The sequence below is a fragment of the Carassius carassius genome, chromosome 32 (genome assembly GCF_963082965.1).
Source record: "Carassius carassius chromosome 32, fCarCar2.1, whole genome shotgun sequence".
NCBI lineage: Eukaryota > Metazoa > Chordata > Actinopteri > Cypriniformes > Cyprinidae > Carassius > Carassius carassius.
The window spans coordinates 26,172,777-26,316,955 of NC_081786.1; the positions used below are offsets into that span (position 1 = coordinate 26,172,777).

The window sequence follows — 144,179 nt, forward strand, 5'->3', positions numbered from 1 at the left end:
AAGTGCAACCATGCTTACTTCATGCACAAGCACTAATCATGTTTGTCTTTTATTCCAATGTATTATTTTTATGACATTTTTTGAAGCGTGAATATTTTGGTCGTATGAATTTTTAATGAATAGACAAAAATAATGAGATACTATATTAATACTATATTTAAAAAAAAAAAAAGTTAAAAAAAAAAGGTTGGAATGATATTGGGGGTCGGGGTGTACATGATTACAGAACTTTTATTGCAACAATCTCTTTAAAGTTGAAATAATGAACTAGGCCGATTTAAGGTGTTATTGGCATTTGGGCCACCCATTTAACACAGTTCTGACTGCTTGGCACAACATGTCACCTACCTTCCTGTTACTCCAAAACTGAGAACAAATAAGAAATTTGCTGAAACCGGACCTGTGCAGACTACATGCTTTAACAATAATTCTAATATATATTTTTTTTAATTAAAATATCTAATTCCTACTGCAGAACTGCACTGACAATATCATGCTGTCAGTAATTACAAGGATATCTCAGGAACTACTCAAAGCAATGATTTTCTGTTCATTTTGATTTATATGCACACACACACAAAAAAGATTTAAAAAAAAAATGACACTCTTTGAATCAGACTGATTCTTAAACTCTTAATTAGTAATAAGTGAATAGGACAGCGCTTTTCATAAAGTAAATTTTATATAAAATTAGGCTTACATGCAATAAATTTAGAAGAAAGCAAGGCGTTTAAATTAGTCAAAACTATATTCACAATGAAAAAAAATACTCATTTGTAAATTTGCTTTCTATATTTTTATTCCTGTAAGTAAATGACTCTGTATTACAGTCTATTGAAACTATTTCACAATTTTGGAGAAAGTAAAACAATATTGTGTGACTGAACACTAGCAGTGTATCTTTGATATATTCGGTGTGTGTGTGTGTGTGTGTGTGAGACAAGTGAAGCTGTATCAAAACAGATGTGTGCATCACATATTTCCGATGCATTAAAGCTGATCTATTGATTAAATGGGAGTCGGTGAGAAGTTCTAAACTCAAACCGAACAGCAAATATCTGGTGGCCACCCAAAGTTTAGATCAGTTCACAGCCTAAAACATTTCATCCCATCCACGACACTTGGGCCATTATCACTTGGCTCTTGGCTTTAATGGTTTGTGTGCAGATGTTTCTTCTTCTCGATACAAAACACAGTCCTAAAGAATGTTTTTTTTACAACCAGAGCATGTTTATTTGAAACTAAAACAAATTCCACCCAACATCCATATTTCCTTTGAACGCTTTTTCTGAGTTCTTGTATTTCCAAGGAAGTTTGATGAAGAAAAATCACAGACATTTAATATTGGGATAATACATCGTAGTTTAATTTTTTTTTTGTCCTTTTCAAAACAACTAAAAACGCAGTACTGTTTCTCACTGTTTTTGATGTACGTATATTCTGCTTTATAGACAAGAAGCATTGGACACCACACAATCATTCATTTCAAATTTTGCAGCTGCAGTTTTGAAAAGAAAAGACGAAAAAAAAAGCCAGTGCTGATTTCAAGTAATGCAATCAATCCAAAGGAGACAGCCAGAATCCTTACACTCTTCCATAGGAAGGTCAAACCTCTTTTCCTCCTGCATTTACAATTAGGCTACACAATATTTTGGCAAGCAATTGTCAAAAAAGAAAAAAAAACACCTAGTTAAAACAATGGGGCTGCTTTAAAAACTAAAAACAGGGAATAAAAAAAAATATTAAAATCCCACCTACCAATTATATCCTCTAGTGTGAGCCGCCTAGAATGCATATACATTTGAAGCTTGAGAGGCAAGAATCATTCGTTAAGGTGTCTGCTATAATCTAGCGAACTGAGTGGGTCCTGTGAGAGCTTTTAAAACGATTACAGAGATGACTATACAAAATGATCTTTACCTACTGAGTGATGATTATGTTTCCTCAGTGTCTGTTTTCTCTAGATCAGGTTCAGTCTCAGCGTTCACCTTTGGCCCAGTCTGTTCAGTGTCTGCATCCACAGAGGAGGAAACAGACATTTCTGGGGTCTTCTCTCCTTTCAAGGGCTCATTCTGGAAGCAGGTGGGTGTGGAGGGAAGGGATGGAGAGGGGCTACAAGAGGGCTCTGCAGCGTTCAGGGATGCAGGTTCCAAAATGTTTAGCTGAGGTTTTGAATCGGTCTCCATTCCATTGACACATGACGCTCCATCCTGCTCTTGACTACTTGCCGTCTCTTCAGGGGGGCTGAGTGACTTGGGCTGTGACTGCAGCTCTGGTGTTACCTCTGGTTGGGGTTCAGCATCTCGTTCTGTTGGCTGTGGTTCCTGATGAGGCTGGTGTTGGGTCATTTGCACTTGTTTCTGTGCATGAGGCTGAGCGACCAATGGGGTCGGCAGAGGGAGCAGCGGCTGAGACTTGGGAAGCAGCGGTTGGGGCTGAGATTGTGAAGAAACGGGAGTCCAGCGCTCTTTGTCCTTCTCATTCTCCCTCTCTCGCTCCCGTTCTCGGTCTCTCTCACGATTCCGCTCTCTGCCGCGTTCACGGTCCCGAATCCTGTCCCTCTCTCTTTCGCGCTCTCGGTCTCGCTCCCGGCTTTGGCGATTGCCATTCATTTCACCTCGGAAGTCCATGTCCCTGTCATCTCGGTCCCAAGGTCTGCGACGATCATCGTAGTCCTGGTGCATGTTGGCATTAAAAGAAGGCCCAGTTCCGCGATTCCAAGCGGGTCCTGATGAACTTCCGCTGCGGCCCTCAAAACGATTCTGAAAGTTAGGGTTGGAACGATCCTCCTGGAAACCCTTTGGAGGTCCACTAGACATCCCCCTCATGTCTCGCTCATCAAAGTCCCCCCTGGGTGGTCCCCAGCGACTTTCTGCCCTGAAGCCTCCGGACATATTTTCTCTTCTACCTTCTCGACCTTCAGCTTGCATGACTGTTCTCGGAGGTCGTTCTAGTAAAGGTGGTCTGGGAGGCACAGGTTCAGTACGCATCTCCAAAGGAGGCGTCTTCAACAACCCCGTGCTCTGCTTCTCAGGCGGTGGAAAGCGATAGTCCTGATCTCCTTCTTGTTGGGCACCTCCATCTGACCTGGGTGGTGTTTCATTATCAGTCTTGGCCAGACTGTCGGCTCCAGCAGACGAAGGGTTAGGTGCCCTTGAGAAAGTGCTTTCAGCGCGGTTGAACTGCTCCATTTGAGAAAATGGAACCCGAACCCGGGCTTGGGCTTGAAGTGAAGCATCCAGGATGTTGTTGGTCTGATGTGCAAGGCCTGGCTGCATGAGCAGGGGGAAGCGGCCCCCGTGTCCCTGGAGCAGGTTGGGTCGCAGTTCCAGAGGAAGCAGCCCTGCCATCCTCTGGCCAGAGAGAGGATGTGTTAGAGATGCAGAAGGGTGCATACCCAGCAGACCCATTCTACTGCGCACTGCATTTTGCATTCCTGCAAAAAAAAAAAAAAAAAAAAAACAAGTACAAAGATAAATACAACAAGTCTCATATTGGTGTGAATAAAAATGTGCTCAATGACAATCTTCCTCTCCACCAAATCCATAAAATATCATTGGCATCCATGATTAGATAGCACGCAGATGCATCATCCCAAGCTTAAATATAACACTCAAGTCATATGAATTGCTGCAAGATTCTCCTTTTGTGTTTTACAGAAATATATAACAGCATATGGTTTGCTAGCTGTATATGACTTGTACTGACATTAAGTAAAATGTTCTTATAAACCCATTTACCCTGTAGTGTCATCTCAGAAGCTGTCTCCATCGTTTCTGCCGACTGTGGCATTTTGTCTGTGCTGCTCTGCTGATGCTGTGCTCCCACAGGGTTAAATACTCCTGCTCCGGACATTGCTGACGAAATAAAACTCCCAGGAATAGTACTGGTGGGAGGAATCATGGCTCCAAACGGAGAATCCTGGCTGTTCTCTTGAGTGGTTGGCAACGAAGGCTGCACTAGAGCTATAAAGACAACACAATGATAAAAGGAACTTGAAAATTGGACCTTAAGGACAGTGAGTTCACAAGCAACATTATGCAAAATAAGAATAACTTATTTTAGAGGCTGATTAACATACAGGTCTGAGCTGAAGCAAGACTGGTTCCAACTGCAGACGGTCCTACTCCTGGTGTGGCCATGAAACCTGTGAAAGAGAAATTTACAACTTGATGTACATTTAAAAAAGAAAATTTTTTTCAAACCATCATACAGTTAAAAACTTCATTACTGTATTTTCCGGACTATAAGTCACACTTTTTTTTCATAGTTTGGCTGGTCCTGTGACTTATAGTCAGGTGCGACTTATTTATCAAAATTAATTTGACATGAACCAAGAGAAATTTACCAATAGAAAACATTACCGTCTCCAGCCGCGAGAGGGCGCTCTATGCTGCTCAGTGCTCCTGTAGTCTACCACTGAAGACAGAGCGCCCTCTCGTGGCTGTAGACGGTAATGTTTTCTGTTAGTTCTTGGGTCTAAATAAATGCGACTTATAGTCCAGTGCGACTTATATGTTTTTTTCCTCGTCATGACGTATTTTTGGACTGATGCGACTTATACTCAGGTGCGACTTACAGTCCAAAAAATACGGTATTTAGTATTCAGGTTGGCACCATGTACCTGGAGGAGGCTGTGAGGCATTAAACCCTGCCCTTAGAAAAGGTGGAGGGGGACCAAAGCCTGGTGGGGGCATCGCCATGGTGACAGGGAAGGATGGAGGCATAAGGCCAACAGCAGGGACCGTCTGTGCCACTGGAATCTAAACAAAAATAAGCCATCAATAGTTAAGTAAACAGTCATTCATTATTAACTCCGCTGTCCTCATGCTCTATTGACTATTTTTAAGATGTCCTTGCAACCTTTCTGGGCAGAAAGCTCTCGGAGTTCATAAAAAATATCTTAATTTGTGTTTCCCAAAGATGAACAAAGGTCTTGCGGGTTTGGAATGACATGAGGTTGAGTCAATGACAAGATTTTCATTTTAGGGTATCCCTTTTAGTTACAGTCATAGATTAATGGCTAAACACCACCATCACTATTATCTCAATTAAATAATTAAATCACATAAAACAGTAAGAAACCTAAACACTTTTGGCTCCATCTGTCATGGCAATACCTGCATGGGCATCATAGTGACAGGCTGGGTAAAGGCCTCACTGGGTGTGCTGCTTGCTGTACTGGTTTCAGCAGTAACAGCCTGGCTCTGAGTCTCTTTGGCGGTATCAGTATTTCTCTGTGATTCCCATTCTGCATAATAAAAAAAAAAGTATTGTTATGAATGGGAAAAGAACTGTGTAGAAGATCAAATATATACACAACACATACCAAATTTTCAGCTGCTGAACAAGTAAATTCTTCTCACCATTGTTGACGGTCTCCTGGTCAATCATGCCTCCCTCTGCAAAGTCATCCAGGTCATCCAGTTTGACCTTCTCCCATGGGATATAAGTCACTCCAAGGTCCACATCCCAGAACTGCTTATACTCCTGTTTCACCCCTTTATTGAGGGCCCAGGCAATCTGCAAGCAATGAAACATTTAGACATATTCCCCTCCCAAAAATGATAAAGATCATTGCAAAGATTAAGTCAGTGAACATTCTTCACACATACTTTGATGACCTTTGAACCGATTTTGTAAGAGCCTGTCCCCAGTTTCTGAAGGGCGCGGTATGCATCCTGACGATGAACCATACAGATGTAAGCACAGCCTCTGGGAGGAATCATCTAAAAGAAAAAAACACTAACATTCAGACTTGTGCTGTAAAAGCTTCAGTTTCCAGACTCACAAACTATTAAATAAACAACACTTGAAGACCTACTAAACTTCAGCCTCTTGGCTAGATGGCATTACTGATCGAATTAAAAAAGTAAACTAATTTAAAGAGCATTCTCAAGTTTACAGAAACTCGACTCACATTGATAGATTCAATCTGGCCAAACTCTTCGAAGAGGTTAGTAAGATCTTGTTGGGTGGCTTTCTTGTCCACTTGGCCGACCCATAGAGTAGTGCTGCAAACTGAAAGAGGCAGAAAGAAAGAAAAGGTAACTGACATGCTACTTTACCCTTTATGTGTGCATGTGTGTGTGTGTGTGTGTGTGTGTGTGTGTGTGTATAAATATATAGGGAAATTAACTTGTATTACAGCTGTGAAAAGGACATTTGCATGAACTCTGCAAGCATATATATATGTTAGCGCGAAGGAAAGTTTTAAATTAATGTAAGCTTTCCAGTGGTAATACATCACTGACCTAAGTAAGAGTGCTTTTTTATTTTTGGATGAATTATCGCTTTAAGCTAACAGACCAAAGCAACAGTCAGTCAGTAAAAACATTATTTGATACAAATCTGGACAGTCTCAACCATAGCACAATTACATTTCATGAGATCATCCTATAGTAATTTAATGAACTTATTTTATATGCGTCAACCCTTTAAACATGTCTGACGTGACTCTGTTGCAAAGCAGTAATTCTTTTAAAACTTGACCCTTATAAATTCAGAAAGCCCAGGTGGACATGTAATCTTACCACTCAGAACCCTTGAGCGGATCGGAGGAAGTCCTTTTTTCTGCCGTTCCTTTTCTCTTTCCCGTGCTCGTCGCTCACTGGAATAAGAACGTGAGGACTTCCTCTTTCTGTCCCTTGAGCGAGACCGTGATCTCTTCCTGTGTTTGCGCTTTCGGGACCCTGAACGAGACCTTGACCTCCTTCTCTTAGGTGACCTGGGGATGTAAAGAGATTTTTACATGAGTGCTCTTTACTTGTGTCTGAAAATGGAAATAAGACAAGAACTATTTGGCGAAATTGCTACACCAACCTGGAGCGAGATCTTGAACGTGTCCTTGAACGGGTGCTGCTGGTTTTCTTCTCCTCAGCCTCAAAGAGCTCCTCATCTACAGTATCCTGTCCCTCATCAATATCCATGTCCTGCAAAATACACAAGTGAACTTGCCGTTTCCACTGTCCACTTGTCACTCAGCTTTAGTGCTGTCAAACCATTAATCACTTCCATAAAAGTTTTTGTTTACATAATCTGTCTATACGGTGTATATTTATTATATATAATTAAATACACACACATACAGTATATATTTTGAAAATATGAAACTATTGCCAATACATTACTTCTATTATAGGCTTATCCTCCCAACTAAAGTTTGAACTCTGATCATACCTGCTGCTGGTTATCAATGGAGTCATCCATTTTTGCTTCTTGTTCTGGGAGCTGTGGTGGGGCGCTGCTCTGGCCAGGAGGGGCTGAATTTTCAGAACCAAAGAGGGCATCCTGGCTCTCCATGGTCATAGACTGTCAAAAATAACAAGGCCCATTAATAAACATCAAAATACGAGAATGGCATAAGGGCTCTAACACATTATGCAGAGAAAGAATCACAATTTGATGTACCTTCTGTTGATGCTGCTGGTGCTCCATTAGCTGCTTCTGAAACTGCTCGAGGTTTTGCTGCTGAAGATGCTCGGCCAGCTGATGAAATATTGAGTTATTGATGGACTCCGGCACCACAGGTCTGAAAGAGACAATAAGAGCATGTCTTTGAAAAATAACATAACGGAGAACAGTAGCAGACAAGAAAAAAAAAACAAAAAAAAAAAAAAAAACATACAACTGAGATGATGTAGCATCTTTCTTAGAATCCTCGTTGTGTTCCGACTCGTTCCCAAAATCAAACTGACCCAACAGCTTCTACAAAACAACAGAGTAATAATGTGTTACACAAGAGTTAATCTATTTCAGCCAGCAGTGTTCCTAAAAGCTCGCTCACCTTGTTAAAGGAGGAGACTCTCTGTTCCAGCGGGTTGAGCGTGTTTGCTGCTGCGGCTGCAGTGAGCTGTGCAGTCAGGGCCTGTAGCTGCACCACCAAACCTGCATCCAGCGCCTGCAGCAGAGAGGGCTGAGGTTTCTGCTGCTGCATCTGCAGGCTCTGAACCAGCTGCTGCAACTAGAAACACACATATACACACACCAGTCAGAAATACAGCTGTGCAGTGAACACAGTGTTTTCAGCAGTGGAGGAATCTAACCTGCTGGCCTTGGGGACTCTGTAAGATCTGGGCGACCGCAGCCACTGTGTCTGTGTTGGAGATCTGAGACGCCCAGTCTGGGAGACTCTGCACTATGTTGGCTGGGGTGGCAGGAGTTGCTGGAGTTCCTTTAGGGAGCAGCAGAAAATATACAGTATGTAATATACTTTTAAACAAGTAGTCATATTCTATTCTTGCCTCAAGGTGTCAGCAAAAACTGGAAGATGCTACATGCTTTGAGCACTAGGAAAAACATTTAGACTTTTAGACTAGGGGTTTATGTGATTAAGGGGTTGACATATACTGAAAAAGGGGTATACATAAGAGCATCAACCAGACTATCCTGCCCTTCAGTCAAGATGAATGTGAAAAGGTCTATTAATTATGAAACCGTGTAGAGCATTTAAAACCACTCAAACTGCCACAGCTTTGGATTTCTAACAATATTAGGTTACTATAGCAACATTTAAGGTAATGAGTTAGTGTTTGACACATTCAACACATCTTAGGTTACACTGAACTTGCCGCACCATAAGGAACGCAGCTGTGCCTGTGGGTATGCTAAAGGCATGGCGAGACCTTTATCTGTCTTTTTTTTTTTTTTTTTAGACGACGAGATATTTGGTCAATAACTTGATTACACTCAAAAAATGTTCAATAAACTTAAAGGACAATTTTTTCCACAGAATTGGTAAATTAGCACAACAAGAATAAAACAAGTTAAACTAATTGTTGTTCTGTGTCATCCTTACTAGCAATAGTGCATCCAATGCTAAAGAAAATGTAGTTTATTATTATTATATATAACATATAAGATGAGTAAGTAACTGTTGACTTGTCTCAGTACTGGCATTAGCACAGTTTTTGCTCTTGGAGTGAAGCAATAAACATCATGGCCATCATGTAGCAGAAACTATCCTAAATCTCCAATATTACTGAACATTAAACACTGACAATTAGGGCTGCAGCTAATGATGATTTTTATTGTCAACTAATCTATTGATTATTTTTTCCCTGATTGGTCAACTAATTCATCAATTATTTTAAGTCAGTTGACAAATTTTTTAGTAAACCATCAATAAATGTTATCAGTAAGTTCTGCTATACATCTTCTAATATTTTATTCAAACGTTTTCTCATAATCAATACTTTACAAGAAATAACTACAAAGAAAGAAAATAATAACAAAGAAAATTAATAAGAAAAGAGAAAAAGATATAACAATAAATTAATAAACAAATAAAAATGAAAATTAACAAATAAAAAATAAAAGAGAATTAAAAAAATAATTAATAAAAAGAAAAAGAAAGGAAGCAAAAAATAAATAAAGAAAGAAAAAGAATTACAGGGCAGTGACAATCCAATCAATAGAAATGCACATTATGAAGGCATTCACAGTTACTGTTTGGGACAGATGAAAGACTTCAAATGTTTTATTTATTCAGCAGATTAAAACATCTGAAGACAGCTGAAATCACAACCTTATTCAGGACACCAGAGTGACAGAATCAACAATGGTGTCATAACAGTTCACAGCTTAAGTAGGGATAACTAGGCTGGTTGTATAGAAGGGATACAGCTAAAACTGGAAGCTAACGAGAAATTACATTTTCTCCCTGCAGGCTCTCGAAATGGGCGTGACACATTCCATGCTAATCAACATTTTCATAATCGACGTAATCGGTGACGCCAACGGACCATTGCAGTCCTACCAACAATCTTCCTCTTTACTGAAAAACACAACCAATACAACTTATAAACTGACTCTTAATGCAGTCCCAAGCAAAGAATGCTGGGAACTTCAGACCCACTGCCAGTTAGTTGTGTCACCATAAATGATTCATGTAGTAACGAAAATAAAACATGTTGCCACGACAGTGCTTTGTTTCACCGAAGATGCATTATAAGTGAATAACTTACCAGGAGTAGTGCTGTTGACAGGAACAGCACTGCTGGCAGAGACGGGCGTAACGCTGGGGGGTGGGTGTCCTGCTGCCATATCCAGTAGAGGCTGGATGATGTCACTCTTGAAGACATTGTTTTTCTGCCATAGATTTAGTACTCGGACAATCTTACTCTGCAACCCAACATAGAATATGGAAAATCATCAAATGGAAAAAAAAGTGTCTAGACAAGAGCTTTACCATTTGATTACAGGGGCAAGAGAAACAAACGCACCTTGTCATCAGCTGGGCAGCGGTAGAGGTTTTGAAACGTGTTAATGATGTTCTTACTAAAACGTGGAGCGAAAACATCTTTCTCTTGCCCAAACTGGTGACGAGACTGCCGTACAATGGAGTCGACGACATACAGACCGGGGACTTTGTACTCAGGCTTGCACTACACATAGAAAAGTAAGAAAAGTAGTGAATGATGAAAACGTGTGTTGGGTTCTGGACTTCAAACCTCCACATAATACATGATATTTGAAAGTTAACATGACAGCCAGTGATATTCCATGCATTATAAATGAAAACCATCAGTTTTGGATCAGACAGCAAGGCTAAACCACACTGAGCTCTGTCTGGGTTTGTCTGTGCAAAAGACACTTCCACATTAGGCATGTTTAAAAGATAAACACATTTACATTTATTCATTTAGCTGACGCTTTTATCCAAAGCAACTTACAATTGCTATATATGTCAGAGGTCGCACGCCTCTGGAGCAACTAGGGGTTAAGTGTCTTGCTCAGGGACACATTGGTGTCTCACAGTGGATTCGAACCCGGGTCTCTCACACCAAGTGCATTTGTCTTATCCACTGCGCCATCACCACCCCAAAAGATCTCATTAAATAGCTACTAAAAGTCTTTAGTGGAAAAATCAAACTTTTAATAAGATACCTTAATGTCTTTAATGTTATAGACTTTATTCTACATGTAGCACTTCACACACGAAAATAAAAATACAGCTTGGAAACTCTTGAGCTCTCTCCAGGCATTTTCCAAATATCTTAGTTTTTTTACATTTGCAAGATAACAACAACTGACCTTTTGAATGAATTTCTCCACACTTTGGACGACATGTTTGTAGAACTGAAAAAGATAAAAAAAAAAAAAATTTTTTAAAAACTCAATCTTTAATATGAAGAATAAGAGGTACACATTAACAGCATTCACCTTCATCTGGGAACTGACCACATCAACAGTGGTTCCCAATCCTGGTCCTGGAGAACCCCCAACACTGCACGTTTTTGGCGTCTCTCTTCTTGGAGAGTTCTTGGAATCTCCACTAATGAACTGATGAGTTGAATCACTTGTGTTTGAATAAGGAGACATCTAAAATGTGCAGTGTTAGGGGTTCTCCAGGACCAGGATTGGGAACCACTGAAATAAAAGAACCAGAGCTGGACATGATGTGACAAAGACCATTAAAATATATCAGTTTTAGTTTCAGTTTCTCAGTGACTTATGTCACATGTGTTCAAAATACATTTCCAGTTTCCTTTCCTCACCACTGCATTGCATTTGGGTAAGTTGACAAACATAAGATTGTTTTAAACATACAAGGTCTCTGACAGTATGCATTAAGTAAAAAAACTGTAGCCTATATCTTCAGTGTTTCCCCTGCCATTATACTCCCCCTTTAAGGTAAAGTTATTTTATTTTATTCCATTTTCTATAAAGTGCACGATTAAAGATCACAACAGTCATTTAAGGTTACGTTCTATAGGACAGGTCTATATCTTGTTATTTTGTTAAACCAAATAGCCTTATTTTATTTATCTTATTTACATGAAGACATGTTTCGGTCTCTACATGGTCGTGCATTTCTCTGCTCTCTGTTTCGTGCATGGTGGAGTTCTGCACAGATGAGCGCGCGCACACACACACACACACACACACACACACACACACACACACACAGGTCGGCACACTCCCACCAGCAAACGGAGAGTATGCATCGGAAAATGTAACGTCAACCATTTGAAAGGCAGACAAAAATATCTGCGTTTTAAAGCTGCACACTTTGTAGATAACTGAACTACACATAAAACATTAAAGAGGTCATATGATGCGATTAAAATTTTTTCTTTCTCTTTGGAGTGTTACAAGCTTTTGGTGCATACAGAAGATCTGTAAAGTTGCAAAGATTAAAGTCTCAAATCTAAAGAGATTCTCTTTATAAAAGTTAAGACGTTTAAACATGCCCCCACTGTCTACTACTAAAGCCACCAAAATGTTCACACAAAGGAGGAGGCGTAACTTTTATTCCACATGAAGCATTAAATGGCGAGTTCAAGATAAACTTAAGATTAGGGCTGTCATTGTTAATGCATGCAATTAATTTTACAATCCTTAACTCGTTAAAATTATTTTCTACAATTAACGCAAAATTACTGAAGTACAATTTCGAGGATCAGTAGGGCTGGGTATCGATTCAAGATGTCCCAATTCCATTTGATTCTGACTCACAAGCTCTTGATTCGATTGAATTCTTGATTTTTTGATTACATTTAAACCCTTTCACACTGCGATTCCGGAAAATACACTGGTAATGTGTCCCAGCAATTGTTCCCGGGTCACTAGATTTTGCACTTTCACACTGCCAGTTAGTGTTCTCATGGTACCAAAATCTCAGTATTTGGTACCGATACCAGTTAAAATCCATGGTTCTCGGTACCAATTTCAGTACCAAAGCAAAACATAAAAATTTGCTAATTAAAAAAAAAAAAACACTTTTTTATCACTAAAAATACAACTAATGTCATTCTTTATACTTATTTACAACTGTGTTTAAAGTTTTCTACAAGTAATATAATTATGAAAAGCAGTAAACAAGTTTCACCCAAATTTAATTTGACTTAATTAATGAAATTTAAATACATTTTATTTTTTGGTAAATAAAGAGGATTTCCTATTAAAATTTAAAAAAACGGAAGAAATATTGTGTGATTTATTTCTTTAAAAATAAAGTCTTATACATTTTTCAACAGTAGCACATACATTCTACCAGTGTTGTAGTCGAGTCATCAATTGTCGAGTCCGAGTCGAGTCTCGAGTCTCAGTGTTGGAGTCAGAGTCCAAGTCCGAGTCACCAAAGAAGAGTCTGAGTCGAGTCCAAGTCGAGTCACCATTACCAGAGTTCGAGTCCGAGTCGAGTCTCGAGTCCCGTATTGGAAAAATTTTTACGTTTTTTGAGGAAACAATAGCAACCAACTGAGTTGGTAGGCATTGAAGTCAATTATATGAAGAAAACATCCTTAAATGTTTTCCTTAAAAAACATAATTTAAGAAAAAACGCCATGGATATCCTGGATGGCATTAGGAGGAGTAAATGATTAGGAAATTTTCATTTTTGTGTGAACTAATCCTTAAACACTGTATTAAAGAAATACACTCTGCGAAAAAAAGAAACATGCATTTTACTGGACACTGTATTTTAAAGATACTTAAAACATAAAAATCAATACGATATGCCAAGAGAGAGAGAGCGAGAGAGAGAGAGAGCGAGAGCGAGAGCGAGAGAGAGAGCGAGAGAGAGAGCGAGAGAGTGAGAGAGAGAGCGAGTGAGAGAGAGAGTGAGTGAGCGAGAGAGAGAGGAGAGAGTGAGTGAGTGAGTGATTGAGTGAGCGTGAGAGAGAGTGAGTGAGTGAGTGAGAGAGAGTTTGTGTGTGTGTGAGTGAGTGAGTGAGGAGAGAGAGAGAGTTTGTGTGTGAGTGACCGAGTGATTTAGCATGAGTGTGTTTGTATGTGTTCAAGTGAATGTGTGTGGTCAGAAAGCAACGTGTAACGATAAAGGCCGTTCAAATATCGCATCTTTTGCGTGCTCAAGTTCATTATTTCCAATGTAGGCGATCGGTATGCACGCTTATAATGGAAGCATCCAGGTGCGACCGCACCACATCGAGTTAAAAACATCTCAACTTTTCAGAATGCCGCAAGCGCACTGCGGGTCATGTAACAAGAACTAACCAATCAGCTTCATCCTTTCCCGCAAGTGCCCGAGCGCTTTGGGAAAAAAAGTGAGTGACGTCAGTGAGTGTGTTGTCAAGCAAAGAGAGCGAGCGGTAGCAGTGTCTGTGAGGGAAAAGAATAGATCCCGACCGGTCTTGGGCACGAAACATTTTTAATAACATTTTTAGTCAAAAACAATGTGATTAATGCTCAAGTCCGATTTTATATATCCTCGAGTCCGAGTCCAAGTACAAGTCATCAGTCCGCGAGTCCAAGTCGAGTCACGAGTCCAGAGAATGGAGTCTCGAGTCGGATTCGAGTCCGAGTCCAGGACTCGAGTACTCCATCACTGCATTCTACTGAATAATAGTTTTATTTCTATCACAATGCCTTTATGTAAAAATTAACTTATTTAGACAGGTTACTGTGAATACCTTTAAATTGACACTGGTTTTACTCAAATCAAATGTAAAATGCTTGTGAAGTGACCCAGAACAGTGATGTTCTGGTGATGTTGTTTGTATTTAAACGGCAGATGCTGAAATTACTGCAAGCATCACGCGCTTCAGTATATGTAGTAAACAAACCATTCATTCATTCACACAGAGAATATGCAGGATTCACATTTCAACCAACTTTTGCAGGTTAACATTTACAGATACTGGTCCATATGGAGATTTGATTTGATTAATTTATGCTAACTTTGACAAACTCCGTGACTGTCCATATTAAAATCTAAGTTTCATTTTCAGGACTGGATTTTGAGATTCCGTCCGTGTTTTCTGCTTCGCGGTACTTTAAAAAAAACTGTTACAGTGACATTTCCATTTTTTTTCTTCTACCGACTTTGTACCGAAGTACCGGGTCTTTTGACAACACTTCTGCCAGTAATTACCCGGAATTTGTGTGTGCATTCATACACAACCCGTTAAGGTCCAGTAAAGACACGTGACATCAGGGCGTGACGTGTAATGTGCAAGTCAAAAACACTAGGCACGTTAACTTTCACTGAAGCTGGCGAACGATCTCAGCATCAGCGCGAAAAGTGGGGAGCTAACTGATCTCTGCTTCATTACAGTTTGCACATATTTGTTTCGTCGCGAACGTTGATCTGCCTTCAAAACAGCCGGTAAAAAATTAACACGACGTGCAGTGTGAAAGGGGCTTCAGTGAATATAGTTTTAAAAGGTGCACGGTGTAATTTTTTAGTGGCATCTAGCGGTGAGGCGGCGAATTGCAACCAACGGCTCAGTCCCCCGCTCACCCCTCCCTTTAGAGAGGCTACGGTGGCCGACATGTAAAGATGTCATCGGTAAAGACAGCAGAGAGCAATGAGATTTCTTTAAAAAGGTAAAATCAAGGAATTATATTTATTTAATTATTCAATAAATCAATGTTATTGCGAATGTTAATGAACTTGTTCATCATTGTGTCAGTGTTTTATTCACAAAAACAACAGTGACAAAACACGCTCTTGTAAAGCAGTTTGTCCGTTTAGGGCTACTGTACAAACATGGTGGCGACTTCCATGCAAGGCCACCCGCGGTGTATGTGGATAGAAATAGCTCAATCTAAGGTAATAAAAACATAACTGTTCATTAAGAAAAGTCTTTATACATCTCTGAAAACAGTTATATATAAAAGTTTAAAAACGTTCTACAATAACATGGCCCTATAAAACTTTTTCTTTGTTTTTCTGATAATCAAATGAAGGCATAAAACATTTAATTTATCCTAATCGAATGAAAATTTAACCCTTTCTTTTTTTTGGCAAACAAAGTGCTACACAACATAGGTTAAATATTAAAATTAAAAAGAGAACAAATGTGATTGTTCCTTTAAAAATATTTAGTATATTGTTTTTACATTGAGTCTAAAGACTGCACTAAGTAAAAAATTTTATTTCTTCACATTAAACTAAACTTTTATTTTTACTGGTTGCTGTAAAGAACTTGCATCTGCTGTGTATGTGATATGATGGTAGTTTTCTTAAATTAAATGTTAAAATACTAACAAGGAATATCCCTAATGTGTTCATGTTGTAATATAGTGAGACGGCAGAGGCTGAAAACACCGCAAGCATCGTCCACACTTCTGTATGCGTGTAGTAAAGAAAACAGTGTGGTTAATGAGTTCGATTCCCGTCTCGATGTCCTTTGCCAATCCCACTTCCTCTCTCCTCCCAGTGCTTTCCTGTCGTCTCTCTCTACTGTCCTATCTATAAAAAATGCCTAAATAAAAAGCCCATAGAAATGTCTAAAGAAAAAAGAAAACAGTGTGCCTGCGCCATCCGCCATCATGGGGCCTTATACATGATGTCAAATCCTTCTGCAGATTTATAATATTACTATTGCATTTTCCCTTAGCATTGCAAATCACACATATTGCTTTTGTTCTTGTCAACAGGATGTAGCACTGAATGAATGACAGGCTTTCTGTTGTAACATCACACAAGGTAAAAAAAGAGGGTGAAAACTAGTGAAGACTAATGATGAGAATCAAGTTAATCTGATCTTGTGTTAAATGTTTGCTGTAATAAATACTGGAAAATATTGATTTGCGACTTTTGAAAATCGTTATCGAATAAACATTTTTTTTAAAAAGTTGTCAGCCAGTTGATAACTGACTCTAGCATTTCATGACCTCCAGAATATTCTGTACTCCATCTTCAAGCATTCTTTTTTATTCAACACATGAATAAAACATTGTTGAAAGATCTTTGATCAAAAAGGTGAAATAATATTGCATCTATCTATGCTACATCGGAGTCATATTTAGTACGATGATCAAAGCATAGATGCAGTAGATGGCTTCCATCAGCATCCCAAAGCTTGCACAATCCTTTACCACTTCCTGGACTAACATTTCACTCAGTAACATAAGGCCGTTTTTATTTATATGTGGTTAATTGTTGATGATCACAATTTTTCATGCATTTGCTTGCATATGAAATCACTTGTTTATGCATTTTCCTCATCTGTGTTTTTGAATGGGACATTCTGGACTTATTCAGGAAATGTGTAATGACATCCCCAAGTGTATAACAGTGAGAGTACAGAAACTCAGAAAATTCCATGTTTGGCGAGGAAAGAGTTAAAAGAAGACACTCAAATTGTGTGATACACGAGAAACAATGCAGTCTGTTCTAGCACCTCAAAGTTCCATATTAAGCATATTGTGATTGGTTGATTGCAATGATTTACTGAAATATTTACAGCTTATTTTTATCTACAGTCAGACTATCCAAGACGTGGCCATAACGAGTTACTACAGATTGCGTTCTACTTCACCTTTTACTGATTTAATTAGACCAATCTATTTTTTATATTTAACTGATTTTAAAAAGTTATGACCTAGGGCCGGTTGCATAAACTGTCTTAAAAATTAAGTCACCTATTTTCTTTTCTTCAAGACTGGTCATAACTTTTTTGATTCAGTTATGAAAGGGTAGATTGTTCTTTTTTGTATTGGAAAAGTAAGACTTACCCCTTGGTAACTGCTAGATGGTCAAACCGGTTAAGACACAGTCTTAACATGGTGGCTAAGTTTTTGCAACTGGCCCCAGTATTGAAGAAAAAGAGATCGAGGGTTAATTTTCAAGAAGTTCATGCAACAGGCCTTAGGATTCTATATCAGCAGATACTCAATATTGACAACTGATGCAATACTGTTTTAACTTGTGAAAGTCACATTTACTTATTTAGTATTTTATTCAATAGATAGCCTTAAATCAAGCAGCTTTACAGTATTATTAAACAAAAACCAGAGTTCTGCATTCAGTTAGAATTACAACTTGATTTTCTGTTATAAAGCAGCTCTACAGTTTGTTTATTTGTATAAATTAACTGTTTAACTGTAATAACATATGACTTTCAAAAGCTGAAGTGATAACCTTAATTTTTTAGAATGTATAACTCAATATTTTAATTAATTGCAAAATCTGAATAATCAATAAATGGCTACTGATTAATCAGCAAAACGATCCATGATTAGTTGATTAATCATTGTAATAATCGTTAGATTAATGGATTATCAAAATAATCGTTTGTTGCAGCCCTATTATCAACATCAACAAAAGCATTTTTAAATCCAAAGGCGGAACAGAAGCTGCATCTGACATGCCATTTATGTTTATTTTCACTGACATATATATATATATATACACACGTACATATGTAGCACTGTGGTCCTGCAAAGCACACAAATCATTGTTTCATTAGACCTCAATATACTGTCAGGAGCCACAGGTATTCATTTAGTGTTTCTGTATCTGTTCTTTCTGTATCAAAGTTTTTAAAAACCATCTCTTTCGCCAAGCCTTCAAATAATGCATCTCATAATTTGTGACTGCAGTTGTATCTGATCAAATGTGCATTATTATTCTTTAGCTTGGGTTAAACTAATTAAATTTAACTTTGTTGGAAACGCAGCTATGCTAATTATGTCTATTTGTTTCTCTGTTTTGCCACGTAACTAAGATTCAGTTTGGATCCAGAACACCTGAGAAGAGATGATGCTGATCCTCAGAGGACCTCAGATGATGCTAACCCTGAATCAACAACAGAACTAACAAATATTGCTACTTAATATGCAATCACATAATAATTGCTAGTATTTCTTTGTCTGGTTGACTATGTCTTGTATTAATTTTTCTGAAAAGTCCTGTCATATGCACATAAACTGACAGTCACCACTTAAAAGGTACTACTAAATTACTTAATAAAATAAACTTAATTTTCTGTCAATTTGCTTTGCAATGATTTGTATTGTAAGAAGCGATATACAAATAAACTTTAACCGAATTGAAGTGACAGCAACCGCTGAATTGCAGATTATGCTACCAAGAACTAGCGGTGCTCCGATTGATCGGCTACCGATCACAATCGGCCGATAATCTCTATGGGATGACTGATCAGCAGTCTCTAAAATGGCTTAAAACCAATCTCTAGCTGATGACGTGCCCGCTGTGAGTAGGTTTTGCACCTTCTCAGTTTCTGTCCTGCGGGGGTGAAATAATTATAATGCTTTAGGTGAGGTACAATTCATATTTCTTCATTAAATAACTGTTAAATTAGAAAAAAGTTTCTGTGAGTGAATAACAGTGTGCTTTCTCTTTCTCTCTCAAAAAGCAAATGGCTTCAAATCACATATGCACTGTAAGTGAGCTGCTTTCTGCACAGATGACACAGGAATTATCACTTGCACTATCAAGGCAGTGTCGCATCATCACTAAAGTTTACAAGCTGCATTTTTTTTCTTTTTAATTCTTGCCAGTGTTTAAACCATTCAGTGCTCGTGCGTTCTTTCCTGGAGACGGTGTACTCATGCACACTTACAGCACACACACACACATAATGCCAGGTTCACATTACTTTGTTTGCAGTGCGTATTTGGTGCGTATTTTCTCTGCACTCATGTTAACGGTTTAAAGAATTCACACTGCACACATGGTTGCGGTCTGGCAGTGCAGAGATTGTTTCCGCACAAGTCTATTTTTTGCTGTAACAGGGCATTGTTTGCGGTAAATATGAACATGCATTGGCAAAAAAACATTTTAATTACACCATATATTATACATTATAGTCTACTGTGTTTCACAGCTAACACATAGGCTGTCTTTTTGGCTAGTTTTTTTTATTTTTTAAGTTCTTAAAGTTCTTGAACTGCAGGATTGCTTTTAAAAAAGATTTAAATGCAAAACAGAAGGCAGTAGGGCTGACTGTGTCAATGGTAAGTTTTAATTTAGAATGTTTGTGATAGTGAAAGAAAAGCAGTTTAAATGTTTTGCTTTAGCAATTTAATATATAAATCTAGAACTAAATGCAAAAATAAAAAGCACAGAATTATTGTTGAAAGATTGTATATCTGTACTGTGTAAAGAAAAAAAATCACAATGTTGAAAAAGAATTTTGAGTGAGGTTTGGATTTAAAATCAAAATAATGGATAAATGTTGTGTTTGTGGTAAACAGCCATGGATGAGGAGCAGACTCCAGTGTGAAAGCAAATTCTGTGCTGCACGTGGACTACATACGCACTGTAAATGGAGTATGTGTGAACCTCAAATACAGCTCACAAAATCAGGCTTGCACTGTGTAGGCTATTGTGCAACAACTGCACTATTGTAAAAACAAAAATACAGTCTATGATCAAACATTTACCGTATTTTTCGGACTATAAGTCGCACCTGAGTATAAGTCGCATCAGTCCAAAAATACATCATGATGAGGAAAAAAACAAGTCGCATTTATTAAGAACCAAGAGAAAACATCACCGTCTACAGCCACGAGAGGGCGCTCTACGTCTTCAGTGTAGACTACAGGAGCACTGAGCAACATCTCTAGCCGCATAGATCGCCCTCTGGCGGCTGTAGACGGTAATGTTTTCTCTTGGTTCATGTCAAAATTTTGATAAGTCGCACCTGACTATAAGTCACAGGACCAGCCAAACTATGAAAAAAAGTGCGACTTATAGTCCGGAAAATACGGTAGGTGTGTTAAGTATTTTTGAGAAGAAAAAAAGCCCCCCTCCATCCCTCAAACAATAATAAAAAAAAATCCTCTCACAAGAGTCACCTATGAGAAGAATTAATATATTCACTATAATTAATTCTACATTATAAAGATTGGTATCGGTGATCGGACCAGCAGACATTGCTTTCTGTGATCGGCGATCAGTCTCAAAAATCCTGAGCAGAGCACCCCTACCAAGAACCATGGGTTCAGCTAAAATCATCTTTAGTATTCTGCTGAAGAAAGTAAGTCACCTAGATCTTATGTAAATTAACAATTAAGAATTATTCCTTTAATTAGGCCTTAAAATGGTATCAGTATTTATTGATGGTACACCTTTATCAATAATTGATAGAAAAAAATATTTGATACAGCGCATGATACAGGCGCTACATATGAACGCATGCTGAAATAAGTGCTGTGCCTGCCTGCGACCAGGAGATTGAGAAAAAAATAAATAAATAAAAAACATTTGCATGAATGCAAAAACAGTGTAATCAAATTTTAGGTGTGCATCAGCGAGCAATTACAGTGGTGCACGAGATGCGGTGATGGTTAATGTAAGTTTCATTGTTGCATTTTAATGTTTTGTTATTCTGTCCAGTTGAAACCCATTAGATGTGCTGCTGAAGTTATTCAAAAGATTAGAGAAATACAGAAGCTTAACACAAAGAAGACTTTGATTAGCTTAGAACCATGACTGATGCCATCGCGTCTCACACAAGATGTATAGAAAGCCATGCAAAGTTAAGAGATTCAACTTTTAGAATACATGTTCCAAATCTATGGAGATTTATTCCATTTCACTGCATCTCATATGTTTTTAAATGCAATCTGTATTTTAGGCGCTTCAGCTCTTTGTATTAAGCTATGCATAAATTAGGGCTGCACGATATATCGCTTCAGCATCGATATTGCGATGTGCAAATCTGCAGGATGAGTGAAGTTCACTATAGGCTACTGATCGTTATATTTATACTGATAGTTTTCTATGCACACACAGAGACCGAGTATACACCAGACGTGACAGCTGTACAGAGATACTAAATTTTGTAGAGCTACTGCAAGCAATTTTCAGTGCTGGAAATCTATATATCCTTTGTTTAAACTTCTGAAACGACTGCCGTTTTCCACGTATTTTTAGGTGCGACATGTGAATGGCCCTTTGTCAGTACGTCATAAAGAGAATGTGGCATCAGTTTGACATGGTGACAATTTGCCAGGTTTCCATCCAAAGATGCAAAAAAGATGCGCAAAATTGGAATATCGCACAAAACATTTGCGAACAAGCACTGTTTCCATCCAACAAGTCAAAGAGAACAAAATCGTCACTTCCTGTTAACCTGGCACTATACATCACTAAAAAAAGTAGGAGAAGCTACTTAATATAATAATTTTTCTATATAATAAATTACATGCACCTCAGAAAGAGGAGAAAAAACACAATGAATGCGGTTATTGCATTCGGAGGTGGATGCTGCTGTTTGGGTACACAGTTATTTAACAGTTCTGGGAAGCAATTATACAGAAATACTTTGATGACAGACTTTGCTCTGGCATTTCCGAAAGACCATATAACATTTCAGATGCCGTGGAAAGAGATCGGTCCGCTGGTTAGTCGGGATTTACTCTCCCATAGTGCAAAGTCACATAACTTTTTTGATTTACTTGGAAGAATTTATTCACAAAATGCATTTCCATCTCCCATTATTCGCATTAACCCTTTTTTACATGTGAATTATCCTTAAGATTTAACCTTAAAAGGAGATATATTATGCCCTTTTTTACAATATGTAATACAAGTCTCTGGTGTTCCCAGAATGTGTCTGAAATTTCAGCTCAAAATACTTTAAATGCAAATGAGCTGCTGCTCCCCTTTTCCAATATAGAGCTGCGCCATTACAGCTCGGACCTGCTAAAAACATCTGTTTTGGTACTTATTATCATGTTCATCGAGCTTAAATCATGCGTTTTAAACCATATCAGTTTAAACTTCGGTTATAGGGTTTTCTGAGTGCACACATCCGAAGCACATGGACAGAAAGTGGCTGTCACAGCATGTGAGTACTAAACTAAGTTCTAATTCACACTAGGGATGGGCGTTTTCCATAAATATCAATATTTGAGCTCACAAAAAACGAATATTCGAATATTCGTTTATTTAAATTAAGTTTAAGGAGTCAGACGTTATTTTTCAGAAACATTTTTTTTTCGTCATTTTGAAGCTTGAACATTACACATCGTGTTTTGTAGCTGAAAACCTTTAACAATGCGTGCAAACAAACAAAAGTACTGATTAAAAGCAAAAAAAAGTGAACAAAGAAAAAACGTAAAGCAGCCTGCAGCAATTAGGCTATTGTACAGAATGTAGCTTACACTTAACTTTTAAACTGTCAGCAAATCTTTTTTGCTTTTTTTCTATTGTTTTACATGTTCTTGTTAAGAAATACGGGCATGTAAACATGATCGGGGGAAAGTCGGCTCCTTAGTCTGTTAACAATAAGGCCGGCCGCGGAGAAAACGCGCTCTGACGGCACAGACATTGGCGGGACTCACAAATAACGGTGTGCTAAGCGAATACGTTTTGTGAAGCGCTTCGTGTTTTCGTTTCACCACTGAATTGGATCCTCATCTGGTGGAACACATGGCTCCAGCAAGAACTGTTCCCACTCGTCTCGGCTGGACTCTCTGTAATCATCGCTGAAGAACTGGCTCAGCCTTTTCGGACGAGTGGGCATTGCATCTTCTTCATCGTGGCGACTGCATCCGCACCACTCGCATCAAGGAAAATGTTCTTTTTTTTTCTTACTTCTTCTCTCATGTTTTCATCGAGAAACCTAAATTGTTTGTGCCGAGGGTCTAGGGCAGACGCGAGAAGAGGAGTTTTCACTGCATTCTCCAAGTTAGCAGTGTTTATTCGTTGCTTGAGAGATGCTGCAACAATGTTCTTGGATCACTTTCTGTGATTCTCCACGGCATATTTGAAGTAGCCTACTGTAGAAGACCGCAGTTCTTTTAGGGGGCGTTCACATATCACGTCTCTTGCATGCTCAAGTTCGTTATTTCCAATGTAGGCGCGCGGTATGCGCGCTCATAATGGAAGCGACGCAGTCGCGATGCGCACGCGGTGCGACGCGGTCCCGTTATTTCCAGGCGCGTCCGCACAACATCGAGTTAAAAACATCTCAACTTTCAGAATGACACAAGCGCACCGCAGGTCATGTGACAAGAACTAAACATTCAGCTTCATCCTTTCCCGTAACAACGTTGAAAGCTCAGCCAAGATGAAGGAACAGCTGATCATAGCTGTATATGGATTGCCATTTTGAAATAAATTTAGGAGCAGAGCTACTGAAAGCGATTTTTTTCGTGCTGCAAATCCATTTATCCTTTGCTGAAATTTCCGCGTCTTCATGGAGACAACGAGAAAGAAGGAGAAAGCGGCGCGCATAGCCTTTTCCACGCCTTAAGGCGCGATATGTGAATGGCCCCTTAATCATTCATTAATTATTTTTTGCTTGCATACACCTTCAAATATGCCGTGGAGAATCACAGAAAGTGACCAAATTAGGTTTTATTGTGAACTTTTTTTTTTTTTTTTTTTTTTTTTGCGAAATTCGAATATCATTTTTATTTAACGAATAATTAGAGCAGAACGAATGTTCGACTATCCGTGCACATCCCTAATTCACACACAAGTTTACGTTAAAACATACCAAAAACTTACCAAAAACAGTCTGTTATGTCTGTAAAGGTAAACTGCTGGGAAATAAATCAAATGCTTATTTTAGATCTGTGTGGCAGCAGCAATATACAGTAAATAAATCAATAAATCCACTGCTCTCTTGCCTCCTCTGAGGTTGGGACTCTAAACAGTGTTCTGTGCAGCCAAAGACAGAACACAGTTAGCATGTTTTGCTCAAACTTTTGCCTTTGCATTAGAGCTGGTACACTGTTGTCACTTGTAAAATCAAAAGGATGGCACCATGGGTAGAAACTTAAAGGTGAATGGGCGGTAATATTATAATGAGAACCCTTTGCCACGTTACCAATGGAGTGAAATCAAACACACTTGTTTCAGACGCTTGCAGAAAAACTTACTAAAAGTTACTGGGTTAATCTTTTTCACGTTTCCTTGGTGGGTAGATGCACCAGAGACCGGATTATAGCACTTAAAACCTGGAAAAGTTAGATTTTCATGATGTGTCACCTTTAATAATAAAAGATTTAGCCTTCATAACCCACAGTAATATCGGGTTATGTATTTGACTATGTGTAGTACATTACCTATAAAACAATTTAGTTTAGACTTGAGTAAGGTGAAACCAGCACTAAACAATTTGTTAGCAAGCTGCTAATTTTAATTCAGACATGGTAGAAAATTAGATTATTAGTTAAAATAAACTTTTACATTTTCTTTCATGAATAAGCAAGCAAACGGTTTCTTTGCATTTATTTTAGTTATGGTCAGTATCGGGCTCACAGATCATGTGGGTAGGGTGTGTGGATGCCCATCAGCCACCACCGAAGACCCAAGAAAAACCCTGAATGAACAATCAATTTCAAGCTCCTATTCTACTGACAACCACTACATATCAACTTTAACTATATCGTCAGTTGCAGAAGTAAATAGATTAAAGATATTAACATCCATAACCCCAGAATGTCATATATCGAAGTATTGAAATTATGAGTCTATTCATCAAATCTAAATTAAAAGATTTTCAAATGAACTAGGTGTGAAAGATGTCTGCACTCACGCAGGACCCAACCAGATTTCTTGCAACGAAAAATTTAAGAATAAAACTACATAGCGGTCGGTAACTGGAACGCGAGAAGGTTTGTTTGTTTGTTTGTATACTTTATTGTCCTTTTTAAGGAAATTTGTCTTGGACTCAAGCTGCATTGATTCAAAACATATACATACATACACAGGTGTGTCTAACAATATCCCATTCTCCTTTCAGAACAGCATATCTGTGCTTTACTCATTCCTATCGAACACTAGTACAGCCTGCACTCAGGATTGTTATGCACGGGCCGCACACATGGACCAGTGCTTTATGAGTCATGCATTTTATTTGCAGGATCTGTAAATCCCGGATCAGTGGATCCGCCACTGAATAAAAAAAAATTTAAAAAGGTTATTGCGACTTTTTATTCCACAATTCAGACTTTTTTTCCCTCAGAATTGTGTGATATAAACTTGCAATTGCAAGACATAAAGCCGCAACTGGGAAATATAAACTTCTGAGAACATACCCCCCCCCCCATCTCGCAATTGTAAGAAGGTCAGAATTGCGAGGTTTTTATGTCACAGTTGTGACTTTATATCTTGCCATTCTGACTTTTTAACTCACAATCGTGAGTTTATATCATGCAATTCTGAATTGAGAGAAGTTGCAATAACCTTTTTTTTTCAGTGGCGGAAACGGGCTTCCATAGTCATCTCTCTCTTTCAGTAGTTGAAATTTAAATGTGAGATTCTGGAAACGAGATCTAAACAAGAGTGAATATAGTGAAGTCCCCCTCAGACCTATAGTGTGAAACTCTATTTAGCACTCGACCAGCACTTACAACCATATTCTACTGCTGTCAACGTGGCCCTTTTGAAAACAATGGAATACTTCACTCCACCCAAGAAGCACTTAAGACACTCTTCACAAACCTTCATAGAGAAAAGTTAACAACAAACATCAGATTTACTATCATAGTTTGATTCAAATAAACATTTTTATTGTTCAGATGTATAGTCCCATTGTTTCCCCACAGGGGAGACTATGGTGGGTGGACACCAGACTGGGGACATGGTTCTAGAAAGAAAATATTTACATTAATTGCATTAACTCAGAGAACAAACCTATTTAGTGACCAAATAGAACAGCCTAAAGATGTCTGCACTGATGTATACCTGGACCTTATACTGGTCTTAAACCTCTTTGTACTTAGTTTTTTTTTTTACTGTAATTTTTGAATTGAATTTCTAGTTATACAAATGCACTGTAAAAACCAGTTTTATAATTTTTATTTTACAGTAATAATATTACACTACAATTTGTCTTAATTCCTCCAATTACAGGAGTTAAATCCTTGCAGAGGAGAAGACTGCAGGGAGACCTGTCAATTTCTGGTACAGCAGATTTACTAAATCATTACTAATCTAATGAAATGCTTTAATCATCTTATCACCCACTGTCATCACAAAGTTTGAAATGACAAAAAAAAGAAAAAAAAAGCACAAAGCATTTCTAAACCAACTCAACACATTGTGAAAGGAGTTTGCGGTGTTAACTGTGATCTGAGCTGCTCTCTGAAACACCGGACCATAAGCAGCATAGTGTAAAAGAACACACACAATGCCACGCTTCATTCAGAGTCTGAAACACAAAGCAGACTATATACTTATGTTTACTACATAATGCACTGCCTTTTGTGATTTTGAGAATCACAAATTATTTTTAATGTCACATTAGCCTTTTAGTCTTCTCTCTCTCCAAATGTGCACGCGTTTGTGTGCATGAGAGCGAGGCAGAACAAAGTACTTCTGCAGCACTCTACTTCCACTCCCTAGTCCCTGCAGACACACTAAATGTGCCAAGCTTTTTCCCTCTTATTTGCTTTCATTTTTCCCAGCAGCTTCAATGGTGTCGAAAAGTAAGCTATTTTGTGCATACTGTGGCACTGCTTTATGTTAGTGACATATTAGAACAAAAAAAAAAACTGCACGACCGTTAAAAGGCACAGGACGCTATTATGCACAAATAAGCCACAAAACAACTCACAAAGTCCCGATGTGGACACACAGACAGCTTCCACAGCATGCAATTCAGTACACAGTTTTAGTCTCAAGTACGGCTGGGTATTGATACAATTTCATTATTTACGTCAACTTCGGCTCAAAAGCTGTGATTCAATTGAATTTGATATAGATTCATTTGGATATATGCAATCAGATACAGACAGTACTGTTCATGTCAATATTTTTTTCGAAATACATTTTTTTTGCAACTAATGCTATTAACTATAAAATAAACCCTATCAGTTGGCATATTACTATATTGAAGAGATATGTAAACAAATATTTAAACTGCACATAAAGCCGTTTTAATAATAAAAAAATGCATATATACATTATCATAAAATGTAACATAATACTATATATTTTGATGTCTTTCCGTGGTTGAATCAATTAAAATCAATTTCAATTAAATTTGTCAACGCAGCCCTAGAGTTTAGTAAATATAAACAGTTGGGAAAGAAATCTGATGTGTATAACACATACTTCATACTTGTGATACAATATGTGGCCTACAAAATTCTTCGTAGCACAGAAGAACAAAAGAATGTACAGCTCTGAGTAACGCTATGATAGAACACACATGCTTCTCAACTCAAGGGCAGAACACTGGTTTCTGCAGACTTGTTGTCAGTGGTCCATAACCTTTATATATATATATATAATCTTTGTTAATCTCCAGTGTGTGTGCTCCAGGTAATTGTAGTGCAGAACTGTGCTACACAGACTATAACTAGAAAGAGGTACAGGCCTAAATTATTGTCTAATAATGACGACAAAGCATAGCATAGCATACTTCACTCGTCTTGCGAGATTACATTTTTCTAAAAACTTGCAGAAATATACACTATTTAAAAAAAATATATATATAATTTTACTTAAAACAAGGCCAAATCATGAAAAAACTAAAACAACAAAAACATTCTAGTTTAGTAATTGCTTAACACATGCCCTGACAATACTGGCTTCCAATATTAAACCGATACTGAAAATGTAATTCAGATGTTGAACAATTTAAATGCCAATACTGGCTGATATTTCTAATATATATATATATATATATATATATATATATATATATATATATATATATATATATATATATATATATATATATATATATATATATATATATATATATATATAGATAGATATAGATAATGCATAGAACAAGTTGTTCTCATATTACTTCAGAGTCAGTCAAAAAGAGGTAATTCTTTCAAATTGATGTTCAAGATGACAATCAACACATCTTCCTCAGAGACATGACATGCTCACGAACTACATCTCTCACTTGGCTAAAAGCAAACTAACAGCCTAAACGATCTAAAACTGAAGTGTAACATCTCCCAACAAACTCAAGTTAAAAGAACTTTCCAGGCAAACTTCAAATTGTCAACACCATGAAGTGTTACTAAGACTAACACCTGCGGAAATAAAACGAAGCACGGCCATTTAAACGCCATCGGTCCACCCTCACAATTAATAAATACAGTAGAGAAGCAGTGAACCCAGGGGACCACAAGGGCCCCCCTACACTTCTGCCTGTATTTAAAGAGCGTTTTGAGTCATATCTTAAGCGGCTTCTTCCATCCTCCTTTTGAAACAGCCCATCTCCTACCTAAGCTGGTTAGGGGTTCCCTTATCTCTTTGAAACTCTCTCTCGCCCCATCCTCCTGCTTCACTTTCAGTGCTTTGGGGGAGCTGGGAGAGCTGCTGAGGGAAGGGGAAAGAGGTGTTATTCACAGAAAAACAAACAAGACATTAGGAGTTCAATAGTATACCAAGTATGCAACAACGGCAATGTCGCAAAAACACCAACAAGTGAGAGAAAACGGATACACATGACCTGTATTCAGCTTTTGCCATGATTTAGACATAGAATAAATAAAAAACAAAGTGGACATTGTAAATGAAAGTAAGTATTGGAGTGGTCCATTGTACTTGGCATAAATGCATTATCAAAATCAGTTACGCTAGTACTCACTAGAGATGTAACAATTCACTCAATTTTTCTTTTTACCAAAATGAGATTTAAGACAAATTATAAATAAATGTGTCCTTTTATTATTGGCTTGACAAAATGCTGCATGTTTCTTTGTGAAAATGAAATATAAAACCATAATAATATACAAATATAGCATATTGTTGCTCTTTTGTTGGTTTTGATTGCTTGTACTCCAAATCAAATAAATAACAACAATAAATCTCTTCAGATTTTACAAAATAAGGCTTCTTTCCATTTAAAATGAGAGGCAACCACTGCATTTTAATCATGATCCAAACAAAGATGCTGCCTACATGCAACATGAGCAGTCTTTAAATTAGATTGTATAATTTCACAATTTGAAGCAAAAACAGAATGATTTCACTTCAGTTGTGAAACTATACATAAATAGTATCTGCATGAAACAGAAACAGCAGACGAGCTGAACGAGATGCAGATTTACTCTCTGCCAGCAGGTGGCGCTTAGAGCGCTTCCTTGGTTTCCACTGTAAACGAAGCAGTTCTGCACTTATGAACTTTAATATGCATTATACATAGGCAAAATTAAAAGAAAAAAATACCATCTAAACTTTTCTAAAGACAGTAAGTTCCCCTCAGACATACATTCATATAAACTCCTACCCTTAAATGAATCACAATTTGTTTAACATCTCAACCGATTTGAATCTACATATTTAAATTAATTTTCAACCGGCTAACAGTTAATTATTACATCCCTAGTACTCACAGTAGCTACTTTTACATTATAAATCTGATATCTGAACTGTTCCGAGCTGATGGTTTTTATTATTCATGCTTGCCTCCACTTGTGTCATATATTTCAACCTTAAAACAATACTGAAGCACCAAACCACAGAAAACTATTTAGTTCTAGGTGTACCGCTGCCATTACCACAGAAAAAAAGATGACCTTAGCTATCTTCAAGAATCTGCTTAAAACACATCTCTTCCATCTTTATTTGATCCTCTAACTTTAGCACTCACTATTCTAATTCAACTTTTTTTTAAATTCTAACTAACTTTCTAATATTTTTGTATTCTCTTTTTTTTCCATTTATTATACAATTAACAAAAGCAAATAAAAAAGACCTTTAACACTAGCCTGTGCTATTCTTTTTCTGTTCTATCGGTTTTGTTTTTATTTATATTATTTAAAAGCCCTTGCTACGTGTACTGTGTTTAAGCTAACTGAGACTTATTGCACTTCCATATCATTGCTCTTTTGTTGATTGTAGTTGCTTTCATTGTCCTCATTTTTAAGTCGCTTTGGATAAAAGCATCTGCTAAATGACTAAATGTAAATATTCATTTGTTTTTGAAAAATACTTTGTCATCTAAAGTATATTTGTGTCCCACCAAAGCCTAATTTGATCAGTTAATGTGATGTAATGTAAGTGACTGCTGCCCATGTCAACTGAGGGAGAGAAAGAGCAGAGAGCCCCTCCCCGTGCACTCTCTCTCTAGCCCCTTTCACACTGCACGGTGGTCCCGGAAAATTACCGGAACATTGCCGGATTGCCTTCTTTATGAACGCGAACATGTCCCGGGATTGATCCCAGGATCGATCCCAGGTTGGGGACCTAGCAACATTGCCGGGTTCAGTCCCGAAATGAGCTCTGTGTGAACAAAAGCCAGAACCAATGCCGTAAAGGGTGTGTCGTATTGACAGTGTTGGGGGTAATGCATTACAAGTAACTCGAGTTACGTAATCAGATTACTTTTTTCAAGTAACTAGTAAAGTAACGCATTACTTTTTAATTTACAAGAAAATATCTGAGTTACTTTTTCAAAAAAGTAACGCCAGTTACTTTGTATTCCCATGTTTTGACTGACAATCCTCCTGTTCCCATATTGGGAGAAATTGGAAGTATGGAGGCGTTGTGTGCGCTGTGTGAACATGTTACTGTAGTTCTAGACTAAATGTGAATGTGCATTAATTCATCCCACTCACAAAAAAAACAAAAAACAAAACAGATTTAGTATTCATCAAAATTAATCAAAACAGTGAAATGCAAACTCAGAATATGACGCAGACCTGCAATAACTAAATATATTAAATAACACAAATGTATCTATTCCCATTTTATTAACAGTGTCTTTGCTGCTGACCTTTAATGATCCAGTTCAACCATACTAATAATTAAAAAATGACTTTAGATAAACTAACAATTGTGCTTCATTGTTTTTTTTTATTGCTGAAGAGTGTTGAACCTTCTTCTCCTGTGTTCTACTGAACAGACGTGAATTTACTTTTCCTTCAGCCTGAGGTTTATTCATTACACTTTTTGGTGTGAAAGGGCTTTTACATTTGCTATAAATAGAACTTCTTATATTAAAAACAATCAAGCCCTGCTCATATTTAAAAAGTAATGTGAAAGTAACGCAAAAGTAATGTAACATTACTTTCCATAAAAAGTAACTAAGTAACGTATTTAGTTACTTTTTTAGGGAGTAACGCAATATTGTAAGGCATTACTTTTAAAAGTAACTTTCCCCAACACTGCGTATTGATGACGCATGTTATCGTGCAACTCTTTTAGCGGGTGTTTTGAAGGCAGATCAACGTTTGCGATGAAAAATTGTGCAAACTGTAATGAAGCAGAGATCAGTTAGCTCCTCACTATCCACACTAAAGCGGAGATTGTTCACCAGCTTAAGTGAAAGTTAACGTGCCTAGTGTTTTTGACTTGCACATTACACGTCACGCCCTGATGTCACGTGTCTTTACTGGACCTTTACGGGTTGTGTGTGAATGCACACACATATTCAGGGAAATCAATGGCAGTGTGAATGAACTAAAATATAACGATCCTGGAATAATTTCCAGGACACATTACCCGTGTATTATACAGAATCTCAGTGTGAAAGGGGCTTCACGTCTGTCTTTCATCTCCTTCACTCAAAATCAACTGACATGACGGTAAGAGGACAGAAGACTCGTTTTTTTTTTTTTACTTAATTACCAGCTGTGTGAATTGTGCTAAAAAACAATCCAGCTAAATTTAAAGAAAAGAAAAAGCATTTTCCATGTTGAAAAATCTTTTTGCAATGTCCTAACAACCGGGATTAGCCCACAATGCGTCCACGTCCACTAATGGCCGATTGACGAAATAACGCCTCATTTTAACCAATCCAGTTTAATGCATGGTTGAAAACTGTACTGTTCAACACTGAACTCAAGACGTTACTGTCTGAATTGGTGTACAAGTAAATAATTTACTCAGAACACCTTATAAAAGAGATTGCAAGTGTAATTTAGTCTCAATAAGACTTAACCTTAATAATAATAAAAGATTGAGCCTTCATAATTCACAGTAATTTTAAGCTGACCATTATATGACCATGTGTAGTAAATTACCTATACAATAATTTAGTTTAGACTGAAGTGAAGTGAAACCAGCACAAAGAAATTTGAAGCAAGCTGCTTATTTTATTCAGATGTAGCCTATGGTAGAACATTTGACAATTAGTTAAAATATTAAGCAAAAATAAATTTTCTTTGCATTTATTACAATGCAATACAGTTATGGTCAGGCTCGCAGATCTTGTGGGTAGGGTACTTTTTACTGTGTGTGTGTGTGAATAAAATCCTCCGCCAACACCTTGTCAGTCATCTGTCCTTACTCTACTCACATTCAAGCATCTATGGCGATATTCATGGTAAGAACCAGTTAATCCATACACAAGTCTGTCTTACAAGTTGGGGGGGGCCAATTACGAATCTTCCATTCATCTAATCTGCATGTCTTTGGGCAGTGGGAGGAAACCGGAGTAAACCCACACTGACACAGGGTGAACATACAAACTCCACACAGAAAGGCCTCTCTTCTCCCATGATAATTGATGAATTGTAGCATACAAATTAACCAAACTGCTTTTATCTCTATAAAAATGCAAACCAAAGGTGGGGGCAGTGGGAGAGTTATGTAATTGGTATATTTTTGGACATTGTGTAACACTGATAACACAGACTACCCTACTATCATTGTTTAACATTTCTAATAATTTATTAGACATAGCTGTTAAGTAAAGGCAGTAAACTAATGAACTCCAAGAATGTGAGCTCTAGTTTGTCTTCACTAAAGTGCTGGCGTTCTTATTGCTATCAAAATAAAAGCCCTACTTTACACTTAACAGCCAAGCAGAATAACGTATTGAAAAATGTCAAATCGGTCGATAAGTCAACTAATAAATATATACATGTTTTTTACTTTTGCAGTGGTGCAGCACTGATCTTGCATAAAAATGCACATAACACTTGTTTATACAGTTGTTTCACAAAAAAAAAAAAGAGACTTTGAGTTAGTTTAGGATGGCTTAGGATAAAATTTTCCAATTACCTAAGGACTTCCAATTATCTAAAAACAGAAATTCTTCAAGTACATGACATTTTACTGCTAAAGGCAGCAGAATAACTGCTATCAGCATGTCACGATGCGATAGGATTCCACTGGCAAGCTATTTTATCTATTCACACCAGACAGAACAAAATGAATCACGAAACAAAGCCAATCAGAAGAGCGTGTGGGCGGGCACTTTCTCTCTGTTAGCACTCTGTTGTCTCAGACACTCGATGGAATGGATTAGTTCATAATCAAATTGATGCAACTTTTTTTCTCCATCTGTTTATCTGAAGATGAGATAAACACAAAATACTTGCAGAAGACACAACAGAGAGCACCCATTTCATTTAAAAAGATACAACTGCTTGTCTATGGTTTTGAAGCCACATGAAAGTTTAAAAATCATATTATAACTGATAAAGCACATATTAAGTGTTAACGCATGAGGCAGAATATTCTGCAGGAACAGACATTACAGTCCTCTAGGAGGCATTCATTTTTTTTATACCCCACTATAATGTTAGAAACTCAGTTACAGTCCACAAATATCATTACTTATGTTATGTGAAGCATGTCTGAACTGAATATGGTCACGAGGACAAGAGCTAGGGAAAATGTATTAGAGGATCATGAAACTAGGTCCGAATACCATTTTTTGAGCTTTGAAGCTTCAGTAGTCGAAGCTTCGGAGGGAGGGGGCTAAATATGTTCTTCTAACACCGTGTCTCCACCAGACGTGAGATGCGCGGCACAACAAAATACAATATTACCTATTATGCCGTCTTCACTGGATGCGGCGCGCGGCTGACAAATTCCTGACTGCTGCTGCGTTCTATTTAGGATGTACTGACATAATGATTTTTAAGGGTCGCTTTTTCGCATTCATTGTAGACAGACTTTAGCGGTTGCAGCGGTGTAGACACAGTGTAATAAAGGCAGGAATCTCTGTTTGTCTGTCTGTTTAATAAACTTTTAATAAACTACAGAACAGCGCGAGCCAGAAGCGGTGCGCCTCACGCATGCAGGGCTTATGTGCTCCGAGAACAGACTACTGCAGAGTAGTGTTACAAAAAACACAGGTCTGTTATGAGCAATACTTTTAATATAGACAAATTATTATTAGGCTGGGCTACTGTACGCTTTTACTGCTGTATTCGCAAGTATTTTCCAAGCAAATTTAGTTCACGTTTTTTTATCATGTGTAAAATGACTGATTAACATTGCAGATAGCGGGTTTTTCCTTTATTTTTATTTTTTTACACACCATTAATATACTATAGGCGTTCTACTTTCAGAACTCGGGAGATTTTTAAAACGTGATGTGCTGTTGTGGTAGACTAGTTTCAAGACTATGAGAGTCCGTTCAAGACATTATTCAAACTTTACTCATGCACACATCAAACTCTCTCTTGTACACTACTTTAAGGTCTTTGATACACCATCAAAGCTTTCACACGCACTATCAAACTCTCTCTCATTCACTACTATACCGCCTCGACACACTATCAATCTCGCACACACACTATCAAACTCATTCACACTAGCTAGGGCTGTGCGATACGAAAATAAAAAACTATAGCGATATGTTTGATCAATTTTGCGATTTTTATTTATTTATATATATATATATATAAATCCCGTGTACAGGGATAGTTTTTTTTCCTTTCTTGCCATGCATTGGTCATAGAGCTCATTGTAGCAGTGCCTCAGGTGTTGAAATATATTTGTAATACATTATACAGGTTCACACGTACTCAGTTTGCAGTGTGTTTACAGTATGTGTATGTGGTATAGAAGCAGCAGTGAGAGCACGTTACTGTAAAGCGAAAACACATTAAAATAATGCGCGAGTGCGAATCTCTCAGCTCACACGCAGATTTCCTTTGCTCTGTCACAAAACCAGACGCGCGTGCTCAGATACACGCTGTTCTCGCCCGGAGAGAGTGTGCGCACTTAAAACATGTTTCCTCTCACTTAAACTGCGTCCTGTGCATTTACAACTCTCTCTATGCTCATGTGCTAGATATTAATTATTTTTGCACCTTTCCATTTCTAACCTTTTCTGTTCACATCTTTCACCGTGTGCAGTGTGAACGCTCTGATCCGTTAACATGGGCTCTGAAAAAATATGCATCACAGACGGGGTGTGTGAACCTGGAGTTACGTAGGCATATGCCCGGTCTGCTCAGTCTTTTTACAATTTATTTATTTCTAAAAACTCTAAAACTGTATTTGTCATAACTCTGTTAAATATCTCATCAAAAAGAGTTTACCGCCTAAATCTTTTTTTTTCGTAAACGTTAAAACCAGCACAAACCTGAGAAAGCAGGGTAAGTCAAGCCCGTTCTGAAAGAGAGGTAACTTATACTCAGAGTCAATTCCCATGGTAACTCTTTGAACCTAACCTGGTCAGGAGCAGGTTTTTTTAGGTAAACCCAGAGTTTATTTTGGTCTTCTCCCCCATTTTAAGGCACAAGCGATGTCTAAATACTTCATGCACGCTGCAAAACTGTTTTTCTTACGAAGTATTTTTTTTCCTTATTTCAAGATATATGAAAATTATACAAGATATTTAGTCTTGTTTCCTGAGGAGATCTAAATTAAGTGCAATTTACTTAAGTAAAATTATCTGCCAGTGTGGTAATAAAAATAATCTTAATGCAAATGGAAACAAAATTATTTGGAGTGACTATTACCAAGTGCAAATCTACCGTAGCTCCACCCTGCAATTTCACACAAGGTTAAACACAACGCATGTGAATAACAGCTTCAGTGGTGTAGGCAGTAATGTGTTGGGCATGGAGAACTATAACGTGATTGCTCGGGTTCGAATCTGGCTTTTGCCGAGCTTGTTCTTCTCACTTTTCCCATCATTTATCACATTAGAATTTATTTTCAATAAAAACGGAAGTAAAGTGCCTTAAGAGTGTTTAATAAAGATAAATGTATTTATAGAGCTGTTTACACTTAGCCTACTGTAAATAGGATCTATCGCTAAGAAAGTAAGTTAATTCCACTTATTCCAGTGTAAATAGCTGCTGCCGTAATTTTCTTACTCTATTGGCAGATCATTTATAAAATAAAAAAGCACTTAAATTATTATTCATTACTTTCATTTTTTTTTTGCCCGTGAGAAACCATGAAAATGAATAGCCTATTAGTTCAATAACCTACTGTTCTGCCATTTTTCACCTGTGATATTATATCAGTGATAAGAATTAAACTTGTATTGAGTCTGAAGTATGCAGACGTCTTTTTGGCGGGAGCTGTTGCCATGGCGAATCGTCATTTCAGAGCTCCATTGATCATGGCTTGTCATGCTGCACGCGCTTAACTCGGAGTCAACCTACTCAGAGTTGACTGAACTTACACAATTCAGCTGTTCTGAACCCGAAAACTGGGAGTTTCCCATCTCAGAGTAAGTCAACTTTGAGTTCAAGTTTTAACTCAGAGTTGGATGAACCTCCTTATTGAAACGGACCTCTGTTCTACAGAGGGTATAAACCAGGGTTCCTCAAATCTCGCCCTGGAGGTCGAATGCACTGCAGAATTTAGCTCCAACCCTGATCAAAGTCACCTGCCTGTGATTTTCTAATGATCCCAAAGACATTGATTGGCATTGATTAGCATTGATTAGCATGCTCAGGTGTGTTTGATTAAGGTTAGAGCTAAACTCTGTAGGAAAGTGGATCTCGGGGTCCAGATTTGAGGATCCCTGGTATAAACAATCTTGTCGCATCAGTTTGAAAATTAACAGAAATTTATTTTTCCAAAATTTGGGTTAATTTTATGCAGTCTATTCATTGTATATAGATCCCACTCCGTTTGCCATTTGTTATTAACATAAACAAATGATCAGTTTTAAATAAGAGGTACTGCACAAATTTTTAATTCTGTCAATTAAAGCTCCTTTTGCAGCTCAACTGATTTTAACAGCACTGAACTGCATTTTAAACTACAGTAATAATAAACCAGTGACAGAGGTTCTCGTTTCTTCGCTCATAGACCAGATTAATCAATGATGAAATTCATTTGTGCCTATTTTCATTCACTGCAATTATAGCTTAATATAATTCACAGACACACACACTTTTAATGTTTATATACATTAAGTTATAATGTAAATTTTGACAATGATAGCTTCGTGGTTAATACACCGACATGTAGCGCAACTGCATCCGAGTTTGAACATATCTGCATACTCTGAATCTGTATTTCTCTGTAGTAAAAAAACTACTTAAGATTCACCCTGGTTAAAAGAAGTCAGTTGTATATCAACTCTTTGACAGACTCAGCTTGTACACTGCTATAGACATCTTTAATAATTATAATTAATATCCATTCATTTTCATTTTAGGCTGAACTATAGCGAAGTCTTTTGGAAATTAACCAATAATGCCATTATTGGCTTTTTCACTGCATGAGTCATAATTTAAAACGTGTTGGGGATAAATCTATATAAATCATAATTGGGAATGGAGTAATAAGCTGAGGGACTCTATACAAACTGTTGTTATGTTACCTTGTTATTAAACTTACCTTTATAGCTTTAATTGCTGATTTTGTAATCTGGGTCATCTTTGCTTTGGAGATCGGTGGCTTGTATTCATTCAGTGAGTACAGCTGAAAAACATAAAACATTGCAATTTTACATTCTTTATTATCAATGTTATCAGTTTACACCAATGTGACCTGGATGCATCCATGCATTTACACTATGTTTACACGCTAGTAGGCAAATTCATATTTTTAAGAACAGACAATAAATAACAAAAAATACTGTAATACTTCAGTCTTGTGCATTAAAATCTCATTGTCTTCTTTTACACAACAGTTTGCTTAAAGTCATTAAGATGATATACTTTAGAGTTTTTTGGCATTTTCGCTACATGAATATACCGTAATTCAAGCTGCTTAACATAAAAATACACATAATAGCTCATTAAGTGTTTTTGATTCCAATTTTAAATGCAGATAGCCCTAGTGGATTCATACAGAAATGTAGTTAAATGATATGACCTACATGAGCTACTTTATTCAAAAACTTAAGCCTACCATAAAACTCAGGTTAACGCTGTTTTACACTTTTAAATTAAAGTTTCAAAGGCAGGGGGTGCACAACGATGCCACAAAATAACCTTTTAGAAAGCAGTTCTTAATTTTTTCTTCGTGCAAGAACATTTTATTAACCCAAAGAACCTTTTTTCCTACTATAGAGAACCATTTTGTGAAATATATTAAAATAAGAAAATTTTATTATATGAAAAAAATAAAAGGTTCCACTGTTGTTTTTCATAGAACTACTGATGCCAATAAAGATTAGTAGCACTTATGATCGTCTGCTGCTAACTGTTAGCAATCCGGTTGCAAAAAACAAACAAACAAAAAAACAACAAAGTAAGTCGTGTGTCATAGACTATTAGGACAACCTACAATATTTTAGTGAATCATATGCCTTTCTTGGGGCTGCAGCATTTTGTGCTCATTCGAAACGCGCCTGTGATCCCGATAAATGGGCCTATGATGCCCTAACGCTGTCTAGGTAGGCTGCTCACCAAGCGGAAACATTAGCATTTGTATTAACAGGAATTCATAAAACAGGGCTAACGTGAAATATAACGAAGCAATAAGATACTATAACGTTAGATAATTAAATACATAAATATTACTTTTAGTTGCCTGACCAGTTTTCGTCAGCATGCTGAGCACTGATGACGAACAAAAAAGGCAAGCTAACTTACAGTGATCTGGAGTGTTATTTATTTTATCTTTCCATGTTTAAAGTGCAACGCAAAGATTCAAACATACCTTACATACTTTTAAAAATGAAATGTTGTAATTATGTAAGAAATACATGGTCTGCACCACGAAACCGGCTTGATGACAACAGCGGCCTACCCTCGAGTTTATCGTGTCTAACGTTACATTCATACAAACGAATATCATACAAACCTCGCCGTTAAACGCCTTGACGGCCTCCATTGTGTGGATATGATTCCGTTCTTTCAAACAGATCGAAAACAGTTAGCCTCTTCGTCCCTACAGCCGGCCTGACACACGCATGTCCTGGAGTTAGCGGTGGTCGAGATGGAGGAGGGCGATAATATGGCTGACAACGCGAAGGCAAACACAGACCGAAGCATCGCTGAGTCGACTCCTCCAGAGAGATTCAAGATTCATTGGTTAGGGAAATGAACAATGCCCTGTAAATCATCTATCGCAGAGCCTGAGGTGCCCAAGCTATTTAAAGGGTTAGTTCACCGAAAAATGAAAATTATGTAATTAATAACTCACCCTCATGTCGTTCGAAACCCGTAAGACCTCCGTTCATCTTCGGGACACAGTTTAAGATATTTCAGATTTAAGCATCGAAAATACATTTTGGTCCAAAAATAGCAAAAACTACTACTTTATTCATCAATGTCAATGTCAATTTTATTTCTATAGCACTACTAAACACAACACCAGTTGACCAGTGTGCTTTACATCAATACAAAATACAAATATAAAAACAATACAAAAACAGTACATTTCATCTTTAGCCATATGCTAAATCAAAAAGATAGGTTTTTAGCCTAGATGTAAAAACAGACAAGGATGGAGCAAATCTAATACTAAAAGGTAACGCATTCCACAGTCTTGGAGCGGCCACTGAAAATGCACGATCACCCCTGCTTTTCAGCTTTGATTTCGGTATACACAATAATCTCTGGTTTGACGACCGGAGAGACATAGCTGGACGATGTTCTACCAGTAGATCCGAAAGATAAGTAGGGGCCACACCATTTAAAGATTTAAAAACCAACAGAAGAATTTTAAAATCCACACGGTATCGTACAGGTAACCAGTGCAAATGACGTAATACTGGAGTAATATGGTCCCGTTTTTTTTCATCATCGTCTTCTCTTCCGTGTCTGTTGTGAGAGAGTTCAAAACACAACAGTGTAGTGATATCTGGTTCGCAAACGAATCATTCAATTTAACTGGATCTTCTCGAACCAGTTCACCAAATCGAACTGAATCGTTTAAAACGGTTCGTGTCTCCAATAAGCATTAATCCACAAATGACTTAAGCTGTTAACTTTTTTAATGTGGCTGACAATCCCTCTGAGTTCAAACAAACCAATATCCCGGAGTAGTTCATGTATTCAAACAGTACACTGACTGAACTGCTGTGAAGAGAGAACTGAAGATGAACACCGAGCCGAGCCAGATAATGAACGAACGATTGACTCGTTCATATTGAAAAAGAAACAGGCCCATTTCTGCCACTGAATAAAAAATATAAAAATAAAAAAGGTTATTGCAACTTTTTATCTCACAATTCTGACTTTTTTTTTCTTCGCAGAATTGTGAGATAGCCTATAAACTCGCAATTGCTAGTTAAAGTCCAATTTAGTGGGGGACTGATATGTTCTCAGAACTGCGAATTTATATCACAATTCTGAGAAAAAAAAAGTCTGAATTGTGAGTTTATATCTCACAGTTCTGACTTTATTTGTCAAAACTGCAACTTCATGACTCGCAATTGCAAGTTTATATTACGCAATTCTGACTTTATTTCTCAGAATTGCGAATTTATGTCTCACAGTTATGACTTTTAACTCACAATTGAGAAAAAAGTCAGAATTGCCAGTTTCTATCACACAATTAAGAGAAACAAAGTCCGAAATGTGAAATAAAACCTTTAAAATTACATTTTTTTCTTTTTTATTCAGTGGGGGAAACGAGCTTCCATACTGTTATCCAAAGCTACTAATAGTGAAAATTCATCATTAGTGTCACAAATAAAAAGAAAATGAACTCAACATTAGTTTATTTGCACACAACTTAATAAGTGAAGAGAGATACAGAAGTGACAACTGATAAAGGTGGTGATGCTATCCTTGAAATTATAGTTGCTGTTAATGTATTTGTTGCAAATCAAATGATATAGTGAAGTTAAAATATGTTTGTGTGTGTGTTTCTTTTTTGAACCCTGCACTTATAGTAACATTTACCAAACATATATATATATATATATATATATATATATATATATATATATATATATAAAAACAAATTATGAACCCAGCCTATATGAAACATACATTTCATATGAAAAGCATGACATTACATGAATATGTGTACAATATATCACAGCCAAACAAAACACTGCTTGTTGTCTAACAATCACATGGACTCGCCACAAGTGTGACATCCATAAATGAAAAATACCTTTTTTAAATGACCATCCAACATAATTTGTTCCCTTCACTAACAAACTTGTGAAAAAGCCCTTCGTGAATTTATTCAGGTTCATTTGACACATCCCTACAGGTCACGTCCCCTCAACAAAGTTCCCAAAGTTGCCCGCAGTGTCCGTAACGAGGTACAGGGTGAACATAATTGAGATGGTGAGGGAGATCCTACAAAAGAAGAGCAAAATATTATCAGCACTCAGTAACATTTTTCTCCATTTCTCTTCATGCAATCTTGCACTCAGATTCCCCACTCAAGTTATTTTTAACTCAAATGCTGCACGTATCCCTCAAATACAGTGTAAGAAAGCTTATGTTCCTACAGTGCATGCATAATTATTTAGCACTCATTTAAAACAGTTGGGTTAAAAATGACAGGTGAGTTATATGGCACTAAACTTTTAAAACATCTCGGTTACGTATGTAACCTTGGTTCCCTGAATAGGGAACGAGATGCTGCGGTGACGTCACCACGTATGGGAACACCTTCGGTGTGACGAATGTCTGAAGCCCTATACCATCCCGCCAATCTTATTGGCCAAATAGCGCGTGGCACCGCCCAGCATGCGTAAGCATATATATACCTGGTGCCGCGCGCCATTTACCTCAGATTTCATGACGAAGAAGAAAGCTATCAAGGTACGGCACGGCCAGAACCGCAGCATCTCGTTCCCTATTCAGGGAACCAAGGTTACATACGTAACCGAGATGTTCCCTTTCATAGGTCACTTCGATGCTGCGGTGACGTCACCACGTATGGGAACGCTATACCATCACGCCTGACGCACCTGATAGCTTGGATCCAAGGAAGCATCTGGTCAAGCGGAGAGAACCCGGGAGCCAGGAGCCATCCTCACATCCAGACTGTAAGACCTGATTAAAGTGCTCGGTGAGGACCAGCCTGCCGCAGCACAGATATCATCCATAGAAGATCCACTGAGAAAGGCTTGAGAAGAAGCCACTGCTCTCGTGGAATGACCTTTTACTCCTAAGGGCGAAGCGAGCCCGCGCGCCTCATAGGCCAAGGAAATAGCCTGCACCAGCCAATGGGACATGCGCTGTTTCGTAACTGCATGGCCTTATTCTTATGTCCAAAACAGACAAACAGCTGGTCAGACTCACGCCATGGGGCAGTACGATCCACATAAGTCTTTAACGCTCTCACAGGGCAAAGACTTAGATCCCCAGACTCCGCCGCAGCAGGAGAAAAAGCCTCCAGGACCACCTGCTGAAAGCGAAAGGGATAGATGCGACCTAGGGACATAATTAGGCCTTGGTCGCAACAACACTTCCACAGAGTCTGTGCTATAAAAGTCAGGATTTATCCGGAACAATTCCAAGGGCTCAAACAGATGCCCTGATAAACCATGCAATACAATGGAAAAACCCATGAAGGGACCCGCACGGGGCGGAAAGGCCTCAGCCGTCGCGCACCCTGTATGAACGAGAAACAGTGGATGACGGCCCACTGAGGCACCATTTATATATTCGTGGTAAGCTGAATGGCTGCCACGTAAACCTTAGGGTAGCTGGTGTCACTCCATCCGAAAAACGTTCCTGAAGGAACTCCAGTACTGACGCCACTGGGCAGTAAACTGGATCCATATTATGAGTTTCACACCAGGCCGTAAACAGTCTCCACTTGAAAGCATATAAGCGTCTCGTAGAAGCTGCTCTAGAATTCAGTATAGTCTCGGTAGTTTCAGCAGAAAGACCGGGACATATGAACTCACTCCGCTCAGAGGCCACGCCCACAGATTCCATAGATCTGGCCTCGGGTGCCAAATCAGTCCCTGTGCTTGTGATAATAAATCCTGTCTGAGGGGAATCTCCCATGGAGAGCCCGCTAACAGATTGATCATATCCACAAACCACGGCTGTGTGTGTGCCACCGCGGAGCCACCAGCAGCAGCTGTTCCACCCTGTCCACCCGTATTCTGCATAATACCGCCGAAATCAGACAGATTGGGGGAAAAACGCATACAAACTGGTCCTGTGCCAGTTGTGGGCTAATGCATCCAAGCCCAGGGGTGCTGGAGGGCATAGGGAGAACCAAAGCGGGTAATGCGTAGTCGTGTTTGACGCAAACAATTCCACTTCGCTTCCCCGAAAATCTGCCATAGGAGACTCACCATTTGGGGGTGCAATCCCCACTCCGCTTGCTCCAGAGTCTGCCTGGATAGCAAATTCGCTCCAAAGTCTAACGTCCGGGGACATGAACAGCTCGGATCGATAGAATTTAGTTCTGAAAACAAAGAACATGTTTCGCCAGCCTGCACAGGGGGCGAGAGAATAATCCTCTCTGATGATTCAGGTATGACACAACCGCTGTGTTGTCTGATCTGAGCAGCACATGACGGCCGATCAGCAGATTCGAGAAATACTGGAGAGCCAGAAAAACAGCCAGTAATTTCAACCTGTTTATGTGCCAACTCCCTTGACAAACAGCTCCCCAGTCGGTCAAAGACGCATCCGTCGTGACAGTCTCTCGGGAAGTGCAAATCCCCAGCCGGACTCCGGTCAGGAGAATTCAGTCAGGAGAATTCGGTTGACATACATATTTTTAGCGACATCACACATCGCCGTGTCACCGGAATCGTCCGATGCGGAGACAACCGGGTGAAACATTCCATACGTAAGCCCAGGCTGTTAAATGATTCAGCACAAGATCCCCATGAGAGTGTGCTTGAGTCTGCGATTGCGCTAAACACCAGCTAATCGCCTAAAATAGTTCAAACACGAACGCCCTGGGGCCACAACGGGGCCAGAGATCCATCCATGCACTTTGAGAAATACTGATACGCTTTGCTCTTTAAAGCGAATCTGAGGAACTTCCTGAGTGCAATATTCAGATGGTGTAAATCCAGAATGGGTCGTAATCCGTCAGTGGTTTTTTTTTTTTTTTTTTAACCACAAATTACGGCTGTAAAAAACCCCGCCTCCATCTGAGAGGGGTGTACTTCCTCTATAGCCCTTTTGCTCAGCAGAGTTGACATCTCCTGTCGCAGCACCGCTATTTCCATCGGCTTCGCCACCGTGGAAAGAATTCTGCGGAAAGGAGGCGGGCCTTATTGAAACTGAATGGTGTATCCATGACAAATCGTGCGTAACACCCATAGAGAAATGTCAGGCAAGCGTTCACACACGGCCGAGACCATACTAGCGATCTCAAAATTTCCGCTTCCTGCAACGCTGTCATACATGTTAAAATATCCGGGCACGAAAAGCTCGTGGCGTTCGTGCACAGGGGAAGTGTATGTATAAGAGCCGTTGCGTCTCGTTGTGTATAATCCTGAAACGTGTCCACGGCAGGAATTAGGCCAACAGATTGAACATCGGGCTTTGCCACTAGCGAAAAACGGCGGCTGTGCGAGCAGTCATAAATGGGTCGTCTGTGCAGGACCCTTGAATCGCCCCTCGAATTCTGAAAGCTGGATTTCGCAGAGTGTCTGAGGGAACGTTTGGCATTACAGCTCAATCCAATGCTGCTCGAAGCACCGTTTGCTGCGAGGCAAACAATGTAGAATGTGGGGACTGCAGTGAGAGGGTTAGATGTGCATAGCAATCCAACAGCACTCTCTGGTGGAGGGCACAGTCCCTGGCAAGCATTAAGGAAAACGAATGCGTCAAACTCGCTGCGTTTCGTTGTGTATAATCCTGAAGCGTATCCACGGCAGGATTTAATCCAACAAGATAAACATTGGGCCACGCTGCTAGCGAGAACGCGGCAGCTGTGCGAGCCGTCATACACTGGCCATCTTTGCCAGCCTCCGCGCCGTCCCTCAAACTCTGAAGGCTGGATTGTGCAGAGTGTCTGAGGGGGCGCGCGGATGACAGCTCCGTTCAATGACGCTCGAGGTGCCTTTGCTGCGAGACAGTCAATGTTAGAGAACATGAAGGAAAACGCATGCATCAAACTCGCTGCGTTTCGTTGTGTATAATCCTGAAGCGTATCCACGGCAGGATTTAATCCAACAAGATAAACATTGGGCCACGCTGCTAGCGAGAACGCGGCAGCTGTGCGAGCCGTCATACACTGGCCATCTTTGCCAGCCTCCGCGCCGTCCCTCAAACTCTGAAGGCTGGATTGTGCAGAGTGTCTGAGGGGGCGCGCGGATGACAGCTCCGTTCAATGACGCTCGAGGTGCCTTTGCTGCGAGACAGTCAATGTTAGAGAACATGAAGGAAAACGCATGCATCAAACTCGCTGCGTTTCGTTGTGTATAATCCTGAAGCGTATCCACGGCAGGATTTAATCCAACAAGATAAACATTGGGCCACGCTGCTAGCGAGAACGCGGCAGCTGTGCGAGCCGTCATACACTGGCCATCTTTGCCAGCCTCCGCGCCGTCCCTCAAACTCTGAAGGCTGGATTGTGCAGAGTGTCTGAGGGGGCGCGCGAATGATAGCTCCGTTCAATGACGCTCGAGGTGCCTTTGCTGCGAGACAGTCAATGTTAGAGAACATGAAGGAAACGCATGCATCAAACTCGCTGCGTTTCGTTGTGTATAATCCTGAAGCGTATCCACGGCAGGATTTAATCCAACAAGATAAACATCGGGCCACGCCGCTAGCAAGAACGCGGCGGCTGTGTGAACCGTCATACGTTGGCCATCTTTGCCAGCCTCCGCACCGTCCCTCAAACTCTGAAGACTGGATTGTGCAGAGTGTCTGAGGGGGCGCGCGAATGATAGCTCAGTTAAATGACGCTCGAGGAGCCTTTGCTGCGAGACAGTCAAATGTTAGAGTGTGGAAACTGCAGTGAGAGGCTTAGATGTGCATTAGCAGTCCAACAGCGCTCTCTGGAGGCGGGCACAGTCCTAAGCAAACATGAAGGAAAAACGCATGCGTCACATTCGCTGCGTTTCGTTGTGTATAATCCTGAAGCGTATCCACGGCAGGATTTAATCCAACAAGATAAACATCGGGCCACGCCGCTAGCGAGAACGCGGCGGCTGTGTGAACCGTCACACGCTGGCCATCTTTGCCAGCCTCCGCGCCGTCCCTCAAACTCTGAAGACTGGATTGTGCAGTGTCTGAGGGGGCGCGCGAATGATAGCTCAGTTCAATGACGCTCGAGGTGCCCTTGCTGCGAGACAGTCAAAGTTAGAGTATGGGGACTGCAGTGAGAGGGTAGATGTGCATTAGCAGTCTAACAGCACTCTCAGTGAAGGGCATAGTCCCTGGCATATTAACATGAAGAAAAGCGTGTGCGTCAAACTCGCTGCGTTTCGTTGTATATAATCCTGAAGCGTATCCACGGCAGGATTCAATCCAACAAGATAACATCGGGCCAAGCCGCTAGCGAAAACGCGGCGGCTGTGTGAGCCGTAATCCACCATTTGAAGAGCAAAACTGTTGATTAACGCGCTCGAGTGGGGGAGAGCGAGCACATGGAACTCCAGTGCATCACTGTATTCATAGTCAAGCCGCACATATCGCCCCTAACCAACACCTCGTGCGGGGCCTCGGCGACCGCAGAAGCGAAACGGTGGGGGTTAGACGCGAGGTGACTTAAGAAATACACTCCAGAGCGCGGATACTTCCTATTGCCGTTAGTGCACAGGGGAAGTGTATGCATATTTTACTGTAGCCATAGGCTATCAAGGAGAGAACCTGTAGAGAGGCTGCAACGAACCTCTCATAAGTGCCTCCTCGTGATAACCCATCATACGGCTCCTACCTTTCGTTGACTCATCGCGTCCGCGGAGAGGAGTATACTGCTCGTAGATGATCGCTGAGAACGCGAGATAATAGGGCACAGAAGATTCGCTTCGTACTGAAGGAATGAAATCTGAGGTAAATGGCGCGCGGCACCAGGTATATATATGCTTACGCATGCTGGGCGGTGCCACGCGCTATTTGGCCAATAAGATTGGCGGGATGGTATAGGGCTTCAGACATTCGTCACACCGACGGTGTTCCCATACGTGGTGACGTCACCGCAGCATCGAAGTGACCTATGAAAGGGAAATAAAGGTGCTTCACAGTGCCATATAAAATAACCTTTTTGTCTGAATGGTTCCATAAAGATCCTGAAGAATGTTCGAACCTTAACATCTGAAGAACCTTTCTGTTTCACAAAAGGTTATTTGTGTTGAAAGAAACATATTATTATTAATAAGGTAAGAAAGAAATGGTTTTTTAAATGGTTTTTGGATTGAAAGGTTCTTTGTGGAACCAAAAATTGACATCGCTGACAAGAACCTTTTGAAGTACCTTTATTTTTAAGAGTGTAACCTGGGCTGGGTTATTTTTACCCAATGCGTTAGGTAAGTAAGTTTATTTTACCAATTAAATTGGGTTATAAACTAAGTAATTTGTTGGGTTATTTGGCCAAAATGTTACTTTAACCATTCTATTATTATTATTATTATGAAAATACAGCATTTCAGGACAGTATTTGCATACGGTATATTAAAAAAAATGCTTTATTTCCATTACATTTACAATACAGCTGCAAACACTTCCATTAAATCGCATTAATTTGTTGCTGTTGTTTCTAACTATATTCCATTAGATGCAGTAATTATTACTTGCAATGTTACAGTTTACAGGAATCAGAATCACAATTTGTCTTTCATATGAAGGTAAATTATCTTTGTATGTGTGTGTGTGCTCAGCTGAAGAAAAACAGGTTTTGAACATCTATCTATCATCAAATATCCGTTTATTTCATATGTAACCTAATCAATGTTTTTTTGGATGTTTATATAATGGACACAGTAGCAGTCCCCACAACTGAAGAAGAAACAGGTCCAAACTGATTTCATGTCTTCAAAAACATATTTTTATGTATATACAAATATTGAAAACAAAAATTATCATTAAAAGATGAAATGTTATCTGTTTACTAACCAGCACTTACACTGCAAAAAATGGCTCTGGAAGGTGTTAAATTCAACCCATGAAAATTTGTAAGTTTTTACTTAAAGGTACAGGTTGTATGACCTGCCACGAGAGGGCGCAAAACAAAACAATAACAATCACGTGGTTTGATGACGCTAAAGGCCAATTTATACTTCTGCGTCGAGGGTACGCCGTAGTGTACGTCGTAGGCTACGCACGTAGGTGACGCCGTCGTGAGCATTTATACTTCTGCGTTATGTCTGCGTTGCTCTGCAGTTGCACCGCCGAAACGCTAGTTGGCGGGGGCGGGTTTTAATGTTCCACTGTGTTTAGATTCCGACGTTGGAGGAAATCTCTCTCCACGAATTCGCTGCCATCTGGCAGTCTTTGTATTCTGCAGAAGACGAGTCATACAGATGGCTGTATTTCCGCACTTCTTCAACTAATCGCTCGGTCACTTGGTCCATTTCCATTTTCTTCACTGAACTTTCACCTGAACTTCTGAATTAAAAAATGGCGGGCGGTGCAGAAGAACACGCCGGAAATGCGTAGCCGGAAATGCGATGCTACCAAGCCGACCAATCACAGATCTTGCGGTCCGCGTCGCCGCGACGCGTAGTTACATTTTTGAGGAGGTGCGCGTCAGGGTACGGCGAAGGGTACGACGTATGGTACACGTCAATGCGTATGCTACGCCGTACCTTCTACGCGCACCCGACGCAGAAGTCCTTGCGCAGGTCAAGAGACGCGATGCCCCGCGTTTGGCATGTATACCCCATATTAGTAATCTTGTTGATCGTTATAATAGCATAAGTTTTCTGTAAAGATACGAATCAAAACAACTCAGCTGTCGAGTAAAATACAAGCGAGATCAGCATCTCTTTCTAGTTGAAGTTTGTCGCGAAGCTCTCTCCATCTAGAAAATGCAACATCGATATTGATCCTAGCTCTTTCTTGTCCCAAACTCTTCTTGGTTTGTTTGGTTGGCCCGTACGCCTTCGTTTACAGGAGCTGTCCTTGTCGACATAACCAGTGGAAGACTGTAAACAGTTATTATGTTCCATAAATAAGTAACACAATCCACTATAAAACGTGCAAGAATAGATGCTATACACTTCCGAATTTGTCCACGACACTGTTGTCAAGAGGTTTCTACGTCAGTAAAGGCGGTAACAAAGGGTATAACACATATAACATATAACACTAGCCTCGTGGTTTTTGGAATTTAGAAATTCCAAAGTTAGAAAGTAAAATATATAATAATAAATTCTAATTACACTATCTATTTGTTTACAGTAATAACTCCAACATTTAAAAGACTTGAAAACACTTGAGAGGAAAAGGGTCTGTTTCTCTTTGGCCTGCCGGTGTGTCTTCTTTAAATAGCTTGCTCCTAGTTCCTTTACACTTCTAAACGGATTTGCTGCTTCTTGTTTTTTTGTGTGTTTTTTCCTTCTCTGTGCCGTCTTTCTGCTTGCGGTGTGACAAAGGACAGCTCAGCCTCGTCATTCTTCCTTTCTCCTGCAGGAGGCGATAGACAGGCCTTTTCTCTCTCTAATACAAACCGCGTGCTCTTTTGGAAATGACGCTCCTCTCTTCAGCCTGAGACGGAGCTTCCCAAATTTGATTGTCATCCAAACCCCTTAGTTGTAAACTACACACAAGATGTACCTTATTAGATTTAAAGTTAATTTTTCAAGGAAAAAAAAAAACACATTCTCATGTTCATGTTTCACTGATGTTGGTTTGTGATCAAATGATTTGCAAGTAAACAAATGAAATATTTCAGCTTTTTTGGTACTTTTTCAGTACTTGGAAACAGGACAAGAGTTTTTCATCTAAAAAAAAAAAAAAAGCATTGAACTCGTCAGCAAATATTTTTTCATTTTAGGAAAACATATACACAGGCCTTTTCTGTTTTAAAATCACTAAATTCACCCCAAATTACCATCACCACAATATTTTATTTTATTTATTTTATTTTATTTTATTTTATTTTATTTATTTTAACCAGGTGACATTTCTGATTTTAAAGTTAAAAAATAGGCCCCTATTTACTTCCAGTCAAAGTGCTTCAACGCAATATTGATTGTATTCATTGATATTAATTTTATTAATTCATTTAAACATTTTGTTTTAATTTAATTCAATTTAACCAGGTTTGAAATTTCTGTTTTTAAATCACTAAATTCACCCCAAATTACATTCAATTTAAAGTGCCTAACCGCAATATTTGTTTACTTTTATTTTTTATTTTATTTTTGGTTTGGTTTGGTTTTATTTGAACCTGATGACATTCCTGATGATAAAGTTAAAAATACGCCCTAATAACTTCCACACAAAGTGAGTCACCGCAATATTTATTAATTTATTTAGAATTTAACTTAATTTTATTTTAACCAGAAGACATTTCTGTTTTTAAATCACTAAGTTCACCCCAAATTACATCCAATTTAAAGTGCCTAACCACAATATTTTTTTTATTTTTTATTTGGTTTGGTTTTATTTTAACCAGATGACATTCCTGATGATAAAGTAAAAAATACACCCAATTACTTCCACACAAAGTACGTAACCGCGACATTGATTTTTGAATATATTTATTTATTAAAATGCATATTTTTATTGTTACTTATTTCTTTCCCTTAATTTAGTTCATATAAAAAAAGAGAGAAGGCTTTTAAAAAACTTGAAAACACTTGAGTGGAAAAGGGTCTGTTTCTCTTTGGCCTGCCGGTGTGTCTTCTTTAAATAGCTCGCTCTTGAGTGTTGTACTCGCTTACGGCCATACCACCCTGAACACGCCCGATCTCGTCCGATCTCGGAAGCTAAGCAGGGTCGGGCCTGGTTAGTACTTGGATGGGAGACCGCCTGGGAATACCAGGTGCTGTAAGTTTTTGCTTTTCCTTCAGCTAACACGCTTGTCCAAGGCTCAGCTTTCATTCTAGTTCCTTTACACGTTTAAACGGATTTGCTGCTCCTTGTTTTTTGTGTGTTTTTTCCTTCTCTGTGCCGTCTTTCTGCTTGCGGTGTGACAAAGGACAGCTCAGCCTCTTCATTCTTCCTTTCTCCTGCAGGAGGCGATAGACAGGCCTTTTCTCTCTCTAATACAAACCGCGTGCTCTTTTGGAAATGACGCTCCTCTCTTCAGCCTGAGACGGAGCTTCCCAAATTTGATTGTCATCCGAACAATCCCTTAGTGGTAAAATACACAGGAGATGTACCCTCTTAGATTTAAAGTTAGTTTTTTCAAGAAATTAACAAAAAAAAAAACACACATTCTCATGTTCATGTTTCACTGATGTTGGTGTGTGATCAAATGATTTGCAAGTAAACAATTTAAATATTTCAGCTTTTTAGGTACTTTTTCAGTACTTGGAAACAGGACAAGAGTTTTTAATCTAAAAAAAAAGCATTAAACTCGTCAGCAAATATTTATTCATTTTAGGAAAACATATATACATGCCTTTTCTGTTTTAAAATCACTAAATTCACCCTAAATGACCTGCACTCAAAGTGCATCACCACAATATTTTATTTTATTTTACCAGGTGACATTTCTGATTTTAAAGTTAAAAAATAGGCCCCTATTTACTTCCAGTCAAAGTGCTTCAACGCAATATTGATTGTATTCATTGATATTAATTTTATTAATTCATTTAAACATTTTGTTTTAATTTCATTTCATTTAACCAGGTTTGAAATTTCTGTTTTTAAATCACTAAGTTTACCCCAAATTACATTCAATTTAAAATGCCTACCCGCAATATTTGTTTACTTTTATTTTTTATTTTTATTTTGGTTTGGTTTGGTTTTATTTGAACCAGATGACATTCCTGATGATAAAGTTAAAAATACGCCCGAATTACTTCCACACAAATTGAGTCACCGCAATATTTTCTTTATTTATTTAGAATTTAACTTAATTTAATTTTAACCAGAAGACAAGTCGTATCCCTAACTGTCTAACACATTTACCCCACCACTGACTGCCTATATTCACCGCCGGAGATACTAATTATCCAGAGCGGTCTTCTAGCGTTTCCCTACAAGTGAGAGCTCGCGGAATCTCTCTCGAACAGTCCTCAACACTCTGCAATTTAGGCCTTCCTGCAAATGAATTAAAAACATATGTCTTAAGACGATTAAAATGCACAACTCACTCAAGCCCTTTTTCTTTTGGGGCTATTCGATACAAAACATCCGTAACCCGCTCAATAACAACAAACTCAAGCATTGAAATCAAGATGTCTAACGCTACACGTTCAAAAGGCCGAGAGACAAAAGAGGGCTGCAACGGGGCACAAACGTTCAATGCTGCAAATTTATGAGATGCACATTCGGTACATTCCCTAAACCACTTCCTTACATCTTCAAACCACCCAGGTCAATAGAACCGGTCTTTCACTTTCGCCTGTAATTTTTGCAAACTTAGATGACCACCCGTAGCAGAATTATGCAACATTTTCAAAACCTCTGGAACCATCACCTTCGGAAGAACCACCTGACTTTTTAATGCAGCATCTGTATTAAGAGGCGGTTTACGCACTAACCGCCCTCGCTCAAACTTCAACTGATCCTACACGGGCAAAAACCCTCTCACTTCCACTATTGTCTGTGCTTCAGAACGCCCCTCCTCCCCCCGCGACCACAGCTGTTCTACAAGCTGTAAAACAGCATCCTTCTTCTGCGCCCCCACCAACTCATCCTCAATCTCTGAAGGAGCCGTTGCACATACAGCACACACAGAAGTACTAACCTCCAGAAGTGGATCTGAAAAATCTTCACACTTGGCACCAAATGATGGCAAGTGTAAAAGCCTAGGGGCGGTGCACAATCTTATATTTAAAACTGGCCAACTGTTCCACCCATCTGGCCAGCTGTCCTTCCAGCCCCTGAAAATTATGAAGCCACCTTTAGGAGCTATGATCAGTATGCAATATAAATTCTTGCAATATAAAGTATTTAGTTAATACCACCAAATTAAGGCTATGTTCACACTGCAAGGCTTAATGCTCATTTCCAATTAAATGCGACCTTTTGTGATCTCCTGTGTAAACATGAAATGACCTAGAAGTGACCCGCATGCGCAGAAGAGTACTCGACGCTCAATGACGTCACTCGTTGTTTGCGGAAGTAGCTAACGTTAAACATGGATGTCAACAACAGTGTACTCAACAGCGGAGCTCTTTTTGCAATATTAAAGTTATTTTCCCAACGGAGCCAGCACAATTACAATCTTCTCGTTTTAAGAAGAAAATTAAAAAGAAGGAGGAGAGCAAGGTTTTTGGCCATGGCGTTTTGTGGAGCAGTGTTAGCAACGTCGGTACAGAGAAACGTGTGGGTGCGGAGTCGCAGCCAGGAGTGGTGGGATACTGATGTGAGTGGCTTCCCTAATACAGAATTCATCAGTTTATCTTCTCGTTCCCACCTACTTCACCGCAGACGTATGACGTTTGTAGCGTATCAATGACATACGGGTTGGATACATGTGGCCTGGCCGTTCAGACAGAGGTCGCATTTCAAAAGATCGGATACGTATCGGATTCAGGACCACATACCCAAGTGGCCTGGGTCACATTTGAAAAGATCGGATCTGTGTCGTTCAGACTGTCATGAAAAGATCAGATACAGGTCGCATACAACGACCTGTATCTGAAAACAAGATGGCGCCGCCGAGTCCGGTCGCCGTCCAGGTCGCTCCGCTTAGATTATGTTTTTATTTACTTTTTTACCTACTTTTGCTTTCTCTTTTTACACACATTACCTCTGCACTGATCATATATGACAAAGAAACACTTTTGTCTCTGGAGAAGAAGATGGACGATCTTAGAGCCAGGATAAGTTTCCAACGGGACATTAGGGACTGTAACATCCTTTGTTTGTCTGAAACATGGCTCACGCCCTTGGTCCCGGACGCTGCTGTAACGCCGTCTGAAAACTTCTCTGTTTTACGGATGGACAGGACAGCCGAGGTTGGCAAATCCAAAGGCGGAGGAGTGTGTTTCATGATTAACAAGAAATGGTGTGACCCGAGGAATATCTCCACACTGTCGTGCTCCTGCTCGCCTCATCTGGAACATTTAACCATTATTTGCCGCCCATTCTATCTGCCTCGGGAGTTTTCATCGATCATCATAACTGCTGTTTACATCCCACCACAAGCAGACACCGGTTTGGCTTTGTCTGAGCTTCACGATGCGCTCAGCGGCTACATCAACAAACATCCTGACGCTGCTATTATCATTGCTGGGGACTTTAACAAAGCCAAACTCAGGCAAGTTATGCCTAATTTTTATCAACATGTATCCTGTCCAACCAGAGGACCGAATACACTGGATCATTGCTACACTCAGTTTAAGAATGCCTACAAAGCTCGCTCACTACCGGCTTTCGGCAGTTCGGACCATGCCGCCATTTTCCTCACACCAGAATATAAACAACGGCTCGTTCAAGATCCCCCGGTGCAGAGGGTGGTGACGCGATGGTCTGCCCAATCAGAAGCAACGTTACAGGCAGCTCTTGATGACGTAGACTGGGACATGTTTCGCGCAAGTTCATCTGACGTCAGCGAGTTCACGGATGTAGCGTTAAGCTTTGTAAACATGCTAGCCGAACAAGCCACTGATACAATAACTACAAGGACATTCTCAAATCAGAAACCGTGGGTGGACAGATCAATCCGTGCAGCAGTAAACAAACGCACTGCTGCTTACAACGCCGGTCTTCTGTCAGGAAACATGAGCGAGTACAAAGCATCGTACTATGCTCTCCGGCGGGCAGTAAGAGCCGCCAAACACAGATACAGGGAACGCATAGAGTCACATTTCCAGCTAAATGACTCCCGACGCATGTGGCAAAGACTAAGGACCATCTGTGACTTTGGAAATAAATCCTCTGCAGAGGTGAGAGCAGATCCGTTGCTGGCTGACGAGCTAAACACTTTCTACGGCCGCTTTGAAAACAATCTAAGCAGTGTGAGTCTGCCGATCAGCGCGTCAGGAAGCAGCAGTCAGATCAGCGATCATCATGCGATCACCGTGTCGGAGGACGAGGTTCGGAGGCCACTAAAGCGAGTGAATGTAAGGAAAGCAGCCGGACCTGATGGGATTTCTGGCCGTGTTCTGCGGTCCTGCGCTGATCAGCTCGCTGGTTTGTTTACATCCATTTTTAATGAGTCTCTTGCTACATCGGTGGTTCCCACCTCATTCAAAAAAATCGGTCATCATCCCTGTGCCTAAAAACAATAAACCCTCTTGTCTGAATGACTATCGTCCAGTTGCCCTCACATCAATAGTCATGAAGGTCTTTGAGGGACTGGTTAAAAACGTCATCTGCTCCTCCATACCGGATACTTTGGACCCTCTTCGCCCAAACAGATCCACTGATGATGCCATCTCTCACATCCTGCACTCTTCTCTCACACACATTGACAGCAATAACAGGAACTATGTAACGCTGCTACTTATTGACTATAGCTCAGCTTTTAATACTATAGTCCCCATAAAGCTAGCTTCTAAACTCATAGACCTTGGCCTGAATTCTTCACTCTGCAACTGGATTCTTGATTTCCTCACCGGCAGACCTCAAGTGGTGAAACTAGGCCAGTACACCTCCAGCTCCATCACCCTGAACATAGGAGCCCCACAGGGCTGTGTCCTGAGTCCCCTGCTCTACTCTCTCTACACACATGACTGCGTGTCTTCGCACAGCTCCACATCCATTATCAAATTTGCTGATGATACTGTGGTTCTGGGCCTCATTCACAACAATAATGAGACCGCATACTTGGATGAGGTAGAGAAATTAACATTATGGTGCCAGGACAACTGTCTCTTTCTGAATGTGAGCAAAACTAAAGAGCTGATTGTGGACTTCAGGAAGAAACAGCAGCAGCCCTATACTCCTCTTATGATCAGTGGGACCCCTGTGGAGAGGGTGAGCAGCTTCAAGTACCTTGGTGTAAACATCTCAGAGGACCTGACTTGGACTACTCACATTCAAACACAGGTTAATAAAGCCAGGCAAAGACTGTACCATCTGCGACAGCTGAGGAAATTCAGGGTCTCACCAGCAATCCTGAAAACTTTCTATTCTGGGGCTATAGAAAGTGTATTGAGTGTATCGCTACCGTTGCCTGATGGCAAAAACCGAGAGACTCAGGAGGAGTTTCTTCCCCCAGGCCATCAGACTCCTAATCTCTTAACCAGCCCCTTAACATCCTCATGCCTCCACTTAATGTTCACTTTATCTTTTTCACTTTATTCACTACCTCACATAGACACACTGACAGTGTCACCGTGTTTGCACATTTGCTTCTTGTACATTCCTGTGTATCTTAATATTTAAGACCACAGTAAAATGCATATATGCACATTGTACATCCCTGTACATCTTAATATTTAAGACTACAGTTTACGTTCATGCACATTATTTTGTTTTCTATATTTAATTCTACAATATACATCTTTTTTATATTTTATTCTTATATTTTTATTGTTTACTTTTATTTCATTCTTACATAGCTATATTTATGTATATTTTCATCTGTGTTGTTTTCTTTAATAATTGCACTGCGCATGGAGCGGACTTGACTCACATTTCACTGCTGGTTATGTATGCTATATATAATTTTTGTATGTGAATAAAAATCTTGAATCTTGAATCATAGGGGCAAAAAAATCGGAATTGGGTCGTTTCAGCCTGCAGTGTGAACATAGCCTAGGCAACTCCTTTTTCGTGGTGGCATACCTGCGTTCCTGTTTTGTTAAAGCTCGACTAGCATACGCCACATCCCGCTCCAAGCCATCCACCTCTTGTGACAAAACTGCACCGATGCCCACATCACTCGCATCAGTGACTAAAATGAATGCCTTGTGCGGGTCAGGATATGCAAGGACTAGAGTTGTCACAAGGGCTGTTTTAAGCTGTAAAAATGACCGCTGGCACTCACCATCCCATTTAAATGTCCGACCTTTCTTCCTGTGACGATGTAAGGGTCACGCAATTTCAGCAAACCCCTCTATAAATCGCCGATAATAAGATGCCAACACCACAAAACTCCGAACTTCAGTTTGATTTTTCGGTACAGGCCATTGTCTCACCGCATCTATTTTAACTGGGTCTGCTCTTATTCAATCAGCAGATATAACGTGCCCCAAATAACGGCAAACAATGTACATTTAGAGGGTTTAACCTTCAGGTTCGCATGCCATAATTTACCAAGAACCTCTTCCAGCCGTTGCAGATGTTCCCCAAATGTTCTCCCAAAAACAATAATATCATCTTAATAAACAAGGCAAGTAGTCCACTGTAAATCCGCTAACACCAAGTCCATAAGACACTGGAACGTACTCGGTGCATTGCACAAACCGAAACTTAAAACGTTGAATTAAAATAGCCCCTGTCATGTTACAAAAGCGTTCGTATGCTTATCTCTAGGATACACCATGATCTGCCAGTATCCACTGGCAAGGTAAAGAGTTTAAAACCACCGGGAATGGGCAAGGCTGTCCAATGCATCATCAATACGCGGTAGGGGATACACATCCTTCCGTGTTACATCATTCAACCGCCTATAATCCACGCAAAATCGAAGGGTCCCGTCCTTCTTTCATACAGGGACCACAGGCACGCCCCACGGGCTACACGACGGCTGTAAATTTCCATTTGCCTGCATACCCTTAATATGCTCCATCACCTTATCTTGCAGATGAAGGGGAACACGGCGCGGAGGTAATTTAATGGGTTTGGCATCCCCCGTCTCGATCTGATGCGTTATTAATTGCGTCCGCCCTAAATCTTTATCACTCACGCTAAAAACAAATTCTTACACAATAACTCATGCACTGGGCGTGTTTCAGCCTCCCCAAAGCCTTTTTCGTGTCAATTTAGCGTATCTATAAGTGTACAGAGAATGTAGGCCTCTTACCCATAGCCAAGTCTCCTCCCTTTACCACAACATCAAAAAATAACTTCCCCACTTTCATCCCACGCTTTAAAATATGGGTGTCATCAGTGACATTTATTACACGAATGGGCAGAATACCCTTCTCCACTTGACACACTACCCTTGCCACCAAAAGGTCGCAATGGTTATAAAGGGAGGAAGATGGTTCTAACATGCCCTGCAAACTATCAGATACCCCCTCCACTGCCCCTGTAATCAAGACTTCACTACGAGGTGGAACAGATGTATCAACGTGCACAATCACATCACAGGGCTGCATACCATTATTATTGCCAAACAAGAGGGGAATCTGTTTTCCCATCAACCGACAGCTCTTTTTCAACATTGCTATTCTTTAAAAATGTGGGAACTGCCTCACAAAGTTGTACAGATTTTTGCAATGTCTGAACTTCATTACGAAGCGCATCCACCACCTCCATTAGCGAATCTACCTTACTTTCTGCCGCAGAAAGGTGTAGACCACGAACTCGTGCATCAGGGGTAATTGTACATTCTTCTAATCGCTGAATAAGTTCGAATTCACTTGCAATATTAATTGCTTCTTTTAAAGTAATCGGTTTAATACTACGTAATCAAATATGAGTCTCCCCATTTCCCACGTGCAATAAAATGATCACTAGCCAATCAATCCTGTGTATCTGCACCTACTGAAGAATATGCCTTAGTCACCAACCTCCGCAGTGCATTACCAAACTCACGTAAAGTCTCGTTCGGCATGAGCTTGCGTGACGAGAAACTAACGCGATTCCATTCTGCGGTTTCACATGGTTCAAAACATTTACCTAAAGCATCTTTTAATAAAACATAACTGCGCTTGGTCTCTACCAAAAGACCACTATAGATATCTCGAGCTCGCCCCGATAATAAGAGTGACATAAATTTAAATTTAATTCCGTCATTCCAATTACTCACCACAGCTGCCATCTCAAACTGTTCCTTCCAATCAGACCATTCTCAACCCGCACCGGTAAAGGTCTCCGGCATAAACACTGTACGTGCCAAAGACATGTTTGATGATGCAGCTGGGGCTGAAGATGACGGTTCATTTACAATTGCTGAGGTAGATAAGGTAGCCACTGACACATCCCTGTGCCTATCTCTGCCCTCCATCGTCCGGCTGTTTTATTATAGTTAGGGATTAAATCCCACCGCTGCCATCAGTGTAACAACCGCACGAAGGTCAGGGAAGGCAGAGACCAGCACACTCAGATGGCAGTTTACACACAATTCTTTATTATTTGTTAAAACATAACACTATCTCATAAAACACATAACCCCCCTTTTTAGCCAAAATTGGCATATGCAAAGTGGAAGAGCTCACGTCAGGCGAGGAGGATACACAGGAAATCTTCAATTATCAGTTTATGAGTCCACATGCAGAGCAGCCAAGCTCACATCAGGTGAAGAGGATACACGTGAGATCTTTATCAATTACATCCCTCGATAGACCTAATCAGCTTCTCCAATCTCGGTATTATCTTAAACAGTTACATTGGTCACAAGCTCTCCTAGCCCAAAGTCGTATCCCTAACTGTCTAACACATTTACCCCACCACTGACTGCCTATTTTCACCACCGGACATACTAATTATCCCGAGCGGCCTTCTAACGTTTCCCCACAAGTGAGAGCTTGCGGAATCTCTCTCGAACAGTACTCAAAACATCCTTAAATAATCATCATCTCCTCCCACATCAGCTGTACACTTTAATTTAATTAAGCCACAACCATTTACTCAAATTAAGGGGCGTGTACATTAATAAAACCTAAATTCCATTTATTTATTTCTCTTCATTACAACTTAATTTAATTTTAACCAGATGGCATTCATGATGATAAAGTAAAAAATATGCCCCCAATTACTTCCACACTAAGTGCGTCACCGCGACATTGACTTTTGAATGTATGTATTTATTAAAATGTATATTTTTATTGTTACTTATTTCTTTCCCTTAATTTAGTTCATATTAAAAAAAGAGAGAAGACTTTTAAAAGACTTGAAAACACTTGAGAGGAAAAGGGTCTGTTTCTCTTTGGCCTGCCCGGTGTGTCTTCTTTAAATAGCTCGCTCTTGAGTGTTGTACTCGCTTACGGCCATACCACCCTGAACACGCCCGATCTCGTCCGATCTCGGAAGCTAAGCAGGGTCGGGCCTGGTTAGTACTTGGATGGGAGACCGCCTGGGAATACCAGGTGCTGTAAGCTTTTGCTTTTCCTTCAGCTAACACGCTTGTCCAAGGCTCAGCTTTCATTCTAGTTCCTTTACACTTCTAAACGGATTTGCTGCTTCTTGTTTTTTTGTGTGTTTTTTCCTTCTCTGTGCCGTCTTTCTGCTTGCGGTGTGACAAAGGACAGCTCAGCCTCGTCATTCTTCCTTTCTCCTGCAGGAGGCGATAGACAGGCCTTTTCTCTCTCTACTACAAACTCTTGAGCGCCGCGTGCTCTTTTGGAAATGACGCTACTCTCTTCAGCTTGAGACGGAGCTTCCCAAATTTGATTGTCATTCGAACAATCCCTTAGTGGTAAAATACACAGGAGATGTACCTTCTTAGATTTAAAGTTAGTTTTTCAAGAAATTAACACAAAAAAAAAACCACATTCTCATGTTCATGTTTCACTGATGTTGGTGTGTGATCAAATGATTTGCAAGTAAACAAATGAAATATTTCAGCTTTTTTGGCACTTTTTCAGTACTTGGAAACAGGACAAGAGTTTTTCATCTAAAAAAAAAAAAAAAAGCATTAAACTCGTCAGCAAATATTTTTTCATTTTAGGAAAACATATAGACATGCCCTTTATGTTTTAAAATCACTAAATTCACCCCAAATTACCTGCACTTAAAGTGCATCACCACAATATTTTATTTTATTTTATTTTACCAGGTGACATTTCTGATTTTAAAGTTCAAAAATACGCCCCTATTTACTTCCAGTCAAAGTGCTTCAACGCAATATTGATTGCATTCATTGATATTAATTTTATTAATTCATTTAAACATTTTGTTTTAATTTAATTCAATTTAACCAGGTTTGAAATTTCTGTTTTTAAATCACTAAATTCACCACAAATTACATTCAATTTAAAGTGCCTACCCGCAATATTTGTTTACTTTTATTTTTCTTTTCTTTTTGATTTGGTTTTATTTGAACCAGAAGACAATCCTGATGATAAAGTTAAAAATATGCCCTAATTACTTTCACACAAAGTGAGTCACCGCAATATTTTATTTATTTATTTAGAATTTAACTTAATTTAATTTTAACCAGAAGACATTTCTGTTTTTAAATCACTAAGTTCACCCCAAATTACATCCAATTTAAAGTGCCTAACCACAATATTGTTTTATTTTTATTTTTTTATTTGGTTTGGTTTGGTTTTATTTGAACCAGATGACATTCCTGATGATAAAGTAAAAAATATGCCCCCAATTGCTTCCACACAAAGTGTGTCACCGCGACATTGACTTTTGAATGTATGTATTTATTAAAATGTATATTTTTATTGTTACTTATTTATTTCTCTTAATTTAGTTCATATTAAAAAAAGAGAGAAGACTTTTAAAAGACTTGAAAACACTTGAGTGGAAAAGGGTTTGTTTCTCTTTGGCCTGCCTGTGTGTCTTCTTTAAATAGCTCGCTCTTGAGTGTTGTACTCGCTTACGGCCATACCACCCTGAGCTCGTAGTGGTGACAGGAAGTGGTACAGCAAGAAAAGCAAGAAGGGAGAAGGAGTGTGTTTGCTTGTGTGGAGTTGGAGTTTTTTTTCTTTCGAATTGGTTGAGATAATTGTTGCAAAACAGTGCGTGCAGTTTGCGGCCGTCTAATCCTCAAGCAGCTCTTGCTGTTTGAGGATAAACACTTCTAGTAACAAAGGAGGAGACATGGCTGGACAATTGGATAAGGAAAGAGACCGAAACATGTGGGACGCATAAGGTGAGGAGCGCAGTTATGATAAAGAACTGACGGTGTTGGTGGAGATGGAAGGGGAGGACAGAATCACAATGATGGAACTGTTGAAGACTGTGAAAGAAGAGCGCGGAGGAGTTATTGGTTGTAGATATAAGTCTCCAAAAGAGTATGAATTAACAATGGAGGATGTGAGAGCAAAAGAGAAAATTTTGGATGGTTTGATGATAAAAAAAAGCTGTGTTATGGTAAAAGAAGTGGATTGCATGGAGATGGTCGTTTCTTTTCTAGGACTGCCCATGTACATTCAAGACGAAGAAATATTGGAAAAACTAAAGGATTGGGGAGTAATGGCAGCGTCTAAAATAAAGTGGAGAATGTGGCCGGGAACTGACATTGCGGATGGGACAAGGTTTTTAAAAGTCAAGTTCAACAATGTCGTTAAATCTTTGCCTTACTCAACGAAGTTTGAAACGCTCAGTGGGACTGAACACTTCAGGGTTATACACGATCGACAAGTCAAGGTTTGCCGTCTGTGTATACAACTGGGGCATGTTGTGAGGGAATGCCCGAGCTTTAGATGTTTTAGATGCGATAAACAAGGACATTATTCAAGAGAGTGCAAGGAGGAGAATTGTGGCGTGTGCGGAATGCGACCAGGACGCTGTGTGTGTGAAACGCTGGCAGTGATGGAAGAGGAGAACAGCGAGGAGGAAACGTCGGATCTATACGAGGTGGAGAAGAGCAAAGAGGAAGAGAGTTTAAATGTAGAAGGAGAGGAGATCCAAATTTCCAGGGGAAAGGAAGAGACAGCGACGACATGGGAAGATATTGGAAGTGAGAACAGCCAAGGGGAGGTAGGATTAGGGCAGCGGATGAGAGAGAGAAAAAAGAAAGAGTGTACGCCTGGTAAAGAGATGGATCCTAAAGATCTGGAGTGTGAAGATGGAGACCGGAATAAGGTTAAAAGTAAAGATGAAGGTGAGTTGAAGGAAGTAGTACATTTGAGGGGGAAAAGAATGAAGAAAGATGAGGGGGGAGGAAAGGAGGAACAAGTGCTAGAGAATCTTGTGACAAACGCGGAGGAAGATATGGACACGAGTGAGGGGAAAAGTATGATGAATAAAAGAAAGAAGAAAAGAGCGGAGGAGCACAAGGCAGAAAGTAAGAGCTTGAATTAATTTGAATGGGTATATATATAATTATTTATTTTTTTTATTTTTTTATAATCATAATGTGGGGTGCTTTGCACATTGTGAGTTTAAACAGTAATGGGTTAAGAGACCTGAATAAGTTTGAGAGGGTGAAGAGATTGTTAAAAGCTGATGTGCTATGTTTACAAGAGACGCACTGGACAGGGTACATAATGGATAATATAAAAAAGAAATGGGAGGGAGAAATTTATGTAAGTCACGGGAAAGTAAACGCCTGTGGAGAGGCCATTTTGACAAAAAGAGAAAGAGTGCAAAATGTGAAACAGATTTATAAAGATGGAAGCGGGTGATTGTTAGGGCTTGAATTTATGTTTTGCAATGAATTGTTTAGGCTTATAAATATTTATGCACCGAATGTAGAGGTTGACAGAAAAGAAGTCTTTAATGAAATAAAGACACTATGTAAAGGAAAGTGTATAGTGGTTGGGGACTTAATGTATGGTGCTCGAGACTGGACGCTTCAAGTAGTGCCAATTTTAACTGATGGGTCAAGAAAAATCTTATTAGAGTGGATGCGGAGTGATGATATAGTTGATGTGTGGAGGGAAGAGAATCCATATAAGAGAGAATTTTCGAGAAGACAAATGGTGATGGGTAACTTGAAACAGAGACGTATAGATTTATGTTTGATGAAAAGAGAAATACTAAAATATGTAAAAAATGTGAAATATAGTTTTGTTGGTTTAAGAGATCATGCTGTGATGACAGTTAAGATATGTGTTACAGGGGAGAAGAGGGGAGGGGGAGTGTGGTGTTTAAATTAAGGAAAGCATTGTAAAATGTATAAAGTATGAAATGCAGAACCCGGTATATGAGGAAAATATATGTGAGTGGTGGGAGGAAATGAAAAGGAAAATTAAAAAAAGAAGTATTAGATACTCAAAACAGAGGGATTTTATGAAGAGGAGTAAAGTAGAAGTATTGGAAAATGCTTTAAAACAAGAAGCTAAAAAAATAGAAATAATCCTGATTATGGTGAAGAGGGCTTTATGAGGCTAAAAACAGAATTAGAAGAGTATGAAAAGGAAAAAAGCAAGGGAATAATAATAAGAAGCAGAGCTCAGTATGCTTTGGAGGGAGAGAGAAGTACAAAGTTCTTCCTCAATTTAGAAAATAAAAAGCAGAGGAGAAATCAGATCTTAGAGCTGGAAAATAAAAAAGGCGAAAAAAAATAAATGATTTTGTGGGGATAATAGAAGAAGTAGAGAATTTTTATAGAGAGTTATTTAAGAGGGAGGGTGTAAAACAAGAGTGTGTGAATGAAGTCTTGAGTAATGTTAATGTGAAGCTGTCACAGTGTCTGGGTTGTGTCCCTGGGTTTCCACTAGATGTCCCCCTTTCTCACGGTGTCTGTCACCTTATCACTTCCTGTTCCCTTATTTGGTCACCTTCCTCCTTGTTAGTAATTGATTGTTCCCCACCTGTCTCCTGTTCCCTCATTATCCTTCTGTGTATTTATACCCGGTCTGTCTGAGTCTGTGTTACGGAGTCCTTGTTTAATGTTGAGGTTATTTCATGTCCGTCATCTTGCCTTGCCTTGCCTTGTCCCCGTGTCTTGTATATTTGGATATTCTGGTTTTGACCCTGCCTGGACTGTTTACCCCTTTGGATTACCCTTTAAATAAATATCATACCCGCACTTGGTTCTATCTCCGTGCCTCATTGGATCCCTGCCGTGACAGAAGGACTCCGTCACACTAGGAACCAGCGGTATGTAATTTTTCCGTTCCCCAGCCAAGATGGCGGAGCGGCGAACCAAGTACCTTCGGTTGATCGCCCTCCGCCAAGAGGGCAATGAAGTGGGTGCCCTGGCTCAGGTGTTCTGGTCCCTGGCCGAGGGCATGGGCTACAACGATGCGGCCCTCAAGGACTATTTCAATGGCGGGCTGGATGATCCAGTGTCTCATGAGGAGATGGCGCAGTTAGAGACACTGGAATTCTGGGAATTCGTGCGCTACCTGCAGCATCGGCTTCGGTGGGATGCCCCAGCCACTTCGGTCTCTTCCGGCGGGGTGGTCGTCAGCCCAGCACCACTGCCCAGGATGGCAACCAGCCAAGCGCCACAACCCAAGATGGCCACCAGCCCAGCACCACTGCCCAGGATGGCTAACAGCCAAGCGCCACAGCACAAGATGGCCGCTAACCCAGCGCCAATGCCCAAATTGGCCACTTTTCCAGCGCCAAAGCCCAAGATGGCCGCCAGCCCAGCGCCAATGCCCAAATTGGCCACCGGTTCAGCGCCACAGCCCAAATTGGCCACCGGTCCAGCACCACAGCACAAGGTGGCCGCTAACCCAGCGCCAATGCCAAAATTGGCCACCGTTCCAGCACCACAGCCCAAGATGGCCGCCAGCCCAGCGCCAATGCCCAAATTGGCCACCGGTTCAGCTCCACAACCCAAGATGGCCGTCAGCCTAGCGCCACAGCACCAGATGGCCGTCAGCCTAGCGCCACAGCACAAGATGGCCGTCAGTCCAGCGCCACAGCACAAGATGGCCGCTAACCCAGCGCCAATGCCCAGATTGGCCACCGGTCCAGCGCCACAGTACAGGATGGCCGCCAGCCCAGCGCCAATGCCCAAATTGGCCACCGGTTCAGCGCCACAGTACAAGATGGCCACCAGCCCAGCACCACAGTACAAGAGAGCCGCCTGTCCAGAGTCATGGCCCAAGATGGCTGCTTGCCCAGTGCCGTTGCACAGGATGAGAGTCTCAGTTGACCCTCCGGAGTCGAGTCAGGTGCCAGTTGACCCTCCGGAGTCGAGTCAGGTGCCAGTTGACCCTCCGGAGTCGAGTCAGGTGCCAGTTGACCCTCCGGAGTCGAGTCAGGTGCCAGTTGACCCTCCGGAGTCAAGTCAGGTGCCAGTTGACCCTCCGGAGTCGAGTCAGGTGCCAATTGACCCTCCGGAATCGAGTCAGGTGCCAGTGAACTCTCCAGAGTCGAGTCAGGTGCCAGTGAACTCTCCAGAGTCGAGTCAGGTGCCAGTGAACTCTCCAGAGTCAGGGCTAGTCACCGCTGATCCTCCAGAGTCAGGGCTAGTCACCGCTGATCCTCCAGAGTCAGGGCTAGTCACCGCTGATCCTCCAGAGTCAGGGCTAGTCACCGCTGATCCTCCAGAGTCAGGGCTAGTCACCGCTGATCCTCCTGAGTCAGGGCTAGTCACCGCGGATCCTCCAGAGACTAGGCTGGTCACCGTTGACCTTTCAGAGTCAAGTCAAGTCACCGGTGGTCTTCAAGGACTGAGTCAAGTCACCGGTGGTCTTCAAGGACTGAGTCAAGTCACCGGTGGTCTTCAAGGACTGAGTCAAGTCACCGGTGGTCTTCAAGGACTGAGTCAAGTCACCGGTGGTCTTCAAGGACTGAGTCAAGTCACCTCTGATCTTCAAGGACTGAGTCAAGTCACCTCTGATCTTCATGAACAAAGGCAAGTCACCATTGATCTTCATGAGCAAATGCAAGTCACCAATGATCTTCATGAGCAGTGTCAGGCCAGCACCAATCTTCTGGAGTCCAGTAAGGATACCAGGGGATTACCAGAGTTTCGTTGTCCCATTGATCCAGCCGCACGGAGGTCTGCTCCGCCTTGGGGGGCTCTGGTCCTGACCACACGGTTGTGGGGGTCTTCCGCTCCGCCCTGGAGGACTCTGGCTTCGTCCACAAGGACGTGGTGGTCTTCTGCTCTGCCCTGGGGGGCTTCCGTCCTGACCACACGGTTGTGGTGGTCTTCTGCTCCGCCCTGGGAGGCTTCCGCCCTGACCACACGGTTGTGGTGGTCCTCTGCTCCACCCTGGGGGACTCCAGTCTCCACCACATGGACGGTGTGGTCTTCTGCCCCGCCCTGGAGGGGCTTCATGTTGTTTTTTGTTTTTGTGTTCACTCCTGTCCCTGTTCCTCTCTGTGAGCCTGGCCCTCCGTCCCTCCCCCTGAACCTCCTCCGGTCCTCCTCCCTCCTGGTCTCTCTGTTTTGTGTCTACACTTCTGGTATCTGTTCCCCATGATTTTTTTTTTCTGGCCCTCCGTCCCTCCCCCTGAGCCTCCACCTGTCCGCCTCCCTCCTGGTCTCTGTTTTGTGTCTGTCGTGGAGCGTCTGGGAGCCGCTCCGTAGAGGGGGGGTACTGTCACAGTGTCTGGGTTGTGTCCCTGGGTTTCCACTAGATGTCCCCCTTTCTCACGGTGTCTGTCACCTTATCACTTCCTGTTCCCTTATTTGGTCACCTTCCTCCTTGTTAGTAATTGATTGTTCCCCACCTGTCTCCTGTTCCCTCATTATCCTTCTGTGTATTTATACCCGGTCTGTCTGAGTCTGTGTTACGGAGTCCTTGTTTAATGTTGAGGTTATTTCATGTCCGTCATCTTGCCTTGCCTTGCCTTGTCCCCGTGTCTTGTATATTTGGATATTCTGGTTTTGACCCTGCCTGGACTGTTTACCCCTTTGGATTACCCTTTAAATAAATATCATACCCGCACTTGGTTCTATCTCCGTGCCTCATTGGATCCCTGCCGTGACAGAAGCTAGATGAGGACGAGAAGAATATGTGCGAAAGAGATATAAGTATTGAAGAAATAAAGGATGCAATAAATCAGACAAAAAAGAATAAAAGTCCTGGCTCAGATGGCTTAACCCATGAGTTTTACAAGTCGTTTATAGTGACCTTAGCGCCAATACTGTTAAAAGTGTATAAAGGCATGGAGGAGAGAAAGGAAATGCCGGCATCTATGGGCTTAGGTATTATAACCATATTATATAAAAATAAAGGGAATCCATTGAAGTTGGAAAATTATAGGCCTTTGAGTCTGCTAAATTCAGATTATACAATTTTAACAAAAATTATAGCTAATAGAATTAAACAGGTAGTAGGGAGTATTGTGTCGCCCAGCCAAGCGTACAGCATAGTGGGGAGAGATATTGCGGATACCATCTGTACAATAAGGGACATTGATCAAAATATGGGAAAAGACGGGAAAAGGGGATTGGTTTTATCTGTGGATTTGAATAAAGCCTTTGATAGGGTGGAGCACAGTTTTATTGAGCAGACAAATATGTATGGGTCTGGAGATAGGATAAGAAAATTGATAAAATTAATATATGACAATGCTAGAAGCTGTGTCAAAATCAATGGGGTATTAACTGATCCCTTTCCATTAGAAAGGTCGGTCAGACAAGGGTGCCCACTATCTGCATTGTTATATTCAATAACAGCGGAACCGCTAGCATCTCTGATAAAAAATGATGACGAAATAAGAGGGATTCCAATTCCGTATGGGGGAGTAAGTGTAATCCACCAGTACGCAGACGACACAACTTTTACTATCAGGGATATAGAGAGTGTCAAGAGAATAAGAATGCAGATGGAAATATACGGAAAAGCTTCGGGTGCAAAAAAAAATGCTGATAAGTCGGAAATAATGAGTGTAGGAGGAGTAGAGATAGAAGGGTTAGATGTGCAGTTTAAAATAGTGAAAGATCATTTAAAATTATTAGGAGTGAATATAGGAGTAAATATGAAGGAGGCTAGAGATGCCACATGGACTGGAGTTTTAAATAAAATCAAACAAGTATTAAATTTCTGGAGGCAAAGAGAATTAAGATTAAGAGGAAAGGTAGTTGTGGTTAATTCATTAATACTTGTGATGGGAGCAATTAGTATACCAGACTGGGTATCGAACGAAATAAAAGAGATTATGAATACTTTTGTGTGGGGAGGTAAAGGAATCAAAATTTCAACAAAAACATTGATAGCAGATTATGAGGAAGGGGGTTTGAGGTTGGTAGATTTAGAGGTTAAGAGGAAGGCAATAAGAGTTAAAACAATAAAAAAGTATTTATGTGACAAAGCAGAGTATGGGTGGAAGGGATATATGAAAACTTATTTAAATGAAGGGGGAGGATGTGGTGAGGAAGGATTGTTTATGGCTTTTAAAAAACCTATGACTGGAAAAATGCCAGAGTTTTATCAGGAAGTGTTTAGTGCTTGGGCTGAGTTTTTAGTTAATGTTAATTATGATTGTGATAATATAAATCAAGTGCTTAACCAGCCATTATTTCTGAACCCAAAAATAAAGAGGAGAGAGAAAACTCTTTATAATAAATTGTTTATGAGAGCGGGAGTTAGAAAAGTGAAAGATATGGCATACGAGTATGTTGAAGGATTTTTGCCAAATAGGGCTATATATGATTGTGTGGTGGGATGGGATGATGAAATTGAAATGTCTAAAGTGGACTGTGAATGTGAAAATATCAAAACGAGCCTACCAGAAGGATGGGCACAAAGGATTGAGAGAGAGACTGTGAAAGTAGGAGATTGGGGATTTCCTGAAATGTATGTTTTGGATAAAAAAGGAAAAAAGTATTTTTTTGCAAAAATTGAACGTTAAAACAATTTACAAGATGATGGTGAAAAAGGAAATCAAAACACCTGCATCTGAGGAGGTATGGCCAAGAGTATTCCCTGGAATAAATGTAAAGATGATTTGGAAGAACTTAAATGTGAAATACAATGGACTGGTAAATGTAAAGGGCTGGAAGCATTTCATGCTGCAGTAAAAGTGTTAGTGAAAAAAGGAATGGGGATAGAAGTGGCAGGGGAGGAATGGAAAAAGTTGTTTTTGTGCGGGATAAGCATGAATAGAAAGGATAGTAAAGTGAATTTATGGAACATGGTTTTAAGTAATGCAAGACATGCGATATGGGTAAGGAGGAACATGGCATATTATGATAGGAAAAAAGTGGATGTAATGGCAATGTTCAAAATGATCTTTAGGAAAAATGTGTATTTGATGTGGAAATATTTGCCTAATGAGGAATTTGAAAGAGCGTTTGTAGAAGGGAGTAAGTTGATTAGAATAGAAGGGAAAAAAGGGTTGGGTATAAAATTTTGAGAAAAAAAAATGAGTTGGAGTTATGAGTTGGGTAAATTTTGTTGTTTTGTCCTGGCTCTGTGGGTAATCTTTGTTTTGTTTTATGTTTATTTTGAATGATGCATATGTGGACTGATTCTATAGCTTAAGTGCTAGATGCCTTGGTTGAAACATGATTCACGTTTGAAGATGCAAGGATGTGAAACTGAATTATTTATTTTATGTAAATATTAATTTTGTTCTTTTTGATGATAAAAAAAAAAACAAAAAAAAAGCACGCCCGATCTCGTAAGCTAAGCAGGGTCGGGCCTGGTTAGTACTTGGATGGGAGACCGCCTGGGAATACCAGGTGCTGTAAGCTTTTGCTTTTCCTTCAGCTAACACGCTTGTCCAAGGCTCAGCTTTCATTCTAGATCCTTTACACGTTTAAACGGATTTGCTGCTCCTTGTTTTTTTGCGTGTTTTTTCCTTCTCTGTGCCGTCTTTCTGTTTGCGGTGTGACAAAGGACAGCTCAGCCTCGTCATTCTTCCTTTCTCCTGCAGGAGGCGATAGACAGGCCTTTTCTCTCTCTACTACAAACCGCGTGCTCTTTTGGAAATGACGCTCCTCTCTTCAGCTTGAGACGGAGCTTCCCAAATTTGATTGTCATCCGAACCCCTTAGTGGTAAACTACAAAGGAGATGTACCCTCTTAGGCCTAGTCCACACGGACACGGGTATTTTTATAACCGGAGTTTTTCCTCCTGCGTTTAAAAAAAAAATCCCGTCCACATGAAAACGCCAAAACATGCTATCAAGCGCTGTAAAGAGCATGCCACACCAGCAGGCGGCGATATAACCCAAATTGTAAAGTCACCTTGGCCAATCAGAAGCAGTCAGCAGCGCACAATCTGACGTCAAACACAGCGGATAGCGGCGCACACTCTGACACCGCAAGGCAAAAACCCCGGTTATACTGTCCACACGACAACACTGCAACCGGCGTTTCAGAAAATGCTCACCCTGGCCGTAGTTTTCAAAAATGTTCGGTTTCGGTGCCCTGAAACTGTGTTTTCGTGTGGACGAAAGGCCGAACCGCGTAAAAAAAGTCACGGTTATAAAAATACCCGTGTCCTTGTGGACAGGGCCTTAGATTTAATGTTAGTTTTTCAAGAAATTAACAAAAACACATGTTCATTTTTCACTGATGTTGGTGTGTGATCAAATGATTTGCAAGTAAACAAATGAAATATTTCAGCTTTTGGCACTTTTTCAGTACTTGGAAACAGGAGAAGAGTTTTTCATCAAAAAAAAAGAAAAAAAAGAAGAAGCATTAAACTCGTCAGCAAATATTTATTCATTTTAGGAAAACATATATACATGCCATTTCTGTTTTAAAATCACTAAATTCACCCCAAATTACCTGCACTCAAAGTGCATCACCACAATATTTTATTTTATTTTATTTTATTTTAACCAGGTGACATTTCTGATTTTAAAGTTAGAAAATAGGCCCCTATTTACTTCCAGTCAAAGTGCTTCAACGCAATATTGATTGTATTCATTGATATTAATTTTATTAATTCATTTAAACATTTTGTTTTAATTTAATTCAATTTAACCAGGTTTGAAATTTCTGTTTTTAAATCACTAAATTCACCACAAATTACATTCAATTTAAAATGCCTACCCGCAATATTTGTTTACTTTTATTTTTCTTTTCTTTTTGATTTGGTTTTATTTGAACCAGAAGACAATCCTGATGATAAAGTTAAAAATACGCCCTAATTACTTTCACACAAAGTGAGTCACCGCAATATTTTATTTATTTATTTAGAATTTAACTTAATTTAATTTTAACCAGAAGATATTTCTGTTTTTAAATCAATAAGTTCACCCCAAATTACATCCAATTTAAAGTGCCTAACCACAATATTGTTTTATTTTTATTTGGTTTGGTTTGGTTTTATTTGAACCAGATGACATTCCTGATGATTAAGTAAAAAATATGCCCCCAATTACTTCCACACAAAGTGAGTCACCGCAATATTTATTAATGAATTTATTTAGAATTTAATTTAATTTTAGCCAGATGACATTCCTGATGATAACGTAAAACATACGCCCCTAATTACTTCCACACAAAGTGCGTCACCGCGACATTGACTTCTGAATGTATGTATTTATTAAAATGTATATTTTTATTGTTACTTATTTCTTTCCCTTAATTTAGTTCATATTAAAAAAAGAGAGAAGACTTTTAAAAGACTTGAAAACACTTGAGTGGAAAAGGGTCTGTTTCTCTTTGGCCTGCCGGTGTGTCTTCTTTAAATAGCTCGCTCTTGAGTGTTGTACTCGCTTACGGCCATACCACCCTGAACACGCCCGATCTCGTCCGATCTCGGAAGCTAAGCAGGGTCGGGCCTGGTTAGTACTTGGATGGGAGACCGCCTGGGAATACCAGGTGCTGTAAGCTTTTGCTTTTCCTTCAGCTAACACGCTTGTCCAAGGCTCAGCTTTCATTCTAGTTCCTTTACACGTTTAAACGGATTTGCTGCTCCTTGTTTTTTGTGTGTTTTTTCCTTCTCTGTGCCGTCTTTCTGTTTGCGGTGTGACAAAGGACAGCTCAGCCTCGTCATTCTTCCTTTCTCCTGCAGGAGGCGATAGACAGGCCTTTTCTCTCTCTACTACAAACTCTTGAGCGCCGCGTGCTCTTTTGGAAATGACGCTCCTCTCTTCAGCTTGAGACGGAGCTTCCCAAATTTGATTGTCATCCGAACAATCCCTTAGTGGTAAACTACACAGGAGATGTAACCTCTTAGATTTAAAGTTAATTTTTCAAGAAATTAACACACACACACAAAAAAAAAAACACATTATCATGTTCATTTTTCACTGATGTTGGTGTGTGATCAAATGATTTGCAAGTAAACAAATGAAATATTTCAGCTTTTTTGGCACTTTTTCAGTACTTGGAAACAGGACAAGAGTTTTTCATCTAAAAAAAAAAAAAAAAAAAAAAAAAAAAAAAGGATTCATTAAACTCGTCAGCAAATATTTATTCATTTTAGGAAAACATATATACATGCCATTTCTGTTTTAAAATCACTAAATTCACCCCAAATTACCTGCACTCAAAGTGCATCACCACAATATTTTATTTTATTTTATTTTAACCAGGTGACATTTCTGATTTTAAAGTTAAAAAATAGGCCCCTATTTACTTCCAGTCAAAGTGCTTCAACGCAATATTGATTGTATTCATTGATATTAATTTTATTAATTCATTTAAACATTTTGTTTTAATTTAATTCAATTTAACCAGGTTTGAAATTTCTGTTTTTAAATCACTAAATTCACCACAAATTACATTCAATTTAAAATGCCTACCCGCAATATTTGTTTACTTTTATTTTTCTTTTCTTTTTGATTTGGTTTTATTTGAACCAGAAGACAATCCTGATGATAAAGTTAAAAATACGCCCTAATTACTTTCACACAAAGTGAGTCACCGCAATATTTTATTTATTTATTTAGAATTTAACTTAATTTAATTTTAACCAGAAGATATTTCTGTTTTTAAATCAATAAGTTCACCCCAAATTACATCCAATTTAAAGTGCCTAACCACAATATTGTTTTATTTTTATTTTTTTATTTGGTTTGGTTTTATTTGAACCAGATGACATTCCTGATGATAAAGTAAAAAATATGCCCCCAATTACTTCCACATAAAGTGAGTCACCGCAATATTTATTAATTAATTTATTTAGAATTTAATTTAATTTTAACCAGACAGTGGCGGATCTAGAAAAATTTGCATGGGGGGGCAAAGGGGTGGCAAGAGGTCTTGGCAGGGTGGCAGGGGTACATGGAATCCCTATATATGAATTGCTTTAAAAAAAAAACACACACACAAACACTTTTAAACTACAGTAGTTATTGTTTAATCATGCCCTTACACACTACAACGTTTTTTAATTCACAACACACACCACAGTTATGTTTAGACTACTTAATTCTATTGTATTTGTTATTTCGCCAGTTGTAACCTGGTTTCATTGCTGTGATATCTGAGAGGAATTGGATTTAATAGGACTGCTTAGGCTTAGCTAATCAAATGATAGATCTCCTAACTGGCACTGTATTGTGTGTTGTAACGTAACAGCTCAAACTAAAATTGGGTATTTTTATTTAAAGTAATTAATTAATTATTAAAGCGATTTAAGAGAGTAAAGAAAAAGAAAGGCTTGTTGTATTAGTGAAATAATTGTAACTATTTGCAAGTAATATTTTTTTTAATTTACATAAATGAATCAAGGAAATTATAGCATATTTTCAATTCAAAAAGGCAAAATTTAATTAATAAATAAAAAAAGTTGAACTTTTCTATTGTAAAACAGTCAAATATTAAATTATTTACTTACATTTTACCAGGCATTTGTTAACTTATTTAATAATTTTGACATTGATGAGCTAGACTGCTGAACTTTTAGTCTTCCTAACAACAAACAGAGCGTTGCGTAATGTAGTGCATCAGAGCAGCATCAATAATAATATCAAGTGAATCTCTTATCTGCATCTTAAGTTTATTGCCAATAATAATGACAGGTTTGCGAACGTGAACTCGGTGAGCTCGCGCAAAACACATCTTCAGCACAGCGACTCATTTAAACGCCTCTGATTGGCCGATGTGATCAACAGACATGTCTGTGATTGGCTACAATGCTCAACGTTGCAAAAGCACGTCAAAAGTACCTTTAATGCAAAGGGAAAATATAAATAAAAATGTAATATGCACTGTTCATGATTAGTTAATCGCGGCCGCTGTAATCTTATTCACATTTGTTTTTCTGATGAATTGTTTTGCTCTGTGAGAAAGACAATTTAACAAAATATTCGGGGCTTTACTAAAAACTTTCGGGGCTTAAGCCCCATTAGCCCAGCCCTAGCGCTGCCCCTCAATATTTTATATTTTTATTAAGCTGTTCTTGTCTTTACTAAAATCAAAATCAGGCTAATCAAAGAGAAGAGTGCTCTTACAAATCACGAGGGAGCGATTTGACCGCTGATTTTGCCTAACGTAATAGACTCGCTGTTTTTGCTGACGCTGAATCGTCTTTAGCATACAATACATACAATACATACAAATGTAACTTTAAGTTAAACGTGTGTTTAAACTACACCTGGGGAAACTCACTTCACCTTCAGAGGATCTGTCCGGGGCAGTTCAGTCTCTGGTTGCAGGGCCACCGCACCGAAGCAGACTCGCTGTGTGTATGAGCCAGACTGAGCGAACGCCGCTCTGCACGTTTGAATCAGGGACGTAACTAAGTATTTGAGGGGCAGGGGGGAAGGGCGAATAATACATTTAAAATTAAAAATTAAATTGTTCACTTTTGGTAAATGTATTGGACATAGTGGTGGGTTGTTTTTGTAAGTACAGTTTTTGGATCATTAAAGTTAGGGGGGCAGCTGGGGGGGCAAGGCTCTAGAGTGGGGGCCCCCCTGTAGATCCGCCCATGTAACCAGATGACATTCCTGATGATAAAGTAAAAAATACGCCCCCAATTACTTCCACACAAAGTGCGTCACCGCGACATTGACTTCTGAATGTATGTATTTATTAAAATGTATATTTTTATTGTTACTTATTTCTTTCCCTTAATTTAGTTCATATTAAAAAAAGAGAGAAGACTTTTAAAAGACTTGAAAACACTTGAGTGGAAAAGGGTCTGTTTCTCTTTGGCCTGCCGGTGTGTCTTCTTTAAATAGCTCGCTCTTGAGTGTTGTACTCGCTTACGGCCATACCACCCTGAACACGCCCGATCTCGTCCGATCTCGGAAGCTAAGCAGGGTCGGGCCTGGTTAGTACTTGGATGGGAGACCGCCTGGGAATACCAGGTGCTGTAAGTTTTTGCTTTTCCTTCAGCTAACACGCTTGTCCAAGGCTCAGCTTTCATTCTAGTTCCTTTACACGTTTAAACGGATTTGCTGCTCCTTGTTTTTTGTGTGTTTTGTCCTTCTCTGTGCCATCTTTCTGTTTGCGGTGTGACAAAGGACAGCTCAGCCTCTTCATTCTTCCTTTCTCCTGCAGGAGGCGATAGACAGGCCTTTTCTCTCTCTACTACAAACCGCGTGCTCTTTTGGAAATGACGCTCCTCTCTTCAGCTTGAGACGGAGCTTCCCAAATTTGATTGTCATCCGAACCCCTTAGTGGTAAACTACACAGGAGATGTAACCTCTTAGATTTAAAGTTAGTTTTTCAAGAAATTAACACACACACAAAAAAAACACATTATCATGTTCATGTTTCACTGATGTTGGTGTGTGATCAAATGATTTGCAAGTAAACAAATGAAATATTTCAGCTTTTTGGCACTTTTTCAGTACTTGGAAACAGGAGAAGAGTTTTTCATCAAAAAAAAAGAAAAAAAAAGAAGAAGCATTAAACTCGTTAGCAAATATTTATTCATTTTAGGAAAACATAGACATGCCCTTTCTGTTTTAAAATCACTAAATTCACCCCAAATTACCTGCACTCAAAGTGCATGACCACAATATTTTATTTTACTTTATTTTAATTGGTTTAGTTTTATTTTAACCAGCTGACATTTCTGATTTTAAAGTTCAAAAATAGGCCCGTTTACTTCCATTCAAAGTGCCTGAACCCAATATTGATTGTATTTATTGATATTCATTTTATTAATTTAAACATTTTGTGTTAATTTAACCAGGTTTGAAATTTCTGTTTTAAATCACTAAAACAGATTAGAAGGAGGGTGGGCTGAACCTGATTGACTTAGATGTAAAAAGAAAAGCAATAAGCGTTAAAACAATAAAGTAGTATTTATGTGATAAAGTGGATTATGGATGGAACGGTTTTATGAGAGATTATTTGCATAAAAGTGGTGGATGTGGAGAAGGAATTTTTATGTCTTTAAAAAAGATAATGAAGACTTGCCTTTATTTTATCAATAAGTATTTAGTACATTGGCTGAGTTTGTAGTGGATGCAGAGGCGGCCTTACCTATGTTTCACCCGTTTCAATTGAAACGGGCCCCGCTCTCCAAGGGGGCCCCCAACAGAACAGGAAAATCCCATTCATTTTCTCCCTAGGATATTGATTTTCAGACATAATGTCTAAAGTGGTCTCCAACACGTCGCTCGCGAGAGTAGCCCGTGACCTGATTGGAGGTAGCTCGAGGGCCGTTCAATATCGCGTCTTTTGCACGCTCAAGTTCATTATTTCAAATAATTGAAGCGACGCGCTCATTTTTTTCCAGGCGCAACAAGTCAACATGAAGGATGGGGGTGCACCCAAACTACGGGTGTTTTTTCTAAATAAATCTTCTAGCAGAGCTACAGCAAAGCGTTTTTCGGTGGTGGAAATCCATTAGCTATTAAAACTTCTCTGTCGTTGTGGAGAGCGCATGGTGCATAGCAACGACAGACGCCATGGGAACCGAATTTTACTATTAATAATAAAAGATAAGCTAATAATGTGCATTGTAAATGTCAGTATTTTCTCTTTTTTTGAATCATTCTTTCTATAAAAATGATTTAAAGGCTGAAATATGCGAGGTTTATCTTTTTATAAAAACTTTTTTGTCAAAACTTTATTTGAACGTGTACATGTTAGATAACATGTTGCAAGACACTCCTTTCAAATTTGGCCATCATTTTTAATGTTACTATTTTAATGTTCATGTAAACAAAAAGTGCATATTGATGGTAAGTTTATTTGTTATTTGGTTTTCTACATAAAACTTGGTGAATTGATTTTATTGTGTAGTATTAGTACTTTTTGAACAGGATTATGTGATAACCATGCTCATTTTGGTCACTATAATCATGAAATTACATTTTCATACCATTTTATCTCTAGTTATGATGCACTATAAAATCAACAATAATTATGTGTTTTTACAGTATAATATTTTGATATATATAGCCTATGTCAATTAAGGGGGACATATATAGGCCTACAATAACTCTTTTAGGTCTAAAACAGTTAGCATAGTTGTTAATATGAGAGTTATGAGACATTATTTAAGAGATTTAATTATTGCATGAGTAGCTCTCGGCCACTTTCATTTTTAAAAAGTAGCTCTCAAATGAAAAAAGGTTGGAGACCCCTAAACCATCCAAGTTATATTCACCACGAGCTACGAGGTTGTGAAACAAAAGTTTCTGCTCCTATAAAAGCCACAAAGTATAAAAATCAACCTTGTTATTTGCGATCTTCTGGAGAAATACTACACTACCCATAATTCTAAGTAAAACACTGACGTCTCTGATTGGTCGAACTCGAGTCGCGCCGCAGTTACCATGGCTACGTTTACCGCCCCCGCGAACGGTGATCTGAAGTAAACAAATACCGGTATTTTATGTGTTTATATAGCCTACCTATTTTTTACAGTCTATGGGAAATAATTTGAATAGGAAATGAAACGTACATATGCCAGTGGTGCTGAAAAAAGAAAGATATCAGACAACAAAAAAAAGCTTTATTCAGTCTACCAAAAGTGACCTCTTTCTTTGGTCCAGCATCTGTAACGTTATCCCTACCGGTGACAGCAGCGGCCGAATCCCCGTCACAGGATGCTAGCCAAAATAAAAATGATCCGTCTTCAGCTCATAGTGCTAGCAATAATGATGACCAAACATTGTTAGAACAAGAACATGACGATGAAGTTTCTACTGCCGAGACAGGTGAGGGAGATGCCAGGGAGAAAGCCCCGTTTACAGAGACAGACCCGGGGTGCTGGCCAGAGCATATTGGCGATGATCAACGAATTGATATTGTTAGGAGCGGTCCCGTTCAGATAGAGGAGTTTAACTTCCCACAAAGCCAATCACACCGCCGTTTAACCAAGGACAGATATTTCATGACGATGAAAAATGGAGAAAAGATACGCAGGTCATGGTTAGTGTACTCAAAATCATCCAATTCAGTCTTCTGTTTCTGCTGTACCTTACTTGGCAAGCGGACGAGTAGTCTCACTCACAGAGGTTTCAGAATGTGGGAACGACTCACTCTTACACTCCAGGATCATGAAAAATCTAACACACACCGTGCCAATATGGACAGCTGGCGCGAGTTGGAGAAGCGCGTAAAAACGCACAGTACCATCGACAATACCTATCAAGAAATGCAAATGTTGAAAAAAAGACAGTGGAACGACGTCATGAAAAGGTTAATTGCCATAGTCTGTCACCTTGCAGAAGAAACCTTGCATTCCGTGGCCATAATTCCAACCTACATGAAGCAAACAATGGAAACTTTCTAGGTGTGGTGGAGCTGCTTGCAGAGTTTGACCCAGTGATGAGCGAGCATGTCAGACGAGCGGAGACAAAAGAGATTGCTGACCATTATCTGGGGAAAACGATACAAAATGAGCTGATCACTCTTATTGGAGACAAGACAGTGGAAGCAATAATACAAAGAGTAAAACAGTCCCATTACTACTCTGTGATAATGGACTGCACCCCGGACGCTGCACACATAGAGCAGCTCTCTGTGTCACTGCGCTTTGTCAAGTGCCAAATCGGTGCCGGGGCTACTGTTGGAGAGCATTTTGTCGGTTTCCTACTAGTGCTAGACACATCAGGCACAGGGCTAACAGATGTCTTCTTGAAGCATTTGGAGAAGTTAGGCCTGGATATCGAAAAATGCAGGGGACAGGCGTATGATAACGGTAGCAACATGCAGGGAAAAAATAGCGGTGTGCAGAAAAGGGTGCTTGATATCAACAAAAAAGCACTGTTCATGCCATACGCCAGCCACAGTCTAAACCTCGTCATTGTAGATGCTGTGAAGTCAACAGTGGAGTCTGTGAGCTTCTTTGGGGTGCTGCAACGTCTGTACACCATTTTCAGCTCCTCCACACAGAGATGGGAGATTTTCAAGACAAACGTGCCACAGATGACCCTAAAGGTTATCCAACACGCGATGGGAATGCCATGTGGAAAGTGTGAAAGTGCTGCGCTATCAGCTTCCTGCTGTCGGCGAAGCTCTTCTCTCACTGGTCGATCATGCAACAAAAAAAGGTATGTACGAGTCGAGTGTGTGTTGTGTTATATTTTTTTTTGTTTTTTTGTGATAGACAGTCTATGATTTTAGTGTATTAGGCTATTAGGGTGTTTTTAACCATTCAAAAACTTAAAACACCCGGTGTCAGGATTATATTGAGCTGTTTCAGTACAATGCCAGCGGCGCATGGCATTGTGAAGCGTCATTTATAAATTGTTGAAATTTAAGAAAACAACATTATTGTTATTATCAGGTGACAGTGAGACTGCGTCTGCTGCCAGAGGTCTTGAACAGGAGATAACGAGCTGGAAATTCCTGCTTACTGTCATCATCTGGTACAACATTCTACATGAGGTTAATCGTGTCAGCAAGCTGCTCCAGAGCCCACAAGTTGGGATTGATGTGCTACAGCACGAGGTGGGATATGTTCTTAAATTCCTAAAGGAATACAGAGAGAACGGCCTTTCATCCGCCCTAACAGATGCTAGAGACATCGCGGAAGAGATGGAGATGCCAATGGTCTTCCCCACTACACGAGGCCGAAAACCCAAACGCCAGTTTCCGTACGAGCCCCAAAATCCGGATCCTTCCTTGACAGTGATACCCAAGGAAAAGTTCAGGAGAGATGTTTTCCTCCCACTAGTGGACTCTGCCATTACAGGCACTAGTGAGCGCTTCAAGTTGATGGAGACATTTCATGGTCTGTTTGGTTTCATTTATAGTAGAGAGGAAATGAATATAGAAAAAACCCTCGGCGATGTGGACGCTGAGGACCTTGTGCGCGAGATCTCGGCTGCTGTTACTGCCGTGCCTGCAAAAGAAACCACTGGCCTGCAGATTATGAGCTACATTTACAGAAACAATTTAGTTGAATTGTATCCAAACCTCAGCATTGCTCTCCGACTCATGATGACAGTGCCTGTGACTGTAGCGAGCGGAGAGAGGAGTTTCTCTCGCTTGAAGCTAATAAAAACACACCTGAGGTCAACAATGCTCCAGGAGCGGCTGTCAGCTCTCGCTCAGATTTCAATTGAGCACGAGGTGACAAAATCGCTGGACAAAGATGAACTTATCAGGGCATTCTCAGCACTCAAACACAGAAGGGTGGATTTCTAAAAAGGGTTCAGGTGAAATCTAACGTTACGCCCGCCGCCCGATGAGCTGTCCACGGTGCTGAAATAACGCGAAAACATCGTTATTTATTTATTTATGAAGTTCGGTTCAGTGTCAGTTAGACACTTTTTCTTCTTTGCTTTTGTTATACGTATTACGGAGCCCGGGAAGTCACCTGTGTGAGTAAAAAAAAAACAATCCGTGGCGACGGTTTTGCAAACCGTGCGCACAGTTTATAAACCGTAGGCCTACTCACGAATTCTCAAACTGTTCCCTCGGTTTAACAAATCGTGCCCACGGATTAATAAACCGTACCCACGAGTTTCTAACCCGCGCTCTCAGATTTGTAAACAGTGCCTGCAGTTTCTGAAATCCGTGAGTACGGTTTAGGGCGCACGGATTGCCAAAACCGTCGTCACGGATTTTTTAAAAATTATTTTTACTTACACAGGTGACTTCCCGGGCTCTGTAATACGGCAAGTTGAGGGGATGTTTGAGCTGTTTTTTTTTTTTTTAAGTCAGCCCAGACAGCTGAAAATATAGCTACTGCGCAAATCAAATAAGCAGTGATGTTGCCCTGCGTGAAAGGGCGAGGCTTATTCCAACGTAAAACGCTGTATTGTATATAGTTTGTATAAAGCTGCCTTTTAATGAAGCTGAAAGTGCGAGTAATAAAATAATATGATGCAAACCAAGAGGAATCCTTGCTTTTTCTGCTCTATTATGTTTACATTTTATGTGGGCAGGGCCCCATATTAGTTATTGAAACGGGCCCCCAGATGCTTAAGGCCGCCCCTGAGTGGATGTGGAGTATGAATGTGAAAATATAAATCAAGTGCACAATCAGTCAAAATTCTTGAATCCAAAAATAAGATTAGGAGGGAAAATGCTGTGTCACAGGCTGTATATGAGAGCAGGTGTAAGAAAAGTCAAAGATATATGACATATGAATATGTGAAGCTATATATGATTGTGTGGTGGGATGGGATGATGAGATTGAGAAATCCAAGGTTGATCGTGTATGTGAAAATATAAAAACAAGCCTGCCCAAGAGGTGGGTGGGAATGATTGAGAAAGAGACGGCTAAAGTTGGACATTGGGAAATTCCAGAAATGTATATAGTAAAAAATGAGGAGAAGTAGTATTTGTCTGAGATAACTGTGAAAATTATATATAAGATAATGGTGAAAAAAGAAATTAAATTGCCTGCATCAGAGCCTGTGTGGCCAAAATTATTTTCAGATTTGAATGTTAAGACAATCTGGTGAAATTTAAGTGTCAGATATAACTAGTGTTGTCAAAAGACCCGGTACTTCAGTACCAAGTCGGTGCAAAAAAAATGAAAATGTCACGGTACAAGGTTTCTTTAAGTAGCGGTGGTACAGAGGACCCGCATACAGCGCTATGATTTCCCCAAAGCAGAAAACGCAGACAGAATCTCAAAATCCAGTCATGAAAATGAAACTTACATTTTAATATGGACAGTCATGGAATTTGTCAGTTAGCATAAATTAATCGAATCAAATCTCCATATGGACCAGTATAAATGTTAAGCCGCAAAAGTTGGTTGAAATATGAATCCTGCATGTTCTGCACGTCTCTATGTGAATGAATGAATGGCAGAGACGTGCAGGTTTGTTTACTACATAGACTAAAGCGGGACACTTGCAGTAATTTCAACATCTGCCGTCTCAATGAAGACATAAATACATAAACAGCATCACCAAAACTGTTCTGAGTCACTTCACAAGCATTTTACCGTTTTGAGTATAACCAGTGTCAGTTTAAAGGTATTCACAGCAACCTGTCAAAATAAAAGTTCATTTTTACATAAAGGCATTGTGCTAGAAATATTACTATTATTTAGTAGAATGTATGTGATACTAGTGCTGGGCGTATACCGGTTTATACAAAAAACGGTGTATATTTCCGTTACGATATTAATTTTTAATATACCGCCATATCGATGTATTTAATTACTCAACGTTCGAAATGAACATTATGCTGCGCCGCGCGACACTTTCAGACGGACCCTTTACAATGTTGCACTTCTAAGCAGCGACTGCGAGGCATGGTGAGGGTAAACAGCAGTGCTCTGGTGTTACGTTACAGGAAATATGGATGCTGCAGAACATGACACAGAAGAACTTGTGCCAAAAAGTAGTCTGTTGTCTGGAGGTTTTTTGGTTTCCAAAAATCTAACGTCGACCAAACAACCATTTTATGCAAGTGCTGTCGGGCTAAAATTGTCGCCAAAGGCGGCCACACGAGCAATTTGCTTCAGCACCTGAGCCGCAAGCACGTCTTGGAATATCAAGAATGTAAGAAATTAAAGTCAGCGGAATCAGCGCCCTCCACATCAGCAGGTAACACGGGGAAAACAAAAGAAAAGTCGAGCCAAATGTCACTTAAAGACGCTGTAGTAAGTTCGTGTGGGCAAGGAAGAGGACAAAGGGGTCGGCTGGACTGCTGACGTATTTATTAAACAGAAAATAACTTAAACTTTGCAAACACCAAATGGTGACTTCTATTCTGACACGTTGTCACAGCACTTTCGATTTACTCCTTCCGGTTTCCGTTTCCGGCTTCGCGTCAGCAGTCTGTCTCTCTCTCACTTGCTTCCGTCTCCCCTGGCGTTTTATACTCTCTCCACGCCAATTACTGGAACAAGAAACAGGTGATGATAATTTCCGCCCAAACCAGTCACTTACCGCTCGTCTCCTGATTCTCTCTCCCGCTGCAGACTTCGCTAAACCACGCCCCCCCTGCCACATACCCCCACCACCCGACTCAGGCCGGGGAGCCATCCGGCCTGCATCCCCCCCACCCCCCCCCCCCATTTCTGGAGAGGAAGTCGGCCACCGCCATCTGAACACCCGGCCTGTGGACCACCTTGAACTTAAAAGGCTGAAGAGCTAGATACCAACGAGTGATCCGCGCGTTGGTATCCTTCATGCGGTGGAGCCACTGCAGCGGAGCGTGGTCCGAACAGAGGGTGAACTCCCGTCCCAGGAGATAAAAGCACAGGGTGAGGACGGCCCACCTGATGGCAAGGCACTCTTTCTCTTTGGTGCTGTACTTAGCCTCTCTCTTTGAGAGCTTCCGGCTAATGTACAGCACCGGCCGTTCCTCCCCCTCTATCTCCTGGGACAGGACTGCCCCCAGCCCCTGTCCGACGCGTCTGTCTGCAACAGAAAAGGGAGAGAAAAATCAGGAGAGTGTAACAACGGCCGCTACATAGAGCCGCCTTGACCTGGGTAAAGGCCTGCTGACACAGCTCCGTCCACTGGACCATATCTGGCCCCTCATTTTTAGTAAGGTCAGTCAAAGGGCTGGTGAGGTCTGAATAATTAGGAACAAACCGTCTATAATATCCCGCCAGCCCCAAGAACTGCCTTACCTCCTTTTTGGTCTTGGGACGTGGGCAGGTCGCAATAGCAGCTGTCTTATCAATTTGGGGACGCACCTGTCCATGCCCCCAAGTGGAAGCCCAGATACCTTACCTCCACACGCCCAATTGCACACTTCTTTGGGTTGGCCGTGAGCCCTGCTCCCCTCAGCGACCACAGGACAGCCCTCAGATGCTGCATATGCTGCTGCCAATCACTACTGAATATAATGATATCATCCAGGTAGGCAGCCGCATATGCAGCATGGGGCCGCAGAATCTTATCCATGAGGCGCTGAAAGGTAGCAGGTGCCCCGAACAAGCCAAACGGAAGGGTAACAAATTGGTGTAAACCAAACGGCGTTGTGAAAGCTGTTTTTTCTTTGGATAAGGGAGACAAGGGGATCTGCCAATAGCCCTTTGTTAAGTCCAATGTCGAATAAAAGCGAGCCGTGCCTAGCCGATCAAGCAACTCGTCAACCCGCGGCATTGGATACGCGTCGAATTTCGACACAGCATTCACCTTGCGATAATCCACACAGAACCGGACGGAGCCGTCCGTTTTCGGAACTAAAACTATTGGGCTCGCCCAGTTACTGTTGGATTCTTCTATTACCCCCATGTCAAGCATAGCGCCTAATTCAGCCTGAACTACTTTTCTCTTGTGCTCAGGTAAGCGATACGGCTGGCTGCGAACTACCACGCTCGGCTCGGTCTCGATATGGTGCTGAATCAGGTTAGTACGGCCTGGTAGGGGCGAGAAAACGTCGGCAAACTCTGCCTGTAATTTCGTTAAATCAGTGAGTTGGGATGGCGAGAGGTGATCTCCACCTGGAGCCAGGGTGAGGGATTGTGGTTTGATATTCGCCTCTGGATCGAGATCATCCTCCCGCAATCACCGTTGCCAACATCACTGATTCTGCCTCATTCCATTTTTTAAGGAGGTTGAGGTGGTAAATTTGACGGGCCCCGTTCCTATCTCATAATTACCTCATAATCGAGATCTCCAACTTGTCGTGCGACCTCAAACGGTCCCTGCCACTCAGCCATTAATTTAGAGCTCGACGTTGGGAGTAATACAAGTACTTTCTCTCCCGATGCAAATTTGCGTAACCTAGTTCCCCTGTTATACAGCTGGCTCTGGCAGTCCTGGGCTTGTAACAAATTCTCCATTGATAGCCGCCCCAATGTGTGGAGTTTTGTTCTCAAGTCCAGCACGTATTGAATTTTGTTTTTGCCCTGAGAGGGTCCCTCCTCCCAAGTTTCTCTCAGTACGTCGAGCACCCCCCGGGGCTGGCACCCATAGAGAAGCTCGAAGGGGGAAAACCCCGTGGAGGCTTGTGGGACCTCTCGCACAGCGAATAACAAGGGCTCTAGCCACCTATCCCAATTTTTGGCGTCTTCGTGAACGAACTTACGGATCAAAAGCATTTCCCTGCGGCCCTTTGGAATTAACAACTGGGTTGTATTCATTTTTGTCCGAGCGTCTTGGGTCACTCGATACAACTGGTCTTTTAAAATGGCAAAATACGGATAGGAGAGCGGGAGGGCAGGTTGGAGAGACTGGCCATCGATGGCGCGGACCTGTTGAAACGCATGTTTTAGTGTCTCATCCTGAGACTGCTCCAGAGGAAAGTACCCGCGCGGTCTCCTTCCGCGCCTTATTTCCCCAAGAGGCATCCGCACATAACGACCCCAATAAAACCGTAAATGCGGGCCAATTCTTCCCAAAATTATCGGATGCCGGAAGTGGGGACTAACCGCCACCTCCACACTATGCTTTTGTCCCCGGAATTGAATCATAATTGGGACGACAGGATACTCCACCACATCCCCGTGTATGCACCGCACCTTAACCACGCGGCTTGTATCCAATGCCCCCGGTTGAATCAGGCTTTGATGGATCGAGGTTTGGTTGCATCCTGAATCCACCAAGGCCGGATATGTACCCCCCTTGATACTCACAGGTATTTGGTACTCGCCAGCCTGACCGGGGGTGACCTGTGGGACGTCCGGGACCCAGATCATCGTCCCCACCTCCATCACTGGACACCTGTCCACGAAATGCTCCGGGTCCCCACAACGCCAACAGGCCAGCCCAGACCTACCCGCCGCCCCAGTGGCAGGGAGTGGATTGGAGAATTGGCGCGGAGAGAGCGGAGAAACAGAAGCACTGTCCCCTCCGGCAGGCACAAGCCCCACCCCCCTGGGCGGGGCCCTGGGACTCACGAAGTGCCCTTGGTCAAACGACACGAGGAGGGCCGGGTGGACGGGACCTAGGGAGAGGGACAGGGCGAGAGAGAGGGGGGAGAGAGAGAAGGAGAGAGAGAGTTAGTAGCTGAGGGTGCGCTGACCCCTGGGCACGCCACCATGTGGTCCTCTGCCAGATGGATGGCGGTGCCACTGGACCCACTCAGCCATCTTTTTGGGAAGCCGAGCGATGAACTGCTCCAGCACCACCAGGTCGACGACATGCTCCACGTCGCTTCCCTCGGCTAGTAGCCACTTTGCGGCAGGAGTCCTGGAGCTGTTGGGCCATCGCGAAAGGCCGACCGGCCTCGCCCAAGTCCAGGGACCGGAAGCGCTGGCGATGTTGCTCTGGCGACCGGCCGACCCGCTGGATGATGGCCCTCTTCAGATCGTTGAAGACCAGGAGGTTCGCCACCGGAAGTTGTTGGGCGGCCACCTGGGCCTCGCCGGAGAGCAGGGGAATGAGGCGCACCGGCCACTGCTTGCGGGGCCACCCGCAGGCCTCCGACGATTTCTCGAACAGTTCCAGGAAGGCCTCCGGATCGTCCTGGGCCCCCATCTTGTGCAGTGGCAGGTGAAAGGGGGCGGCGGGCGGCCCGGCGGTCTCGGCGCGAACCTCCCGATCAATCCAGCTCTGGAACCTCTCGCGGTCCTCCTGCTGGGCCTAAATGATGACCTGGAATCGTCTCTCCTGATCGGTCCTCAGGTCCAGCAGGGCCTGGAGTTGTTCGCGGTGCAGGACCGCGAGGGAAGCGATGACGTCTGCAAGCGGCGTGGAGGACGGGCTTTGCATGGCGGCGGCGGCGGTCCTTCTTCCTTCCCTGGTTTCGGCACCAGTGTAGTAAGTTCGTGTGGGCAAGGAAGAGGACAAAGGGGTCGGCTGGACTGCTGACGTATTTATTAAAAAGAAAATAACGTAAACTTTGCAAACACCAAATGGTGACTTTTATTCTGACACGTTGTCACAGCACTTTCGATTTACTCCTTCCGGTTTCCGTTTCCGGCTTCGCGTCAGCAGTCCGTCTCTCTCTCACTTGCTTCCGTCTCCCCTGGCGTTTTATACTCTCTCCACGCCAATTACTGGAACAAGAAACAGGTGATGATAATTTCTGCCCAAACCACTCACATACCGCTTGTCTCCTGATTCTCTCTCCCGCTGCAGACTTCGCTAAACCACGCCCCCCCGCCACAGACGCATTTGCTAGAGGGACTTACTAAGACAGAAAAGGCTAACGGTGGATCGAGATTACAAACTCAATCACTAACCACATAGCCAAAGACATGGTCCCACTAAATACAGTCGAAAAAGAAGGCTTCAAGCAGATGATCAAGATGCTGGATCCCAGGTATGAAATGCCGAGCAGAATGCACTTTAGCCAAGTTGCTATCCCCAACTTGTACCAAAAGCACAGAGCTAATGATAGTAAAATAGACCATCCTAAGTCAATTTACTGCAGTAATTCCTTTCTCAAGTTATTATGCATGAAAAAAATACCTCAAACTGGAAGACTGGCATAATTTTGAAAAAAACTGTGATAAATTTTTGGTCAAACCGCCCAGCAATATGTGATACTGCTACTACTGTTGAAAAAAAATATATATACAGTACAGACCAAAAGTTTGGAAACATTACTATTTTTAATGTTTTTGAAAGAAGTTTCTTCTGTTCATCAAGCCTGCATTTATTTGATCAAAATACAGAAAAAAACAGTAATATTGTGAAATATTATTACAACTTAAAATAATAGTTTTCTATTTGAATATACTTTTAAAAAAATAATTTATTCCTGTGATGCAAAGCTGAATTTTCAGCATCATTACTCCAGCCTTCAGTGTCACATGTAACATCCAGTCTATCACATGATCATTTAGAAATCATTCTAATATTCTGATTTATTATGAGTGTTGGAAACCGTTCTGCTGTCTAATATATTTGATGAATAAAAGGTTAAAAAGAACTGCATTTATTCAAAATAAAAAATTTCTAAATAAATAAAATTCTAATAATATATATTCTAATAATATATTTTCTTTACTATCACTTTTTATCAATTTAACACATCCTTGCTGAATAAAAGTGTTGATTTTATAAAAACAAAAAAGAAAGAAAAAATTACTGACCCCAAATTACTGACCAGTAGTGTATATTGTTATTACAAAATATGTATATTTTAAAAACATAGCTGCTTCTTTTTTTTTTTTTTTTACTTTTTATTCATCAAAGTAGCCTAAAAAAGTATCACATGTTCTGAAAAAATATTAAGCAGCAGAACTGTTTCCAACTTTGATAATGAATCATCATATTAGAATGATTTCTAAAGGATCATGTGATAATGATCCTAAAAATTCAGCTTTGCATCACAGAAATAAATGATAATTTAAAGTATAATAAATTTAAAAACAATTATTTTAAATTGTAATAATATATCACAATATTACATTTTTTTCTGTGTTTTTGATCAAATAAATGCAGGCTTGATGAGCAGAAGAAACTTCTTTCAAAAACATTAAAAATAAAAATGTTTCCAAACTTTTGGTCTGTACTGTATATATATATATTTTTAAAGAAATAAATCACACAATTTCTTCCATGTTTTAATTTTCATGTTTTGGTACTGTGACAACACTAGATATAATGGTATAGATTGTGAGAACCTAGACTTTAAACTTAGACATAATAGGATATTTACGAAGGTGGTGATTCATCAAATTAACAAAAATGTCAATAGAGAGTGTGATGTACTGTATGTGAGACGGAACCAAACATTGATGCATATATTTTTTTAATGTAAAGAGTTTGAGGGGTTTCATACAAAATGTAAAAAAGTAATCAAAGCTTATTGGGTAAAAGATGTAACAAGAAATGTATGGAAATCTTTTTTATTATTTGGAGAATGTATGAATTGTTAAGATTTGAAGGTCAATTTGTCATGCAAGATATGCAATATGGGTGAGGAGGAATTTAGCATATTTTGAAAGGAGAAAAGTGGATGTATCTGAGATGTTTAAAACTGTGGTGAGGAAAAATGTTTAATGTGGAGATATCTGAGCAAAGATGTTTTTGAAAAGGCTTTTGTTGATGGAAATGGGTTTATATGTGATATAGATGGAAAAAAAGGGTTAAGTATAAAAAAAGTTAAGATATGTTTTGAATTATTTGGTTGTTGTGTATATTGAATGATGGACTTAAATGTTCATGCTCGGTATTGTGAAGTATATGATACCTTATTTGTTGTGTGTGAATGTAATGATGAAATCTAATACTGTGTTATGTAAACAATATTTTGTAAACTTTTGATGATTAAAAAAACAAAAAGCGACTGAAGAGACTGAACAGGTCAGTCAAGTACATTGTATGACTGATCCCTTAACCAAGCAGTAGTAGATTTGGATGTGTACTTTGGGATGACTGTCCTGCAGGAAAGTCCATTGATCATCAGCTTCAGTCTTTGCACCAAAGGCATCACAATTCTTGTCAAAATTGCCTGAAACTTCAAAGAATCCATGATGTACTTCCTTCTACAGTAAACAAACCCCGTAACAGGATTGATCCACCTCCAAGTTTGACAATGGAGATGGTGTTCTTCTGCTTATGAGCTTTGCCTTTTTTGCAGCAGACATACCGCTGATCCATGGGTCAAAAAAGTTCCAGTTTGGTCACACAACTCCATAAAACATTCTTGCAGAGCTCCACAGGTTTACACAAATGAATTTTATCAAGTTCAAGTTGGCTTTTTGTTCTTCTTGATCAAGAGTGGTATTTATCAAGATGTCTCAACATGAAGGCCATACTTGTCTAGTGTTCTTCTTACACACTGCATTGAAATGGTTTTCCTCCTTTCATCGGGTCATCTTCCAACTCTTTGGCTGTATATTGCAAGTTTTTCTCAGTTGCTCTGATTTAACATTTTATGATATTGTGCTTTTTCTTCAACACCCTCAAAGGTTTTCTGGTAAAAACAAACTATAAGCTTAGGAATAAGGATGAGAGCTGTGTCTCTAGGAGCTTTCAGTGTCTTGGAAATCTTCATATAGCATTAGCCTTTCTAAAGTAATACACTATTTATTCTCTTTAGTGTTTGTGAGATCTCTGTTGACATTTTTGCTACTCACCTCAACACATGCATGAACTAATTTTATGTATGTGTAACAGCTCAAGCTAATTCTATTTTTAATAGAGTTTCTAAAGGCTTAATTGTGTTTCCAGACTGTTTTATTCCCCACCATGCAAATAAGTGATTTAAAAATAGCAATGTTGAATAGGGGTTGAATAATTATGACATAGCAGTATTAAAAAATCTTATAACTCAAAAATATCACATTATATATTTACAATATCATTAATATGCCAGTGAACTGTTATAGATGCAATTTTTATTTTATCCAGGATCTTCAGAAAAGCTTGTATTTGTAAAGTACTGCAGTCTCTGAGGGGTTGAGTAATTTTGATTGTGACAGTATTTATTAATTTTAGTAAAATATAGTCATGCCCTTTCTGTTTTTAAATCACTAAATTCACCCCAAATTACCTCCACTCAAAGTGCCTCACCACAATATTTTGTTTTATTTCATTATACTTTAATTGGTTTGGTTTGGGTTTTGTTTTAAACCATTTACTTCCACTCAAAGTGCCTCAACGCAATATTGATTTTATTTATTTATATTTTATTAAATTTAAACATTTTGTAGTAATTTAACCAGTTTTGAAATTTGTTTTTAAATCACTAAATTCACCCCCAAATTACATCCAATTTATAGTGCCTAACTGCAATATTTTTTATTTGGCTTGGTTTTATTTTAACCAGATGACATTTCTGATGATAAAGTTCAAAATATGCCCCCAATTACTTCCACACAAAGTGAGTCACTGCAATATTTATTCATTTATTTAGGATTTAATTTAATTTAATTTTAACCTGAAGATATTTCTGATTTTAAAGTTCAGAAACAGACCCCCATTTTCATCCACGCAAAGTGCATCACCACGACATTGATTTTTGAATTTATTATAATGTTTATTTTTATTGTTACTTATTTCTTTCACTTCTTTCAAGTTCATATTAAACAGGCATGATGTTTTTGTTTTTAAATAGTTCAGAAATTCACCCCCATTTACTTCCAATCAAAGTGCCTCACAGTAACATCGATGTTTGCCTTTTAATTTATATCTTAATTCATCAAGGAATGATTAATTGAAGAAAGACGAGGGGGGAGGAAAGGAGAAAGAAGTGCTAGAGAATGTTGTGACAAACACGGAGGAAGACATGGACATCAGTGATGCGCGGGTTGATCCAAAATGAGCGGGTGCCGTGGTTACGAGTCATCCAAAAATATTTTTCATGATATTCGGGTCGCGGTCGGTAGGGTCGTTTGAAATAAAGGTGCCAATTAAACCTTTGTAATTTATATAGTACTAGACACAATTTTGAAATACGCAGCCCGACACTTTATTGGCTGAATAACTGGCGCGATTATTGAGTGACCACTTATCCCGCTTTATGTTGTACTGTACAGCAATTTTATTCTTTGTCCTTCCTCACGCAAATTGAGCATCTGTCCTGCTTTTTCGTTCGACCCTGCCTAATAAATAGACTGATACCTCCATAGGCATCCTGTTAACTTATGTCCAATAGTTCAGAGGAGAGCAATAAAAGCGTAGTCGACAGGCTGAGTGGTACGTCAAACTGTTGACTGGTGCACGAACGCCTTCTCAACATTGTCAAAAATCTCAAATTGGAGCGCATGCGTGCTGTTCGGTCAGGTCATAGTGGAGAATACGACGTGAAGCGACATGGTGCATGAGTACCACAGAAAAATGCACATCATCAAGAAACATGCAAATCAGTGCAATCTTTTTTCAATAAACCAAATGACCCACTGGCTGACAAAGTTTCGGCAGCAGAAGTGACGAGCATTTATCATGCCGTACATCACACTCATTCATGTAGCTCTACCGACTGCAGTAACAAGTTAGCTCCAGTAATTTTTCTGTAGAAAGCTGTAGAAACTTTGGGTGATATTTTGGGTCAAGTAGTGTCTTAATCTTTTAGTTGTTGGGTTTAAAAAGAAATATAGGCCAGGGGTTCTTAACCTTTCTGATGTCTGGGCCCAAATTTTACAGTACAAGGTGGCCCAGGGCCCAATCAAATATTAGCACTGTATTGGTTTATTGATCTCAGCCTTGGTTTGATTTGTATTCGATTACCAATTCCAGCTTGTAGGCCTGCTCATATTTAAAAAATATATATAACTTTTCCAAAGTGTAAAGTGCAGCATGAGCAGTTTCAGTTTTGAGACCTGCTCAGATTTCGTTATTGCGTTGGCCCGATCGGAATTAAGAGCAAAGGTCTGTTTAAATGCCAACGTGAACTGCGTTTGAATTACAATGGTTTTTTTCCTAGTTGTAGTGATGTTCACACTCTCGTGATGCCTTTTGAAAACCTTAGGCCGGTGACACACTGGCATATTGCACCTGTCAAACATAGTCTATTTTGCCATCAATACTGTTGACGGTGTCCTTTATCAGTAGGCTTTATATTTATGCTCAACATGAAGAATAGATATTGTAGTGAAGACAAGATCCTGGTCTGTTGGCGCCTCGGCGGTCTCCCTCAATGTCACCTACAGTAGCAGCAGCGCGCCAGCGCCACATCAGGCACGATTCTAGTGTGTAAAGACACAGAGAACGCGACGCAGGTGTCACACAAGTGACAAACAGCAGAAACGCCACGCTCACGCCACGCAGCCAGTGTGTCACCGGCCTTAGAATCAGCTGCATGGCGGGATTTGCGCTGAACGAGAAGACTTCCGTCACTAAATATGTTCGTTTGGAAACACAAAAATGTATATGTTCCGCAAACAAAATATTGCATTCGGTCATTCGGTACACACGTGCACCGTACCGAAAGCCCTATACCGAAACGGTCCGGTACGAATACACGTACCGTTACACCCCTAATGATTACCTGTTCTCTGAATTACATGTACCAAAATATCACCATTTATTTGGAGGCAGAACTCTGGCAGATGATGCAAAAGGTTGACTTCATGTCTCATTGTGTGTCCTGTTTAGCTGTGTTTTCTGCCTTTGTATTCTCACTGTTTGTTTGTACTCAAACTACTATACTAATAGTCAACTACTATTCAATTATTCATCAGTTGGGGCATCTTTTTACCATGTTTACCTAAAAAAAAAAAGTATAATAGTGACTTTATTATATGACCCACTGAAAATAACGTTTTACTGTGTTGTCGATGTCTTTTTCTCTACTTTAGGGAGGAACTTCTCCACAAATTCACTTCACAGCGCATCAATAGAAGGCTTTCCTATGTAACAAACACGGTTTTCCACTCTTGTATTTATCCATATCAGGTTTGTAAATTTATGGGGGGTTTATACTGTATTTTGCATCATTAATATTGGATGAAGATTATATGAAAAAGAAAACATGACAAGGTCACTGGACTTCTCACAGAATCCCAGTATTATACCACAAATATGTTCTACTTAGCTAATCTTAAAATTAAACTTGGATTGATACTTAATAATGCCAGATGTGATAATTCATAATACAGGGGTCCGGTTCCTGGAGTTCTACCTTTCTGCAGATTTCAGCTTCTCAGGAGCAGTTGACAATTACAGCCAGATCAGGGTTAGATCTGAATTCTGCAGGAAAGGAAGATCTCCAGGAACAGGAATGGGCAGCCATGCTATATTGGTTATGTATAATTGATTTTGAACTGTACTATTTTTATTGCAGGTTTTCTGGGATCCCACTTGAAGACATCAGAACATCAGATGTTGGTCTGGAAAGCTGTACCTACAGTACATCACACTGACCTCTCTGCTCTTGCACAGATAGCTGACTACTACCATGTTCTGTGAAGGTATTATTATAGCAAAACTGATCACCTGTGACAGTGGAATCTGCAGGTGTAAAAATAGTAGCACATGCATATCAGTAAACTGAAGTCACAAAAGTTTTTTTTAGGAGTTGCAAATGTTTTATTTACTCGTTCTTTCTCATAAACACAACACAACAGTAACACCATTTCAAATTCTGAGGTGCACAAATCCTAATCTACAAATCACAAAATAAAGAAACCCATATGCTCACAGTTTGGACAGAGCTGCTGTAGTGAATGTGGGGCAAAACACACTTATACACCCAAATCAAAAATGTGAAATCATGAACAAATTTTGCACATTTGTATATACAGTTGTGGTCAGAATTACTGGCACCCTTGATAAATTTGAAAAAATAGTCAAGGTGATGCTGGTTACTGCATGATGATTGAAATCACACAAATGGCCTTTAACCAGGGGTGTCCAAACTCAGTCCTGGTGGGCCGGTGTCCTGCAGAGTTTATCTCCAATTTGCCTCAACACACCTGCCTGTAAGTTCTAGTGGAAGTTGCCTAGTTAGAGCTAGTTCAGTTGTGTTTAATTCGATTTGGAGCTAAACTCTGCTGTGAGTCTGCTGACAGTGGCCCTCCAGGACTGAGTTTAGACACCCCTGCCTTAAGCAACTAAATAAACTGTAAAAATATTGTTTTCTAAAACATCATGGACAGAATATTCCTGAGAGCACTGTACAAACTCACAGTGCCCCCTGCAGGACCGTTAAAAGCATTCAAATGCATCAAAGCGCCAAATCTGATTAAAGGGTTAGTTCACCCAAAAATCATAATTATGTTATTAATAACTCACCCTCATGTCGTTCCAAACCTGTAAGACCTCCGTTTATCTTTAGAACACAGTTTAAGATATTTTAGATTTAGTCCGAGAGCTTTCTGTCCCTCCAAAGAAACTGTGTGTACGGTATACTGTCCATGTCCAGAAACACTCGGCTCGGTGTTCATCTTCAGTTCTCTCTTCACAGCAGTACAGTCAGTGTACTGTTTGAATACATGAATTACTCCGGGATATTGGTTTGTTTGAACTCAGAGGGAGTGTCAGCCAAATTAAAAAAATTAACAGCTTAAGTCATTTATGGATTAATGCGTATTGGAGATGCGAACCATTTCAAAGGGTTCAGTTCGATTTGGTGAACTGGTTCAAAAAGATCCGGTTACATCGAATGATTCGTTCGCGAAACGGATATGACAAACTGATTTGATTTGAACTCTTTCATAACAGACACGGAAGATAAGACGATGATGAATAAAGTCGTAGTTTTTTCTATTTTTGGACCAAAATGTATTTTCGATGCTTCAAAAAATTCTAACTGACCCTCTGATGTCACATGGACTACTTTGATGATGTTTTTCTTACCTTTCTGGACATTAAGGACAAAAATTATGATTTTTGGGTGAACTATCCCTTTAAGTGCTGAGGCGTGTTACTCGCCCGGTAACGTTTATGAATGGTGGGGAAAATTTGAGATTGGTTAATACTATCATAAAATTTGCAACCGTTGTGATGTAATTATATAAATACATGCTATAGTCTGACACGCTACATGTGTTTTTTCAGTTTCGATTTACTTTAAATGCTGTGCTAGTGTCACTTTAATTTGCATTTGGGAATTCAACATTCATCATTAGAATCGTTTATAAATCTGTTGTTGTTTACAGAGAGAAGTTTCAGTGTCACATGATCATTCAGAAATCATTCTAATATGCTGATTTGCTGCTCAAGAAGCATTAACTATTATTAACAATATTAAAAACAGTTTTTGCTGGTTTCATTTTTTAGTGGAAACAATGATACCACTCAAAAATCTGTAGAAAGATTTAAAAAGAGAGAGAAATTAATAATTTCATTCATCATACATTAAAGTGCTGAAAAGTGAGTGAAGACATTTAAAATGTTTCAAAAGATTCATATTTAATAAATGCTTTAACAAATTTAATAAATATATTTGATACATGCAAATAAATGCTGTTCAATGAACTTTCTATTTATCAAAGAATCCTGAAAAATACAATGTATCTGCATTTACACACAAAATATGAAGCAGCAAAACGTACTCGGTTACTAACGTAACCTCGGTTCCCTGAAATACGGAAGGAGCACTTCGTTCCTTGCCGTGCTAAAAGGCTTCACAACTCAGTCGAAGTAACCTGAATTCCTGTGGCGAAGCGGCCAATATATATAGCATCTTAGATGCAGTACGAGTGAAGTATTGAAAGGGAACTGTTTTTAACATGGATAATTATCAGAAATATTTCTTGAGCATGAAATTAAATTGTAATGGCTTCTAAAGGACCATGTGACACTGAAAACTGGCGTAATGATGCAGAAAACTCAGCTTTGAATCACAGGAATAACATTACATTTTATAATATAATAAAATAAACAATCTTAACACATTTCCACTTTTTTATTTTTATTTGTAGTAATATTTTTCAATATTTTGATCAAATAAATGCAGCCTTGATGAGCAGAAGAGATCTATTTCAAAATCATTAATAATTTATGTTAATGTTTCCAAACTTTTGGCAGGTACTATAATAATAATTCATTTATATTTTATTATTGCTATATTATATTATTTTCATGATTATGAAATGCTGTTTTTTTATTTTACACGATAATAGTATGTATTATTACAGTAAAAGATATATATTTTAATGTGCTAATATATATATATATATATATATATATATATATATATATATATATATATATATATATATACATATATATATATATATATATATATATATATAATAAGTGGCAGGAGGCGTGGTGCAGGGAGTGGTCATATTTTCCTGCTTTTTTTCTCTAGCTGATCACATACCTGTTTCATATTTTTTTTTATTTATTGAAAAGTTAGATTTTTGTGATTATTATTATTTATTATTATTATTTTTAAATAAAATATAAAAATGTAAACAATACAGATTTATGTTTACAGGCTTCTTTGATCATATTTGCTAAGGGTGCCAATGATTCTATTGAATTGATTTTATCCTGCAGATTTGCTTTATTCAACATCAAGAAGATCAAGCCCTTTCTTTCGAAACATGCTGCACAACTCTTTGTTCAAGCTCTTGTTCTGTCCAGGCTGGACTATTGCAATGCTCTCTTGGCAGGTCTTCCAGCCAATTCTATCAAACCTTTACAATTAATTCAGAACGCAGCAACAAGATTAATTTTTAATGAGCCAAAAAGAATACACGTCACACCTCTGTTTATCAATTTGCACTGGCTTCCAATAGCTGCTCGCATAAAATTCAAGGCATTAATGTTTGCCTACAAAACTACCACTGGCTCTGCACCCATTTACCTAAATTTGTTACGTAAGACTTATGTGCCTCTAGAAGCTTGCGTTCTGCAAGTGAACGTCGCTTGATTGTGCCATCCCAAAGAAGCACAAAGTCACTTTTACGGACTTTTAAATTAAATGTTCCCTCCTGGTGGAATGACCTCCCCAACTCAATCCGAGCAGCTGAGTCCTTAGCCATCTTCAAGAATCAGCTTAAAACACATCTCTTCTATCTTTATTTGACCCTCTAACTTTAACACTCACTATTCTAATTCTATTCTTTAAAAAAATCTAGGCCTACTTACCTTTCTAATCTTTTTATATTCTATTTTCTTTTCATTTATTATGCAATTGTGTGTGTGTGTATGTGAAAAGATCTCTAACACTAGCTTGCTCTATTCTTTTTTTTATTCTATCGGTTATTTTTTTATTATTATTTAAAATCCCATGCTACGTGTACTGTTAACCTAACTGAGACTTGTTATAGCACTTATATATCATTGCTCTTTTTGTTGTTTTTGATTGCTTCCACTGTCCTCATCTGTAAGTCGCTTTGGATAAAAGCGTCTGCTAAATGAATAAATGTAAATGTAAATGTAAATGATTCTGACCAAGACTGTAAGAATGAGAACTGATATGTGAGACCACACATGCATTCTTGCACTCTATCCAATGATAAACACAGCATGCGGCACTTGACCTATTTTATTTGACACAGAATAATGACATGATCATGTCATTATTAATCAGTCGACACAACTTTACTCTGAAATTACTTTGCACTGTAGAAATATGGTTTTGGCAAGATATGTACAGTGGCAAAATATTTTTTAATGAGTGCTACTATTTCATATTCAATATTCTAGGCTAAATTAAAGGGACATAGGTCACTTTTATGGATATTTCTTTACAAACTTCATAATTTTTCTTTTTCTTTTTAGAAGGATATGGCCATAGTGATGATGGGTTTTGCCTGTCCATGATCGAATCCACAAATACCACAGTTACATTTTAAGAAAGTCTGTAAAAATGTGGAAAAAATTTAAATGACAATATTATAAATAAAAATGAAATATAATATTACAGATTATTCTGGATAAAAATGAAATATATCCCTGCATAAATCTGGTATAACAGCCTGTGAAGTTTTTAATTTGTAATTTGTAGAATAGGATTTGTACTCCTACATTAAATATTTTTGAGAAGGTGTAACTGTTTTGTTGTTTTTGTGAGAGAGAGAAGGAAACAAAATACAAGATTGCAACTCCTAAAACATTTTCTTGAGATTATATAAAATAATTGAAATATTCTCTACAAATTCTACTGTCAGGTGCTCACTTTTGCTACAATAATTTTAGATACCACAAATGTACTGTATGCAAATACAACAAAGGGACATAAACAACCAAATATTCAGGGTTGCAAACTTATCATCTTTAAGTGAAAATTGTCATTTTGAATCTAAAATAGATAATTTGCGTGATTTATGTAAATCCAAAGAGTTTTTGAAAATGTGTGTAGTAAGTAGTGATTCAAAGTAGTATCGATTTAATTTAGGTACCTGCTGAAAATGCTCCTGTGCGTATATTTGTGGCTTGAAATTCGTAAAATGTGCTTAAAAAAAAAAAAAAAAAAGATCAAAATATTCACTGACTATCATCTATTATGCACTCACTGTATAATCCATTCACAATTAGGAGAACAGTGACAACCAAATTTACCCAATTACAGGAGTGAATCTGGTCAAATGTTCTGAGTAACTTCCTAAATTGCTATGATTGACCCCACCCTACTTAGTTACTGTTGCTGTGTCCGATAAGCCATGACACTCTGTGTACAAGAATGAGTAAAGCTGTTTGTTGTTAGGATGACAACATTTTTAAAAGTTAAACTTATAGGCTGGTCTAAAGCCCTGCATTTCACCCCGACTTTTTTATGTCCCTCGGACCGGGCTTCGGGCCAGGATGATTATGATTATAATGAAAGAGGTTTTGTTTTTGATTCCTTTTATTTTGTTACACAGTAATTTGAAGCTTTCTAATATAAGTTTGTTCATTTTTGCTTTATATTTAACAAACGTTTTTCTTAACTTAATAATAATAATAATAAAAACTATAAAATATACAATCACTTTGCCATTACATACAAAACGGAACCATTTTAATAGATGGAATAGTAGTATAAGCTTTTTTTTGGGGGGTTGGGGGGTAAAGACTCAGGCCAGTAATTCTGATAAGCTGTTGGACACTGGCATATTTGGTACAAAATAACATAAGTTTAATTCTTAAGTAAATTCTTTTAATTTGTAACTTGAGACTATTTATATTAGCCTATAATTTACGTTATACCTCTTTGTGTGTATTCGTGTGTAAAGGCATTTTCAATATTAGTCTTATAGAAGCTTTGTATACAGAAGGTTTGTATGCTCTAATAAAGACATTTTGACTAAATGTGATGTGTGTTTAATAAATTATTACTAATGTTTCTATTAAGTATGTGAGATTTTTTTTTTAAACAAGCAGAAAATCAACATTGTGTCAGTGCCAAGAGAAACATCGATTCTATGTTGTTTCTATGTCAGTTTGCTATCTGGGTGGTCTCCCAGCCTGACCAGCTAAAACCATTTTAAACCAGCTAAGACCAGCCAGTCGAACCAGCTAATAACAGCTTGACCAGCTAAAACCAGCTAAGACCAGCTAGTCTGACCATCTAAAACCAGCTAAGTCCAGTTTAAACCAGCTTAAACCAGCTAAGACCAGCTAAAACCAGCTAAAAAAGTGGACAAAACCCCTCTAAAACCAGCCTGATAAACCAGCTATGACCAGGCTGGGAGACCAGCTAAAACCAGCCTGACCAGCTTAGGCTGGTTTTAGCATTTTTTTTTTCAGCAGGGTTTAGCTTCCTTAAATATAATAAGTTATCTTTACTTAGTTGTAATACTTACTAGGTTTTATTAAGTTACAGCTAATTTTAAGGCGAATAAAACAACATGCTGCAATGAGTAATTCTTTCTTAAAACATTCAAGTAGCTACAACAAAACCGATGAGAGCTGGGGAAGCTAGGTGACTTCACTTCCGCTTTGGTCTGGTGTGGCGCGAGAGAGCAAACAATAATCGGCGAGGTTTTGATGGATGGCGGCAAATGCAGCGAAATTGATTATGTCAAAATATAAGAAAAATTATAATGGAAATGGACCAGAGACACTAGTTAGTGTTGATGATACGGATGTGGAAGATGATCAAATGGAATTAGGAAAGACAGGAGAAGAGAGGAATATAGACATAAGGGAAGATGTAGGTACAAAGAAAAGAAAAAAAAACAGATAGAGGTAAGAAGTTCAGGTGAGAGTGGAAATGAACAGGAGGCGAGGAGTGTAAATTTGGATGAGTTGAAGGTAATATTGAAATTTAAAGAGGATGGTGGAATATAAAAGGTAAGTCCAATTGTATTAACGAAAGAGTTGAGGAGAGTAGTTGGAGAAATTACGATTGCAAAAGTGTTAAACAATGGAGATTTGATGATCGTTTGTAATAGTGAAGAGCAAAGAAAGAAAATGTTGAAAATTAAAGTAATGTGTAAGCAAGAAGTGGTGAGTAGTAAGATTGTAGGACAGAGGCAGTGGGTAAGTGAAGTAATATCTGGAGTGCCATTAGGAGTATCTATGGAAGAACTTAAAAGTAACATCAAAGGAGGAAAAATAGTTGGAGCTAGGCGACTGTTTATGAACAGAGAAGGGAATAGAATGGAGAGTCTTTCGGTTGAGCTTAGGTTTGATGGAGCAATTTTGCCGGATAAGGTCAAGCTTGGATTTATCAGTTACTCAGTAAGGCCTTTTGTGCCTCCTCCTTTAAGATGTTATAATTGTCAAAAATATGGGCATGTGGCTATGGTGTGTAAGGCTAAGAAACGATGTGCAAGATGTGGGGGGAGCATGATTATGGCAAATGTGAAGGAGCAGGACCAAAATGCTGTAACTGTGGAGGGGATCATAGTGTTGCATATGGAGGATGTGAGGTGAGGAAGAGAGTAATTGAAGTACAGAATGAGAGAGCTAAGAGGAATATAACATATGCAGAAGCTGTTAAAGTGGTTGATACTAGGAATAAAGAGAAAAAAAGAGAGAGGGATGTGCAAAAAGAGAGGAGAAGTGAGGAAACGTCAGAGATGGAAGGTAGGATTACAGAAGAGACAATGATTGTAAGTAAAGTAAATTTCTTGTTGTTCAAAGCTGAAGTAATTGTACTGCACAAACTGAAAAGAAGACAGCTAAGATACAAATTATAGTCAAGGCAGCAGAGAGATTCTTGGGAGTAAAGGACATAACATGGGTATTGGTTAGGAATGGGCTGATTAATGAGACACAGTCAAGCCAGGAAGCATGGTTTGGATAGGAGCATGATTTTAATTTTACAATGGAATGCGAGAAGTCTTGTGGCTAATGGATTGGAGTTTAAAAGTGTTATTAATGAGATGGAAGTTAAACCGGATCTGATATGTATACAAGAGTCATGGCTTAAACCTAGATTTGATTTTGTTATTAAAGGATATGTGAGTGAGAGAAGAGATCGAGAGGAGGGTAAAGGTGGAGGGTGTATTACTCTGATTAAGGAAGGCATGCATTATAGATCATTAGGCAAAGGTGTAGCACAAGAGTATGTTGTAGTGGAGGTATGGGTGAATGGGAAAAAGTATGTTATAATAAACTTTTATAATCCTTGTAAGAAATTAGTGTTGAGTGAGTTAGAACAAATAGAGGGTCTTAATGAAGATAGGGTGATTTGGTGTGGGGATTTTAATGCACAGAGTATGTTATGGGGAGGTTTAGAGACAGATTCAAATGGAATGGTGATGGAAGATTTGATAGATCGGAGGAATTTGGTATGTCTGAATGATAGGGGTAGTACAAGAGTAGATGTGGCTACAGGTAAAGAGTCTGTGCTAGATCTAACAATGGTGTCTGATTCAATTGCAGGGAGTGCTGAGTGGTAAATATTGTGACAAGATATTATTGGGAGTGATCACTATCCAATAAGTGACGTTTCACAAACGAATTTTGGGAGAAGCGTGCACGGATAATTAACACGGCCAGTTCATCATCATCAGCAATTACACTGGTTACCAATCAGCTCGAGAAAACGCCTATAAATAATCAAGTACATCCTACCTTCGTTATCTCTCGACTTTCAGAATTCGGTTCGTGCAGTTTGCCATCTCACCACCGACCCAATTTTCCATCCAACGAAGAGATCTAACGTTAGACCGGGGATTTTTTCAGATCTGCTGCAATTCGCCGGCCCCATGATCACTCCTTTCCCGCCTAACACAGCCGCCGAGCATCAAGCGTTATCGCGACACCTGCTCTTCTCAAACAGCCACACGCTGTGGCCAACAGACCGTGCAAAGCCCCGAGCTCGCCTCGTTCGACACCACCAGAGAAGTAATGGGGCCGCGCCCCAGATCTCACCGAAGCAAAGCCTCACTCACTTGCTGCCGCGGCTCAGCCCTTCACCGCCGCCTTTCCGGCCGCAACGCAGTTCGAGGCCGCCTCCACTAGTAGCGCAGACCATGTGTTGCAAATTAATATTTTCAGGTGAAGCTGCTAAAATGCAGGTTTCGCTGCTAAAGTTTGTTAAACGCTGTTATGACGTAATTCTGTCCGATGTCGATGCCCTTTTTATCCATGAAGCCAACAAGGTATTTTTTCAGAGTTGTTATCCACACCGAAATGTCTGAACCCATTAACGTTACACCTGCCTTACCGTGCATGTCCAAACCTCACTCAGATGATACAGACATAAGTTTCATTAAATTTTCTGGCAGGATCAATTTATTTATGGAAATATTTCACCATTTACTGGCGCGATCACTCAGAATTGATCTAAAATGCAACTGCCCTCGTGTTTTCCGCAGGACAGCAATCGTGAGTAAATTTTCTGTTGTCTTTTAGGACTGTAATATAAAAAGCATGCAAAATAATTTTTTTTTTTTAGAAACCATGTGAAAGTGAATAGCACATAACTGCAAGTTAACTGCTATAAACATGTCTATTGGTAGAATGTGTTACAAGACTAAACATGCTTCGTTTTCAAAGCCTCTGTTTCTACAGTCCATACTACAACGTGAAAACAGCATCTTCAAATTTATCCACTCTGGAGAGCGTTCAAAGGCTGGAAGGCCAAAACGAGAGGAAAAGATGTTCTTCAACAGGAACATATTAATGTGGACAAGGCTCGAGGAATTGTCTAATGTTATTAACCCCTCCACTTTCCCGCAGCCAACATCTACAGCAGCCGAAGCAAGCATAAGCTGCTTTTACTTGCAACACTGGCCTGCACATCCTAGTATTTGCATCCTGTTACTTCTAACCCCCCCACCCTTTTTCTTTTTTAGTGTCCTCCAGCTCAAGTAGCAGACATTAGCATAAGGCTGCCTCTGCTAGCAGTGCAGGCTACTCAGGTTCAAGACATCACACACCCCAACCCATTCGCATGGCCTACAGCTACAGCAGCTGAAGCAAACGTGAGGCTGCCTCCATTTGTAAAAATGCCCACAACTCTTCCGCTCCCTCATGCTATTAATAAACCATTTTCTGTTCAGCGGCCTCCAGCTCCCGTAATAAACACTAGTGTAAGGCTGCCTCCGGTAGTAGTGCAGGTTGCACATAGGTTCTTCAGGATTCCCTTCCTGTGACCAACAACACGTGAAGCAAGTGCGAAGCTGCTTCCACTTGCAACCCAGACCCATACTTTCTTCCTGCTGCTACTTACCTCCTTTTTCATTTTCAGTGGCCTCCAGCTCCCGTATCAGACGCTAACGCGAGCATGCCTCTGATAGCGGTGCAGACCCATCCACAACCCCCTTTTCCGACAACCCTCTCCCCTACTCATGGCCTGCAGCCCCACAGTCTAACCCCAGTGTGACATTGCCTCTCATTTTGGCGCAGGCCCCTATACCTGCCGTTCACCTCCTCTTTCCCCCTCTTTTCATCCACTTCCGAAGCCCTCCCAAGCGTGAGCATTCCTCCGCTAATGGCGCAGGCCCCAATGCCCAACATTTACCCTCTCTTTATTCCACTACCAGAACCGTCCCAAGCGTAAGCACATCTCCGCAGGTGGCTCCAGCAGCTATCTTTCCTCCTCCTCTCTTGCTCCCCCTTCCTTCTCTATGTTCCGCCCTACCCATTCCTCCGAACACCGTTGGCTCAGGCCCCGTTATCCGCCATTCCCTTCCTTTCCCCTCTCTCTTCCACTCCCAGAGCTGTCCCAAGTGTGAGCATTCCTCCGCTAATGGCGCAGGCCCCAATGCCCGCCATTTACCCTCTCTTTATTCCACTACTAGAACCGTCCCAAGCGTAAGCACATCTCCGCAGGCGGCTCCAGCAGCTACCTTTCCTCCTCCTCTCATGCTCCTCATTACTTCTCTGTTCCGCCATACCCTAATGTCTCCATATAAAAGAAGATCACCGAACCCTCATCAGCCAACCCCCTTAATGCCAGTCCATCCCTGTTCACTCAAACTCGTGACCCACCATAACTAACCCTCTTTAAACATCCCCTTATCCATCCATAATAGCCCATCCTCACTCCAGCATCCCAGCAGTGCCTCTATCTGTTTTTCTCCACTGCCATAGCAGTGCGCGAGAGAGAGCCTATGGAATCACCAATAATCAAAAGCCACCGCCCCATCCATCGGTTTCGGAGGATTTCACCAAAATCACTGGTCCGCTTCTACATGGCCCTCCCAGCCATTAGATTTTCCCCAGCCATTAATATCCTCACCCCTTTTCGAGCTATATCATCTTGTCCTGGCAGCCTTTCTGTGGGGAAAAGAAGGGTCCAGCATCGTTATTCACTGCGATAACGAGGCTACTGTACATTGAATTAATAATGGCCGTTCTCATTCACCCACCTTAATGCCCTTTCAAAGACGTTTAATCTGGATCTCCACTAACGATCAGTTCATCATAACCTCAAAACACATTCCTGAGGCAAGTTTTGCCTTTCAGAAATTCAGGCTGTTGGCACCGCAGACGGAACCACTCCCAACCCCAGTACCTCCTTATTCAGAACTAATATTCCTCTGAATCATCCTCTGAGACCCCTTCTCGAAACTTCAAGAGATTCTATTCTCCAAGCCATTTCCCCAAGTACCCTGCAGTCATACTTCACAGCATGGAAATGCTTTAAAGCATTCCACTCCGCCTTTAATCTATCGATCCCTGATTTTTCCCTGCTCTCCATCACCTCATTTATATCACACCTCAACCTTAACAAAACCCTCCAAGTCAGCTCCATCAAAAGCTATCTAAGTGGAATCCAATTTTTTCCATAAACTCATATTTGGTTCACCCTCACCCCAAATAGCCAATTCACAGACCTCCCTTCTCATCAAATGCATTCAAAGAGCCCACCCCATGCGCCCAGACTCCAGGCAGCCCATAACCTTCGAAATCCTGATTAAATGGATTTCTACGCTTCGCAAAGGTTACCATTCCATCCATACTGCTCGAACGCTAGATGCCATATTTATTCTAGCCTTCTTCGGCTTTCTCAGATGCTCAGAGCTCACTACCACTTCCAGCTTTAATCCAAATATCCACCCCACCATTTCTGATCTAGCAGTCCTGGACAATGAAGCCATGTCATTTCATATGAAGCGAAGTAAAACAGATCAGACCATGAAGGGCCACTTTATTTTTATTTTTAACCTCCAATCACCTATTCTCCAATACCAAACTCTCCTAGCCTTCCTCCAGCCCAGGAAAGCCCAAGCTAAATCCCTTTCCGACCCTCTTTTCACAGACGACTGTAGCCGCCCCGTCTCCCGTCTTTGGTTCCAGAAACACTTGAAATCTGTCTTACGTCTGTCCGGCATCTCAGCTGACGATTTCTCCAGCCATTCCTTCAGAATCGGTGCAGCCACCACAGCGGCTCAAAATGGCCTTTCCCAACATCAGATCCAAACACTCGGTCGCTGGTCATCAGAAGCTTTTAAGAGCTACATCCGATCAGACCGCGTAAATCTCAAGAAAGCCCATCAAACCCTCATCAGCCACCCGTTTTTTTTCCCTAGCCATCTCCATTTCCCAATTCCAACAGCACCCCGCTCCTTCAGGAGCCATCATATATTTCCCCCGCTGCTACAGCAGTGTCAGCTCCCGCAGGAGCCTTCACGTGTTTTTTCCTCACTGCCGCAGCAGTGTCAGCTCCCGCAGGATCCTTTACGTATTTCCTCACTACCGCAGCAGCGTCGGCTCCCGCAGGGGCCTTTACGAATTTCCTCACGGCCGCAGCAGAGTCGGCTTCCGCAGGAGCCTTTACGAATTTCCTCACTTCCGCAGCAGTGTCAGCTCCCGCAGGAGCCCTTACGTATTTCCTCACTGCCGCAGCAGCGTCAGCTCCCGCAGGAGCCCTTACGTATTTCCTCACTACCGCAGCAGCGTCAGCTCCCGCAGGAGCCTTTACGTATTTCCTCACTGCCGCAGCAGTGTCAGCTCCCGCAAGAGCCCTTTTTCATATTATCCTCACTGCCGCAGCAGTATATGCTCCCGCAGGAGCCTCTCCATATTTTTCTCACTGCCGCAGCAGTATATGCTCCCGCAGGAGCCTCTCCATATTTTCTCACTGCCGCAGCAGTGTCCGCTCCCGCAGGAGCCTCTCCATATTTTTCTCACTGCCGCAGCAGTGTCAGCTCCCGCAGGAGCCTCTCCATATTTTCTCACTGCCGCAGCAGTGTCAGCTCCCGCAGGAGCCTCTCCATATTTTTCTCACTGCCGCAGCAGTGTCAGCTCCCGCAGGAGCCTCTCCATATTTTTCTCACTGCCGCAGCAGTGTCAGCTCCCGCAGGAGCCTCTCCATATTTTTCTCACTGCCGCAGCAGTGTCAGCTCCCGCAAGAGCCTTTTCCATATTTTCTCACTGCCGCAGCAGTGTATGCTCCCGCAGGAGCCTCTCCATATTTTTCTCACTGCCGCAGCAGTGTCAGGTCCCGCAAGAGCTTTTGCCATATTCTCTCACTGACGCAGCAGTGTATGCTCCCGCAGGAGCCTCTCCATATTTTTCTCACTGCCGCAGCAGTGTCAGCTCCCGCAGGAGCCATTTCGTATTTTTCCACTGCCGTAGCAGTGCCAGCTCCCGCAGGAGCCTTTCCATATTCCCTTACTGCCGCAGCAGTGCATGCTCCCGCAGGAGCCTTTTCCATATTATCCTCACTGCCGCAGCAGTGTATGCACCTGCAGGAGCCTTTTCGATCTTCCCAACTGCCGCAATAATCGCGTCTCCAGTGGGAGTTCCCATCTCTCTTTCAAGTGGATGCTTCCATGGAAGTCAAATAGACACTGCCGTAACATTATACACCAAAGGACGCCCAGCACACATCTAACATTTTAAGCACAGCTTTTGGGGAGACGTAAATTTTTGTATCTGGCTGCTGTCCCGTTCTAATTGCTTTTTGGGGAGCACTTGGGCTAAGCCGAACTCCGAGCTCAGACCCCTCTCCCCGGACGGGGGGGGGGGTGCTCCGGGCTCGGGAGTCTTGCCGGGCTCGGAGCTCTCCCCCCGGACAGCACGCCAAATACGCATAACCTTTATTTAATTATAAGTAAATGCGAACTCGTGAAGTGACGTTTCACAAACAAATTTCGGGAGAAGCGTGCAAGGATAATTAACACGGCCAGTTCATCATCATCAGCAATTACACTGGTTACCAATCAGCTCGAGAAAACGCCTATAAATAATCAAGTACATCCTACCTTCGTTATCTCTCGACTTTCAGAATCCCTCCGCCACCCCGATCTCGCACCTTCAGCCAAGTTTCTACCCCAGCTCAGGTAGAAAAACTCAGGGGAGCACTTGGGCTAAGCCGAACTCCGAGCTCAGACCCCTCTCCCCGGACGGGGGGGTGCCCCGGGCTCGGGAGTCTTGCCGGGCTCGGAGCTCTCCCCCCGAACAGCACGCCAAATATGCATAACCTTTATTTAATTATAAGTAAATGCGAACTCGTGAATGATATATGTTAATGTAAATGTGAGAGGAAGTAAGGTGAATCAAGGAAATATTGGTAGATGGGGGTTTGATAAAGCGAATTGGAAAGAATTCATGAGTCTGAGTGAAGAGGGATTAAAGAATATTATAATAGAATCAGATAGATCTGTAGAAATGATAAGTGATGATATTGTTTATGTAATTCAAGCAGCAGCAAATAAATGTATACCAAAGAGGAAAGGAGGTAGGAAGAATAAGATAGTCTCGTGGTGGAATGAAGAATGTGCAAGTGCAATAAGAAGGAAAAGGAAAGCATTTAGCATAGTTAAGAAAACACATAATTTCCAAGATTTAATAGAGTATAAAAAAGCACAAGCTGAAAAATTTGACTGAACAGAGTAAGAAAATGAGAGAGGTTGTGATGAAGGAATATCCTGAAATAAAGAAGAAAAAAGAGGCTGAAGATAATTTGTTAGATGTATTATTTTCTATGAGTGAGTTAAAGGATGCAGTAAGAAGAATGAAACAATCTACTACAGGAATGGATGGAATTAGTTACTGTATGATGAAGCATTTTAGTAAAATTTCTATGGAAGTGATTTTAACATTTTATAATAGAATATGGATGGAAGATATAATTCCCCAAAGTTGGAAGGAAGCACTAATTATACCTATTAAAAAGCCTTGGAAAGATCCAAGTAATCCTATAAATTATCGTCCAATAGCTTTAACGTCTCATTTATGTAAGGTAATGGAGAGAATGTTAACTGATAGATTGACTTATCATCTGGAAAAAATGAACTGGCTTTCTTCTTATCAAAGTGGGTTCAGGTGTGGTAGAGGGACTATGGATCCAATAGTATTATTAGAAGATGAAATAAGAGGGGCATTTATAAATAAGGAAAGTGTCATTGCTGTTTTCTTTGATATAGAAAAGGCCTATGATATGTTGTGGAAAGAGGGGTTACTAATAAAGTTACAGAAGATTAGTATAGAAGGAAGAATGTATAATTGGATTAAAGAGTTTTTAATTGGAAGAAGTATTAGAGTAAAGATGGGTGGAGCTATATCTTCAAGTGGAATAATTGATAATGGTACACCTCAGGGCAGTGTAATAAGTCCACTTTTATTTATTATCATGATAGAGAGGGTAATGTGCACCTTGTCTCCAAAAATTTGATTGATGAGGGTCATAAAAGCCATCTGTTCTGGACACCTGTTTGTACACCCCCCTCCCCTCCCTGCACCCCCCTCCAGTGACCTTAATATGAACTTATGAACCAAGGAGGAATTTGGGAGGGGGGGAGAAGTTGTGGGAAGCTATGTGTTTTTTTTAAACTTTGAAAAGGGGGAAATCATGAAAATGGTGTAAGGGAAGATTTTATTAAGGTTTTAAATAAACAGTGTATTTCAAGAAACAGATTATAAACACATAGCAGCAATGGAAACAATGTAATGATCGTTTTCGTAGTTGGAAAATTGTAAAACGTTGTTAAAGTTGTTACAAATGAAATAAAACTAGGTTACTGGTTATTTATCTGATACAACCAAACGAGTCAAAACTATCAGATATGTTTTCGTTAAGCAATACGTGAAAAAAGATGTGAGAGCTTGTAGCATTACAATTTAAAAATGGTGTTTTGTTACCAGTTAGAAAATAAAGAAAACTAGGTAATAGAGTTTTAGCATTTGTACCTTACCTCAAACTGAAAAAAAGAAACGAATGTAAAGCAGCGATACAAACCAGAAAAGTAGGAGTTTTGTCACGAGGTTAGAGAAAATTTAAAACAACGGAGATGTTAAGTCATCTCCGTTGAGTCTTCCTCCCACCACCGCAGACACAGTTAGAATGAGGCTTAGGAATGCTCCGGAAAAAAAACACGCCTCCAGCGCTAGAGAGGGCAGGGCAGGAGGCGTGATAGAAGCATCAATTTGGCTGTAACAAGTGTATAAAAAGAGGTTTTTGTTGAAACTAATTTATCCGTACCTAGTTGTAAAATACGAACGGTGTTTTGTGAATTGGAAAAATTGGAGAGCTATTCTGTAACAATGGCCACGACATCATCACCTAAAACTCCTGAGAAGAGTGTTGAGTTAGCTATGGAACAGCTAATGCTGGCCCCGAGGAAGATAAAACATGGGCCGTGTCTGGCCAATTTCCTCCACGAACCTTTGGACAATGTTAAGCGTGAGTTTCATCTATCCGGTAATCGTATTTGCAGTTACGATTTTGACAAGTGCAACCGCAAGATCAGACTGAGCACCGTGGACAGTGATGAAAGGGTCACGTACGACACAGCCGAGGATCCTGATCTGTTTTTCACAGTAAAAGATTGGTGTTAATTTTACAATTATGTCTGGCGTGATCTAAAAGATGGAGGCGACGATCCTCTATTCATAGGCGAATGGAACGGTATCACTCCAGGAATGCGTTACAGAGTGCTCGGAGATCACATTAAAAAGTATGCTGATGATTATATATATATTCTTTGCAGCGACCGTCTCCTGGATTTACCTGAACGCACATGGACAATATCTGAAGAGGATCATCTTAAATACTATAAGATTAAATTTTTGTTTCAGTGGAAAGACCTGCGTTAGAGGAGATATTTGGAAAGATAGACAAAATGTTTAAGTGGTGCGAGGCGTTTGACAGATACAACAACATAAAAGTGAAGCTGTTTCACCCTGAATGGTGTGTGGCCAGCCGGAGAGGGGTTCATGTGGCCCCGCCTACCATCTATAATCATTAAATACGCACGTCAGGGGCCTCTGTGGAAATAGACTTCGAGCGACATCACCACCACCAACATGACTCAAGAAAATACCTCGACAGCTCCACAATTTGTATGCGATGACAACGCATCCGCACCGTGGTCAGCGACGGACAATGACGCCTGGCTGAACAAATTCTGTACAGAGCTCGGATACCATAACCTCGCCTTCCTCGCAAAGTACAATCCGCTGCCATCTCCCCACGTTGGTCCATCTGGCACAGCAAATTCTGAAAACGTCTCGGACACCGTCGACGGTTGCATTGGGGTGATCGGACATAAGATCATTAAAGCTGTTGTTGCCATAATTCTGGAACATCTGGTTGACAAACAGCTGAAGAAAGATTGTTACGGATGTCAGGTCGATCATCCTTCGCAAACACAACATTCATGTCTCTATGAGGCACCTGCATACTATTTTCTGGGATGTTTTGAACAACTCTCGCATAAATTGTGTAAACCTGATCTGAAACTCATTCTGGCACAAACCTTGAAAATGTTTGGTTTAACACCGCATCAGAAAAGAATTCAGGGGGTTGTCGATGGTGTTCTGTGTGACCTCAGAGATGAGATGTACATAGTGGAAGGTCTGGCAGAACTCCGGACGAAACTTGTGGATGAAACTTGCGAGCAGGCCATTTACGACGCTGTTGACAGCTGGAAGAAGAGTACACCTGCTGATTCTGATTAACCGTGGGGACATGGGTAACCTCTGCAGCACAAACTGTCTGGGAAAACTCATATTTAAACAAAGAATTAAGAGTGAAATAACTTTTTTATTGTATAAGATTATAGATGATGAGAGTGAATGTTATGTGGACAATAAACGTTTAATGAAATTAAAAAAAACAAATGTTATTTGTCAGGGGAATGTCAGAGGAGTGGTGTGTTATGACAACTCACTGCCTCACAAACACGTATAACCCGCGCATGACTGTTAAAAATATTCTTGAACTTATGCCTGAATGTGAAGAAAGTCTTAAAATAGGTAACATTTTATGTCTTTGTACTTACGTAACCGATGTGTGTGTAATGTTGTTGTCAAGAAATGATCCGATAGACGTATATAAAATTATTGACATGCTAGTTGAGCATATGATAGCGAAAAATGTTTTAATGTGTGTGAAATTCCTTCAATATCTAGATGATGTATAATTAGATAATGTATGACCAATCAAATTGAACTCGTATGCGTCTTCTGCAACGATTGCTAATAAAAAGCTTTTGACCCTAATAACTCTGTCATTGTTTTGTGTACCACACTAGTGGTGGTAAGATGTCTGAATTAATGAAAAAAGTGTACTACAACCCAGCGCACCCTGGTTCTTTGGGAGGTAAAGAACGATTAAAACGCGGTGTACTACAGGAATACGGGGTAACTCTGAAGGATAAAGAAATATCAGATTGGCTAGCATCTCAGGACACTTATACATTACACAAGACAGCACCTATCAAATACAAACAGAATAGAGTGATAGTGTACGGAAAAGATGTACAGTTTCAAGCAGATCTTGTTGACATGTCTGCTTTTTGGAAAGAAAACGACGGTATCAAATTTTTACTGACATGTATAGATGTTTTTAGCAAGTATGCTTGGGTACGTCCGCTGAAGAATAAAACAGGTGTAGAGGTTACGAAAGCATTCGACTCCATACTCAAAGAAAACCGTATACCTCAAAAATTACAGACCGATAAAGGTACAGAATTTTTCAACAAACATTTCCAACAACTGATGAAAAAGTATAACATACATCATTTTGCTACAGCAAGTGATGTAAAATCGTCTTGTGTTGAGCGATTTAATCGCACTTTTAAATCGAAAATGGCTCGGTTTTTAACGGCTATCAATTCAAAGCGTTAATACAATATCTTACAAGATCTTATAGAAGGATATAACGCCAGTTATCACAAAAGTATTAAAATGCGACCGTTGGACGTCAATAAAGAAAATGAGACAGATGTGTTCAATAATCTGTATGGAAAGTTACGTAAAGGAACACCTGTCTTCAAGTATAAAATAGGGGATGTAGTTAGAGTTTCAAAAGTTAGAGGTGTATTTTCGAAGGGTTATGAACAGAATTACACCGAGGAATATTTCACTATAGCCGCTCGTATACCACGAAACCCTCCAGTGTACAGACTACAAGATTATGACGGTGATGTTATTGACGGTTGCTTTTAGGAAAAAGAATTACAAAAAATAATTGTGAACCAAGACAAATCGTTTAAAATAGAAAAGATTTTAGATCGAAAAAAAAGCGGCCGCCAAATGCTTTGTCTTGTCAAGTGGCTGGGTTGGCCTACTAAGTTTTCCTCATGGTTACCAGAAAAGGAGATCGTGGACATACAGAATCCATTAAAGTAACAACCGGAGGTGTCATAAGTAGCATTTGTGAAAAACTACACCATGAGTGAGGGCGGCTTTTATATCACGCTGCCTTGTAATGCATCTATGGATGTTTACCCTGACAATCGTATCTCAAATTACAAAATGAGACTAGCAAGAAGTATGAACCTCAAAGGTCAATGGGAAGTCGGTTTAATCGAGTTTTATTATCCTATTTCCTGGTATACGTTTAATGAGGAGGATGCCGCCTTTATTATTAACACCGACCCTAATATACTGGGACATGATGAGACGCATTACGAAGAGGACAGCGATGTGATTATCTACATTAAAGAAAAAAATCTACAAAATGTATCTAAAGTGTGCAATACGTTAAAACCGGGTTATTATGAAGATGTACTATTTCTGGTTAGAGAAATCAACGCCAACCTTCCCCCGAAAGTCTCACTTGGTTACGATCACATCAAAAACAGGATATTTCTAAAAGCACCGACAAACACATCTTTAATATTTTATGGGAAGTTGGCTATTATTTTAGGATTAAAGTCTGGTGTGTCTCTAGGAACTGCAAAACAGCATACCAAAAATAGTTCTGACGGCGCACCTGTCGTCACATACGCACCGCATCAAGCTGACATAAGAGGTGCATTTTATAGCATGTACATATACAGTGATATGATCGAATATCAAGCAGTAGGTGATTCGTACGTACCGCTACTGAGAACTGTACATATAGACGGTACATCTAATGACATCGTCAATGTTAGATTCGACAAGCCGCATTACGTACCTGTGAATAAATCTAATATTACAGATATCTGCATTGAGGTTAAAGACGATCAGAACAAACACGTGCGTTTCACGTATGGTAAAGTTGTGGCTAAACTTCACTTCAGACCGGTGAAATAAGATTTAGTTTTAGCAAACTATTACGCAACAATGGATCCAGAGCGATATGTTACATACTACCGGAACCAGGCGGGTAACGGGTTACCAGGTTACGCGGGCGGTCCTGTTATGTACGGAGCAGGCATAGGTGGCATCTTCAAATCTCTTTTTAGGACGGCGCTACCGCTGTTGAAAAGAGGTTTTAGTATAGTAAAACCACATCTAAAAACTGCTAGAAATATAGCTAGCGATGTTGTGACCAGCGCTCTATCAAGATCGTATAACGACAATAATAATAATAATGGACAAAATGGCAACGGGTTAATGGTGATGTCACGAGGTTCTTTTAAACCACCGGGTGAGCGTCTACGTAGGGGGAGTGGCCGTGTGAAGAAAGCTAAACGTCGCAGTAACAAGCGCGCGGCCTCAAAACGTAACCGGCGCCCCCGCACTAAACGTGTAAAGAAAACCGTCCGTACCAAAAGATTTCTGAACACTATTTTCTAAACATGGCTCTATTCCATCGCATGTCCGAGGAGTGTATTAAATCAGAGTTAGATTTATTCACGATCCCCATGACACAGACGTCCATTGAAAAAAATACTTATGTCGAAATACCGCCTCTATCCGCAATAACCGATTCATCACCATTAGAATTTTTTATCGCTGGCACGGGAGAGGATTATTTGGATCTTAATAACACTCTTTTATACACTAGACTCAAAATAACCGGACCCGACGGTTCTAATATACCAGACGGATCACCTGTTGGTTTAATAAACTATCCGGGAGCATGTATATTCTCACAGGTGGATGTCTCTCTGGGGGATCGTCTGATAACCCAGAGTTCCAGTACCTACCCCTACAGATGTTTGATTGAAGCTCTGATTAATTTTGGAAAAGATACACTCGAAAGTGTCTTTTCAGCCGGTTTGTTCTACAAAGATACACCGGGTCACATGGATGCTACTGACCCTGCTGGAGAAAATACGGGGTTAATGAAGAGAGCTGCATTTACCAATGCTAGTAATGTGATAGAATTACTAGCCCCCATTCACAGCGACATTTTCTTTCAAGAAAAATTAATGTTGAATGGTGTAGATATAAAAATAAGGATGACAAGAGCTAAAGATGAGTTCTGCCTAATGCGAGATGACGCTGTTGGTTATAAACTCAATATTGTGTCAGCATCTCTTTTTGTCAAAAAAGTTACTGTTTCACCAGGAGTCCGGTTGGGGCATGCTCAGGCGCTTCTAAGCACTACTGCTAAATACCCCATAGATCGTGTGTGTGTGAAGATTTTTTCTATCCCAGCTGGTTCTCGCGTATCTAATCAAGAAAATCTTTTTCTCGGTACACTACCAAAATCAATAATTTTAGCAATGACTGAAAATTCAGCCTTTTCAGGAGCGTATGATAAAAACCCCTTTGCTTTTAAACATTTTAACCTGGAGTTTTTGGCTTTATATCAAGACGGCGTCCAAATTCCATCCAAACCGTTTCAACCGGAATATGAAAGCGGATCAGCCGTTAGGGACTTTTATCAACTCGTGACGGCTACCGGAAGACATCTTAAAAATCAACCTCTTGTAATAGATCGTCAGGATTTTCTAAACGGCTACACGCTCTATGCCTTTAATTTGTCCCCTGATGAAGATTGTTCGAATCATGTTTCACTAATTAAATCGGGAAATATTAGACTAGAAGCACGATTCAGACAACCTCTCAGACAATCCATAACCATTATCGTATATGCGATTTTTGATTCAATTGTTGAAATATCCAATCGAAGACAGGTGTTAGTGGATTATTACTGAGGAGGAAGGAAAATGAATACGGTTCAACTAACGTCTGTTATGGATAAAATTGATCACAATACAAGTTTTTTAGGAGTGCTTCCCAGCGATTATCTACCCAAAGTGACCGTAAAGAATACCCCGTCTATGCTTATTTTTAACTCGGACCCCTCCACAAAACCGGGGTTGCATTGGTTAGCAATTTACATAACCAAGGATGGCGTGAGCTGCTTTTTTGATACCTTTGGAGGATCTCCAAAAGACCCCCGTTTTCCAAAGACCGTACAAACCTTTTTAAAAAACAATTCTATCTGTGTACAATACTCTAACAAACAGGTTCAAGACTTCACATCAGACACTTGCGGACAACATTGTGTGTTTTTTCTGTATCACATGTCAAAGGGTTATGATTATGAAAATGTTGTTAAAATGTATCATGATGATCTGATTAAAAATGATAATATGGTTGCACGATTTGTAAAGAGACTGAAACCTTCTCTCTGTGATACATTTAATTGTATTAAGTGTGTACAAAATTGTAAAAGGTGTCTGTAGTAGCCTAGAACTGTATTATTATTTTATGTTTAATAATAAATAAAATGCTATGTAATCTTGAATGTATTAACAATATGGTTGTACTGTATAAATAAAGACAATGTATAGACAGATCTCTTTTTCCATGTTTTTTTATTAACATCAAAAACTTAATACATAACACAACACAATTATTTCAAAAACATATTTACCCAAAAAAAAATTAAAAAGATAACCAGGCAGTAGTATCGAGTGAGGGTGAATTAAACAACTGTCCATCAGTGGCAGTAGATCGTGGTATAGTCTTTGCCGCGTGCTTTTTACGAATCCCTTTTTTCATGGGGATAGGCGATTTCCTTTTAAGGGTTTCAACCATGCGTTTAACCTGCGGATTCGTGATAGTGGAAAATGGTATATTTAAAGTTGCAAAAGCATCCAGAAATTCATCCCAACCACGCGGTCTGTATTCATCACGGAGCGTGTGAGGCGCCGTTATACTTTTAACCAAATCCAACATGTGTGAACCTACGATTACATTCCCTTTAAATACAAACTCGCCAGAAGTTGTCCATGAAGACACTTGTTTGGCATTAGACATTTTATTCAGAATGAGTTTGATGTTTTTTAAACTTCTTTGCGGCACATTGTTTAAGATTTCATTGACAATCTGATCCTCGCTTTCATCATGCGATGGTGCAGCAGCAGTTGCACTAACAGGTGCGGTGGCAGGTGTAGTAGCAGGTTCATCGGCGTGAATAGCGTCCGTTTTCGGTAGTGAAAGAGTTAAAGTACTACTCTCCAAATCACCTTGTTTTACTATAGTTAAAAACCTCTGTAAGACGCTGGAATAAAGTTTAGCCTTCCCATGCGAATCTAAATCACTCCTCTGCAATACGTTTCTTATAGCTGTATCTAAATCGTTCTCCACAGTTTGTTGAATTGTCTCACGAACACCGGCAGTTCTTAATTTATTCATCTGATTCTGAGGGATTAGGTAAAGTTTTTCGGCATATTCCATTCCTAATGCTGTCTGGAGGTTATTAAACTAGTGATAAATGGTATTGCCACACTTAACAGACGTACAAGAAAACCGCCTCGTTGATTAATCAACAGCTTTTTTCTTTGGATGTTAACCTTTTTACTAGCGGCGTATTTGATCTCCTGTTTTTTCTTTTTTAACCTCCGGAACTGGTTGGTGTTTAGAGGTATGTTACCGTGAAGTACATTAAGAGCTATCTCACACAGGGATAGAATCAGCTGATCTGACGCTGACTGTAAAATAACACGGCGTTGTCTCGGTGAAGCCTTATATAATAGTTTTAAAAGAGGTAGGTTTTTACAGAGCCTATCACTCATTTTCAACAACAGTATTTACCGTAGTCTTTTCTGTACATACACCACCTGTTGATCTGAAAACAATTCTGATCTGAGACGAAAACGCTCTGGGGTTTTAGCTTTAAAGTCAATCAAAAGGAATCCGTAAGGTTGATTGGTAGCATCCTTATAACACTCCATAAAGAACTTTGTATTTCCTGGGTAAATCTGACGTCCTAAAGTCATTATTTGCATCGAGTCTCTCGGACTCTTGTACAAAATAAGATAGTGAGTATTGAGAGCGATAGTCCTACTGGTTTTACCGTGAAAAAACAGATTCTGTGTTATCAGTATGATAGAAAATGGTATATGATGAACATATTGTGTGAAAGCTCGCGAGAGTTCATCGTTTGAAAATGCCTCATACATTAGATCATCACAGATAATCAACACATTGACATTAGGCTTTATTAAAGTTTCATCGGTTAAAGAGTTTGGAATACCTTCAATAAATTTTATATCATACAATGACAACAGTTCATCATACAAAGGTTGCCAACAACTGTATAAAAATACAATACTGTCAATTTTTACATTGATCAACTTGAGTGCGTTACACAATAAATTCTTTACAAAAACAGTCTTTCCGCTTCCGGATTGCCCGGAGACTAAGGCTGAGAAAGGATATTGGAAACGAAAGTCAAAATCCTCTTCAACATACACATTTTGTATGCTAGAAATACCATTAGTACCCATAAGGAAGTGTGGTGTAATCAGGAAGTAGCACGCATTTGTCATATACCACTTTGAATCTTTTCAAGACTGCTCTATTATGCAGAGTGAACTTCTTTTTATTCCGCAGAATGGTCTCTGTGCGCGTGAGCAGGTGGCTAGTGTCACGTGATGTTACATATCCCTGTATCAGGCATATCATGCTTTCTAGAGTTACAATTTTCGCATTAGCAGAATGCAGTGTGATCCCTTTAGCTTTAAGAGTTACTTGATTTTTTGTGGTTTTAAACGCGTGTGTTTTCGGTCCCATTGACGCAAAAGTACTTATGAAATCTCCATCATCAAGCTCATCCGTCAATTCACCAAGATATGCACCTGTTTTAGGTACCCAATCTCCATCTTTCGATAAAAAGATAACGCTGTCTGCATCTACGTAAAAAACACGGGGCCCTAACTGATCCATGAGATCATATAACTCCAAACGCCCGTAAGCCGTGGTAAATGCTGCGATGAACACATTAACATCACTCGCGGGGGTGGGGTCTTCATCGGCATAGCACCATTGAACTAAAGCCACAGTGTCCGACACGAATGAGAAGTGTTTAATGACCCGTCCGTTTCCAAAGATATAGCGGGCGAAATCTTCAGGGTCTGTTAAAAGCTCTGCTGTAGCTTGATTACACCGAAGTCCAAATCTACCCCAAAGCGAATTCAATAAATATTTATTTATAGATCTACGTGCGGGGTTGAGTGCTATTTTGTCAAGGTCGAGCTGAACTCCCTCCTTCTCAAAATAATCTCTGACGTAAGACTCCTTTTCAGCATCTGTCACTACGTGTGATGGAAAACCTGAAGCCTCTTGTTTGAATTTGAGAAACGTCTTAACATAACCGCTGAATAAAGTGTCTGATGTCTGTGGAAAATGCCGGACTTCCTCAATTCTGACTACCGAATAACCTTTATCAATAGCTCTGGAGAGCTCGACAGAGGTCCAAACTCCTGAAATGACCCTTTCGTCATCACTGTGGTGACACTGACCCTGATACTGTGCCTCAGCACAGGTGCGACACAGCGCAAATAGTAGTTTCCCCTGAGAGGATTTGACAGGCAATATTGGATGCAGTAGTTTACGTGGGGGCAGTACACTGCATTTAATGAGACCGAAATAAGATTTGACCGGTTCAAAATCTTTTAAAATGATCTCAGGATGCCCAATAGGGTAGGTTTTACACGACTGTACATACGGATATAGAGATGTGAAATCCAGATATGATACGCGCTCGCCCTCACCGGTCTCGTGGTACAAGCGGAGTGCATTCGTGCGACCTCCGTAGAGTGCTTCTCTAGGATTCAGTCTCGCTGGTGCATTATAATTACTCATAAATGCAACGACACTGGGATCGTTTTGTTTAGCAGACTCCCACTGACATTCCCAAATCTTGTGCACTTTGAGATTATAGGTATCACGCAAAACTTTCAACTTATTGTCAGATTGTCTTCTGAGCTGACCAAAAGGTGTTTTTGACACCGGATTCAAATCGTTAGGATTAAAACGACAACAATGTCCGTGCCAGAAACATCCCAGAAACTCCAAAGCTATTTTATCGCCATTATCAGCCTCATAATAGCCTTCCACATGATACGGTCCAAATTTGACTTCGCCATAATTTAAAGCGTAATGAACATCGACATTTCTGTGTGCTTTAATGTATTCCAACCATTGTATGGAAGGATTTGAATAAGATTTGTACTGATTGATGTAGGCATTTTTGTGCGTTAAGGCAATTGTGTCTTTGGTTAAAAAAAGCGTTTTGAACACTTTCATAGCACATCCGGCTAATGTTATACATCCGAAAGGATCAACGTTTGTACATTCTATAAACTCTTTTCGGTATTTCATACATCCTTCACGTAGCAATACAACGTCATTCTTGCAGTACAAGGCTAATTGCTTTTTGAAGTCAAACACCTCTCCTGCTACGCCCTCGTACCACGAATCAAATTTCACACGTTCAGTGTCAGACATTGTCTGGTATCCATAATAATCTTTTGACGGATACGGACTGATATAGTTTGCATTCTGCAAGCGATTAAAATGATGTGGAAAGAACCCTTTTTCGCTGGTGTTTAGGTTTAAAGCAGAGGTCATTTTTGACAATTTCATGGGCAAGAAGCTATAGCTGTCGATGTATCTCTGTTTAAAGGCTTGGTCGTACATGTAAACAAGTCTGAAGCCTTGGAGTATGATTTTTGGAGTTAGTCCCTGACTAGTAAAATACTCGAGCAGTATAAAAGAGTCGAAACCCGAAGAATTGTGTGCGATAAATGTGTAACCCTCAAATTTCGATCGTCTGAAATGCTTGATCATGCGATCTACACAATCTAACCCTTCCGCCGAAAATTCATCCCCAGCTTGCGTTGATGCACAAACATAATTTGCCTTATGCCGCCCGTCTTCATACATCGTCTCAAAGTCAAAATAAATATAGTCTTGGCTATGTTCTCTAGGCTTGGTTGGTTGAATATAGCAACAGTGCTGGTCTTCACCCATGAGAACTTCGGCACATCTGGATGGTGCACATTTGTGCGTTAATAGCTTATCACCAGCCCATTTTGTTCTGTACTGTCTGTAACATTTATCACAGTATTTTATGCTATCACACTGAGACTTTGAACCATCACTTTGTGGTTGTTTATGCATTTCATAACAGAAATCAGATCCACAGTATCTCAAACAATCATCGCACTGCAACGGTTTCTTGGGATGCGTGTAGCAAGACATGTTTGTGCACACGTTACATGTAAATTTGCAATAATGTACACTACGATCATTAAACCCTTGATAGCAGAACTCACAAACATACGAGTAACCTAAGAAACCTTTCAGATTTTTTATCCCATAAAAATGATCTTCATGCAAATACAAATGCAACGTCTTGTGATGCGGCTCATCCGTATTTTTATACACTTCTAATTTACCTGAATCAGATCTGTGAAAGATAACTATTTTCAGGTCTAGAAAGGCTTCAAATTTAGAAACATCATGCAACGCAATTTTATCTTGTGGATCGTAACCCAGATCGGTATGTATATTTCAGGCTAATGTCAACAATTCTGCGTCGGTACACTGTGGATTTAGAAAGTGAGCTATGCACATGCTAAAACACATATTGTCTGTGAAATTTTTTGGGGCAAACAAATGCATTCTATTTTTCTGTATGACCTGATTATGTGCCAGGTCTGCCAACTTCCTACGACCCCCACCTTGTTTGTTTCGCGCTACAGAGACACATAACTCTAAAGCGGTGTCAAAACCCACATCCGTATTGCTTTGAACGGTTCGTTCGATTTGGTCTACAAATACATTAACGTCGTGATTGTTATCAGGCGTTAGAACGGCATTAATATCTGTGGGGAGACTTGCACCTTGCAGAGAGATGTTAAAAAACCCACCCTCACCAGCTAATAATCTGGAAAGCGTAACAATTTCATTCAAAATAACATGTAAAAATATATTATAAGCGGCAAAATCATCTGTTGCTATTTCACGAAAATTTAAAGTTCTGCGAATTTCTAATCCATTAAATCGAGGTCTTGGGACAATCGTAAAATCACCCACACTACCTCCTTCTCTCACCAGTCTGTCTATGTAAGACCGACTGAGACCCATATCTGGAGCTGTCGGATCATATCCTGAGGGACCGTTATTAGAAGGACCTGCACCGACCTGATCATCGCTGTCTATAGCGGCACCCAACCATTCGTGTTGTTCGTCTATAATCTCGTGTAATCTATCTATCATGTTAAGAGGATTAGGCGGTAACATCTGTAAATGATTGTTAATAATTTCATGTAACTGTTGTGTATTGTTTTGAAAATCATATCTGGGTCTTAATGGTCTCTGATCATCTTCTGAAGTGTGGGTATGTAAATCATCGTGACACCTTTTACTACTCATTTTGAATTATTATTTTTTATTTATTTTAAATCGAAAAACACACCTTTTTTAAATTTAAAGACAAGCGTGCACACTCCTGAAAACACCGACACCGATTCACAATGCGATATAATCAGATGAAAAACAGAAACATACAGCAGGTATAAATTCAAAACACCTTTTCCCCGTAAGTAAAACAACACCTAATATGGAGACAATAACATGCAATAGCTAAGGTATAAATCAATGCCAACAACAAACAATATTAATAAATGAAAGAAACTAATGATAATTCACTACCAAGAACAAAACAATACTACATGTAAGAAATAACAAACAATAATGCAAGAAATATTTGGCGGTAATAACGAATCGAAGCCAAAAAAAATAAAAATAAATAATAATAATAATAATAAAAAACAATAATATAATACATATCAAGGGTGATCACGCCGGTACAAATCTGATAACATTCTTTGCATATAGGACAATGCTTGACCGCTCAAATCGAAAAGTGTCTCAAACCGTCGATTAACACGGCGAAGCATATCATAATCAAGCCTTCTATTTAAATCACGTTCACGGAACAGCTCTTGAGGATTTTCGTGAGGTAAGTCTTCCGTCTCCTCCTCGCTTGCCGATTCGTTAAAAGACGCCCGATCCCATGCGTTCACCATCGAATCGGTCCAGGCTGTTAGTCCACTTTCGTCATATTCTTGCTCTGTAAATGTTGATAAAACTTGTATTATTATTTTGTTGAATAAAACGCAAAACATAAAACGTAATAACAAATTTTCTGCCTTAATACATACCGTTATTCTCCGAAGTTCTTAAACGACTGGTGTTTGGAATATCGTCCGTTTCCCGCTCCGGTAGCCTCAAACGTTTTACCCCCTGACCCTCCGAGTGGCGCGGTCTACACGTAACGCTAACTTCAGTGCGAACGCTTGAGAAATCTGGGGGATTGTGAGAAGCTCCTTCGTAAGCCAGAGCGTCGTCGGGGGCGGGATTCGTGACGTGTCCTAGATCACGCGGTGATTCGGTACTAATCACAACCTCTTGTGCAACATTTTCTGGCGGAATTATCACAGCTTGATTGTCGCCAACAGCTTGCTCGTCTGTCAAAAAAAATAAACAAAAAAAACATATCTCATTATTATTATTTATCTGGTAGCCTAATCATGTTATGTGAACATTAATTTTTAACTTATTGAGATAAAGGCTTACCGTTATTAACAGCTCCGGGTTCATCACAGGCAAACAACACGGCCTCATCAACTGTAAGAATGATAGCAAAAGTTATTGATGTGATTATTAGACATTGAGTTAATAAAATAAAATTGGAAAATACTCACATAACTCTTCAAGGATCTGTTCCAAACCTTCATCGAAAGCCTGATTCTCAAAACCTAGAGATCATCCACGAGACATTAAACAAATATTCACTTTAAAATATATTTAAATCATTTATATATATATATAAAACTCACCCTGGTAGTTGTCTGCCATTGTTTTCGTTTATTGTTGGTTTTGTAACGTAGCACGGCTTGAAGATAATTTGCAGGTAATGAGCATGACACAACTTTTAGTTTTTAAAGGTTGGATAACCCTGTGGGCGTCTCTTGAGAACACCTCTAAAATATAATAAACTTCAGTAGAGCAGACCCTAATAACATAAATCTTTAATAGGCTACCCATACACGTTGATTTATGTATATTATTTTTACAACTTGGCTGAATGTATCTGTTACCGGCATGATCTACGCCAGACACCGTCTGGCCTTTATCTTATATCCTGCTGCGTAAAGACGGTCTTTCATCTCGACGGAGTAGATACGGCATTAACTTCGATTGTTTGAAATGCATTGGTTTTAACAATTCCAAAATCAATGCGATGATATCTGTTTAGCGTTTCTCCCCACAAAGTATTGTGTATCGTTTGCGTTTAAAAGTTATTCCGTCTCACATTGGAAATCAAAGATCTTAATAAATCAAAAGTCAATAAGTCAAAGTCTTAATAAGTTAAAAACCTCATAAGTGTGTGTGTGTGTGTGTGTGTGTGTGTGTATTGAGGCTTGAAAAAAGCAAGGTAGACTGCGCTTGTCCGTATGACCTGTGTACATTAATGTTTGCATCGGTGTTTAAAAAAAATCACCTTGTGAATAAAAATAATAAATGTAATTAAAATAAAAACTAACGATATATATATATATATATATATATATATATATATATATATATAAAACACCCTCTGTCTTGTTAATCCTAACATCGGGATGTATGACTGGATGGTTTTGGCGGTTAAATGACAACACCAGACGCCGGACACAGTCACGTTTCGATGCACAACTTGAGACGAGATATTTCTTTCCTGTTATATTGTTAAATGGGGGTACTTTTAACCACATATGTCTGGTTTATTTACTAGATAACACGACATAAGAGCAGGAGAAGGAAAGTATGTGTGTGTGTGTGTGTGTGTGTGTGTGTGTGTGTGTGTGTATTGAGACTTGAAAAAAGCAAGGTAGACTACGCTTGTTTTTTTGTGTATGTGTACCTGTTTGAGTGTACATTTGTATTTGTTTGATTACATGTTCATGTTTTCTGTATGTTTAAATTTGTATCTGTGTGTGTGTGTGTGTGTGTGTATTAAGGCTTGAAAAAAGCAAGGTAGACTGCGCTTGTCCGTATGACCTGTGTACATTAATGTTTGCATCGGTGTTTAAAAAATCACCTTGTGAATAAAAATAATAAATGTAATTAAAATAAAAATCATATATATATTTATATATATATATATATATATATATATATATATATATATATATATAAAACACCCTTTGAAATTAGTTAGTTTCACAAGCCAGTTACAAGCATTTCAAATCCTATTAGATGTCTTTACAACCGCTTGATGTCTAACTGATATGCACGCGCCAGGAATCACACAGACGCCAGACGCCGGACACGGTCACGTTTCGATGCTTGAGATGACGTCTGGTTTATTTACTAGATAACACGACACAAGCTTGACAGAAGGAAAGTGTGTTTGTGTGTGTGTGTGTTAATTGACATAGCTTGAGAAATTAAGCTTGACAAAAATAAAAGATCTATCGACGGGAATAGTCTAGATTTAGACTAGTCGTAGATTAGAGTAATTAACTTAATACATTAAAAACAAATAACACTTTTTCAACTATGTTTTTTTTTTTTTTTTAATTTTTTAAGACTAAAAGTAAATAAAATCGTATAGGCCTACATCATTTAAAAAGTAAAAATTGACCATATGTTTAAACGGATATAAAGTTTTCACTAATTAAGGACTGATGTCTATTTATTAAAAACTACTTAGTTTAATTATTGTAACGTTTAAATCTATTTAATGCTACTATCACGCCTCCTGCCCTGCCCTCTCTAGCGCTGGAGGCGTGTTTTTTTTCTGGAGCATTCCCAAGCCTCATTCTAACTGTGTCTGCGGTGGTGGGAGGAAGACTCAACGGAGATGACTTAACACATTGCTGGGAGATCTTTTTATTTTCTTTCGTTTAACTCTCGGTCAGTGAAATTGTAGTTAGTGGTAAAGTACAGCATAGTTTTGACAAGTATCTTGTGCTGGTGTTTTAAAGACGGGGTCTGGTGTATTTTATTTTAGATCCGCGTAATGTCTACCATCTTTTTTCTTTTGTTTTAAATTTTCTCTAACCTCGTGACAAAACGCCTACTTTTCTGGTTTGTATCGCTGCTTTACATTCGTTTCTTTTTTTCAGCTTGAGGTAAGGTACAAATGCTAAAACTCTATTACCTAGTTTTCTTTATTTTCCAACTGGTAACAAAACACCATTTTTAAATTGTAATGCTACAAGCTCTCACATCTTTTTCACGTATTGCGTAACGAAAACATATCTGATAGTTTTGACTTGTTTGGTTGTATCAGATAAATAACCAGTAACCTAGTTTTATTTCATTTGTAACAACTTTAACAACGTTTTTACACTTTTCCAACTACGAAAACGATCATTACATTGTTTCCATTGCTGCTATGTGTTTATAATCTGTTTCTTGAAATGCACTGTTTATTTAAAACCTTAATAAAATCTTCCCTTACACCATTTTCATGATTTCGCCCCTTTTCAAAGTTTAACAAAAAAAAGCACATAGCTTCCCACAACTTCTCCCTCCCTCAGAAATTCCTCCTTGGTTCATAAGTTCATATTGAGGTCACTGGAGGGTGTACAGGGAGGGGAGGGGGTGTACAAACAGGTGTCCAGAACAGATGGCTTTTATGACCCTCATCAATCAAATTTTTGGAGACAAGGTGCCCTGGATCCTCTCTATCACTGTTCTTTGAGCGCGGTCCCAGCGTGCTTCAGCCTGCACGCCTGCTGCTACTTAGCCACGATGAGAAGAAACACCACATAGTCTCGTCAAACTTTACTTCTTTTCTTTTCCGTTTGAGAGTTTCGTGTTCTGGGTTAAGTTTTGTAATGTCGAGTTCAACTACAGCCAGCTATACACAACTCTCTGCATCTTCAGCCAACGCCCAAAAACCACGGGCTTCTCAAGACGTCACTTCAAGGACTACTGAACTTCCAGCCAATCAGCGACAACTTTACACAGGCAATGTACCTTCAGACATTTGTGCTGGTGTATCTAATATAATTTCACCTCATTGAGGAACTCAGTGCGAGGGTTAATTAAGTGATTGATGGTTGTTCATGTCTATGCAATTTAACATATTGCTGTAAACTTGGGATTCCATATTTCCATTCTCTTAAACTCATCTTTCCCTAACTTTCGATCTTCCTGCAACTTGTGTGAATGTGTGAGTGCGTGCGTTTATGTGTTAGATTAGTTTATAGGTCTTAGATTTATCTAATAAAGCCTTATTCATATTGAAAAGAGAAGTATCTTGTGTTTTGTGCTTACAAGTTAATGTCTTAAACTGCCGATCTTGTTACTGTGCTAATTGATAGTGTTTTCACTATAGTTTGGATATTAATATCCAGCGCAGATTTGATGTTAAACGGCTCGTTCAGTGAATCGCAGGGCGTCTCAGTGATCAGCCGTGAAACAGTGATTCTGTTCAAATTCCCTTTAAAATCTTAAATGATTCCCTTTGAGCTAAATTGACCTGTTTCCTTTACATCTATTACATTAGTTTATACTCGTATGTAAATCTGTCTCACCTTATATGATGGAACAGCATCACTTATGGGTCTGAAAGTTTGATTGGTGTTTTTCTGTGAATCTCTGCACACTGAACACACAGGCTCATTGTCCTCCAGACAAAAGAGCTTCAGTTCCTCACCATGTAAACAGCAGATCTCCTCAGACCCAAGAGAATGGCTCTCATTTCTCTCCTTCAGGAATGACTTGCACAAAGTTTTTAACACAGGATTACAGGGATTTTTTTAAGGATGTTCTCCCGCAGACAGGACACTCCTGAGTTTCCTTGGTTTTCCACAACTGTTGAAGACACTCTTTACAGACATTGTGACCACATGATAATAGAACAGGAGCTTCGACGATTCCATGACATACAGGACAAGAAAGTTCTTCTACATTTAATAAATCCATTTTCACTATTTGACCTCTAGCAATCTACACTTAAAAAATAAAAATAAATAACTACGATAATCACAAAGACCTGCTGTCTTCTTCTTCTTCTTGCGTTTAATGGCGGTTGGCAAACCATTTAACGGTGCATTACCGCCACCAACTGGACTGGAGTGTGGAACGAGAGATTAAGCAGGAGAAGAAATTTTTTTTTTAAATAAATAATAATACTTATTAGACTCAGATTCTTTTAATTAATTCAGTTTCTTTAAGAAACCTAATTATATAACAGTATATCTGACCTGCTGTTTTCCCCAAGAGACCTGACAATGAGACATCATGATGTTTTGCCTTCCATAGTGACTTCAAGAGGTGCTCCATATTAATATTAAATTTCCTACACTGAAGAAGAACATGTTCCACTAATGGCATTTCTCCCATTTCAACCTGCATTGCTGATACAGGAGAAGTTTTAAAAGATCCACTACAAATTCTCAAAGCCTGAGCTTGTATTACATCCAATTTCTTTAGATTTGATTCTGCTGTTGACATGTACGATATACATCCATAGTCAAAAACCGACCTCATTAATGCCCAGTATATATTTTGTAGGGCTCTTCTACTTGCTCCCCACTCTTGTCCTGACAGACAGCGAAGTATATTTATGACCTTTTTACATTTGTTCTTGACTGTGTCTAAATGAGTATTCCATGTGAGCTTCTCATCAAACCAAACCCCAATAAATCTAACTGTCTTAACTAGCTCAAGTGGTTGTCAATAAAACTTCAAGGAAATCGGCGTGACTGTGTAATGATCAGGAATTCTGAACTGTCTGAACTGAACTGTCATATTTTGAGTCTCTCCTCTTCCTGCATCCCGTCTGTGTGTTTTGACGCATTATCAGCGCTAATCCGCGAGCCGGACGCTGCTACACGACCTTCGGAACGTCAACAAACTAATATATGTTCATCCACACAGTACTGTAATAATCCATGTGTATTTACTGTACTTTCACTGAGATGCATCATGTACTGTACTTTTCAGTCAATAAACAGTTTACCCTATTGTTAGCAGAGCTTACACGCTTCAAAATAAAGAATCAAATATATAAAAGTAACTAACACGCGTATAGCCTCACCAGATGCGCGTCGTGTCCTCTCCACGGCGACAATGGTCATCCATAACTTGTAGTATGATTATTATACATTTGATAATCACCGCGACGCGTCTCCTCTTTCCGCGTGTGATCTGTGTTTACAAACAGCCGAGAACGCAGTATCCCATCGGCCAGCGCTGCCCCGGTGGAGAAAGGAAATAGTCACTCACTGTCCACTCCCTCCCCCCCGCTGTTGACGCAGAGGTGTCAAATTCAGCACCTCTGAGTGGAGCACCCGGCTCAGACTGACAGCTGAAGTATGGGTATTTGTGGCTGTTTGCGGCTGACTGAAGCGGTGCTGAGATGGATAATTAATAATTTGCAATGAGGTGAGAAATTTTACAACGCGATTCTGTTGAAGATCATTCGATCTGTGATTGTCACACAATAAAATGATCTACATCGTCAAAGTCCTCAGAATGAGAGCTTTCTTGTGATATATGACTTGACTGTTTTGTGAAAAATATTTTAAATACACATTCTTATGAAACACATTCTTATTTTTCGCAATCGTTAGACAGAAATTTGTGTGGGGGGAAAATATATTTCTTAGCTTAATTTTACTACTTTATGAATCATAAAACCCCCATTAATGTTTTTTTTGTAAAGAAAACACTCTAAGCTTTCAAATGAACCCATATATGGGCTGATACCATATAAAGAAGGCTTTGCAAATGAAACACGAACATTTTGTATGCTATTTTTGGACCCGGTACCGGGTCCGCAGAGTTGAAGGGGTTTTTAATGTACTTTATTGGCATATTTTATGTTTACATTAAGCATGTCACAAAATTAATAATGGCGATTATAGTAATATGCAATGCAGTAACATGAAATATTAAGATTCTGTTTTGGGACTGGCTACATTAGGCTCAGGTGTGGCTCAGATTTGGGGATTCTGGTTTACTTGAGGCTGAGAATTGACACCAATAATAAAACACATTTTGGTCCAGTTCAGGGCCAGTTAAGGGTGATTAACTGGCTGAGATGTGGTCCAGTTATGGCCCATGTGTGGCCCTTGTCTTTAATCCAGTTCTGGGCCACTTCAGGGCCGTCATTGTTTGCGGCACTCGGGCCGAAGGAAAAGTGATTGTTGGGCCAGAAAACATTTGCTACGTGGGGATATATATATATATATATATTTGTCTATAACTCTTTCAAGTGTGAATTCCATATATGTGAATATCAACCCTGAAACTTTGCAGCATGTATGTTGCCGAAAAACAATGAAATACAATTTTAAATGGATAATATAGCCTAGAAAGCACATAAAGAGGACTACTCCCTTTATTATCACTAAAAAGCTGTTACTCGATGTAGTTAATCGCAATCTCAGGAATCTTTTTTTTTTTTGCTTTTCAGACCAATGAGCTTAAATGTACAAAAATGAACATTATGTGGAAAAGAATGTGTTTTCTGAACCTTAAATCACATAAACACATTGCATTACACCAAATACACAAAATAATGTTCTTTTTGCAACTTCATATAACCCCTTTTATGAAAATCGTAGCTTTATCAGAATGAGATGACACCTTTGGTGACCTTTGTTGCATTAGTCATGTGAACACACAAAATCATGAATATTATGCGGATATGTTAAAGTGTAAAAAAAAAAGTTACACTTGGCTCCTTTGTTGTAAAAACGACCGACATAGGAAAACAACAACTTTTGGTGGTAGAAACTACAAATCAGCATCAGTGGAGGGAGAGAAAAAAAAAAGTCTATTCATTGTGTAGGCTATTATCTCTAAAATATGTCAGTGCATTAGTTGTACAGTTGTGAGCTATAAATTATTGGGGGGCAAATTAATTGTAGACCTATACATTTTATAAAGTATCATAAAAATTCATTAATTGGAAATGCCAAAACCTCTCGGTATCAGTGATAGCTGATGCCCTTTTTTTTTTTTTTCTTAGATAGGCCTATCATCAGGGCCGTAGCTGGGGTCAGCGGGGCCCCGGTGAAGGTTGTACCCAGTGAGCCCTGTTTGAAATTATTTAATTTGTATGTTCGTTAATTTTTATTTATTTGTGCTATTTACACAATGTAAAAAAAATATCTCAAGTTTGTAGGTGTCAAGGTACAGAAACCGAATAATTAAATGTAAAACAGCACTGGATAGTCTTCAATGTAAAAATGAAATATACAATAAAACCTACATTTATTCAGACACCTTCAACATTTCTCACATTATTACAGTTTATTTGCTATCGCTCGTAAAATGGTTATAAAATATGACAAGAACTTAGAGTTAAACTGTGTCAGAACAAATTTGTCTTGATAATTAACTTTGATAGAAATGTTTGTAATGGATTACAATCAACCAAACCTACAGACAACTGTTATTATGACAATATTTACACAACTATCAATACTTTGGTGACCAATTACCAAGAAAAAAAAACATAAGGAATACATGGTGCATTATAAGGTGCTGAATAATAAGATAGATAGATAGATATACAATTTTTATCAATTTCACTAGTAGTTCACTGTATGAAGATTCTTTGGGTATAATGTCACAGTTTACTTAATTTTGCTATACTAACTTACATAAATGTATTATAGTGTCCTGTATACTACTAGTAAAACATATATATGTATACATATCAAAAAATATATCTGAATAAATTTTGGTTTGACTGTGCATTCATTCTTGTTAAAACTACAAAGTAAATCAGTCAAGAGCAGTGAGTGATTTTCTTTCATTTTCTTGGATTAACATTACAGCAGCCAGTAGGTAAATTAGGCACGGTCTCTTTAAAAGACGATGAACGCATCCAATATAATACACATCCCATTTTTTCCTCAACTGTTTACTTTCACTTAAGAAATAACTGCCAATTTTTTCGAGCATACTTTCCAAGGCGGATATTTTAACATATTTTGTCAAGTCAAGTCAAGTCAAGTCACCTTTATTTATATATCGCTTTAAACAAAATACATTGCGTCAAAGCAACTGAACAACATTCATTAGGAAAACAGTGTGTCTATAATGCAAAATGACAGTTAAAGGCAGTTCATCATTGATTTCAGTGATGTCATCTGTGTTCAGATTAAATAGTGTCTGTGCATTTATTTGCAATCAAGTCAACGATATCGCTGTAGATGAAGTGACCCCAACTAAGCAAGCCAGAGGCGACAGTGGCAAGGAACCGAAACTCCATCGGTGACAGAATGGAGAAAAAAACCTTGGGAGAATCCAGGCTCAGTTGGGGGGCCAGTTCTCCTCTGACCAGACGAAACCAGTAGTTCAATTCCAGGCTGCAGCAAAGTCAGATTGTGCAGAAGAATCATCTGTTTCCTGTGGTCTTGTCCTGGTGGTCATCTGAGACAAGGTCTTTACAGGGGATCTGTATCTGGTGCCCTAGTTGACCTGGTCTCTGCTGTCTTTCAGGGATGTAGAGGTCCTTTCTAGGTGCTGATCTACCATCTGGTCTGGATACGTACTCGATCCGGGTGACTGCAGTGACCCTCTGATCTGGATACAGACTGGATCTGGTGGCTATGGTGACCTCGGAATAAGAGAGAAACAGACTAATATTAGCGTAGATGCCATTCTTCTAATGATGTAGCAAGTACATTGGGTGTTATGAGGAAGTGTTCCCGGTTCCAGTTTACCTAATTAATGCAGCCTAAAAATCCTTTAACGGATTTGGATATTAAAAGCATATTAGTATGTTATGTGTAAGCCAGGTAAAAGAGATGGGTCTTTAATCTAGATTTAAACTGCAAAAAGTGTGTCTGCCTCCCGAACAATGATAGGTAGGTTATTCCAGAGTTTAGGCGCGAAATAGGAAAAGGATCTGCCACCCGCAGTTGATTTTAATATTCTAGGTATGTTGTATGCATTTGTCGGCACAAGAGAAAAAAAAAGCAATTTCGGTGTTCAAGCGTTTTGAGACGCCTCTCTCTGCGTGAACCCTGAACACCAGAACACCACGAGTACTGAATTGGGCACTTTCACATCTTTTTGTTTGTTCAAACTGCGATTTGTATTTGTTCGTTCAGGTGCAGGAGGGACTTTGAGGAGAACTTCGCAGAAGAGAGCTCGGTTCAGTGTTGCAGTCCGTGATATGCGACTCCCTCTCCCTGCGTGCGCACTGAACACAGCGCGCGAGTAACCAGCTACTCTGTTAAGCTTTTCCGCGTCTTGTGTTTGGATGCTTTAATGTTTAAATCGACAAGCTGAAAGGCTTAAAAACATGTAAAAAAGATAAGCTTTCGTGACGATGCGCAGCAGTGGCCCGTCAACTGTCCTGAGCATCTTTTTAGGCTGGCCTCAGCCAGTAGGTTGAGATCGTTGGGGGCCCCCCCCTCAGCTGCAATAATCGTCACCACCTTTCACCCCACTAGCGACGGCCCTGCCTATCATCCATATTAATAGTCACAGTGATGTCTTCTGATGTCTTTGAGGCAAATATTCTGAGACTCCGGTTGTTTCATGTTTGAAGAGGTAACAGACAGAACACCCGGTTTCTTTTCTTTAATTTTACAAAAGCCTATTGTTTTAGGACTATACACAAACACATTTCAATTTCGAATACCTTATCTGTACAATCAAAAATGGCTTCGTTTTCAGTCAAAGAAAGTACAAGACACACCAGCGCTGGCTTCAACCCCAGTGGGTTAAGGTATTTAACAAAATTAGTCATAGCAATGCATCTTTGTATTCAAGTAAATCTCCAAATGCATCGGCGACTATGCCATTAATAAGCAGTTTGCAAAACAGTGCAAAAGACATTTGCTTTCTACAAAATGTAAATGAAATTTCAAACAGGAGATGAAAGATAAAATGGGAACAACCACTAACAAAACAACCTTGGATGGGAGCAAAAGATTTTAAGTTAGCCAGCCAATATATAAAAAGTGCTCAAACTTTCCCATGTCTCGTTTAAACGGACACAATTTGAATCTTAAGCTGCTCGTTATCTTCCGTACGACAGATTTCCCCTCACGGTCCATAAACATTCCTCAAAGTGTTGGTGCCACCTTCTGGAACCATTTAATTGTAGTGTTCTTTGCACCGTTCAGACATATTTCAAGGCACCTAGTCTTCACTGAAATCGGATAAAAAAAAATAAATAAAAAAAATAGACCCAGACAACACCAATTCTGCAATCAAGCATTTTTATTTGAGGAATGGGGACAATAAATCTTTCTGAACCGTTTAAACGGGGTGGGGGAATCCATGAATAAGAGCACCGAATTGAAAAACTTCCAGCAAGTTTTTCATGCAAAAAAGCCCACGTATTAATGTGCCCAAGCACCTCCCTGACCTTCACCCTGTCCGCTTCCCTGACCTCGACCCCGTCCGCTTCCCTGACCCTGTCCACTTCCCTGACCCTTTCCCTGTCCTTGACCCTTTCCACTTCCCTGACCCTGTCCGCTTCCCTGACCTCGACCCGGTCCGCTTCCTTGACCCTGACCCTGTCTGCTTCCCTGACCCTGTCCTTGACCTTGTCCCTGTCCTTGTCCCGGTCCGCTTCCCTGACCCTGTCCTTGACCCTGACCACCTCCCAGACCCTGTCCCTGACCTTGTCCCTGTCCGCTTCCCTGACCTTGTCCCTGTCCCTGTCCGCTTCCCTGTCCCTGACCACCTCCTTGGCCCTGTCCGCTTCCCTGACCTTGGCCCTGTCCGCTTCCCTGACCTTGGCCCTGTCCGCTTCCCTGACCTTGGCCCTGTCCGCTTCCCTGACCTTGGCCCTGTCCGCTTCCCTGACCTTGGCCCCGTCCCTGTCCGCTTCCCTGACCTTGTCCCCGTACCTGACCTTGACCCCGTCCACTTCCCTGACCTTGTCCCTGTCCTTGACCCTGTCCCCGTCCACTTTCCTGACCTTGTCCCTGTCCCGGTCCGCTTCCCTGACCTTGTCCCTGTCCCGGTCCGCTTCCCTGACCTTGTCCCTGTCCCGGTCCGCTTCCCTGACCTTGTCCCGGTCCGCTTCCCTGACCTTGTCCCGGTCCGCTTCCCTGACCTTGTCCCGGTCCGCTTCCCTGACCTTGTCCCTGTCCCTGTCCGATTCCCTGACCTTGTCCCTGTCCCTGTCCGATTCCCTGACCTTGTCCCTGTCCCTGTCCGATTCCCTGACCTTGTCCCTGTCCCTGTCCGCTTCCCTGACCTTGTCCCTGTCCCGGTCCGCTTCCCTGACCTTGTCCCTGTCCCGGTCCGCTTCCCTGACCTTGTCCCTGTCCCGGTCCGCTTCCCTGACCTTGTCCCTGTCCCGGTCCGCTTCCCTGACCTTGTCCCTGTCCCGGTCCGCTTCCCTGACCTTGTCCCTGTCCCGGTCCGCTTCCCTGACCTTGTCCCTGTCCCGGTCCGCTTCCCTGACCTTGTCCCTGTCCCTGTCCGATTCCCTGACCTTGTCCCTGTCCCTGTCCGATTCCCTGACCTTGTCCCTGTCCCTGTCCGATTCCCTGACCTTGTCCCTGTCCGCTTACCTGACCTTGTCCCTGTCCCTGTCCGCTTCCCTGACCTTGTCCCTGTCCCTGTCCGCTTCCCTGACCTTGTCCCCGTCCGCTTCCCTGACCTTGACCCCGTCCGCTTCCCTGACCTTGACCCCGTCCGCTTCCCTGACCTTGTCCCTGTCTTTGACCCTGTCCCCGTCCGCTTCCCTGACCTTGTCCCTGTCCCTGACCTTGTCCCTGTCCGCTTCCCTGACCTTGTCCCTGTCCGCTTCCCTGACCTTGTCCCTGTCCGCTTCCCTGACCTTGTCCCTGTCCCTGTCCGCTTCCCTGACCTTGTCCCTGTCCCTGTCCGCTTCCCTGACCTTGTCCCTGTCCGATTCCCTGACCTTGTCCCTGTCCGATTCCCTGACCTTGTCCCTGTCCCTGTCCGCTTCCCTGACCTTGTCCCTGTCCCTGTCCGCTTCCCTGACCTTGTCCCTGTCCCTGTCCGCTTCCCTGACCTTGTCCCTGTCCCTGTCCGATTCCCTGACCTTGTCCCTGTCCCTGTCCGATTCCCTGACCTTGTCCCTGTCCCTGTCCGATTCCCTGACCTTGTCCCTGTCCCTGTCCGCTTCCCTGACCTTGTCCCTGTCCGCTTCCCTGACCTTGTCCCTGTCCGCTTCCCTGACCTTGTCCCTGTCCGCTTCCCTGACACCGTCCGCTTCCCTGACCTTGACCCCGTCCGCTTCCCTGACCTTGACCCCGTCCGCTTCCCTGACCTTGTCCCTGTCTTTGACCCTGTCCCCGTCCGCTTCCCTGACCTTGTCCCTGTCCTTGACCCTGTCCCCGTCCGCTTCCCTGACCTTGTCCCTGTCCTTGACCCTGTCCCCGTCCGCTTCCCTGACCTTGTCCCTGACCTTGACCCCGTCCGCTTCCCTGACCTTGTCCCTGACCTTGACCCCGTTCGCTACCCTGACCTTGTCCCTGTCCGCTTCCCTGACCTTGACCCTGTCCCCATCCGCTTCCCTGACCTTGACCCTGTCCCCGTCCGCTTCCCTGACCTTGACCCTGACCTTGACCCTGTCCCCGTCCGCTTCCCTGACCTTGACCCTGTCCCCGTCCGCTTCCCTGACCTTGTCCCTGTCCCCGTCCGCTTCCCTGACCTTGTCCGTGTCCCTGTCCCTGTCCCCGTCCGCTTCCCTGACCTTGTCCGTGTCCCTGTCCCCGTCCGCTTCCCTGACCTTGTCCGTGTCCCTGTCCCTGTCCCCGTCCGCTTCCCTGACCTTGTCCGTGTCCCTGTCCCCGTCCGCTTCCCTGACCTTGTCCGTGTCCCTGTCCCCGTCCGCTTGCCTGACCTTGTCCGTGTCCCTGTCCGCTTCCCTGACCTTGTCCGTGTCCCTGTCCGCTTCCCTGACCTTGTCCGTGTCCCTGTCCCCGTCCGCTTCCCTGACCTTGTCCGTGTCCCTGTCCCCGTCCGCTTCCCTGACCTTGTCCGTGTCCCTGTCCCGGTCCGCTTCCCTGACCTTGTCCGTGTCCCTGTCCCCGTCCGCTTCCCTGACCTTGTCCGTGTCCCTGTCCCGGTCCGCTTCCCTGACCTTGTCCGTGACCCGGTCCGCTTCCCTGACCTTGTCCCTGACCTTGACCCTGTCCGCTTCTCTGACCTTGACCCTGTCCGCTTCCCTGACCTTGACCCTGTCCGCTTCCCTGACCTTGACCCCGTCCGCTTCCCTGACCTTGTCCGTGACCTTGACCCCGTCCGCTACCCTGACCTTGTCCCTGTCCGCTTCCCTGACCTTGACCTTGTCCCTGTCCGCTTCCCTGACCTTGTCCCTGTCCGCTTCCCTGACCTTGACCTTGTCCCTGTCCGCTTCCCTGACCTTGACCCTGTCCCTGTCCGCTTCCCTGACCTTGACCCTGTCCCTGTCCGCTTCCCTGACCTTGTCCCTGTCCTTGACCCTGACCCTGCCCGCTTCCCTGACCTTGTCCCTGTCCTTGACCTTGTCCCTGTCCGCTTCCCTGACCTTGTCCCTGTCCCTGTCTGCTTCCCTGACCTTGTCCCTGTCCCTGACCTTGTCCCCGTCCGCTTCCCTGACCTTGTCCCTGTCCCTGACCTTGTCCCCGTCCGCTTCCCTGACCTTGTCCCTGTCCTTGACCTTGTCCCTGTCCACTTCCCTGACCTTGTCCCTGTCCTTGACCTTGTCCCTGTCCGCTTCCCTGACCTTGTCCCTGTCCCTGTCTGCTTCCCTGACCTTGTCCCTGTCCCTGACCTTGTCCCCGTCCGCTTCCCTGACCTTGTCCCTGTCCTTGACCTTGTCCCTGTCCGCTTCCCTGACCTTGTCCCTGTCCCTGACCTTGTCCCTGTCCTTGACCTTGTCCCTGTCCCTGTCCGCTTCCCTGACCTTGTCCCTGACCCTGTCCGCTTCCCTGACCTTGTCCCTGTCCTTGACCCTGACCCTGCCCGCTTCCCTGACCTTGTCCCTGTCCTTGACCTTGTCCCTGTCCGCTTCCCTGACCTTGTCCCTGTCCCTGCCCGCTTCCCTGACCTTGTCCCTGTCCTTGTCCCCGTTTCTGTCCACTTCCCTGACCTTGTCCCTGTCCTTGACCTTGTCCCTGTCCGCTTCCCTGACCTTGTCCCTGTCCCTGTCTGCTTCCCTGACCTTGTCCCTGTCCCTGACCTTGTCCCCGTCCGCTTCCCTGACCTTGTCCCTGTCCTTGACCCTGACCCTGCCCGCTTCCCTGACCTTGTCCCTGTCCTTGACCTTGTCCCTGTCCGCTTCCCTGACCTTGTCCCTGTCCCTGCCCGCTTCCCTGACCCTGTCCCTGTCCTTGTCCCCGTTTCTGTCCACTTCCCTGACCTTGTCCCTGTCCTTGACCTTGTCCCTGTCCGCTTCCCTGACCTTGTCCCTGTCCCTGTCTGCTTCCCTGACCTTGTCCCTGTCCTTGACCTTGTCCCCGTCCGCTTCCCTGACCTTGTCCCTGTCCTTGACCTTGTCCCTGTCCGCTTCCCTGACCTTGTCCCTGTCCCTGACCTTGTCCCTGTCCTTGACCTTGTCCCTGTCCCTGTCCGCTTCCCTGACCTTGTCCCTGTCCGCTTCCCTGACCTTGTCCCTGACCCCGTCCGCTTCCCTGACCTTGTCCTTGTCCCTGACCCCGTCCGCTTCCCTGACCTTGTCCTTGTCCCTGACCCCGTCCGCTTCCCTGACCTTGTCCCTGACCCCGTCCGCTTCCCTGACCCCGTCCGCTTCCCTGACCTTGTCCCTGTCCTTGACCCTGTCCGCTTCCCTGACCTTGACCCTGTCCGCTTCCTTGACCCTGTCCTTGACCCTGTCCCTGTCCGCTTCCCTGACCTTGACCCTGTCCGCTTCCCTGACCTTGTCCTAGTCCCTGTCCGCTTCCCTGACCATACCCACTTCCCTGACCACTTCCGTAACCCTGACCACTTCCCTGACCACGTCCATACCCACTTCCCTGACCACTTCCGAAACCCTGACCACTTCCGTACCCACTTCCCTGACCACTTCCGAAACCCTGACCACTTCCCTGACCACTTCCGAAACCCTGACCACTTCCCTGGCCGTAACCACTTCCTTGACCACTTCCGTAACCCTGACCACTTCCTCGTCCATAACCACCTCCGTATCCCTGACCACTTCCCTGATCACTTTCCTGATCATCTGGTTCACTACATACATGGCCACAGATGGTTGGGCAACACTTCTGTGCAGCAGGACACTGGCCATCATGGAAACAGCTTTCAGCACATTCTGGAACGCTCTTTGGTTTGGGACATTGACCCGGCTTCACTGCATGGACACAGATAGTCAGCTTTAGTCTGTGCATATAGACTGTATGCCACTTCAATATACAGCACAAAACACGGAACACAAATAGCAAGTTTCACCTGCAGAGTAAATTATATTCCAATTATTCCTCTTTGATAAAGCCATCCTAGGCTTAAAATCATCCTAAGATAGTAAAGGTGGGGTATGGATTTTCAGAAGTGCTTTAGAAAGAGTTGGGTAGAGTACCAAAACACTTTGAGCCAATCAGCAGTAAGGGGCGCGTGTTCTCCTGATGGGGAGGAGAGAGCATGCTGTGCACAGGACTGGCATAAGCGGAGCAACAGCAGAAGAGATGACCGATTAAAAAGTGAATACAATGAGAAGTCTGCGGAACAAAAGGAGGCATGCGATAAAGGCAAGTAAGGCCAGTTTAAGTATGGGATCAGCTTTCCAGCACTGGAGAGAACTCAAGGAGCAGGAAGGCCTGCAATCGGGGGGGGGGGGGGGGGTGGGCTACCAAAATAGGGGCGAGACCCTTTTGGGGGACTTTAACATTGGCTGCCAGAAGAAATAAAAGCGCCTTATCTACAAACCAAAGCAATATAACATACCTGTATAAGGAGATGTACAGTAACGTCCACATCCATTGCTGCAACACTTCTCATTGTCAGGACAGTTAGAGTCACAGTCACATAACCTGGTACAGGAGCTTCCAGGTGTTTGGGGTGGACACTCTCCTGGCTTTACTGTTATATAAAACATGACCAAAAGATTTACTGAAGGCCAAACACTTCCATTAACTTTAAACTTAGTCTATGCTTCAAGCTTACGTTGAATTCAATGGGTTACATTTGCTTGGTTTTGGGTTTTTTTGTGGCCCCCTAGCATCCATTATTAACTGGAACTCTAGAAACAGGTAACATGCACACGCCCAATCAAATTGACAGCATGTGTATCCATCAGAAGAACAACCTCGATGGGCCGGCACAACTGTCAGTGTCACCAGACAGTAACTGGCCACTAGAGGATTCAAGAGGATCTTTGGGGGAGGCCAGGGAGTGTGGTTTGGGTCAGGGGTTATGTAATGGGTTTCAAACCTTAAATTTAACCGCTTAAAATCAAGGGTTGTAAGACCTACCACTCATCCCTTAATAGTGTTACTTTCAGAAGACCTTATTGCTGCATTAATTTAACTGATCTTCTCACCTGCAGTTTGTCCTTGAGTAGCATCCGTTGCGTTTAAGTATCCACAAAGACACAATAAAACCACAATCAATGAGCAGTACACTAGAGCAGTCATCCTCCTGACCTACAATCTCACAATTTTCCCTGCTGGAAAAATGCACTGAATTGGTGTGTCACAAAGCATGGACAACAAAGCACACAAAACTAACACAAATAACAGTGTCAATGCAATAGAAACTGCTGTAAAATAGGTTTTTAAAGACCCAAGGAGATCAAGTCAACTCCAGCCCTGATCAGACTCACCTGCCTGTAGCTGTAATCTGGAAGACCTTGATTAGCTTGTTAAGATGTGTTTGATTGGGGTTGGACGAGCTGAATGCTGAAGTGCGTTCACGCCATGTCATATTAAATTAAGGTAGTTTAAATACGAGAGGACTGTGTGTTTCTACATTGGCACTATCAACTACAAAATTAATATACAGTGGTCAGCAGGTACAGCAATCATGTTATGGTACTGATAGGCATGCACTGATTTATGTTTCTGAAGCATGTAGTCTACTGCCATATAAAACTGTGCCATTGCCTAATGAGCTATGAACTTCACAGAATTAAAGTTTGTTTCAGAGATGAGTGTGCTCTATAGCCTCAATTCAATTCTCAATTCACATTTTCCTGTATACTGTATATATATATATATATATATATATATATAATTATTATTATTATTATTTAAAGGAACCCTACTTAAAACCCAAACTCATTGGGGAGGTTCACCTTGCTACAATCTGGGTAGCCATCAAAGGCAACAAGTACACCCTTGATATACTTTGAACTTACACTTAAGAGATGTAACGAGGAGCTTGAATAGAAACTTTCTACTCCTCTCGTGCACCACTTACAACCCCATGCTTGATCCCGCCTCACTGCAATAGTGGCCATGGGAACCAAACCATGGAGTGTAGGGGTTCAACTCTCATCCCTCGAGAGAGTCAGGCCTTGGTGGGACCGATTATTGTGACTGCATCACACAACACCCATTTAACTCAGAGAGCTAAGCTTGCTTAATTCAAGCATCACTTTAATCCCCTCGAGAGCTAGACGTGCTCTTGCAAATGCTGACTGATATCCCTCTGGAGAGAACAGCAAAGAAAAGCTCTTTACCCATCTGCATCATACCTGCACATCCACTTTCTCATATTAAACAGATTCTTATTTGTATAAAGAATTAGAAACAACATGGAATTGTATTTAAAAAAAAAGTGAAAGTGATGTGACATAAAGCCAAATATGGCGACCTATACTCTGAATTCATGCTCTGCATTCAACCCAAGGGGAAGTCGTGGACAGGGTAAGTCGTGGCCTAGTGGTTAGAGAGTATGACTCCTAACCCTAAGGTTGTGGGTTTGAGTCTTGGGCCAGCAATACCATGACTTAGGTGCCCTTGAGCAAGGCACTGAACCCCAAAACTGCTCCCTGGGCGCTGCAGCATAAATGGCTGCACACTGCTCCAGGGTAGTGTGTGTTCACTGCAGTGTGAGTGCACTTTGGATGGGTTAAATGCAGAGCATGAACTCTGAGTATGGGTCACCATACTAGGCTGTATGTCACGTCACTTTCATCCAAAGTGAACACACGCAGAGCAGTGGGCAGCCATTTATGCTGCGGCACCTGGGAAGCAGTTGGGTGTTCAGTGCCTTGCTCAGGAGAGAGCGCTGTATATTCAAAATAAAAAAAAACTACAGAGTCAAGTTTTTTTTTTTTCAAGAATAGGATAGAAAAGAAATGGTAAGTGCTAGTATTAATAGGTCAAGTGCTGGCAAAAAAGATGAGTCTTTAGATGTTTTTTTTGAAAATGAGTAATGAATCTGTTTGAATTGAGATTGCAAGGTCATTACACCAGCTGGGAACAGTCCAGGAAAAGGTATGTGAGAGTGATTTTGAACCTCTTTGGGATGGCACCACAAGGCGTTGTTTCCTTGCAGAATGCAAGCTTCTGGAGGGCGCATAAGTTTGAATTAGCAGCAGCAAGACTGAAACCATGGACGCTAGGATGTAAATCTCACTGCGACTGCATCACGTAGCACGTAGCGTCTGCAAGAGGCGAACACGGTCATGCAAACAATGTCTACAGTCTCAGGAAAAAGGTGAAGCAAAGAAGAACCAGGCTTCTTACTTTCCCTCTCAGCAGTTCTGCAATTTG

At 40.6% G+C, this 144,179-nt stretch overlaps 2 protein-coding genes, 1 long non-coding RNA gene and 4 other non-coding genes across 9 annotated transcripts; 5 read left to right on the forward strand and 2 right to left on the reverse strand.

Moving 5' to 3' along the window:
- Nucleotides 1–1,206: 1,206 nt before the first annotated feature.
- scaf8 (SR-related CTD-associated factor 8) lies at nucleotides 1,207–39,774 on the reverse strand. Of its 2 annotated transcripts, XM_059520845.1 has the most exons (21): nucleotides 39,551–39,773; nucleotides 38,138–38,221; nucleotides 28,869–28,963; nucleotides 11,035–11,079; nucleotides 10,224–10,385; nucleotides 9,966–10,122; nucleotides 8,046–8,173; nucleotides 7,787–7,963; nucleotides 7,628–7,707; nucleotides 7,411–7,531; nucleotides 7,180–7,311; nucleotides 6,823–6,932; nucleotides 6,534–6,727; nucleotides 5,921–6,021; nucleotides 5,616–5,729; nucleotides 5,367–5,523; nucleotides 5,121–5,251; nucleotides 4,625–4,763; nucleotides 4,082–4,147; nucleotides 3,741–3,965; nucleotides 1,207–3,436 (listed from the first exon to the last, which is right to left on the reverse strand). In XM_059520845.1, exons 6-21 carry the CDS (start codon nucleotides 10,042–10,044, stop codon nucleotides 1,935–1,937), a joined length of 3,456 nt encoding a protein of 1,151 aa, XP_059376828.1. In that variant the 5' UTR covers nucleotides 10,045–10,122; nucleotides 10,224–10,385; nucleotides 11,035–11,079; nucleotides 28,869–28,963; nucleotides 38,138–38,221; nucleotides 39,551–39,773; the 3' UTR covers nucleotides 1,207–1,934. The 2 variants fall into 2 exon arrangements, with proteins under 2 accessions (XP_059376828.1, XP_059376827.1); XM_059520844.1 differs by lacking the exon at nucleotides 28,869–28,963 and having other exon boundaries at nucleotides 39,551–39,774.
- Nucleotides 39,775–51,464: 11,690 nt separating this feature from the next.
- Nucleotides 51,465–51,583, forward strand: LOC132113407 (5S ribosomal RNA). Its single transcript, XR_009425156.1, has one exon. It is a non-coding gene; the product is annotated as a 5S ribosomal RNA (ribosomal RNA).
- Nucleotides 51,584–60,741: 9,158 nt separating this feature from the next.
- On the forward strand, nucleotides 60,742–60,860 carry LOC132113403 (5S ribosomal RNA). The gene has a single exon (XR_009425154.1). It is a non-coding gene; the product is annotated as a 5S ribosomal RNA (ribosomal RNA).
- Nucleotides 60,861–70,373: 9,513 nt separating this feature from the next.
- LOC132113301 (uncharacterized) lies at nucleotides 70,374–76,890 on the forward strand. Of its 2 annotated transcripts, none has more exons than XR_009425140.1 (2): nucleotides 70,374–71,020; nucleotides 76,568–76,890. It is a non-coding gene; the product is annotated as an uncharacterized LOC132113301 (long non-coding RNA). The 2 variants fall into 2 exon arrangements; XR_009425139.1 differs by lacking the exon at nucleotides 76,568–76,890 and adding an exon at nucleotides 73,128–73,463.
- Nucleotides 72,969–73,087, forward strand: LOC132113405 (5S ribosomal RNA). The gene has a single exon (XR_009425155.1). It is a non-coding gene; the product is annotated as a 5S ribosomal RNA (ribosomal RNA).
- Nucleotides 76,409–76,527, forward strand: LOC132113415 (5S ribosomal RNA). The gene has a single exon (XR_009425163.1). It is a non-coding gene; the product is annotated as a 5S ribosomal RNA (ribosomal RNA).
- A 59,720-nt stretch (nucleotides 76,891–136,610) lies between the features above and the next one.
- LOC132113050 (uncharacterized) lies at nucleotides 136,611–142,235 on the reverse strand (the record flags this gene model as incomplete). Its single annotated transcript, XM_059520850.1, has 6 exons — nucleotides 142,001–142,235; nucleotides 141,406–141,540; nucleotides 140,696–140,815; nucleotides 139,280–139,525; nucleotides 137,246–137,593; nucleotides 136,611–136,747 (listed from the first exon to the last, which is right to left on the reverse strand). Coding segments are annotated over exons 1-6 (1,080 nt in total), but the record flags the coding sequence as incomplete, so codon positions are not given.
- Nucleotides 142,236–144,179: the final 1,944 nt, after the last annotated feature.

Excerpts from the sequence above, each read along its gene's own strand:
- scaf8 (XM_059520844.1), bottom strand. The coding sequence starts at position 39,580 with ATGGAGGCCGTCAAGGCGTTTAACGGCGAG. Across the intron at positions 8,174-9,965 it reads TGTCAACAGCACTACTCCTG|GAACTCCAGCAACTCCTGCC; the intron begins GTAAGTTATTCA and ends TGCTCCCTAAAG. Across the intron at positions 6,933-7,179 it reads CCATTGATAACCAGCAGCAG|GACATGGATATTGATGAGGG; the intron begins GTATGATCAGAG and ends TGTATTTTGCAG.